This window comes from Oncorhynchus nerka, linkage group LG16 (assembly GCF_034236695.1).
Source record: "Oncorhynchus nerka isolate Pitt River linkage group LG16, Oner_Uvic_2.0, whole genome shotgun sequence".
Lineage (NCBI taxonomy): Eukaryota > Metazoa > Chordata > Actinopteri > Salmoniformes > Salmonidae > Oncorhynchus > Oncorhynchus nerka.
Window position 1 is genome coordinate 12952672 of NC_088411.1, and position 105062 is coordinate 13057733.

The 105062-nt window shown below is 41.4% G+C and overlaps 7 protein-coding genes across 19 annotated transcripts in view; 3 read left to right on the forward strand and 4 right to left on the reverse strand.

Moving 5' to 3' along the window:
* LOC115144052 (phosphatidylinositol 3,4,5-trisphosphate 3-phosphatase and dual-specificity protein phosphatase PTEN) overlaps positions 1–16071 on the reverse strand; it is a 16425-nt gene extending 354 nt beyond the window's left edge. Inside the window, exons 1-10 of one of the 4 annotated variants that reach the window (XM_029684683.2) lie at positions 15339–16068; positions 12473–12557; positions 9313–9357; positions 7894–7937; positions 7526–7764; positions 7025–7166; positions 5510–5578; positions 4942–5108; positions 4484–4708; positions 1–4269 (exon numbers count right to left, since the gene is read on the reverse strand). The exon at positions 1–4269 is cut by the window's left edge and continues 354 nt beyond it. In XM_029684683.2, the coding sequence (XP_029540543.1) occupies positions 4084–4269; positions 4484–4708; positions 4942–5108; positions 5510–5578; positions 7025–7166; positions 7526–7764; positions 7894–7937; positions 9313–9357; positions 12473–12557; positions 15339–15417 (1281 nt within the window). In that variant the 5' untranslated portion in view covers positions 15418–16068 and the 3' untranslated portion in view covers positions 1–4083. Of the gene's footprint in view, positions 4270–4483; positions 4709–4941; positions 5109–5509; positions 5579–7024; positions 7167–7525; positions 7765–7893; positions 7938–9312; positions 9358–12472; positions 12558–15338 lie in introns of all 4 variants that reach the window. The other 3 variants (XM_029684684.2, XM_029684685.2, XM_029684686.2) reach the window with 3 other exon arrangements.
* Positions 16072–17173: 1102 nt separating this feature from the next.
* Positions 17174–27207, forward strand: LOC115144053 (outer mitochondrial transmembrane helix translocase). 2 transcript variants are annotated; one of them, XM_029684689.2, is made up of 10 exons: positions 17174–17226; positions 21606–21791; positions 21923–22021; positions 22596–22716; positions 22840–23040; positions 23162–23268; positions 24895–24984; positions 25118–25168; positions 25254–25390; positions 25559–27207. In XM_029684689.2, exons 2-10 carry the CDS (start codon positions 21618–21620, stop codon positions 25677–25679), a joined length of 1101 nt encoding a protein of 366 aa, XP_029540549.1. In that variant the 5' UTR covers positions 17174–17226; positions 21606–21617; the 3' UTR covers positions 25680–27207. The 2 variants fall into 2 exon arrangements, with proteins under 2 accessions (XP_029540549.1, XP_029540547.1); XM_029684687.2 differs by having other exon boundaries at positions 17202–17258.
* On the reverse strand, positions 26153–38607 carry LOC115144054 (bifunctional 3'-phosphoadenosine 5'-phosphosulfate synthase 2-like). 2 transcript variants are annotated; one of them, XM_029684693.2, is made up of 4 exons: positions 28983–38607; positions 28633–28729; positions 28325–28482; positions 26153–28196 (listed from the first exon to the last, which is right to left on the reverse strand). In XM_029684693.2, the coding sequence occupies exons 1-3, from the start codon at positions 29147–29149 to the stop codon at positions 28345–28347; spliced, it is 402 nt and encodes a 133-aa protein (XP_029540553.1). In that variant the 5' UTR covers positions 29150–38607; the 3' UTR covers positions 26153–28196; positions 28325–28344. The 2 variants fall into 2 exon arrangements, with proteins under 2 accessions (XP_029540553.1, XP_029540552.1); XM_029684692.2 differs by having other exon boundaries at positions 26153–28199.
* Positions 38608–38713: 106 nt separating this feature from the next.
* Positions 38714–44243, reverse strand: LOC115144055 (multiple inositol polyphosphate phosphatase 1-like). Its single transcript, XM_029684694.2, has 5 exons — positions 43526–44243; positions 40922–41116; positions 40418–40515; positions 40166–40296; positions 38714–39779 (listed from the first exon to the last, which is right to left on the reverse strand). The coding sequence occupies exons 1-5, from the start codon at positions 44115–44117 to the stop codon at positions 39404–39406; spliced, it is 1392 nt and encodes a 463-aa protein (XP_029540554.2). The 5' UTR covers positions 44118–44243; the 3' UTR covers positions 38714–39403.
* A 13982-nt stretch (positions 44244–58225) lies between these two features.
* Positions 58226–70653, forward strand: LOC115144056 (phosphatidylcholine:ceramide cholinephosphotransferase 1-like). 4 transcript variants are annotated; one of them, XM_029684697.2, is made up of 7 exons: positions 58566–58843; positions 59434–59480; positions 59614–60232; positions 62228–62345; positions 68488–68641; positions 68828–68994; positions 69125–70653. In XM_029684697.2, exons 2-7 carry the CDS (start codon positions 59465–59467, stop codon positions 69302–69304), a joined length of 1254 nt encoding a protein of 417 aa, XP_029540557.2. In that variant the 5' UTR covers positions 58566–58843; positions 59434–59464; the 3' UTR covers positions 69305–70653. The 4 variants fall into 4 exon arrangements, with proteins under 4 accessions (XP_064858512.1, XP_029540557.2, XP_029540555.2 ...); XM_065002440.1 differs by lacking the exons at positions 58566–58843; positions 59434–59480 and adding an exon at positions 58226–58559; XM_029684695.2 differs by having other exon boundaries at positions 58566–59480.
* Positions 70654–70858: 205 nt separating this feature from the next.
* Positions 70859–84962, forward strand: asah2 (N-acylsphingosine amidohydrolase 2). 2 transcript variants are annotated; one of them, XM_029684699.2, is made up of 21 exons: positions 70859–71019; positions 71514–71655; positions 71889–71995; positions 72317–72460; positions 72658–72834; positions 73037–73164; positions 73306–73383; positions 73556–73676; positions 75467–75592; positions 75780–75869; positions 76222–76326; positions 76918–76999; positions 77510–77625; positions 77814–77908; positions 78210–78249; positions 82798–82896; positions 82983–83078; positions 83175–83327; positions 83450–83506; positions 83614–83702; positions 84595–84962. In XM_029684699.2, exons 2-21 carry the CDS (start codon positions 71523–71525, stop codon positions 84791–84793), a joined length of 2235 nt encoding a protein of 744 aa, XP_029540559.1. In that variant the 5' UTR covers positions 70859–71019; positions 71514–71522; the 3' UTR covers positions 84794–84962. The 2 variants fall into 2 exon arrangements, with proteins under 2 accessions (XP_029540559.1, XP_064858509.1); XM_065002437.1 differs by having other exon boundaries at positions 82983–83327.
* A 320-nt stretch (positions 84963–85282) lies between these two features.
* Positions 85283–94728, reverse strand: a1cf (apobec1 complementation factor). Of its 4 annotated transcripts, none has more exons than XM_029684702.2 (12): positions 94619–94728; positions 91913–92056; positions 91261–91395; positions 91039–91169; positions 90582–90820; positions 90179–90343; positions 89968–90065; positions 89402–89681; positions 88454–88671; positions 88124–88260; positions 87070–87206; positions 85283–86548 (listed from the first exon to the last, which is right to left on the reverse strand). In XM_029684702.2, exons 2-12 carry the CDS (start codon positions 92009–92011, stop codon positions 86397–86399), a joined length of 1791 nt encoding a protein of 596 aa, XP_029540562.1. In that variant the 5' UTR covers positions 92012–92056; positions 94619–94728; the 3' UTR covers positions 85283–86396. The 4 variants fall into 4 exon arrangements, with proteins under 4 accessions (XP_029540562.1, XP_029540564.1, XP_064858510.1 ...); XM_029684704.2 differs by having other exon boundaries at positions 88454–88647; positions 94619–94727; XM_065002438.1 differs by lacking the exon at positions 94619–94728 and adding an exon at positions 94429–94580.
* Positions 94729–105062: the final 10334 nt, after the last annotated feature.

Sequence of the window (105062 nt, forward strand, 5' to 3'; positions counted from 1 at the left end):
CCTGCCCACTTTTGCAGGTAAAGCCTATTTTGATTTATTGCACCCCTTCCATCTGCATGCATGACATGTCCTACAACAGTATTTAACAAGCACTTTTTTTAAAACCTTTTTTTAAATTTATTTTTCTCAAATAGTAAACAAGAGGCACTTTGTGGCAACCACAGACAGGCATCATAACATATTGCACAAATCAGCTAAAAACGAGTGACATGAATCTTATACACTGGCACCTTTAAGATGATTTTAATTATTTTTTTAGAGCTGAAACTTAATTATTTTTGATGCTGCCCGTGAACTCCACAGGTCTTAGCCCGTGCCATATAAAAATGGTTCCCGTAGGTTTCCCCTTTACTATATTTGTACTTTATGTTAAGGTACTGTGGCAAAATGTTTTTCAAGTGGGGCTACAGATGTCTAGGGGATGGCTTATGGCCTTAACTCGAAGTAACTGTCCAGTGTTTCCAGATTTCTACGAATGATGTACTTTTCCTTAAAAAAAATGGGTAATTAAGCATGTTAAAAAGTATCTTCTCTGTGTTGCAATGGTGTGGGCGTACCCCAACAGAATGGTGTGGGCATATACCGGTCATTAAAAATATCAAATGCAAGTAGACAGCTGATTGGTCAGCCAATAAGGCAGGATGACATTCTCTATAAGGAAATGGCAAGCATTTTTTTAAACAGTCAGACAACTTTTAGGTGTTGAGTATTTTTTTCTTCCAATGTATGCTTTTGCCACAAATGAGTATAAGACGAGTCAACATTATATGGATAGGAGTTAACTTTTGAAAAAGTTTCACTGGACAGTTACTTTAAAATAAGCTCGTTAACAGGGATGCCCTTGAATAGATTCATACATTTAAGCTGCTGAACATCCAAAATAGTAAGCATATGATCCAGATCTACTAATCGGGCTAAAAATAAATACTACCTGCAGAGTGTCTTTAACAGAATACTGTCATAAATAGTTTATTCATTTTTTTCCTCCAGATTTTTTTCATTTTTATATAATAAAAGGGTCAGGACATTTTTCATTCAAACACCTTTTGGTTTCTATGGGGGGGATGCATGGATACAAGATTAAGGTACAACTAGCCATATTATTCCACCTTCTTTCACTGATTGCAAGGCATTTGTTTTACTGAGGGGAACAACGGAGGGGGGGGAATACTGTGGACCACTGACTGAAACCCTGCAAAAACCTGTAACAGTGCAAAAGTCTAGTACAATATGTTGCTCTATTAATAGTAGCTTTAAATAAGTACTTGAACTATCAAGTCAGTGCTTGGGCAGAATGGTAGATTTCAAAGCAGTAGCAGAGTAAGCATTGTCAACTTCAAGTAAGGCAAAGAATACCTCCATAGGCCCCGCCTCCAAGAACAAAGAAAATGTTGAATAAAATAAGCTTACTTTTGGCAGGTTTTCAGTGAAGTAATAAAATGTAAACAAAAATATAACATCTAGATTAAGTGTTCCTGGGTTAGCTAGTGTACATTTTGCAATGAAGAAGTGTCTCCTTTCGACACCTAGGGAAAGTATTCTTTCTAAAAAAACAAGTTGAGATAAAACAATGTGTGATGGGGTTGTGAAAAGAGGGAAGCCTTAATGTCAAAAGTACAAGAAAAGGCAGCTTACATCACTACCCACTGAAGATTCCTGCCCAAGAGACTGAAGATTTTTGGTCTGGCCCGTAGCATGCCACAGGTCAGGTGTTACTTTTTTTTTGGCATGCTTAAAAGAAATGATGCATAATTAAATATGCTCATATAGTTTAGGGATTTGTATATATTTCTGAAGCAAGCACAAGACTTTTGTCAAATCTGTAGCTGCACTATTCTCATTCCTCCACGAAATGAAACCTGTTTGTAAAAAGGAAAAGAACAGAACAAAAAAACAGAAAAAGAACCCCAGCCAGTTAGGGACAGCGACTGCAGAAGTGTGCACGTGGGCGTGCACGTTAACAGTTCTCACACACAGAAGTAGTGTGTGCCACTGAAATTACTTGCACCATATGATTGGAACAGATTCTTGGCTCTGTTGTTATTATTGATCTTAAGTATGCAGTTTGGCAGTTTGTAAGCACCTTTTGTTGGATATACAAGTGCAACTCCACGGTAACAGAGTGATGCAGAGTCTTAAGAGTTTTCACTTAGAATGTCAAACAAAAACCAATGAGTGCAAAGTTAAACAAACAATACAAGTCTATAGACAAGGACTACTTCATTTCCACTGAATTTTACAAAAACACATTTACTTGAAGAAAAAGCTTGGTAACAGAATGATTTGTGATGTTGGTACAATCATTCTGTTACCAAACTTTACATCTGCACTTGTCCTTCAAGTAAATGTGTTTTTGTAACATTTTCTGTGGAAATCGTTAAGTAGTCCTTGTGCATAGAGTTGTATGGTTTGTTGAACTTTCCAATCATTTGGTTTTTGTTTGACATATAAAGTGAACAATTTGAGTCTCAGCATCACTCGGTTTCCGTGGAATTGCCAACAAGTGATCCGGATCTCATTGGACCAAGTACGATAAGGCTGCAAACAAGTCAGTCAAGGAGCCAAAGATCTGATTTCACAAGAGAAAGATACCTAGAGCGCCTAAGTTCACATATTATCCACTCCTGGGTTGATCAAAACCTGCATTAACACCCTTGGATCGGTTCAGAGACAACGCTTTACATTCAATACCTCTGCTCCCACGGTCTCTGACCAAGCATCAGCTCTAAGCCTATGGGCCTTACTGAACTCAGAGTAGGTCACCATCACCACCACTTCTGGTGTGTCCAGACACATACTAAGATGACAAAAGTGCAGTTTGTCAACAACAACAACAACAAAAAACGACACTTTCTAGAGACTGAGGAGAAACCGACACAATCACTAATGCAGGTTTTGATACATGTTCTAGTACGGCATGTTAAAAGGTACACATTTGGAACAGCTTACCCCTCTATAAGCACATGACACACTGAAGTAGTCACCAATTCAAAACATGAACCATCAAGTCAGTCAGCACTCTGTACTATTGTCTTCTGTGATGATCCCCAACACTATCTGGTTACCATTAAAATGAGGGGAAACGCCATGTACTGTATCATAAACACACAAGGCCATTCTAAATGGCTTGCCAAAAGACTGAAATCATGCCTGCAGATACCATGAGAATAAAGTATGTCATTTTTGACCTCCTGGCTAAATACAATCAGATCTTAAATGACTTTAGAAATCTTAGTTTTTTGTTGTTGAAAAACATTGTATACAATTTATTAAACAAGATGGACATCGATTCCAATAACATGCACACTGTTTGTCGTTTAACTATAGTGTTAACGTTATTGCAACACTGGCTTCCCTGCAGTTCTCTGTTATATTATTTATCTTAACATAAAAACATCAACAATACACTGGATACTGCTTTTCTGCATACCTTGAACAGAAATGGTAGAAGGAATGGACATTGGTTAGATGTCATGTAGCTTAATAATAATGACAATAACAAGAATCAAAATTCAACTGGAGAAATTCTAACATGCAGTTTATACTGCACAAACTCATGTGAGACAGCCTGCAAAAAGCACAAGGAGCATTCACAGTAGGTAGGATGAAAGGGGGGGGGGGGTAAGGGCGTGGTGGAGGACAATGGATGAAGGGGGAGAAAGTGACAGAAGCACTGGCCTTGGTTTCCACAAGGAGATGGAGCAGCCAAATGTAGATTTCCAATAAGCCTCTCCAATACCAGATCTCCCATCTCCTGATCGTGGAAATCTTCTCTAGTCTTTGACAACAAAAAAAAGGTATATTACATTACAGCTACTGAACCTTTTTCCACTCAACAACGGTGTCAATACTTTTCGGATGAAAGAGTGGGGGCGGGGCAAAAAAGTAAAAAAATAAAATAAAATTGGTCAGCATTATTGTTCTTAAATTGGTGGCATTTTCCATGACGCAAATGTCTTGCTGCCATAGGTTGGTGAGGAAAAAAGTACTTGCTTTTCAGTTTATATTCAAGTTCTCCTTTTCCCCCTCTGAAAGCAGTATTTTTTTCCGCTCTTTTTCTTTTTCACATCCCATAGAAATCTCTCACACTTTTGTTATTTGTGTGAGTTGCTCTTCGTCGAATGGTTCATTCTCTGGGTCAGAGTCTGTGGTGTCAGAGTATCGGTAATGGTCAGGCTCGTTGTCACTAACGTCTGGCGTTACCGAGGTGGAAGTGCTGGCCTCGGAGTTGAAGGGGTCCTCCACAGTCTTGGTAAAGTACAGCTTCACCTGTAATACCAGAGAAAACAACATCATTATCCACATTCTGAAACATGGTAACAAGAGCTATACCAAGCGGAAACATTTGAATCTAATTACAATGATTTGCTCTTCTGAACTGCGGCAAAAGTTCATGAGAGCAATTACGTTGGCACAGTCAAATTATTTCCCAATTACTAATCAAAAGGGTACCCCCCCCCCAATGAAATTAAGTCTCAATCACCTGACTGACCTTGAAGTTGGGGGAGAAGTATCTGTTTGCTTTATCCTTGTTGGCCTTGTCCAGGTCGTTCTTCGTCAGTGAGAGGATCAGGCATTCCTTGTCGTTGTCTCCCGTTCCTCCTGTGGTTGGGATTCCTTCCTGCTCCTTCGGTAACGTCCCGTTCTCCACCTTCTCGTCTGGTCCAGGGATGAAGAAGGTGTTCACCCAGAAGTGAAACATCTTGTCCTGATGGAAAAATACATGGGGGAGGGAGGGGTGAATAAAGGCAAGACATGACTCCAAAAAGCAGTTACATCATCTCAACCGCAAAACAAATGTAGGCTATACTCCAATCCAAAATCAGAACGTGTTTTTCAGTTAAATCCTGACATTCCTCATAATGAATCAGAATAGGCTGCTAAAAACACCTCATTTAATATGCACATAAAAATCTAAATCATATAAATCAGGAACCACACCTTCTTCATCATTTTGTTCTGTTTGTGGAAGAACTCCACCTTGATGTCTCCACACACAGGCAGCGGCTGGGGGAACTCAAAGAACACGTACTTCTCCTCCCGACGTGTGTTCACCGGGTTGGACGTGTGGATCTTTACCTTCAGCTGGTACACCACAAACTGAGGATCTGTGGGGGGGCACAACAAGTTAACGCCAGTCACTCTCCTGGAGGGTGGAGAGACCACAGCAACTACAACCGGGTATCTATTATTTACATCTAGGCAAATTATGAAAAGAGGACAGCAGAGAAAGGGACAGAATTACATAGTACCACTGCCAGGAATATTAAATATAGAAAAGACTGTTACAGTAACATGCGATAAGGGCCCTAAGAAGAGAAGAGTTGACCAAAGCCAAGCTCATTTAAGGGAGCACTTCTAGTCTAGAATCAGTCCACTGGGTTGTGCGGGATGCAGAGTTGATTGTTACCATATTAAGTTCTACCGACTCCAACAAACACGGACTTCTAAATCTACAACAACCTCCTAGTCAACATGTAAACATTGGATGAAAGCTGCTTATTATTACCCCAGTGCCAATTCCCTTTTCTGAAACCATGTGGAATCTGCTCACTCTTGTTTTTAACGGAAGTGTCCCCTTAGAGAGAGAGAAAAAAAAAAAAAAGAGATTAACATAGAGTTCTGCTGCCCTGCCTGGGCTTGGGGAGGGAGTGGGTGGGTGGGTTATCACCAGGGCTATGTACAAACATACTGTATACAGGCTTACAACCACCCATAAACCGATCCTGACTCACCATTTCCACATGCGAACAGCAACTTCCTGTTGTCAAGTTATTAGGAGCTTAACCAGTATAATAACAATTACATAATGGCCCTTAAAATCAATCCTAATATTCATATTAATGGATCTCCTAACATATAGGCCTAAATAAGCAGCAGCTGACATTTTTCTAAGAAACTGACAGAAAACACAATCTTTACATTGCTGCTACTCACTAAGATTTTAAAAAGGAGAGGGGCAGGTGCTTGGGTGTTGATTAAATTAAACCACTTCAAATGTTGTGTGTTGTGTCATGGGAACTGACCACATAGGGTGGGGGGGGTGGGGGGTCACATCATGCTGTGTGTGTGTGTGTTCAGAATTAGGCCAGGGATTGACAAAGTCTGAAAGGCACTTGCCAAATCGAGCAGTCAGGAGTATGTTTTGATTTGCCCGAAAATGTCAATTCATTATTTACAGGAAGTGTCATATATTGCTTGCCTATCCCCTACACACAGTGGGGAGGAATCAGAAATATGATAACTGGAATTCTTTGTATTTTGGTTGTTATCAGTCAAATGAATCTCAGAGCAGGCTCAACTTGCCAGACTGCCGTAAGTTGTCAGTCTTTCGCTTAAACAATGGGGAGGAACCAGAAAGATCAGTTTTTGGCTACTGGAATTCTTTGTTGCTTAGTCGTTTTCTCTATTTAAAAAAAAAATACCACCTGCCCAAAGGTGCAACCTCAGAGCAACTGCACAGTTCACTTCCCCCAGGCAATAGGTCATCCCTGTAGGGCCCGCTAAAGGGACAGGGGAAGTGTCAGAAAAATGTGGACAAAGGAAGTGAAGAGGTGAAATGCCAGACACAGCTGACAAGAGCAGCCACTGACGACAGACTCAAGCAAAGGGGGTTGTTATATCATAGGTCCTTATAGGCCTGTAGTCATCTTCTGGCTATCCAGCAAGGTATAAACTCCCTTATCTGATGATGCATGCAGCCAAGTCAAATGACCAGTGAGCCAAGCAAATAATACCAGTGAAAATACACCATGCTGTTTTGACTAGCATAACCATAATTGCAAAACGATACACTCCACTGTGATTAATGTCAGTGTTGCATGGAGAAAAATCGAGAAAAAAAAACAAACATGCAACATCGAGAACCAAAGCTGTGCAGAGCAAAGCAGATGATAGGGGCAGGACAATCAACTGAAGATCACATTGTGAAAGTGTGTGAAAGCCAGTAGCACACAAGCCCAAGGTAAGACAGGATACAGGAAAGAAATAGGATTGAGACCAATGACAAGGGGAAAGCACTTACTACACGTTCCGCCACTGAACATGGGCACCGTCTCGAACACCATCTTGTGGAACAGCAGAGCCACTGGTTTGTACTCCAGCTGGTTCTTCAGAAGGTGGCTGTAGTAGTAGACATACCGCCTCTGACTGGGGATCGTTACTCCCTGTGGAATGGGAAAGAGAAACACTTAGTGAAACTGAAGATTTTCACTGGCAGTAAAGGGGATGACGACAAGCCTTTATATGATCCTAAAAAATGTTAAAGCCTGCAACTATTCATCATGTAGCCTACAATTAAAACAATAGCGATACTAGCAACACCCATGATGAACAGGTCTATGGTGTTGACATTATCATCATTGTATCTGTTTAACCCTTGTCTTACCAGCAAGGTAAGTTGAAAATGGCCTGGGCACGAGTTTGAGTGGAGATCAGAGGGGTTGAATGAGCCAACTAGAAAATGGGGATGATCAGTTTCCATGACAGTAGGACGGCCAGATTGGAACAATAAAAACAAAAGTACCTTCTTATCTCTGGTCCTGACTTCGCCGTAGAAGTCGAGAGCTTCTTGTGCTTTGAGGAACTTGCCCCGGTGTAATAGGTAAGCACAGATCATGACACCCGTACGTCCCTTTCCAGCTTTACAGTGAATCGCCGCCACATGATTGTCGTCTTCACTTAACCAAAGGTCAAGATCTTCGCAGAACGGTTTGATCAGCTCCAGCTGGGGCGGATTGTGATCCTCAAACGGATATTGTGCAACTGGAGAGACAGACAGAGACCGGGCTCAGTTAGTTATCGTCACACGTGGGTTTTCTAGTGAAAGATTGATTCATTCACCGACTGCCTGAAAGACAGTGATAATGGTTTCACTCTGATGTAATATCTAACCTCTGCAATTGAATTTGGTTGCGTCATAATGTCGCTCAGCGCACCTATAAAAAAGGGACAAACAAAATACATTGTTATAATACTGGGATTCAAACAGCCGCCTTCTTTCTTTTGTACAATCTGTCAGCATATTACATGTTGATGTAAGATCCCTCTGATGTGTGCTAGAGTGTTACAGCAACTGCAACCTCAACTTCCACACAGATTCATGAAAAACTGTTAATTGTATATTGTGTCTACTTCCCCTCTGATTCTCATGACCACTAATAAGAGAAATGTTGTTAACCAGTAGATATGTTTCCATCCAATTGCCAACAGATTTTCAGGAGAATATTATTATTATTTTATTTTTTAAATCTGCATAAAAACAACGAGCATTTTCCCACCAGAATTGAAATGGTTGCGGATAAAAGGCTGTGCATGATGATGTAATGCACGTAAAAAATAACTTGTGGTTAAATTCCCATGTACCAAACAAAAAATACAAGTTAAATGGGTTTCAAATTGTATTTTCAACAATACTGATGCTTTTGTCACACACACAAAAAAAAATGGTCTTGGCACACACATTATAGCAAACAGCTCACAGATCCAGTGCGAGTATAGCATACAAGATGATATTATTATAGACAAAAATAGCAAGATGTTTATTTGTCAAACAGCAGCCCTGAATTGATAATCATGTCACCAGAATAAGACCTTCTATGTTTATTGGAAAGGAGCATCAAATCTCATCAACATTCACTTTCACCACCCTATGAAGTTCATCTTAACTTATCTGTAGCATAATAAGCTGCAAGCTTGTAGTGGGAGGACCACACAATATATCATTGTGTGACTCCCAAGTTTACTTCAATATGGTTATTTTATCAATATTTGTGCATTTACAAAAATCCCACCTTGTCTAGCGTATTTTGTTTTGTCGACATTTGGAAAGTTCACCGATAGATTTGCTGTTTCGTGACATTTTATCCGGCATATAATTTACTACTCACATAAAAAACAAAGTTGGATGGAAACCTGGTTAATGAGAAACCTGTGGTCTTTAGTATCTTTGTAGCGCGCAGTGAGTCATTCGCTTAATGCCAGTCTACTAACTAAACGACTTCATACTGAGTGAGGAAGACATTGTCGTAAATTCCCTTTCCAGGGTAAAATTATGCCAAAGGTTACCATGATATGATTGTTCTACCCCTTCATCACAATGCCTAGGCCTATCCATCAAGAACCACTGATGACTAAAGGCAAATAAGTGGCTACTGCGGTTTGCATTCTCAAAAACATGAGGACTTTTCTTCCTCCGGGCCTATACTCCACAGACATTTTCTGCATGCATCAGACATAACTTTGCAGCACAGCAACCGCCACTGACCATACTGCATATGCACAAGCAAAATAGTCAGACACCAGGGTACTCACAGATTATATATCTTGTAATGATTTTTGTGTTTAGAGTCCAGAAACCTGAGGAGAGAAAGGGAGGAGAATTACTTTTCCATCCGGCACAATTTTTTTCACAGATTCGGGTCCGATCTAAACCTTTCAACACTAACTTGCAGAGTGTAATGACAGCATGTCATAGGGGCAGACTGACAGGCTCTCAGACAAGCACAATAATAGTGTGACAACATTGACTATCCAGGGTTCTACTTTTTCCCAATGGCGACACTGGTGCTACCAACTTTTTCAGCTGGTGGCACTAGCGCATGATTTGGTCGCACCAGTTTTATTTTATATTTGATAAAGGCCTGGCCTGTACTCCATAATGTGTCTGCATTCCTTCCAGAATCTGGCTAACAATGACTAGCCATCTTTTAACGTAGCCCTTGTGTTACATTGATTTGGATAGATTTACTGTAACAGCAAAAAAGAGACTTCAAATAAAGTGCAACATTTATTTATTGAAGATTTCAAAGTACCATGTGTTCTTTTCTGCAAAATCCTCTAGAGAGCAGAATTTGACAAAATGATACTTAATGACTGCAAAAATAAGGCGGGGGGGGCACCAGTGTTTGGCTAGCAGTATTTCTTATAGCGTGAACACCAGTGTTTGGCTAGCAGTATTTGTTATAGCGTGAGCACCAGTGTTTGGCTAGCAGTATTTCTTATAGCGTGAACACCAGTGTTGGGCTAGCAGTATTTCTTATAGCGTGAGCACCAGTGTTGGGCTAGCAGTATTTCTTATAGCGTGCGCAGCACCAGTGTTGGGCTAGCAGTATTTCTTATAGCGTGAGCACCACCAGTGTTGGGCTAGCAGTATTTCTTATAGCGTGAGCACCAGTGTTGGGCTAGCAGTATTTCTTATAGCGTGAGCACCAGTGTTGGGCTAGCAGTATTTCTTATAGCGTGAGCACCAGTGCTGGGCTAGCAGTATTTCTTATAGCGTGAGCACCAGTGCTGGGCTAGCAGTATTTCTTATAGAGCACTTGCGCATCAATCCAGTATCCATTTATGTAGCACATAATCATGATTCTGCCAGGTAGGCATAAAGGCTATTTTATAGTTACATTTTAATTGCCTTTTCATCTATCTGAAAACAGTTAGGCCATCATTAGTATCGCTAACGGCTACACAAAGTGGTAATGTATAGGCCCAACATGCACCACACACAGCAGGGCTTGACATTCAGGTAAATTTGCCAGTGTCAACTTAAAGCTACAGGGTAGCTTTAGCCCGGGTCGAGACCTGACAGGAAAGTGAATGATGTGTGCATAATTTCAAAAGCAGGTGATTTTCATATTTCATTTGCGGGCTGAGAAAGTAGCCTATACAGGGTTCAAACAGAAATTGGCATGTCAAATTCAAGGATTTTCAAGGACTTTTCCAAGCACTTAATTGAAATCGTCAACGACCTACATTTTATATGTCATTGCTGTAATAGCCTAAAGAAAAAAGCTCCCTCCAATGTATGCAACAAAAAATAAGTATGCATTACCACTAAGAATAATGCATTTTTAAATAGGCCTATCCAATGGCATTATGCATTGCCATTTTTACATTCTAACATATGTCAGAATAATGTGGGCATTGCCTGACAAAATAGACAGCATGCTCCCATCACACTAATTTTATCTGTCCATGTGGTAGCTAGTCAGTCTCGCCATTTGAGATGTTTAAGAGTTGAGGGGTTACTGTATCATGTTTTAAATTGAGAAGGCAACACACAAAAAATCTGGGTATCCTTTGTAATGGAACACTGTATGGAAAATCAAGTTGAAGCCAACATTTGATATTGTGATGCTCATAACTAACGGCACATGGATTTACCACAACAGACTAGTGCAACACCCTTCAATTGAAACGGCGTGAAACAAATTAAAGTGCCTACTACCCTCAGAAAAACTGATCAGAAATAAAACCACGAAATAAGTTAATTGTGGCAGTAGAACTTCTAAAATCAGCTACCATAAATTACTTTTCAAGGACAAAAGAGCCCAGAGGAAATGTCTTATTTTGAAGGTGGGCTCTTCTATGATGACCTAATTGGACTTGGCAAATATTCTACCAAGACTTCAAACTTTTTAAATACCAATTCTTGGAGCATCTTTCCTACCATTACCGCTGTTGGTCTTTGCTCCACGCAACAACCAGCTGTTGGGAGAGCTGCGCGCTCTCTTTGCCTGACAGATTATCTATAGGCTGTGTGTGCGCAGCAAGATAAATAAACAGACCTAACGAACACTTCGGGAATCCATCTGTTTTCATAGCAATTATAGCCTAGAATAAAAATCGCATTATTACAATATTTTTCTCACTGGCCCAAGCGGGCCTCTGACGGGGATGATCGACTGGCCCGTAGGGTTTCCAAAACCGCCCCTGTATGTTGAGCCCAGGGGCATTCCCGTGCCGTTGTTGGTTTATTGTTGGTCAACTGAACATTACTGTTTGAATAAATCATGATAAATAAAAGCTAATTGTGAACCAAAGACTAAACGTGACCAGGTAAAAAAATAAAAATAAATACTGGCACCCTTGTGACCAATTAAAAATGTGTGTCGCTCGGCCAAGTCAAACGGTTACAAATGCGACTGTTTTGGTCGCAGTATTGAACCCTGCGATCAGTAGGGCATGTTCGGATTAACAGATTGGTTAACACATCTAAAAACTACAGTGTCGGGGAAATGACGAAGGCTGCTTTTTCTGTTCACATTTCAAAAAGCAAGCAACTTTCTGTGTCTACTACAGCCTGCGTAAATCGAAGGAAATTGTTTGGACAATACAACAACCAGGGTCAGGTTAAGTTCACAGGTGACTTGCAGGTCACTCCTTTGGTTTCAGTTGACTAATTAGGTAAGCCTCTGCAGCTGGGATGACAGAATGCATTTCAAACATCCTATTCTTACCACTGTTGCCCATATAATGATAATCCATGAGAAACAAGATGAGACCAAAGATAGGCCTAGTTTACCAAAGTTTGTGCAAATTCTGTTATGGAATGGGTTTGGTTAAGGTAGTTAGGACATGTTAACTACCTGCTGTTTTCATTTACATGTAACCCTTTTCAGTCGTCATTTACATTCTAAGAAACCCCTTCATTATTTTGACTGGGACATCCACATTTGGTTTTTTAAGTACTTACCGTACTACGTCATCGATGTTGTTTCTGTAGACACCCTCAAGTCTTTCAGCAGGAAAGCCCATAGCAATTATGTTTGGATAAATATCTGAACGCAGGAGTCAAAGAAACCAGCAGTTTGGCTGCTGAGGTCAGAGACTAAAGGGAAGAATCACACCTAGGCCAATATTAATCACCAACATACAATTATGATTGTCTAGCAATCGTCATTCAATTCACACATCTCGACAACCGTCGCACACACAAACAACTCCTTGATTTGCCCAAACATACACATCGTATATCACATCTTACACCATACTGTACATGCATTGCTTATTATGCCAGACCAATCATGACAGAGCTGTATGGAGAACAGGACAGAGTATGTGTAATATGGAACAGATGGTGCTCTCTCTACGAGACCCAGTGACGGACATCTAACCTACCAGGCCCCACAAGGGCACCAAATAAATCACATTGTGCCACAGCCAACTGCCCTTCCCATCATCTCTCCGAAAGAGCATTACATCACTTAGATATATGTAGAATATAAACGCACACGTCGGTCTAATTTCCTCATGTCACTTGGGAAATATATCCAAGCACAAAATAATTGATTTCATCATACAAAGAAAATGACCTATTTTGTCAAACAATTCATCAGAAATAGGCTACTATTATATGAAATACAAAACGTGATCTCTAAATTATTATTCTATTACTGTTAATTTACTGAGACCCGGGCAGTCTCGTCACACGCTCAACTCCTCCGATAGCGTACTTTACATTTGAACTGGCATAACATCACAATGACATCATGCTCAAAAAGTACCCGAGACTACTGCAATGACAAACGCAACGTCAGCATGAGCCTCACACTTAACTGTTCCTATCAAATAAATAGTCAATGGACTGAATGGGATCAATTAAATTGTTCCAGAACATAGGTAGTCTAAAGGCCAACTGCCATTTTCCAGCAACACCATTTAGGAAATTAACGTAGAATTTTCATATTCTTAAATAGCACAGACGTAGGCCTATAATAAAATATTTTTAAAAACCTAACATATCATTACAAAAACCTCTTCTAGTCCCATGAAGACGAGGAGTTTCAAATGGCAAATGTCAGTTAAGGCCTAAACCTCTGCTACTAGTGTGGAGGGAAAGGCTTGCTGCTGATGTGAAATCTCATCACAATTTTAAGGCCAATTCCTAGAACTGAATTCATTACATAACAACCATGGCTACATTGCCTTCCCAAACACTGACCAACAATGCCTAGCACTATAGATATATCAAAACAAAGTGATTTAGCTATAATACCACGTTTCACTCATACAATGTTTCACTCACACATTATTATAGTTGCTTAGTTAGGAAAATCCTAACCCCTTGGTTCCAAAATGTGGGGTTGGGAAAATGTAAATGTGGTACACTTAAGAAATCTGTACTCTTATCAAACAAATTAATAACTTTCTCTTCAAAATGAGTATAGATTAAAACCTTTTAGTGTCAACAAATGGCATTATACAATATGTTGGGACAGCCTACAGGAACAACAATTTTGTGAATATGAACACAGGGCATTTACTAGGGAATATAATGTTTCCAAATGGGGTCCCCTGCATTTTCTTACATCAATTTGCATTTGCGTGCAGAAAATATATGGGAACCCCTGCCCTAACCCAGTTCTGGTTTTTGCACAGAGCTTTCTGAGACCACTGAACCAAGGGACCACAGGCACAAAAAAATGGCTTTGACCATTTCAAGTGCAAGACAAGAAGACATGACAACTGAACATGCCAATAGTACCCGGTACTTCCTCCAATCGCTCATAACCTTTACCTGGCTTTAATTGGTGCATTCTACATGCACCTATACTTTCACAATTTGATTGCATACCTTGGTTAGGTGACCCATTTCAGACAAATCTAGCATCTGAACACTTGTCTTTTAAAGAATGCTCTTCTTCGGTCATTCATAACTAAACATTTTATCCCTGACACTGCTCAAATCAATACAAACAAGCTGACCTCATTAAGACATCAAGACAAGCAAACCAAAGGTCTACTGATTACGTTCATTCTAGCACCATGAAATTGGTACATCCCACTAATGAGCAAGTACTATTACCATTTCCCCTCACCCTGATAATGATTCGATGCTTTTGGTCTTTGTGTGGCTAGCAGCAGCAACACTGATTGTGAATATAACGTTAATCCATTAGCTATAGCTTGCTAGATTATTTTGTAGGCCAGAGAACTGCAACAATGCGTCGCAAAAGGTTGATCTCTTTGTTCCCCATCCAGGAGTTAGCTGACTATATTAGCTAACTAACCAGTTGACCAATTTACAGTTGACAACCAAATAATGAATCAGGACTTCACATAATCAACATCAATTAACTACAGAACATTAGCTAGCCTAGATACATTTTCCTTATGTTATGATGTTGAATCTCTCATTCAATCATGATGATGTGCAAACTACTAGCTAGCTAGCTAACGTTATGCAAGTTATGGGATATATTTAGCCATCAAGACTGCATTTAATTGAACAGGACAGACACCTTTATCAAATAGCAATTTAGCAAAGAGTAGGTTAGTGTCATTAGCTCCATAACGTTAGATAGTTATTATTTCACGATATATTTAAAAACGTTAACTAGCTAACGAGATATATATATATATTCGAAGTAATGTTCACCGACTACGTTAGCTAGCTAATCATCTTATGGATAAAGGTTCAATTATCAATATGGGCATCCAGGTGTTAGCTACAGTAGCTAGCTAACTGGATACAGTAGCTAACAATTTAATATAGACAATGATGAACAGACACATTACTGTAGCTAGCTAATATTACAGACATTGAACAAAAAGGATACAAGTCAAGTCCAAGTCAAACCCATCTTCCTGGTATCTCCTTTTGTTTCGGCTGACAATTTCCTTTATGATTGCAGCCATATCTGTGGCAGGAGTCTTTAACGTTTTTAAATTAAGAGAAAGTATCGTTGCCTTTGTATGAAATGTTGCCAATATTTTTTCTCCCTCTCAATCCCGTTGGTGTCAAACGTTGACAGCTAGCTAAGCTAGCTAGAATAGTTTTTGCTGCCGATAGGTCATAAAGGAGGGCCTCACTCCGTTCCACCACAGGCCCGGCTTCACAGGTCCCGCAATTTCACATAAAATCCCCCAGATGAATAGGTGGTTAATTATCCAGCCCCCGGAGCGTTGTATTTCAAGAGAATACCAAGTATCTGATTTCGCCAAAAGCGCCGTGATTATGCCAGAAAAGTGGAGAGAAATCTCCCCGATGTTCCTTGCCCAGAAAAGTGACTGACACACTCGATCTCAGCACACACGTAGCTAGATATGGCTAGCGCATAGCATGTCAATTCTTTAAAAAAAGAAAAAAAAGCAGTCATCCGACAATTTTTTTGAGGGAAAATTGACAGCCTCCAGTTCAAAGACTACAAATGTGTTCGATTTAAAAAAAAATTACAACACGCCTGCCGTTCTTCCCTGAAACGTTCCTTTCCCAGTACTGACTCGTTTCTCCCAGCCCCAGGCTGCACTCGCGAACTTCCATCATGGCTTCCGTAAGTTCCGTTCCAATTGAAAAGGGCTACGATTGGACAGAACGTTATGCCGCAGTGTAAAATAGTTCATCAAAGACGTCTCTCCGACAAATTGTAAAATAGTGTAGAATACATTGACAAAGCTATCATTAAATGTCTCTTTAATCGAATCATTTAATTTAGAATGAATTATTTTAATCGGTGTTGGAAGGACATGGGTACTGTAATTGGGGAAGTTACCAATATTTAATTTAGGATTCATGACATTGATATGTATATAATCAAATCAGAGACTTTGCGTTGTGCAACTATATACTCGATGTGCTGGATGCATTTGATGTAGCCTTTTTAAATAAGTACATTTCATTGTCTCATGGCATTGTATAAAATAGATGTCTATGGAGCAAATTGCAGGTGTATTTGATGAGGAATAAATACGTTGTCTGTTGTCTTTTCACTATGCATAGACTAGGAAACAAAAATAAACAGTACATGTCACTCACAATGCATTGCTCTCACCATTTCAATGTTTTGATACTTGACAACTTCAGAGTTGTTGCACATTATGCACCTTTTTCACAATGCATTACAGACTAGGAAACCAAAATAAACACAGTTGTTGCATTGTGAGTATCTTGACTTTTCCTAGTTCTCTACCCGGACTGGAGTTTGTAAGCCAGTGTAGATGACAAGGTACTAGTTGTGGTCACTGGACTTGCTGTGTTAGGGCGCCTCCTGTCAGATTTGCATGGAACATGATGTGAAGTACCTATATACACATTAAGTAACAATAAAAAATTACGTTTTATGAGAGGGGAGTACCTTCTTTTGCACAATATGGGTTGTAGCCACCTCATTAAATCTAGTTTAACTTGTGTTGTTATTTACCTTGAATTGCATCGGTCTGTACTTTACTATTTATATTTTTGCCAACTTTTACTTTACTACACTCCTAAAGAAAACAATGTACTTTTTACTCCATACATTTTCCCTGGTACCCAAAATGACTCGTTACAGTTTGACAGGGAAATGGTCCAATTCATACACTTATTAAGTAGTTTTTTTCCATCAGTCCCATGCCACAGAAATATTGAGGAAATTATTTTAGTGTCTATTCCAAAACAGTAGGGGGCACCTGTCACTCCGAGCCTCATGCTGACAACTCCCGAACAAGAGTAAGAGTCGGAAGCGCGAGGTGAGTGTCACACCAGTCCACATGAGCAAACGGTGATGGCTTATTTGTTTTTCTACATATGTTAAATGTTCTTATTAGAAATAGATGGATTAATCCAACACATTTCACAAGGTGTCCGGGCTAGCAGGATTTTTTTCCCTACAAAGTAACGACTAATTTTGGCAAGAGGCTTCATGCTAACTGGAAGGTCAAAGCTAGCTCTCGAAAACCGTTCTCCATTTGTAGGGTTTTCAGCGGTTACATTCGCCCACATTTGGCTCCATGTGAACTACAATTCCGACGCTGTAGTTTAGAAAAGGGGGCATATCAGTAGATTGACTTCTTTCATATCAGCAAGACAATCACAAAATATACTTACTGTAGCCCTTTTGCACAGAGCCACAAGCTGTGTGTGCCTCCAGTTGACGAACTAACTTGGGTATAAACAAAGGTGTTCAGATCACGGTAGATGGCTAATTAGCACAGGTGGCCGCCTATGTCTTCCTTAAACAAGCGATGTAACGTGAAGATATGACATATGGCCTTGTGGGAATACTAATGCCGTGTTTACATGGTAGGAGGTAGATGGCAAACCGGATGTCATTGTTTTCAATGAGAGCACGACTGTAAATGCCGGCGGTGAATCCCGTCAGCCGCCACGGTAGACTGGACTTGCCGCCAAAGTTCAAATATTTAACTTCTGCCGTCAGTTGTAGCATTGTTTTCTACCGATGTTGATTTGTACTGATTGTTTACTGAAATCACTATAGCAACACATACATACCGTGTGTTGGCTTGGCTTTGCTGTCACCCCCTTTCTTACATGCTTGATCCGTTATGCCAACGGGTGATGGTTTTTACGTCCCTCGTCTAAACGCAGTATAACCCTAACCTAGCTTTCAAACTGAAGCATTCTGCCTTAGTTTTCAGCCATTAGCTTCGCCCACTTCTACCTCTTGTGAACTACAATCCGATACTTCAATAATCATTATCTTTCATCAGCGAGAAAGAATCCTTCAAATAAAAAAACATAAACTTACTGTAGCAGTTTTGCATAAATAAAGACAGCAATGGATCCGACAAAAATACACTTCCGCTACAGTTCCAGAGTTACGCTTATACACAGGTGTTCAGAGCATGCTAAGGTAGCTAATTAGCACAGCTGGTCGCCTCTTGTCTTGTGTAAACAAGCGCTGTAACATGGAGATATGGCCTTGTGGGAACACTAACCTGATAAATGTGTAGTAATTTAACTTTTCGTTTTTTAAGTATTAATTGGGGACTTATTTGTGGGGAGTGTATATTTTTTTCTGGGGGATTTGTGATGTTTTATGCCATGACTGTGTTTTTATATTTTAAAGTATGTGTGTATATATTTATTTATTTATTTATTTATATTTAGGCTCCTGAGTTGCACAGCGGTCTAAGGCACTGCATCTCTATAGACACCCTGGTTCGAATCTAGACTCTCACAATCGGCCGTGATTGGGAGTCCCATAGGGCGGCGTACAATTGACCCAGCGTCGTCTGGGTTTGGCCAGTGTAGGCCATCATTGTAAACAAGAATTTGTTCTTAACTGACTTGCCTAGATAATTTAAAGTTTTTTTTTTTTTTTTTAATATAGAGATTTGATAAATTGTAATATTTACTTGTTTTTTGTTTTTGTTGATATTTTTAACCTTTTATTTAATTAGGCAAGTCGGTTAAGAACAAACTCAAGGGCCGACTGATGTCGAGATGTTGCTTCAATATATCCACATAATTTTTCTACCTCATGATGCCATCTATTTTGTGAAGTACACCAGTCCCTCCTGCAGCAAAGCACCCCCACAACATGATGCTGCCACCCCCGTGCTTCACGGCTGGGATGATGTTCTTTGGCTTGCAAGCATCCCCCCTTTTCCCTCAACATAACTATGGTCTTTATGGCCAAACAGTTCTATTTTTGTTTCATCAGGCCAGTGGACATTTCTCCAAAAAGTACGATCTTTGTCCCCATGTGCAGTTGCAAACCGTAGTCTGGCTTTTTTATGGTGGTTTTGGAGGAGTGGCTTCTTCCTTGCTGAGTAGGTTATGGTTATATATGGTTATGTCGATATAGGACTCATTCTACTATGGATATAGATACTTTTGACCTTTTTCCTCCAGCATCTTCACAAGGTCCTTTGCTGTTGTTCTGGGATTGATTTTCACTTTTCGCACCAAAGTACGTTCATCTCTAGGAGACAGAACGCGTCTCCTTCCTGAGCTGTATGACGTCTGCGTGGTCCCATGGTATTTATACTTGCGTGCTATTGTTTGTACAGATGAACGTGATACCTTCAGGCATTTGGAAATTGCTCCCAAGGATGAACCAGACTTGTGGAGGTCTACAATTATTTTTCTGAGGTCTTGGCTGATTTCTTTTGATTTTCCCATGATGTCAAGCAAAGAGGCACTGTGTTTGAAGGTAGTTCTTGAAATACATCGACAGGTACACCTTCAATTGACTCAAATGATGTCAATTAGCCTATCGGAAGCTTCTAAAGCCATGACATCATTTTCTGGAATTTTCCAAGCTGTTTAAAGGCACAGCCAACTTAGTGAATGTAAACTGTGACCCACTGGAATTGTGATACAGTGAAATAATCTGTCTGTTAAACAACTGTTGGAAAAATTACTTGTCATGCACAAAGTAGTTGTCCTAACAGACTTGCCAAACCTAGTTCTACAAGAAATTTGTGGAGTGGTTGAAAAACGAGTTTAACTGACTCAACTGTATATATAACGTGTACATTTATGTTGTACATAAATAAAAAAACTTTGTTTCCAACGCCGTACCGCAAGCGATGCGTTTTAATGTTCAGAACAGGCGTTGAGATCTTAACAAAACACCCGCGGTCAGAAGATACTATCATCAGTAGGCGTCTATGAATGAGTTAGGTCAAGCTTTCGATTTTGTAACACGCAAAGTGAAACAGCTAGCTAGCAAGTCGTCTTTTCACAGTTTCAGTTATTGTCAATAGTCTGTATTGTAAAATATTTTTGGGGTAGACTTTTAAAAGGCCCAGAGCAGTCAATATTGATTTTCCTCTGAACAACAATCTAAACGCAACATGTAAAGTGTTGGTCCCATGTTTCATGATCTGAAATAAAACATCCCAGAAATGTTCCATACATTTATTTTTCTCAAATTATGTGTAAACATTTGTTTACATTCCTGTTAGTAAGCATTTCTCCTTTGCCAAGATAATCCATCCACCTGACAGGTGTGGCATATCAAGAAGCTGATTAAACAGCATCATTTCATAGGTGCACCTTGTGCTGCGGTCAAAAAAAGGCCACTCAAATGTGCAGTTTTGTTACACAACACAATACCACAGATGTATTAAGTTTTGAGGGAGCATGCAATTGGCATGCTGACTGCTGGAATGTCCACTAAAGCTGTTTTCAGAGAATTGAATGTTCATTTCTCTACAATAAGCCGCTGCCAACTTCTTTTTAGAGAATTTTGCAGTACAGCCTCACAACTGCAGACCACATGTCTGGCGTCGTGTGGGTGAGGGGTTTTCTGATGTCAATGTTGTGAACAGAGTGCCCCATGGTGGGGTTATGGTTTGGGTAAGCATAAGTTACGGACAACGAAGGCATTTGCATTTTATCGTTGGCAATTTAAATGCATAGAAATACCATGACGATATCCTGAGGCCCATTTTATTTATTTTTTTAAGCTATCTGTGACCAACAGATGCATATCTGTATTCCCAGTCGTGAAATCCAAATATTAGGGTCTAATGAATTTATTTCAATTGACTGATTTCCCCATATGAACTGTAACACAGCAAAATCTTTGCCATTGTTGCATTTATATTTTTGTTCAGTATATATACACTGAGTATACCAAACATTAGGAACATCTTCCTACAAAGTTTACTCTACAAGGTGTCGAAAGCTTTCCACAAGGATGCTGGCCTATGTTGACTCCAATGCTTCCCACAGTTGTGCCAAATTGGCTGGATGTCCTTTGGGTGGTGGACCATTCTTGATGCACACGGGAAACTGTTTAGCGTGAAAAACCCAGCAGCGTTGCAGTTCATGACACACTCATACCGGTGCGCCAGGCGCCTACTACCATAACCTGTTCAAAGACACTTAAATATTTTGTCTTGCCCATTCACCCTCTGAATGGCACACATACACAATCCATGTCTCACTTGTCTTTAGGCTTAAAAATCTCCTTAAACCGGTCTCCTCCCCTTCATCTACACTACTAATTCTGTGAAATTGTGAAAATGATGCTAATGCCCTTTTAGTGTTTTGGTTGGATGGAGTTTTGGCCATAGTAGCTACTAGCCAAGCTTTATTGTTCAATTTCAACTGTGATCAAGTTGGGATAATAATTTTTTTCCCCATCCTGCAGACATCTAAGAAGATGGTGTTGAAGGAGATTCCAACTGAAAGTGTTGCCCGGCCCTTGGGCCGGAATGAAGTTATTGGTTTACTCTTCCGACTGACTATATTTGGTGCAGTCACCTACTTCACCATAAAGTGGATGGTTGATGCCATTGATCCCACAAGGAAACAGAAAATGGAAGCACAGAAACAGGTGAAGTTTTCAAATATAGACAAGTTTGACCTGTTTGATTCTGAGCATCTTCTGTGGATTATGTATCATGTTTGTTGGGACTGTATTGTAATGTGCAAAGGTAGATGGCTATTTACAGTTGGGGTTTTTAGGCAGAGAAACTCATGAAGCAGATTGGTGTGCAGAATGTCAAGCTCTCAGAGTATGAGATGAGCATCGCAGCACATCTGGTGGACCCACTGACCATGCAGGTAAGAGAGCTGCATCAATACACAATTTCTTGAACCCAAAATCTCATGAAAATATTCTACAGAGTATACAAAACATTAAGAACACCTTCCTAATTTTGAGTACCCCCGCAATTCGTTGATGCATGAAAAAAAGGTGTTCCACAGGGATGCTGCCCATGTTGACTCCAATGTTTCCCACAGTTGTGTCAAGTTGGCTGGATGTCCTTTGGGTGGTGGACTATCCTTGATACACATGGGAAACTGTTGAGTGTGAAAAACCCAGCAGCGTTGCACCTGCTACCTGCTACCATACCCCGTTCAAAGGCACTTCAATCTTTTGCCTTGCCCGTTCACCTTCTGAATGGCACACATACACAATCCATGTCACAAGGCATAAAAATCTTTCTTTAAGCTGTTTCGTCCCCTTTATCTACACGGATTGAAGAGGATTTAACAGGTGACATCAATAAGTGATCATAGCTTTCACCTGGATTCACCTGGTCAGTCTGTCATGGAATGAACAGGTGTTCTTAATGTTTTGTACACTGTGTATGTTTATGCCTCACAACTAACCAATGTGATGCTCTCTCTATAGATCACATGGAGTGATATTGCTGGCCTAGATGAGGTCATCACTGAGCTGAAAGACACTGTCATACTTCCCATCCAGAAGAGACACTTGTTTGAGGGATCCAGACTGCTTCAGCCACCAAAAGGTGAGTCTCTTGTTTCATAAAATATTAGCTTATTGAGACCGGTAGTGATAGACACAATGCATATGAAGGTTCAACAGACCGTCAGTCTTTAACACCCCTCGTACCTATTCATTATGATAACAGGTGTGCTGCTGTATGGACCACCTGGCTGTGGAAAGACGCTGATTGCCAAAGCAACTGCCAAGGAAGCTGGCTTCCGCTTCATCAACCTGCAGCCTTCCACCCTCACAGACAAGTGGTATGGAGAGTCCCAGAAACTGGCTGCTGCAGTCTTCTCTTTAGCCATTAAGCTCCAGCCCTCAATCATCTTCATCGATGAAATTGGTAAATGCTTATTTTACCGTTGGTATACAGTACTTTGAAATCTTGTCTGGGTACTTCAGTTAAGCCAGTTTATGTAGTGATCATAACCACCTCCTGTTGGTCCTGTAATTTTCTGTTCCAGATTCTTTCCTGAGAAGCCGTTCCAGCTCTGACCACGAGGCCACAGCCATGATGAAGGCTCAGTTCATGAGCTTGTGGGATGGCCTGGAAACTGACTACAACTGCCAGGTGGGTCCATCATGAATGAAATACAGTGGGGCAAAAAAGTAATTGTGCAAGTTCTCCCACTTAAAAAGATGAGGCCACTTCAACTTCAACTATGACAGACAAAATGAGGGGGAAAAATCCAGAAAATCACATTGTAGGAATTTTAATGAATTTATTTGGAAAATAAGTATTTGGTCAATAACAAAAGTTTATCTCAATACTTTGTTATATACCCTTTGTTGGCAATGACAGAGGTCAAACGTTTTCTGTAAGTCTTCACAAGGTTTTCACACACTGTTGCTGGTATTTTGGCCCATTCTTCCATGCATGCAGATGTCCTCTAGAGCAGTGATGTTTTGGGGTTGTTGCTGGGCATCACTGACTTTCAACTCCCTCCAAAGATTTTCTATGGGGTTGAGATCTGGAGACTGGCTAGGCCACTCCAGGACCTTGAAATGCTTCTTACGAAGCCACTCCTTCGTTGCCCGGGCAGTGTGTTTGGGATCATTGTCATCCTGAAAGACCCAGCCACGTTTCATCTTCAATGCCCTTGCTAATGGAAGGAGGTTTTCACTCAAAATCTCACGATACATGGCCCCATTCATTCTTTCCTTTACACGGATCAGTCGTCCTGGTCCCTTTGCAGAAAAACAGCCCCAAAGCATGATGTTTCCACCCCCATGCTTCACAGTAGGTATGGTGTTCTTTGGATGCAACTCAGCATTCTTTGTCCTCCAAACACGACGAGTTGAGTTTTTACCAAAAAGTTATATTTTGGTTTCATCTGACCATATGACATTCTCCCAATCTTCTTCTGGATCATCCAAATGCTCTCTAGCAAACTTCAGACGGGCCTGGACATGTACTGGCTTAAGCAGGGGGACACGTCTGGCACTGCAGGATTTGAGTCCCTGGCGGCGTAGTGTGATGGTAGGCTTTGTTACTTTGATTCACTAGGTCCCCCCATGTGGTTCTGGGATTTTTGCTCACCGTTCTTGTGATCATTTTGATCCCACGGGGTGAGATCTTGCGTGGAGCCCCAGATCGAGGGTGATTATCAGTGGTCTTGTATGTCTTCCATTTCCTAATAATTGCTCCCACAGTTGATTTCTTCAAACCAAGCTGCTTACCTATTGCAGATTCAGTCTTCCCAGCCTGGTGTAGGTCTACAATTTTGTTTCTGGTGTCCTTTGACAGCTCTTTGGTCTTGGCCATAGTGGAGTTTGGAGTGTGACTGTTTGGGGTTGTGGACAGGTGTCTTTTATACTGATAACAAGTTCAAACAGGTGCCATTAATACAGGTAACGAGTGGAGGACAGAGGAGCCTCTTAAAGAAGTTGTTACAGGTCTGTGAGAGACAGAAATCTTGCTTGATTGTAATTGACCAAATACTTATTTTCCACCATAATTTGCAAATAAATTCATTAAAAATCCTACAATGTAATTTTCTGGATTTTTTTCTCATTTTGTCTGTCATAGTTGAAGTGTACCTATGATCAAAATTACAGGCCTCTCATCTTTTTAAGTGGGAGAACTTGCACAATTGGTGGCTGACTAAATACTTTTCTGCCCCACTGTACAAGGATCACGTGACACCTGTCTGGTTAAATCTGTTTCTCACTTGCCTCTCACCTTTTCCACATGCAGGTCATCATTATGGGGGCCACTAACCGTCCACAGGATCTCGACTCTGCCATTCTGAGGAGAATGCCCACAAGATTTCACATTAATCAGCCTGTGAGTATATTCACAAACTGTACACATGTTTATCAGTACTATGAATATGTTCTATGATATGATTATGCAGTACTATATGAGATTACCTAAAAATGTATTTAATTCCTGCTAAAAAAGTATTGTTTTCTTGCAGAATGTCAGGCAGAGAGAAGAAATCTTGAAACTCATATTGGACAATGAAAATGTAAGTTCTACGTCTAAGTCATGCTAATTAAGTTATGCTTTTTGGCAGTGTGTGTTTTCACTAAACTTCCCCATGCATTTCCCAGGTTGAACCCACTGTTGACTTTGTTGAGATAGCGAAGGAGACTGATGGATTCTCAGGGAGTGACCTCCGAGAGTTGTGTAGGGACGCTGCTCTGCTCTGCGTGCGGGACTTTGTCCATAACACCCATGCCAATGACAGGTACCACACCCCTTTTTGAGCCCTTCCTCGAGGACCATTACCACTGTCTTACATTGGCGTTTATATATGAGCATTCGTGGTGATTAGAGATGTCACACAATTACAGTGCCTTCTGCAGTTACCAGCAATATACTGACCTTTTCTTTGTCTCCTGGCTCCCTCCTCCAGTCTAGAAGAGGACTGCATCCGGTCCATCCAGCAGCAAGACATGCAGAGGGCCATCCAGAAGATGAGGAAGTCCAAGTCTGCAGGGGGACAGAGCGTACTGATGCATGCTGCTATGGATTGAGACTCGATGTGTAAAAGAGAACTATTAAGCCTCTGGATATGTTTTCCTTATGTATAAAGAGTATTGATTGAAACCATGAAGAGATGCACACAATGTAATGTCTATCATAGTATCACTTTGTAACATTTTTACTTCAATTAATTTAGAACATTTGGTTCATTGCATTTATATTAAATATTTTGGTCAAAATGCAATTTATTATCTTGGAAGTTAGGAGTTACATGATACTTGTGTTGGTGTTAGTTTCTTATCCATATCTGCTCAACCGAGGTCTCACCGAAGCATGCTCTCAGACTGCAAAATATGAGCACAGCTTTGGATCCGTTCAGGTTTGACAATACACATTCTCGTCCTTATTACACACACAGCAATATTGACTTAGCCTTGGGCCTTTCACCTTCCATTTTTATCTGAACATGAAATGTTTCTTTTGGTACTGTATATTTAGAATTATTATTCTTTTTTCAGGAAAGCTGTTAATCAAACTAGCTCGTGTAATAAAATGTGCTACTTTTAGTAGGCACTGTCATCCTTTGACTATTAGCTAAATGTTATACAATGAGTGGTTCTCGGATGTCTGAATTATATGCGTTAGATCATACATTTTATCATGCATGATAAAAGTTTCTATATCAGAAAGAGCAATTCAACTTTTCACCGAAAGTGAATTATCGCTGTGGATGTTGTGAAGAGAACACGATGCAACGATGCTTGGGGTAAAGATTACAGTGTCATGGCCTTCCATTTCCTTCTTTTAAATACATAGGGGTAGGTTAGAGCTGTAATATCGTGAGCTGCTAATGTTAAGGTATTTATTCATTTATTATTCAAGTTTAATTTTGTTTTTAAAACTTCAATAGATCAGGAAACCTGTGTGACAGGTTGTGTGTCTGTTGTGCTTTCAGGTCCTTTGTATGTCCCATTGTCAGTCCAGGTTTCATTAACAGTAGAATATAGAAACTGCTTGTGAATACTTCCTGTGCCGTTTGTCTCTTATGCTGCATTCATGTGCTAGTCGGAACTAGGAAACTCGGAAATGTCAGACTTGCTAACTGGTTGTAGTTATATACGTGCCGCCTTCAACCAGTTAGCAAGTCGGAAATGTCAACTAGTGTCTGACTAGTACGTGAACACAGCATTATAGTTTCTGTTTATCTCTTATGATGACCAGGATGCTTAATTGTTGGGTGATTGATTATTTATTCATGACAAACTTCTAGTATCTCCCACAAGCAACAGCCATTGGAACTTGTAAATCTATTGAATGTGTGATTGCCAATTCATAGTTTACTTGAATGACAAGTTCTGTGCACATATAGTTTTGGGGATTGGTGTTTATTTTTTTAACTTTTTTTTTCGATAAAATATGCTTGCTTTTTTCTTTTAAATAATGGTATTGTTGATAAGCTCCTGATTGTGACTAATATGTTAATTGAATAATGTTTTTTCAGTTAACAAATCGGCCAATGTGCTTCGTTTTGTATTACCCTGCATTCTGGTGTCTGCTAAAATATATTACACAAATACATCTTTTGATGTCATGTAATTTATTTGCTTGACATTTCCTATACTCTGAAAAGTATTCTGAAATATAAAAAGGTAAATACAGTCGAAGAACATGAGTTAATATGGCATCACTTGATATAGGTTCATTCCATTATACAAAGGTAGTTAAAACCCCTTCCACTCACATACCACAAACTTCTTGGTCACTCATCAATGGAATGACATCATTTGTCTTCTCACAGCTTAAAAAACATTATCATAAATGTTTTAAGTTACTACCTTGGCTGTTCAGATGCATAGATGGGTAACAAAAGTGATCTGTTAATAAAATATTCATATTGACTTCAACTTAGGTGCTTACAGATTCCCTTTAACCCACTCATAAAACTAAACGATATACAGTTATAAAAATGTTTTTAAAGCTATCAGGCATGTATTCCATTTATGCCTAGATTTCTACAGTACTTGTTTGAAAATGAGAATATAAAATAGGAGTGATCCGTCTGTTCAAACCAGGATGTGTAGGTGTTCATTTGGCATTCTGCAGGGAGCTGTAGTACTCTGTGAGGACCTTCCAGGCCTTATTGGTCACCCAGAGGGTTTTCCCCACTGCGCTTCCCCAATCCTCATCTTGGTCACTGAGATTAACTAAAATTCCTGGTGTCTGGAAAGGAAGGTAAGAGAAAAAAAAGTGAAGCAGCTTGACTCAGGGATAGAAACGTTTTTCTTGAGCCCTAGTTATTGCTTACAACTAGATCCCAGAGATTTTCCTGGTCAGGCCACATACAGTAGTCCGGAAAATGTCTATGTCTATGAACCTCTTCTTATCATAGAAGTCCACAGCTCTTTAAGTCTTGTAGGCAGAGGTGAGGCCAGGGGCCATGGGAGCTCATACAGGTCCTGTTTGGTTTCTGGGTGAGGCATGAGCGCAGGGGCCCGACCCACGATGTAGAAGTTGGCACCAGCTATCATCCATGCCCTGCAGTGTGGCTCAACTGATGTGACCTGATTCTACTGAATAGAACAATACTTAGAATTACTTCAGAGATTAGTGTCCAGTAAGTACAAGTTAAGTCCAGTATGTACAAGTAAGTTCAAATATATTTAAGATGTAGTGCAGGTGGAAACCATTACTCTACCTCAGTGGGTCCGGCGTACATTATGGGGGAAGGGAATAAGGACCAGTACAGGCAGTATTACCATCCAGAAGAGTGTTGATGTGCAGAACCTGCAGGAACTCCCGCTCCCTCCAGAAGCCCTTGAGGGCCAGCAGCACCTGCACCCACTGGAGGTGCAGCTACAGGACATACAGAAGAAGAAAGAAAACTGCCATGAGGGTGAGGTCTAATCAGGTGTTAACTACTCAACATGAAGGGCCAGCAGTTAAGTCTCCTCAAGATTGTACATATCAAACCCCAAAAACATGCATACGAGAAGGATTCGTTACCTTGGTAATGCTGACGGTGGGCGGCGTCTTGGCGTCGCTCAGTGCCAAGTCAAGCTTGTTGTCTGGCACAAAGAGCTCATTAACTTCCTCTGTCACACTAGTTGGCACAATACAAAACAAAGGGATCAATGTGTTAGTACATTAACAAACTCACACGGTTCAAAGGAGCCTGAAAATACTAATTTGAATCATTTCGTCCAATGACTAGGGCATTTTCGTCATGGTAGAGATAGGGCAGTACCAGTAATTGGAAAATACTGAATTAGCTACACCACAGACAGACGAGGCCCAAAAAGGTCTCAGGGACCATAGACAGACAGTCCTATTACTTCAGCAGCTCGACCACCTACTGGATGCACTCAATCGCTGAGATCTCTCCGGTCTTCAGCACAAGCTCAGGTAACTCAGGCTTCTCCAAGGGTGAATCGATGCCCTTAAAGCCTAAAGGGAGAGGATTAGGATACCTGTTCAGGACCTTGTCAATAATTGACACCTCTTTAGTGCTGTAGCTGTACATTCTATGACCCACTCTCTTTGCTTGTTTAATAGCATAGCATGTAAAGTGGTAGACTTTAAAGCCATATGATCTTTACTGTTAAATGTAGCTCTGTAATGGAATGTAAAAGAGAACTGGAACACTAGAGGGCAGAGTCAGTCAATCAATCAATCACATTTATTTATAAAGCCCTATTTACATCAGCCGATGTCACAAAGTGCTACACAGAAACCCAGCCTAAGACCCCAAACAGCAAGCAATGCAGATGTAGAAACACTGTGGCTAGGAAAAACTCCCTAGAAAATCAGGAATCTAGGAAGAAACCTAGAGAGGAAGCAGGCTCTGAGGGGTGGCCAGTCCTCTTCTGGCTGTGCCGGTTTGAGATTATAACAGTACATGGCCAAGATTTTCAAACGTTCATAGATGACCAGCAGGGTCAAATAATAATAATAATAATCACAGTGGTTGTAGAGGGTGCAACAGGTCAGCAACTCAGGAGTAAATGTCAGTTGGCTTTTCATAGCCGAGCATTCAAAGTTAGAGACAGCAGGTGCGGTAGAGAGAGAGAGTGGAAAACAGCAGGTAGCATATCCAGTGAACAAGTCAAGTTCCATAGCAGCAGGCAGAACAGTTGAAACTGGAGCAGCAGCTTGACCAGGTGGACTGGGGACAGCAAGGAGTCATCAGGCCAGGTAGTCCTGAGGTATGGTCCAAGGGCTCAGGTCCTCCGGGTGGGGAGGGAAAGGGAGAGAGAGAATTAGAGGGAGCATTCTTAAATTCACACAGGACCCCGGATAAGACAGGAGAAATACTCTAGACATAACAGACTTGACCCTAGCCCCCCGACACAAACTATTGCAGCATAAATACTGGAGGCTGAGACAGGAGGGGTCGGGAGACACTGTGGCCCTGTCCGACAATACCCCTGAACAGTGCCAACCAGGCAGGATAACCCCACCCACTTTGCCAAAGCATGGCCCCCACACCACTAGAGGGATATCTTCAACCACCAACTTACTACCCTGAGACAAGGCTGAGTATAGCCCACGAATATCTCCCCCACGGCACGAACCCGAGGGGGGCGCCAAACCCAGACAGGAAGATCACGTCAGTGACTCAACCCACTCAAGTGACGTACCCCTCCTAGAGATGGGATGGAAGAGCACCAGTAAATCCCGGTTGAGAGAGGGGAACCGGCCAGGCAGAGACAGCAAGTGCGGTTCGTTGCGCCAGCGTCTTTCCGTTCACCTTCACACCCCTGGGCCAGACTACACCCAATCATAGGACCTACTGTAGGAGAAAGCCCTGCCTCCAGCTGTTTGCTTAGAAATTCTAGGGACAATAAGGAGGCCTGCGTCTGGTGACCGTAGCGTACGTGTAGGTATTTACGGCAGGACCAAATCAGAGAGATAGGCAGGAGCAAGCCCATGTAATGTTTTGTAGGTTAGCAGTAAAACCTTGAAATCAGCCAGAGCCTTAACAGGAAGCTAGTGTAGGGAGGCTAGCACTGGAGTAATATGATCACATTTTTGTTGGTTCTAGTCAAGAGTCTAGCAGCCATGTTTAGCACTAACTGTAGTTTATTTATTATGTTCAACATAGGAGGGCCAAGCACAGGAAGCAGCTCTTTCAGTAGTTTAGTTGGAATAGGGTCCAGTATGCAGCTTGAAGGTTTAGAGGCCATTACTATTTTCATGAATGTGTCAAGAGATATGGTATTAAAAACCTTGAGTGTCTCCTTTTATCCTAGGTCCTGGCAGAGTTGTACAGACTCAGGACAACTGAGCTTTGGAGAAATACGCAGATTTAAAGAGGAGTCCGCAATTTGCTTTCTAATGATCGTGATCTTTATATCAAAGAAGTTAATGAATTTATCACTGCTGAAGTGAAAGCCATCCTCTCTTGGGGAATGCATTTTAGTTAGCGTTGTGACAGTATCAAAAATACATTTTGGATTATTCTAATTCTTCTCAATCATGTTGGAAAAATAGGATGATCGAGCAGCAGTGAGGGCTCTTCGATATTGCATGATACTGTCTTTCCAAGCTAGTCGGAAGAGTTTCCAGTTTGGTGGAGCGCCATTTCCGTTCCAATTTTCTGGAAGCTTGCTTCAGGGCTCGGGTATTTTCTGTATTCCAGGGAGCTAGTTTCTTATGACAAATGTTTTTAGTTTTTTGGTGTGCGACTGCATCTAGGGTATTACGCAAGGTTAAATGTAGTTCCTCGGTTAGGTGGTTAACTGACTTTTGTACTCCGACATCCTTGGGTAGGTGGAGGGAGTCTAGGAATCTTTGGGTTGTCCGGGAATTTATAGTACTGCTTTTGAGGATCCTTGGTTGGGGTCTAAGGAGATTATTTGTTGCAATTGCAAATTTAATAAATTTCTGGTCCGATAGTCCAGGATTATGAGGAAAAACATTAAGATCCACAATATTTATTCCACGGGTCAAAATTAGGTCCAGAGTATGACTGAGGAAAGAAAAAAAAACACTGAGTCAATAATGGCTCCGAAAGCCTTTTGGAGTGAGTCTCTGGACTTTTCCATGTGAATGTTAGTCACCAAATGTGTGAATATTATCTGCCATGACTACAAGGTCCTATAGGAGTTCAGGGAACTCAATGAGGAATGCTGTATATGACCCAAGAGGCCTGTAAACAGGAGCTATAAAAAGTGATTGAGTAGGCTGCATATATTTCATGCCTAGAAGCTCAAAAAACAAAAACGCAGTAATTTTTTACATATTGTAAATGTTAGCAACACCTCCGCCTTTGCGGGATGCGCGGGGGATATGGTCACTAGTGTAACCAGGAGGTGAGGCCTCATAACACAGTAACTGACGCCATTCCTCATTTACAGCGATGTTTCAGTCTAGGCCAATCACATCAAGATGATGATCAGTGATTAGCTAATTGTCTATACTGCCTTGGAAGTGAGGGATCTAACATTAAGTAGCCCTATTTTGAGATGGGCGATATCACAATCTATTTCAATAATGACAGGGATGGAGGAGGTCTTTATTCCAGTGAGATTGCTAAAGCGAACACCGCCATGTTTAGTTTTGCCCAACCTAGGTCGAGGCACAGACACGATCTCAACGGGGATAGCTGAGCTGACTACACTGACTGTGCTAGTGGCAGACTCCAACAAGCTGGCAGGCTGGCTAACAGCCTGTAGCCTGGCCTCCACCCTATCTCATTGTGGAGCTAGATGAGTTAGAGCCCTGTCTATATTCATAGTTAAGATGAGAGCACCCCTCCAGCTAGGATGGAGTCCGTCACTCCTCAGCAGGCCATGCTTGGTCCTGTTTGTGGGAGAGTCCCAGAAAGAGGGCCAATTATCTACAAATTCTATATTTTGGGAGGGGCAGAAAACATTTTTCTACCAGTGATTGTTGTGAGACTGCTGTAGAGCTCATCACTTCCCCTAACCTGGAGGGGGCCAGAGACAATTACTCGATGCCGATATCTTTCTAGCAATGAACACCTCGAAGAACGACAGCCCAGAGCAACCATGGATCTTCCTGGCTTCATCTCGGTCCTACGCACAGGAGGAAGAGACTGGGTAGCAAAAATCAACAGGATTGGTATGTTGATTTTACTTCTATAACAAAAACCGGTTTTCAAAACCAGATAGTAACAGAAGTGAATGCAGAGACACAGTATAGCAGCTATACAAGCCAGAGCTCAGATCAATCACAGTGGATGATTTAGAGATGGCCCTTTGATAGGTTCCCAACTAAGTATCTCATATCAAGTGCGAATTGAACAGTCAGTCTGTTTATCCGTTTCACTCACTCACCTTAGTGAATGGAGTAATGAAGCTGGTGACGCAGGATCAATCCTGCGTCTGCAAACATGATGTTGATGTTCTCCCTGTCCACAGAGGTGAAGCCTACGTTACTATCCAGCCCCTGTCGGATGTTATCCCCGTCCAAGGAGTAGCAGGGAATGCCAAGTACTCGTCCAGGGCAACGCCGACGGTTCTTTCCAGCACCTGACAAACCCTTAGTACAGTGACATAGTCAATATTGACAACACATCCATTATCCAACAAGGCTTATGTGAAACTCTGTAGTGTAGTATTGGAGAGAGGGTTTTCTTTGCTTACCTGTGCATCAAGTCATTCCCAAGACAAGTATACCTTCACATAGGTTTAATTTCCAAGCAGAGCAATATGGTCAGTCTTTGTCTAGCTTTGATAAGAGAAACTAGAGAACAGCAATTGATTGTTCCTTTGGAAAGGGCCCTGTGCATAAATGAGAAGGTGGTGGGAGAATGCAAGTGGCGAGTGACACCTGATAAATGTCTTATGATCCATCTATAAGCTTTATGTACGTGAAATAGCTGAAAGGAGCCATGCACAGTGAGCTGCACTACTCTGGACTCTCCTGTACAGCTGGCTACTATTACTCTGAATGCAATGGGAAGGGTAGTAAAGAGTTTACAGCTCATTGGGTCCTTGTTAGAAGTTTTTTTAAAAAGGGATCCGACTACTGACCACCAGGCAGAGACTAGAATGACATAGATAACCCAAACCCAGGGAAGCTTTAATTGGATAGAATGGAAGTCTTTCAGATCTGGAAATAACAAGGTACACTAATGTCGCTCCAGCCTTTTCTAGTTATACTGTCCAGCCTCACTAGGTGCATCTCTGTGGCTTCGCACGCTGTGTGCAGGCGGACCAGGTTGGTGGGGGCTGCAGAGGGACAGGGGGAAAACAAAAAGGCCTATTCATTCATACATTCCTGCAGTGTGGCAGTCAGGCCCACTGCTCACTGGCTGCAACCCCTCACACACAGGCCTGGCTGTACCGCTCCCAGGTCTGCCCAGAATGAGCTTCATTCATTTGGCCCATGGGCTCAGTGGCTCCCGTAGTACATAGCGGCTTACTGATACCGTTAGACACAACTTCTCAATGAGCCCTTGTTAGGGACATGGATAAGCTTAATCAGAATTGGTCCAACTGGCACAACTTTGCGCACTGTTTAGCAGCCATAACCCAGATCCAGGTGTGTAGCCTAGATACCTGCCACTAAATATGCCACAACCTGTAATAGCACACATCTCAGCTATTTAAAACAGTTAAACACATCATACACTATCATATCATATAGTAAACCAGAATACATTCTATACAATAACCTTCATTATGTTGATATTATACAGAGCAGTCTCAATTCGCCAGTGAGTGGACTCTGCAAGGTGCCGAAAGCGTTCCACAGTGATGCTGGCCCATGTTGACTCCAATGCTTCCCACAGTTGTGTCAAGTTGACTAAATGTCTTTTGGGTGGTGGACCATTCTTGATACACACGGGAAACTGTTGGATGTGAAAAACACAGCAGCGTTGCAGTTCTTGACACAAACTGGTGCTCCTGTCACCTACTACCATACCCCATTCAAAGGCACTTAACTCTTTTGTCTTGCCTTTTCACCCTCTGAATGGCACACATACACAATCCACGTCTCAATTGTCTCAAGGCTTAAAAATCCTTCTTAAACCGGTCTCCTCCCCTTCAATCCACTGTTTGAAGTGGATTTAAGAAGTGACAACAATATGGGATCATAGTTTTCATGTCATGGAAAGCACAGGTCTTAATGTTTCGTACACCCAGTGTATAACACAGGTGGCATATTATTTCATCTGGATGTTTAATATTCTTGTTGTTATTCAAAATGAATTTCTTTGCCAAGAATCAGTTTGCATGGCAAGTGTTGAGTCAATCCACAGGTCTACTGAACCGCCCAACGCTGATTTGTGGCAGAAACTGGGTCATTTTCTTGTGTAGGCTACTGTAACTAAAATCTCAGAAACGCAGGTAAGAATTCTTCTTCTATTATAAAAACAGCTGTGACAAGAAGCAACGCCAGAATCGACTCCAAAGTATCTCTTTCTGTGATTGACAAACGAAGCCTACCTTTTTTGATACAGTGTAGCAGGAGAATGTCTGCCCCAACCGCCAGAGATCCAAATGAAATAATTAGGCTGCATCTTAAAAAGTAAGACAGAATGACACACCAATAGAACTGGCATAGCGGTGGGTCCAATAGGGAAGTAAATGAAAATACATGTATTGTAGCGTCATACCCAAGAAGACTTGAAGTTGTCGTCGCTGCCAAAGGTGCTTCAACAAAGTACTGAGTAAAGGGTCTGAATACTTATGCAAATATGATATTTTTTTATTTATTTTTAATACATTCACAAAAATTTATAAAAACCTGTTTTTGCTTTGTCATTATGGGGTATTGTGTGTAGATTTGAGGAGGAAAAAACGATTTAATACTTAGAATGAGGTTGTAACTTGACAAAATATGGAGAAGGTCTAGGGGTCTGAATACTTCACGAAGGCACTGGCTCAAACTGAATAACACGCTGTTCGGAGGCAAATCTCAGGTATTTTCAGAGTGCTGGCAGAATGGGGATATGGAAGTATGAGTCTTTCAGGTCCACTCTACTGAACCAATCCCCTGGTACTGACTGAAGGATGGTTTTGATTGTCTGCATTTCGAAGGGAAGTTCTAAAAGATGATTCAGGCACCTTAGGTCCAGGATCGGACGGAGGCCTCCGCCGTTTTGCGGCACCAGAAAATAGATGGAGTTGAACGCGCAGTTTTGTTGCACTGGTTCCATCTCTTTGATTGCATGCCTTTCCAGGAGCAAGTAGACTTCTGAGCAGAGCTTTTGCTTTTGAGTAGGGTTGCGAGCCGTTGCTTTCAAGACATCCCTGAAGCGCACTAAAATTGTAGTGCGTAGCCTTGTGTTAGAGTGCGTAACACCCATTTGTTGGCCGTTGACCTTTTTCTAGCTGGAAAGGTGGTGCTCGAGGAAACAGTCTTGTGCTAGCGAGTTAGTCCCATCAGTACAGAGGCCCTCTGCGCGAGGTGGTGCATAGGGGATGCGGTCTGCATATGGTGCACCTCTGCCTCTTTGGGGAGTGTGCTCCACCTCTTTGGTAAGGCCATGAGTGTCTGTTCCACCATTCCTGAGCAGGTACAGTGTGAGTCTTTACCCCTTTTTCTCCCCAATTTCGTGGTATCCAATTTGTAAGTTACAGTTTTGTCTCATCGCTGCAACTCCCGTATGGACTCAGGAGAGGCAAAGGTCGAGAGCCATGCGTCCTCCGAAACACAACACAACCAAGCCGCACTGCTTCTTGACACAATGCCTACTTAACCCGGAAGCCAGCTGCACCAACGTGTCAGAAGAAACCCCGTACACCTGGCGACCGTGTCAGCGTGCACTGAGCCCAGCCCGCCACAGGAGTCACTAGTGCGCGATGGGACAAGGACATCCCTGCCGGCCAAACCCTCCCCTAACCCGGACGACGCTTGGGCCAATTGTGAGTCGCCCCATGGGTCTCCTGGTCGCAGCCGGCTGTGACAGAGCCTGGACTCGAACCCAGAATCTCTAGTGGCACAGCTAACACTGCGACTCAGTGCCTTAACTGCTCCACTCGGAAGGCCCTAGTACAGCGTGAGTCTGAGCCTGGTTTCTTGGCTTCCCAGTTGGGGCTCTGGGATGGGAGTAATAGTTTGCTGGCTGATGCATTCCAGGCTTTGGAATGAGGAGCTGAAGCTCCATCTGTGCTTCTCGGTCTTCTTTAGACACTTGGAGGAGGTGGGCCACTGTTGGGCCAAATGTCTGGCCAGGTGATATGGGTACACCTAGGAGTGGAACCTTCTCTTTGTTAGGGAGCTTGGACTGCGCTAACCATAGGTGGCGCCATGCAACACAGTGTTGCTAAAGATTTCCCAACCATCTGAGTATTGCCTTGAAGGCATTGGATGAGCAGGTCTACATCCCGACCATCTGAGTATTGCCCTGAAGGCATTGGATGAGCACATCTGTAACTAAAAACAGTTATTTTATGGTATCAGCATTGGAGTTTGCGGAGAGGCATTCCTGCAGCTCTTTCTGATAGTATCGCTGCTGAATTTCTAACCTAATCCTGGCGGCTGAATCAGTGCTGTCATTTTTCCTGCATTGGAATCAAAGGAGGCTGGTGGGAGGAGCTATAGGAGGAAGTGCTCATTGTTATGGTATACTATACTACAACACACAAAAGTCTTTGAACAACGGGATAGATGTCTCAGTCTTTGAAGAACTTAATCAAACTTGGATGTGGACACCATGGCAGTAGGTTCCCCATTGAGGTTCCTGCATGCCATTGCAAAGATTTCAGAGAAGGGCCTCCCAAGTGGCGCAGCGGTCTAAGGCACTGCAGCGTCACTACAGACCAGGGCTGTGTCGCAGCCGGCCACAACTAGACTTGGAGCGTTTGGAATGATCATTGACCTGTCTGGCAGACTCATCTGATGAGAATCCAGAGGCACCACCCCTAAAGCTCACAAGTCAAGAACTCAATGCTCTTGGTTAGAATTTCTGACAGTGAGTCAAAGAGCTGCTACCCTGTGCAGCCATTTGAGCATGTTCATTTCCCAAGCCAAGAATGCAAAGTGTGTGCTCATCTGATGCCGAGAGTTGTTTTTCACGCTGTTGACATTTGTGAAACATCAGCCTGTGTACAGCACTGAATCAGTGTGCAACAAATAGATTCACATAAAATAAGTCTGTTCCATGAAAAAAACGACAAAAATATATATTTTTGTTCTGGTGTATGCTTCGATTGCTCTCGGTATCGGCTTCAGACACTTTGAGAGAAAGTTAGATTTACCGTTGGCTCCGACCAGTCGTGCTTTGGGATCGAAACTCCCGCCTAAATATGTATCAAGGTCCGGGTTCGAAACACCCACTTATATGAAGCCACCTGACTGGCACAGTCAAGCTTGGACTGTCTCTGTCAAGCAAGGAACAGTAGCCTACATCACTGCTGAGCTCCTTGATCACAGCAATACTCCAAGCGAGGGGTGGTAATGCTGGATCAACGGGCTGGTATGGCAGTCAAGCGGGGACTGGCACGACACCGCGGGTCAACAAGCGCCAACAACAGGTACAACAAGCAAACTAGATATGGTTGCTATGTATGGCTAACTTAGCTAGCTACAAGCAAACTTCTGAGGTAATAGGATAGACTCAAAGCTAACTAGCTAGCCAACACAAAAGGATGGAAAATGCTTGACAAAAAGCAAAAATAGTTAGCTAGTATGGGCAGGCACAATAACGAGACGTGGGGAGATTGTAGATTAGATTAACAAATAAACTACTTCAGCACCTCCGAGTCGTTGAAAAATCCGTAATTCTGTAGAAAGGTAATCTAAAGACTATTAATAGCAGTCTCGTAATGTAAAACACAAACGTGCAAGTGAAGAAAAGGCTGTAGGTCACGTCACACTGCCTTTTGCATTGACGTATCACGTGGGTTCAGTAAGGGTGTGGCGTAACAGTAAACATATTTAATATTCATCTCAATGGCATCGCGTGAAGGGGAAGGAGTTCCCATAGGTAATTTGCTGATCCGTTGCAAAATCGAAAGAAAACCATGTAATCAAGAGAACCCATGAATGGCATTTGATGCCATTTACAAATAACCACTGTCATGGAACATTTGAACCATATGACATCATTGACTGATTTTGAAATGGTTGCTCAATTTGCATTTGATACAAAAGCAAATATGTCAAAATCTCAAGGCATTTACTTTAATCTGAAATATTTCACAAACAAATCAAATGACAATGTAGAAAATAATTAAATAAAGCTAAGGTAACCCCAAATTAAAAGCTTATTGTTCAAAATGTATATTTTGTTCACAATGCAGTCCAAAGATGGTTGAGTCCATATTTAAAAAAGGCTAAATTTGGAGTAAATGTTTCTGAAAATGAGTGCAAATATAAAAATCAGCCCAAACAAAATGACTCATTACAGAGCATTTTTTTTTTACAAACAAACAATTTCAAAGAGTTTCTCAGCAAGTAAACCCAACCCACTGCATCTATCCAGTGGCAGACGTTATATTCTACTCATTGTTTCTTTCTGCGTTTGGAAAAAGCATACTGTATGAAAACACAAAAAGGCACCTGAAATCTGCAATATAATATAAATCAATATGAAACCGTGAAATAGCATAAATATAAAGCTCTCCCTCCTCTAAAAAGAGTGAATTCAATTAAGACCCTGGATGACCCTAGAAAAGAAAGCAAGCATCATGATAACTTGTGCTAAAGTGACACCTGGGGAAAAAGGGGGCCCAGTAAAAGCTTTCTGTGAAACCTGTTACTTCTAAAAAAAAAAGACACCAGAAAAAAAGGAACTGGTTCAGACAAAACCTTTAAAACACCCTCTCTTGCATGACACAGACATTCACATGCCCCAAGCTCACAGCTCACAGTTTCTGTTGGGTCTGGACGGCTCGCACTCCTTCTCGAAATTGCAGCCGTGCAGCAACTCTCTGTAGGTCTCTCTGACCGTATTGTACAGAGGAGCCTGGTGGTTTATATCAGGGAATTTCAGAGGTGTCTCGTTGAGTAGGAACTGCAGCCGGAGGCCTTCACTGCAGTCATACAGCACAAAGACCAAGTTGGCTGCGTAAGGCACGATGCGGCTGGTGCGGAAGGTGCGGCCATGTTGCAGGTCAAAGTTGTCGGCGGTCAGGGGCGTCTCGTCTCTGAAAAAGCCCATGAGGGCCAACAGGGGCAGGAGGGTCTCGGCATGGCCCACCTGAATGGTCACAGCCTCAGATACATGCCCAAACCTGAACAGAAAAAAAAGGGGACGTAATCCACAATTCAAAAATCATGATGATAACCAGCCACACTTACTATGTTATTACAATGTTATAACTACTAAGGGAAGTGAGGTGAAATGCATCAGAGGGCAAAACAAAGGAGAAATGACGTAAACTGCTACATGGCAATTGATCAATGACTTTCCCCATTGTAGAGAGCCCATTTTTAAAACAGGTGTAACAATTAAATGGGAGAGGAAGTGATGGATATACCCTCAGGGACCCAATAGTTGTTCAATAACAAGCAAGGAGAGTGGCTTGATAACAATGATTGGCCTATTTAAGCACTTGTGTTTAAATTATACGATCATGGTAGTCAAAATGACTGTGGACTAACTTTACAACCAACTCACCTGATCTCATGAGCAACCTTATCAAGGCGATTGAACAGGTCATGAAAAAGAGCGCAACTGGACTTGCGGTTGATGTCATGACCATAGCCCCTCTTCCAGTACTGTTTCAGGTCATTTTTGTACTCCAGCACCTGAAAAGGCCCAGGTGATTGTGTTAATGAAAATGTGAAAGACCGGTTTGAACTGTATGACTGAACTGGGTTCTTCCTTGTTTATGAGGCAGAGGCAATAGCACTCCCGCTGTGTACATACTTGGGCGTCAGTCTCATCAAACAGGTTGCACCAGGAGGAGTTCAAAGATTTGATGGCAAACTCGTATGAGCACAGGAAGAATGCAGCCTCCACCAGATCTGGTGAGAAAGAGGGGAGAATTATTGAATGAATTCAACTGGCATAAGAGGATTGCATGTTTCAACTGTAACATTATGAACTCCCTAAACTACACAAAGTGGCTACGATTTGGAACCAAGCAACAAGTCCAGTTGCACATCTATCACTCCAGTGTTAATTTGCTCAATTATAATTACTTCACTACTATTGGCCTATTTACTGCCTTACCTCCTTATGCCATTTGCACATACTGTATAGACTTTTTCTATTGTGTTATTGACTGTACGTTTGTTTATTCCTTATGTAACTCTGTTGTTGTTTGTGTCGCACTGCTTTGCTTTATCTTGGCCAGTTCCCAGTTGTAAATGAGAACTTGTTCTCAACTGGACTACCTGGTGAAATAAAGGTGAAATAAAAAATAAAAACCTGGTGTGATGTGATTGTATGGAACTTGCAGTTGGGCAGCCATCTTCATCTGCACTATTTTCATCTCTGCTGAGGCCTTGAAGAGGTGGACCTCTTCGAGGGCAGTTTTGTTGTTCTCCACATCGTCAACAAATTTTTTGCACTGGTCAAAGAATCTCATCAACTCATCATTGATTTCGTGGCTGGGTCCAACTTCTGTAACAAGACAAAAAGAGAATACAATAAGTCCAAACATTGTGTATTATTGTTGCTGATCTCGGCCCCACCAGACTGTACTAATGGTGATCAGCAGTGCTTCATTTGTAAATCGATAGGTCCCGGAACACAGTGTGAGAGAGGGGAAGTTATGTGGGGGGTTCTGAGGTACCGGATTACATTGAGAGAAAAAGTTTCAAACACAATGTAGCAGCGCAGCAGACAGATCAAACATATAGCAGGCTACTGTTACATGGTGGTGAAATGGACAGCACTCTCCAAGGTGCTGATTAATTCAACGCATTTTATGGCCACATACTTGAGTAAAGCTGCGGGGCTTCTACAAGTCCGAATTTCTTATAGCCTAATTTTGTAGACAATGTACAGCAACATTTTTGACGTCACTGTAGAACACCCGCCATATGCATGAGCACACATACTCAGCTGTGGGGCTTGCAAGACCCCAATTTCATACAATTTTCAAGACATCAATGTAGCAGTAGATCAAATATCGGAATATAACTTAAAATAAAATAAATCAATGTAGGCTACAGCAGGTTATACGTTTGCGTGTTCTTGAACTCAAATTGCACCTGCTCCGAGCACTTTGTCAGTGGATGCACTGCAGGATTAGCAGTGCTGCTAGCTAAGGCATCGCCATCGGGAACAGTTTGCCCCTCACTCCTCTCATCCGACACTGATAGTCCTCTGGCTGGTTCTGGGTTCCATTCACCATCTTTCTCTAGATTTCTGGACTTGAAAAATGTCCTCAAACTCAATTTGACTTTACTTATCCATTTAAAAAAAATGTTTTGCCTTTCCCACGTTTCAAATTCAGTAGGGAGATGACTAGCCTTGGCTATGTGATGTAATTACGTAGGGAACTCTTCACTAGCTGACCACCACTACCAAGATCTGTGTCAAGATCAGTTACTTAACCTACCGGCCCTCCCCATAACCTATGTACAAATAAGAGAGCAGAGCTGTGTTTGAATACCCATACTAAACATTGTTTGTAGTATATACTCATTAAGTATGTAGTATAAGTTAATTTTAGTATACTGTAAACTAACAGCATCCTTTCAGTTAAGTGTACTTATGCTCCGCCTGTCTACCGGAAGTTGATGCTGTTGCTATGCAACTTCTTGCCACCATGTTAGCATAACAAATTACTAGCTAGACATCTTACGACTTCATTAACAATGTCCATTGAGAACGAACATCGACGATACCACTTAGCTAAGCATGACGTGAATAATCAATTCAATAAACGTTGGGTCGTTAGTTAGATAGCATATAATTAATAAACCGTCAATAAACTGTTGATTTATTAGTAGCCAAGTAACATTAGGTAGCTAGCTAACATACCGGTACATACAAGCAACTGCTGTAATGATATGCTATGCGGTTCGTAAGGCTAGCGTAGCAAAACAAATTGTCAGCCAACAATTGTAACGTAACTTATTTTAAAAGTAATTTTAAAAATGTATTACATTGCTCAACATTTATCATAATTATAGTTAACTAATTTAACTTATGAACTTTTCGTACTTACATTTGTATCTGCTCTCGTCAGACTTCGGCTGCATATTTTCCACCATTTTCTTAAAATCTGAAAATGTTGTGAAGCCACGCTAATTTCTGAAGAATTGCATTATGGGCCCTAAAAGCACAGAAAGTGTCCACTGTTGTATACTTTGAATTTTGGCGACTGTAGTAACACATCCAGGAGCTTTTGGCATACTAACTTTATACAATGGCTGGGTATAATTCCGAATACTGATTGGTTAAAACTGCATTCCAGACAGTGTCTATTCCACAAGTTACCACCTGCTATGACAAAAATGCCTATTTACTCTGTTCCATCTGCCCAGCCAGGCAATTTATAAACGTAACTATAAAAAACATCTAGACATTCTCACATTTATTTTAGACTAACATTTACAGGGGCCTAACAACACCTTTGCCAATATATCCACCAAACACCAGCTTCTCGGGTATTATTACTTAAATGACCAATAAGCATACTACATACTAAATGTACATCACAAATGGTAGTTTTCGAACACAGCTCAGGTTTATGGCGCCGACAGACATGGCAGCCCTGCTTCTAGCTCATAAGCAACCTTTTAAGTATGTTTTTTTGTGTGGATTATTTATCACAAGCATGCGAAATTACGTCTGCTAAATATGTGTACGTGACCAATAAAATTAGATTTAGAATCAGTGTGGCAGGATAGGATGAATATGCTGAAGGATCACCGCGCTTTTACATTAACGTCTTTCTGGGAGCGGGAGAAAAAAAAAGCACTGGTGATCCGTGTTTGTGACTGAGTGTGATACCCCCAGGCCTATTTATAATCCAGATAATAGGAAAAATACTAAACTAGGTTTACTCTACAAACTCACCTGTTACGTTCCAAAGGTTGAGTAGGCCTTCTTGGAAAGCGACAATGCTGTCCACGCATCTGTGTTTGGAGCTAGTGATGAAACGGATACGATGGCGCCTGAGGTTTTCCTCTGACATCAAAGATGGAAAGAATGTTGCCAACCTGACAGCCAGATGCCTATGGTCATCTCGCCCCTTTTCCACAAGCTTGCCATCCATGTCTTCAGTGTACCACATTTCCCACTTGGTTTTTATGTCAGTCAGCCATTTATCGGTGTTCATTGCGTCGTTTAGAACAAGGTCGTAAAGCCGTTGCATCCTTTTGATATTTTTGATCGTTGGATATCGTGTTCCGTGCCGAATTATGGCGGTCACATGAACAGCAGTGCAATCGGTACATCCCGGTTTTAAAAGGGATTTGTTTACCGAGAGGATGTCATTAATGAGATAGGGGTTTACTTCCTCATATCTGCCTTTCGTTCCGAAATAATTTGCAATCGCAGGTATGCTTGAATTAACGTTAGCATTTGCAACTGAGCAGTATGAAACCCGGGTCAAAGCTAGACTAAATGTCGTGAACAACAACGTGTGTTTAGATAACGCTGATGTCATTTCGTCAAATTAGTTGAGGTAGAAGCAACTGATACTTACAAACTACTAAACTAAGTTAGCTAGTACATCGCTCTCTGCTTTGTTTGTTGTTTCGCTGCGAACTTTGAACTTGGCAACAAAAAAAAAATGGAGCTCCACAAGCTGGCCAACCGTATTAAATCCCTGCGTTTTCGTGTGGCAAGGGACCCACACTAAACTGCATGACTTAGTTATAATCGGTGTAGAAATTGGACATAAATCAAGATAATAAAACAAACAGTGTTCAGAGCTGTGGGATATCAAAATCAATCAAATATCCCAAACGCAGCTAGACCCAGTGGATTCAACATCATTTGGTTTCTATCAGAAAAATACCACTTCTTCCCACCAGAGGGCGACTGCTATACAATAAAAGGTTTATCACAGTGCTTTTTATGTGCCTGAGCACGAGACACATTTTCTCTTATTTCCCGAGATTTGCGAAATTCCAGGATTGTAATAGTTCCGTAGCTATTCATCAGCAGAGCAGTAAGAAAATGAGAAATGGGCTTTGCATTAGTGAAATTGCTGAAAGAATTTCAGGTGCCGTGCACATTCCATCTTTCGGAGGCAAAGACTTCCCTATCGGACGCCACACACGCAATTTCTTGGTCTGTTTGACTACTCAGTTGCAAGCTAAATTCCAAATCTGTGTTGCGCGCAGACGGCTTCGTTAATAGATGGTGTAATGTTTAAGTACATTTACTGTCTATTTGAATACGCTATCATTATGCAGGAGCCTGTGGCTATCCATAGCTCATTAGAAATCTCCCAGGTGTACTTAATAGAGAGGACACCTTTCATCAACCACTCCTTACTTTCATTTTTTAGGGAAAAAAAATCCCCGGTGCAGCTGTGTCCATCTCCAGAGATAAATGGCACAGGTGCAGTGAAAATTCTAATGGAAGCTTGCACTTCTATATTGTTCTTGTTTTATAAAGAATGAATCATGCAATGATATGCATATCACGTGATATATATATGATTTAATAGTAAAGGTGTAAAGTGTAACCCTAGATATACATTACTTGCATTGCCTTTCAAATTCTTTACAATTCAAAACTTGTTTTTAAGAAAAAGCTTTTAACTGCCTAGGGGGGGGGGGTATTTATGGCCTAATCTATGGCGTATGGGAATTGGTGAACAATTAATGTCCATGATTTAAGTCCTTTTTATGTAATTTTACATCTTAAAGTTAGTGTGGAAGAGGTGAAACATTTTTTGTTGTCTGTCAACAATGACAGAGACTGGCTGAAAGGCAATGTCTTTGTTTGGTAGGTAGGCTAATATGCTTTGAAATGTATACACAGTGATGAGGGTTGGATTTGATTGTAGCTGTGCGTGGCTTTCCCTGGCATCAGTAATATGGTCTTCATTCCTTCCATTGGCTGAAAATGGCCCAATCTTTTTCACAATTTGGCCTACGGTAAATTTAACCAAACAAGCTTGATATAATGTTTAATTTCCTCAACGTTCTCATCCACCACAGGCTGGTTTGCCTTTCAGATGGATGTTGTTTGGATGTGGTTTTTCACAGTCAGTCAAAGGCCAAAGCACACACTGCTGTGTTGTAGGCATCAAGATGTTTTTTTTTCAGGACCAAATGAGCACTGATAAATTAGCTTGGCTGTTTTAAAATAGTGCTCACACTTTTGGGCTTTAGATTTTGCACTTTTCAGGCTCTTACAATGTCTCGTTAAGTTTTGTCCTGGCTCATCTAGCTGATATTTAACTGCTTTTGTTGCTGATGAAGCACTGGTTAGTGTAAATAGGGGGAATGGACTGAGATAATTCCTGAAACACACAGTTCGTGTCTGTTGGTAGTTATCCCTATGAATCACACTAGCAGGATCTGTCCTGTTTGACACACGAAACAAATATATTTGTAAAGTGGATGGAAATAAGTTGATCTTGGTCCAGTTGAGTCATTGTTTTCATTTCCATCTGTGCAACAGTAGTGCCTAAACCACCACGGTTTGTTGAAGAAATGTAAGGAAAGTTTTAATTCACCAATTTGTATTGCAATAATGTCATGACTTATTTGTGGCCTGAAACCAAATAAATTCATTACAAATCCTACAATGTGATTTTCTGGATTTTTTCCCCTCATTTTGTCTGTCATAGTTGAAGTGTACCTATGATGAAAATTACAGGCCTCTCTCATCTTTATAAGTGGGAGAACTTGCACAATTGGTGGCTGACTAAATACTTTTTTGCCCCACTGTAGCTCTAGAATCCTTGACTCTCTGAATCAGACTATTACTGGCAGGCAGCACTGCTGCAAAAGAAGCGATGTCTCTTAGATAGCAATCATCTCACTCTCCCAATTCGCCAGTGGATACAGTTACTATTAAATGTTTTAACATTAGAGTTTTCCAACAATTTGACAAATATACTTAACTCTGTAAAGCATATCAGTTAAGCCCAACACATACAAATAAACAATATACAGTATATGTACTTCACAGTGCCTTCAGAAAGTATTCACACCCCTTTTCCCACTTTTTATTGTGTTACCGACTGAATTTAAAATGGATGAAGTTTAGATTTGTGTCACTGGCCTACACACAATACCCAATAATGTCAGTGGAATTATGTTTTTTGACATTAATAAAAAAATTAAAAGCTGAAGTGTCTTGAGTCAATAAGTATTCGACCCCTTTCTTATGGCAAGGCAAAATAACTTCAGGAGTAAAAATGTGCTTAACAAGTCATATAATAAGTTGTATGGACTCACTCTTGTGTGCAATAATAGTGTTTAACATGATATTTGAATTACTATCTCATCTCTGTACCCCACGCATACAATTATCTCTAAGGTCCCTCAGTCGAGCAGTGAAATTCAAACATAGATTCAACCACAAAGACCAGGGAGGTTTTCTGGAGAAAATACATTTTGGCTGGGTGGGGTTGGGGGAATAGGATGGGAGGTTGAGGCCCATTTCTTTTTTTTATATATTGAATTTACTACCAATTAAACTGTTTCTAACTCTTTTTAATTTATTTTGAGTGGCAGCCTACTGGTACATGTTTTATAAACGTATCATTTGAAATGGATAACCCCCCTCCCAACAAAAAAATAACCAAACAAACAAAAATGTGGTAAAAAAAAAAAAATGTGTCCCGAAGTCAAACGTTCAGTTGTTCGCTTACAAATAAATACCCGTGTGAAGTGCACGGGCAGCTTTCCATACTGTCTGAAAAGTGTGCAATGGTCCTCCACCGTTCAACTGGCAAGGCCACTGCAGAGATGGGCAACTTTTTATCTCACAGCATACTTAATTCCCAATCCCAACGTTAGTAATGTACTGTATCAGAGAGAGCAGATCATTTGTAGACCTTGATAAGTTGCATAATGATTTTTACGGCTGCTCCATTTCTCTTTAATGTCTTCTCTGCGAAGAACGTTGTCAATAATTATTTCTAGGTATTAGCCGATCTGTTCCGAAGTATGTAGAGGTGTAGATCCTCTACATCTGTCTCATACTTTTAAGGGGATGTCTCATATTCAAGTTTTTTAAAGCCCGTGTTTTTGTGCACCAGCGCCACTGCTGAATGGTCCAAACCAGTCAACAACCTTTTGGCCTGAGCTACGGTTTTTCTCGCTCCAGCTTGGTTGCGGTGGTGTTATCAGATCAGTGGGGAAGGAAGTTATCATCAAGCGATAAATGATGCCAGCTGGTCACCAGACCTAGACCGTACAACCCCCTGTTCTAATCCTCTCCCGCCGCTTCTCCTTTGACGTGGCTTTACTAAAGCCGAATCGTCTGGCTGTCTGACAGCAATGAGGTGATGCCGTGGCCAAATTTAGAGGATTGGCCCACGTTGTCTTTCGTGAGTAAAAGAGGTCACCAGTCGGGTATGAGGGTAGTTGAAGAGGGCAGTTTCTTGATGAAAAGCTGAGTTTTTTAATTGGCGCAAAATGGTCTAACGCTCCTGCCTCAATGATTTTAGTATATCTAGATTGAGTTGAGTCACCAGAAGCTGCCGTGAAATAGAATGTGCTGCTCCAATAGACACCACAGTGGAAACTTCGCATCACATTTCGAGGAGAAAATTACTCATTCTCTAAAGTAACGTGCTGTCTCTCTGTGGACTCTGTAGTCTGACTTTTTCCTCCAAAAATGATTTGGTCCAAGTGAGTAAATGTCACCTGTTAGGTAGCTGGAGGTAAATGCTTTGAATGCACATAGGCCTATTTCCATTGAATATGAATAGAGAGGAGGGTTGAAATTAGAGGTCAACCATTATGATTTTTCAACGCCGATCGGCCGATTTGTAAAATATATGTGTGTGTACACACATTTTTTGTAATAATGACAATTGCAACAATACTGAATGAACACTTATTTTAACTTAATATAATACATATGGGCTTTTGGATGGGTGTTCTTAAGGTGATTCCACAGGTTGGTGGTATTTTGTGATTTAGCTGTTGCTGACCCCATGCTTACATCTTTATCACAAATAAGACACCTTGCTATCCCTGGTGCCAATTCCATGTAATAGTCCCACACTGGTGCTCTGCTTTTCTCTGCCATCTGTAAAAAACACACACAGCTCTGAAGTGACAATGATACTGAAGAGTCTGCTTAGGAGACAAATACTCTCAACTGTTTGAATAAAAATAGAGTTTAAGTTACCTGTGATGAATGTTGAAAACAAAAACTGTAATTTCTATATGCAGGAAATCCTATTTTAATAATGGACATGGTAAGAATTGACTACCAAAGTGTGAGTCATAATTCCCATGACACCTTCTAGCAAAATCTGTAAAGCGGTTCCTTCATTAATTTATTCCATAGGATATTTTTAGATTCACTTAAAATAAGGTCTGTGTTTCGTGTAGGCTTACACCACCTTGCCAATTGTATAACTGTGTAGATATCCATAGGACAAGGTAACTCTGATCAATATTGGCTAAATATAAGTGAAAGGCATTTTTTTGTAGAGTGGATTTCTGAAAATATTTTGACAAACGTTACCTTAACCTAGTGAGATTTACACGGGTATCAAAGACCATGGCAGGCAGAGCAAACCCTGGATATCACAAGTAGTGTTTTTATTACACACACACACACCTGTTTTAGTACGAAGGATGGATTCCTCACTGATTTTCCACTCTCTCATCAATAGTTGTCTGGCCATGTGAGGTTACTGAGAATACTCTGTATGCAATACACGTTCAGTGTTTGGTTTGAAGAGACCTGAGTAGGAAATAAACTGACGTTTGTAGGGGGTTTTATGGGTCAGACGCACTGAGAAATCTGACTGCCGATAGGTAGACTACTTTGCACCTCTGCACAGTGTCGGCAGTTAACGTTTTGTTGTTCACAAAGCATCTGATTAATTTAAATACTCCAGGCCACAAGGTGGCAGTAGATTTTTTTTGGGCTTGTGCCTACTGTAGCTAATGTAAGCTAACTAGGAAGCTGTGCTAATGTTGTTGCTAGCTAGCTAGATAATAACCAGATGGCCACAACTAGATAACTAGCAACATAATTACATCACAATGGATTTGTTGTTGAATGAAGCAGCTGCATGTTACCTATCAAGAGTCGTGGATTAGCTAGCTACCCACTGGGCACACACTGGTTGAATCAATGTTGTTTTTAATGAAATGACGTTGAACCAACGTGCAATTGATGTTGACTTGACATCTGTGCCCAGTGGGTAGCTATGTTGTCCTAAATGGCGACGCTAACCGTTTTGCTAACGATAGCTAGCAAGCAAACTGAACCTAACTCTGATTGTCTCAAAGTCAAGTTCTCGGCCACTGATGAGCATTGCGATTCTACAATAGACACTGCAGGTTTGTCGGTGCCAGGTCGGTTCACAGCAGGGACGTATTTTGTTCTAGCAAGAGAAGGAACGGCCTCTTACTGTGCTAAGTACCTATCGGCAGTCAAATTCCTCAGTGTGTCTGTACCATTAGGCTTCCTGTAACGACTGATTCATCATATCACACAATAAGTGCTCATCATGTGATTTTTGACTGTTATCTTGAATGATGTTGTGAAACTGCTTGACCGTGTTAAATCTTTTAGATGTTCAATATAGACTGTGGCTCAGACTGATACTGTAATCACTAAATTGCAAGAATTAGCCTCCTAGATATCCCAAATCAATCACTCTTGCCTCACATAACTATTCAACAAGGGGTGTGACTTCGTTCTTTGATATCCTCATTTGTTGTACGGTCCAATGCACTGGCCTATGAGACCTACAGGGTTGAAGACTTCAAATCTGTCAATGGATGACAGGACACTTGGGACACCCCTAATGTTTAGAAAGATAACTACTTTCCCTGTTGTAGGCCTATATGTTATTACTAATATCAATGATCGCTAAGTCGGACTCTTGGAATTCAGGTTTCTTTCCCACGGTTCCTCTCTGTGGCTCTGTCATTCACACTGATTTGAGAGCACTTCTACGTTGTGGCACGTACAATTTTGAATAGGCCACGTCATGGTCACAATAGGCCCACAATTTATATTCTGCTTTATAATGACGTTCTAAATTAGACTCACTTTGTTGATTCATGCTCTTGGCTACTCTTCTTCCCGGGGAACTTTAAGAGCTCCGATGGTCGGTCTGAACGTGAACACTCATTGCTTGTGGTACGGCTTTGGAAACATAAGTAAGGTATCTTTCATTACAGCGCGTGTTTACGAAAGTTAGATGGAAAACCGAGGCAACCACCTGTGCTAATTAGCTATCTAGCATGCTCCAAACACCAATATGTAATGGAAGAAGGCCGCCAGAAACACGTCGTAACTGTCAAATGCTTTTGGCTGCAACTGTGATAAAGCCAGTTATCACAGTGTATACAGTAAATGTACATTTTTCATTTGTGAAATTATTTTGATCTGAAATGAAAGTAAATGGCTTTCTTTCTAGAACTGGATCGCAATTGAGAATCAATGTTTGACATATGTTTGTTGTTGAATGCTGTTGAGCACTGAAACCTGAACTAGAGACCTCTGTTTAAAATTTGACAGTGTTTTTATATACTTATAACAGATCCGGCGGCTCTGTTTGGCTTAGTTGCTGTGAGCACTGCTGTCTGTCCTGGGATCCTGCCAGATTCCGCATAGGGTCGAGAGACACTAAAGCCCAGCTAGCCTAGCTGGCTCGGCGGTCTCAAATGGAGATCGCTTTTGAACGTTTCCAGTGTTGCAGGAGCTGTGTTGACTTTGCTTTGTTCCAGGACAATGTGGACCGCGCTGACTTTCAATGTAGTAATGGCTTGCTACAGGAGCGAAGTGGCTACTCTTAGCAAGCAAGTAGCAAACCTACACAAGCTATTGGGGAATCCACGCCAGCCTACTTTTTCTTTTTCTTCCACCCCAGTAGCCGGACGCCTCTCTGGTCTGGTGGAAGTTTTTCTGGCATGCCAGCTCTCCACAGCCGACTGGCCGGTGCTCAGCAGGGTTCCATCCCTGAAGGGGTCTCCCCTTCCCTGGAGAACAGAGCTGTTCTCGACCTAACTAACCAGCCACGTCACTCGCCGAATTAAGTCGAAGAAAGCGTCCTCTGGCAACGGGGGTCTCCATGGAGATGTTGAGCCCGGATTTGACACAGACCAGAAACAGCTTTGCCGTCCTAGATCCAGAGGTTCTGCCGCATTCTTCCTTGAGGGCTTCCCATTCAAGATCGGATCCGGATCCTGAGGTACCTGCGTCTTCGTCCTCTCTGGTGGATTCTACCTCGGGTTCAAATTCTTGGAGCTCCCACCCTCATCAGACCGGAAGGCTGCCTGAGAGACCGGCCCATTCAACATCACCAGCTGTCATCAAGGCAAAAACCTTGATTCTCAAGGCAAAAACCCTGTGCTACCCAGGAGCACGAGTACATGACATCACAAGGCTGCTTCTGACTGTTCTACGACAGATGCCGGGAGCTGACTCTGTTGTAGTCCATGTTGGGTCAAATGACATCACGACGGATAGCTCAGAACATTTGGATATGGATTTTAAAGAACTGATTTTAGCAAAAAAAACAGCCAATCGTTTCAGGTTCAGTACCATCGTTGGGCCGTGGGTGTGAAAGATTCAGAAGACTGCTGAAATTACACATCTGGCTAAAAGATTACTTTAGCTCTGCTGGACTCTGTCCACACATTTCAAGGCTACGTTGAAACAATTACTTTTCAATGATTCAAGAACAGCTCAGTTAATCCCTACCATTGTGACAATGAGTCGTCATAATACTGCATCAAATGTACATGATCCTAGGGGCATTGGCAAACACAATGTATGTAACTTAATTTATGTACCCCTAATTGCACCGAATAGATCTGTTTATCCTACAGCTATTGTATGCAGTAATCATGAGCCTATGAACCAGAGTTACACTGTTAGCACTGAGGCGGTGTGACCTAGTAGGAAGACCACTTTGTGCAGCTCACTCACATGAGCAAGTCTACTTCTGATAAGCCTCCCAGTAAAGCATTAAAAACAATCAAGCAACCCAGAAAAGTGCTAAAAAATAGCTCATATTAACATATGCAGCCTGAGAAACAAGGTCCATGAAGTCAATAACTTGCTTGTAACAGATGACATTCATATTCTGACTATCTCTGAAACTCACTTAGATAATACCTTTGATGATACAGTGGTAGCAATAGATGGTTATAACATCTTCCGAAAATACAGAAATTCCGAAGGGGGCGGTATTGCGGTCTATATTCAGAACCATATTCCTGTAAGCTTAGAGACGATCTAATGTTAAATACTGTTGAGGTAATATGACTCCAGGTTTATCTGCCTCACCTAAAGCCCATTCTTCTGGGAAACTGCTATAGACCACCATGTGTCAGTATCTGGATAATATGTGTGAAATGCTTGATAATGTATGTGATATCAATAGAGGTATCTTTTCTGGGCGATTTAAATATTAACTGGCCCTCATCAAGCTGCCCACTCAATAAAAAACTTCAAACTGTAACCAATGCCTGCAACAAACAGCACAGGAATTAAATAATCAACATGTATTGATTACATCTTTACCAATGCTGCAGAAATTTGCTTTAAAGCAGTATCCAAATCTATAGGATGTAGTGATCACAATATAATAGCCATATCTAGGAAAACCAAAGTTCCAAAGACTTGACCTAATATAGTATATAAGAGGTCATACAATACTTTTTGTAGTGATTCATATGTTGATGTAAAGAATATTTGCTGGTGTGTAATGAGGAGCAACCATACGCTGCACTTGGCACATTTATGAAATTGCTTATTCCAGTTATTAATATGCATGCACCCATTAATTAAATTACTGTAAAATCCCTGTGGATTGATGAGGAATTGAAAAACGGTATGGTTGAGAGGAATGAGACAAAAGGTATGGCAAGTAAGTCTGGCAGCCCAACTGATTGGCAAACATACTGCAAATTAAGAAATCATGTAACTAAACTAGATAAAAATAAAAAGCAGCTATACTGTGAAACAAAGATGAATGATAGTAAAAAGCTTTAGGACACCTGAAATTACATTTTGGGGGAAAAATCCAACTCTGCTCCATCAATCATTGAATCAGATGGCTCATTCATCACAAAGCCCACTGATATTGCCAATTAGTTCAATTGCTTTTTCATTGGCAAGATGAGCAAACTTAGGGATGACATTCAAGCAACAAACGCTGACACTACACATCCAAGTATATCAGACCAAATTATGAAAGACAAGTATTGGAATTTGGAATTCCAAAAAGTCAGTGTGAAAGAGATCAAAATAATTGTGTTGTCTATCAACAATGACAATCTGGATGGAAAATTACTGAGGATAATAGCAGATGATATTGCTACTCCTATTTGCCACATCTTTAATATAAGCCTACTAGAAAGTGTGTGCCCTTAGGCCTGGAGGGAAGCAAAAGTAATTCCGCTACCTAACCATAGTAATGTCCCCTTTACTGGCTCAAATAGCCGACCAATCAGCCTGTACCAACCCTTAGTAAACTTCTTGAATAAATTGTGTCTGACCAGATACAATGCTATTTCACAGTAAACAAATTGACTTTCAAACAGACTTTCAGCACACTTATAGGGAAGGACACTCAACAAGGACAGCCCTTACACAAATGATTGGCTGAGAGAAATTGAAGATAAAATGATTGTGGGGGCTATCTTGTTAGACTTCAGTGCAGCTTTTGACATTATTGATCATAGTCTGCTGCTGGAAAAACGTATGTGTTATGGCTTTACACCCCCTGCTATAATGTGGATAAAGAGTTACTTGTGTAACAGAACACAGAGGGTGTTCTTTAATGGAAGCCTCTCAAACATAATCCAGGTAGAATCAGGAATTCCCCAGGGTAGCTGTTTAGGCCACTTGCTTTTTTCAATCTTTACTAACGACATGCCACTGGCTTTGAGTAAAGCCAGAGTGTCTATGTATGCGGATGACTCGACACTATACATGATGTACAGTGACTGCAATGACTGCAACACTTAACAAAGAGTTGCAGATAGGTTCAAATTGGGTGGCAAGGAATAAGTTAGCCCTAAATATTTCTAAAACTATAAGCATTGTATTTGGGACAAATCATTCACTAAACCCTAAACCTCAACCAAATAATCTAATAAATAATGTGGAAATTGAGCAAGTTGAAATGATTAAACTGCTTGGAGTAGCCCTGGATTGTAAACTGTCATGGCAAAACATATTGAAACAACAGTAGCTAAGATGGGGAGAAGTATGTCCATAATAAAGCTCTGCTCTGCCTTCTTAACAACACTATCAACAAGGCAGGTCCTACATGCAAGAAATGTTTTGTCATACAGTCTGATATACCACAGCTGTCAGCCAATCAGCATTTAGGGCTCGAACCACCCAGTTTATAATAAAGTATATGTCACGGGCGTCGTAAGAAACGGACCATGGTGCAGCGTGGTGAGCGTACATATTCCTCTTTATTAGAAATGTCGCCAACAAAACCAATAAACAATACAAAACGACCGTGACTCTTAACAGGGCTATGAATGCCTCTAACAAAGTTAACTACTCACCCTGAAGGAGGGAAAAGGGCTACCTAAGTATGATTCCCAATCAGAGACAACGATAGACAGCTGTCCCTGATTGAGAACCATACCCGGCCAAAACATAGAAATAAAGAAACATAGAATGCCCACCCAAATCACACCCTGACCAAACCAAAATAGAGACATAAAAAGGCTCGTGACAGTATATATTAGGCTATCAATGAGTATGGCTAAGCTATTCTTCATAGTGCCAGTGAATTGACGTTGAACATTGTCAAATGCATCAGATTAATTAGGACTAAATGTGCAATAAAAAAAGTATTGTCTATAGCTTATTTAATGAAACCCTGGCTGGCTGTTGATGTCCTAGGTCAGGGCTCTCCAACCTTGTTCCCGGAGAGCTACCTTCCAGTAGGGTTTCACTCCAACCCCAGTTGTAACTAACCTGTTTCAGTTTATCAACCAGCTAATTATGGAATCAGATGCGCTAAATCAGGGAGAGCCCTGTCCTAGACAATACATTGCAAAGCACCATCCCCGCTAAACGTTTTGGAATTGGCAAGTTCACTTTCTCATCCATAAACACAGTCAAGTGCAAATACGGGTAAGCAGCTCAAATCAGCAGGATGTGGGGCGTTGTTATTAGGAAGGTCGTCTATCATGGATGGATCGCTAAAATAATGATTAGGTTCACACTTCATCAATTTAAATATTATGGGGAGACCTATACATTTGGCAGCCAAGCACGAGTTATCAGTGTAGCCTATTATCGTCTAGATATGACGTTGAAATACACTATATTCACGCCTACAATAAAAACCTCCAGGCTTCCGTCATGAGCAGGGTCGGCCCTACCATTAGGCAAGATTTGGCCGCGGCACTTGAATTTGGGGCGGCATTTTGACAATTGGCTGGTGCCCCTGATTGGCTACTATACCGCCCGCGGTACCCCAGCCACAGCTCCCGCCCCCACCCCATTCCCGCTTCTCCCCAAGTTCACTCCCACTATCATTTGTAGCTATGGTGATGTGTGTGTTTATATGGGATTATCCAATTGTGAAACATTAATAAAAATGAATCTGCCAATTAAATGATTATATTTAAAAAAAAATGTTTGACAAAAACGATTAGTGATTAAGGCAGTTAGCCAGCTACTACTAGTGGATATCATTTAAACTAAAAGTGATCTATAGAGACATGGTAGCAAATCGTTTTTGTCTCTTAGATTTGAAACAATCAGGTAACAAATTTTTTTTTTAAAACAATGAGAAAAGAGGCACAATCTTTAAACCAAAGAAATTCACTGGTGAAATGTATCAGAGTGCAGCAATTATGGATACTCCCCCTTTTTCAATTTTCACCTAAAATGACATACCCAAATCTAACTGCCTATAGCTCAGGCCCTGAAGCAAGGATATGCATATTCTTGGTACCATCAAAGGAAACACTTTGACGTTTGTGGAAATGTGAAAGGAATGTAGGATCATATAACACATTAGATCTGATAAAAGATAGTACAAAGAACAAACCAACTTTTTTTTTTACCATCTTTGAAATGCAAGAGAAATGCCATAATGTATTATTCCAGCCCAGGTCCATTTAGATTTAGTTTATGTGCAAAGTTTTAGACTGATCCAATGAACCATTGAATTTCTGTTCAAAATGTTGTATCAAGACTCCCCAAATGTGCCTAATTTGTTTATTAATAACTTTTCATGTTCAAAACTGTACACTCTCCTCAACAATAAAATGGTATTATTTCACTGTAATAGCTACTGTAAATTGGACAGTGCTGTTAGATTAACAAGAATTTAAGCTTTCTGCCAATATCAGATATGTCTATGTCCTGGGAAATGTTCTTGTTACTTACAACCTCAGGCCAATGTGATTAGCATATGTTAGCTCAACGTCCTGCAGGGGACCCACCGATCCTGTAGAAGTTAAAGAAAAGGACAAAAAGGAAATCTATTGTTTGCCTCTTTTTTTTTTAAACAAATACTTAAAATTATATCAGATTATATCAAGCGTTCTATAACAATGCTCAACTCAGTGATGCCTTATGGTAGAAGCTTTAAAATGCCCGCGAAAGACGTGACTCCGATGCATATGGGGATATATTGATTCCTCTCTATGTCAAACTGAAGCTAAACTGCAGCCTATAATATTCGAGGAGATTAAAAAAAGGGAAGCACTTCTGTTGTTGGGTTATACAACGGAGTAAGCAGTTGAAGTTTACAGTTTTCTGTGTCAGTAGAGCCTCTGTCTGGGTGGAAAGGTAACCTTTGAAAGTGCCATGCTTAGATTCATAAGGATGTCTAAGATGTAATTATTTTTGTCTCACCTAGGGCGGCAGAACGTCCAGGGCATTGGGGATTTTTTCAATGTAATCAGATTTAAAATATTAGGCTATGTTATTGACATTGAACTGATTTTATATAGCCTACTAACCAGATGTATAAAAAAAATGTGTTTAATTTGTAGCATAGGCCTATTAATTGTGCTGTTATGATTAAAAAGGTGAATTAGAGGAGGCAGTTTGGAAAAAGTAATCCTTTGTGAATCTTCCTCTGCAATATCGCACATGCTTGGATAATAATGTCAAAACCATAATCTCTAGTAATACCCATCCGAATAAGGCTATAACATGGAAAAGAATAGGCTTATCAGCGTAGAGTGCATTGCGTCATCCCATGGGATTCGTCAAGGCTGCACACAGCAGAAATATCACTGAAATATTATAGTTACTACACATCACCTTCTATATTCAAACAAAATAGGCCTTTTATAGGCAAATGAGCAGCATTATGCTCATGTCAGTCCTCTAGAATGCAAATGTAGTCTTCCAATAATGGGTAGGCCGTCATTGTAAAATAAGTATTTGTTCTTAACTGACTTGCCTAGTTAAATACATCAAATATAATGTTTAATGAGGTGTGTATGTGTGTGCGCATCCGTTTTGGGAGTCGAGCAAGAGTCTGAGTAGACTCCTTTCGATTCCAATCACAGGAGTCAGAGTCGACTCGCCACTAAGTCGTGCACCACTAACCCTAACCACAAGAGAGCTGCTCACATTTGAAATACCATGGTTTCCTGTGGTAACGCGCTTGAGTCGCCTTCGTAGAAACGAAGACTGTTCTCAGGGAACGCCTGGTTGTAGCTAGATATGCTCGACTCGCGTCGGGGACAATTTTAGTTTACCCTAAACCTAACCTTAATCTAATTAGGCAAGTCAGTTAAAAACTAATTATTATATCAATAACGGCCTAACCCGGCCAAACCCTAACCCGGATGGCGCTGGGCCAATTGTGCGCCCCTCATGGGACTCTCAATCAGGTTCTGTAGTGACGCCTCTAGCACTGAGATGCAGTGCCTTGGACCGCTGCGCCACTCGGGAGCCCCCTCTTAGGTTGGGGACGTCCCAAGGATTCCGGGTAGCAGTAACTAGAATTACGTCAAAAGACGCACTTATTTTATCTGAAGAAGTGGCGCCGATGGGCGATGGTTCCCTTTGCTAATGTAAAGCACATGAGGTGAAAGAAAGAGCCACATCCTGTAAGCATACCGTCCGGTGTTCTTCGAATGTCTTGCATGGAAGTTACCTCTCCCGCGCATAACAAAGTTGCCTCAATTTGCATGTTTGTTCATTTCTTACGAGGAATAGTGTAGCGTAACTATTTTCGTGTCGGGGATCATTCGGCAAAATAGACACAGTAGCAACAAGGTAACATGTTTTTTGTTTAAAATTATTCCACAGAACGTGAAACATTTTAAACCTATTTGACTCTCATAACGGAATTTGCTTTCTCTGCTGTACTGTATTGATACAAGAACAATATCAGACATGGTTGAAGTAGTTAGTCGTTGACTCGGTGTGTTTATGAAATAACTCTTGTACTTCCTCACCTGAATGCCCTTTAACTGGTATTTTAACTGATACTTGTGGCTTTGTCTTCCCACATAGAAGTCTCATGCCCTCCTGAACGAGAGCGCGTGCATAAGTGTCAACATTCTGTGGTCCGTTTGTGTGCATACATTTCGAAATATGTTGAATGGGTGACGAATTTTAGTCCGCTGATTATGAATATTTTACTTTTACCATTATAAAGTTTTTTTATGTAAGAATATTATAATACTATACATTTTGTATAGTTACAATTATTTTCTTATTTGAGTCATCACACTATTTAATAGATTGCATACAGTCTAGGATAGACGTGATTGGTTGAGGGGAACATAAAGCCTGATATGTCAAAGTGATGCAAATTTATTTTGAATATTTATTAAAATGTTTTTTTTTTTTTTTCATTTTAGTACAAAAAGTCACTGCATCGAACAGCTGAAAATGCAATCCCACCTTGGTGGGTTAACCTCTAGATAAACCTGACTGGATACTCCATTTGTCAGCAGCACCCAATGTGATTTGTTAGTCATGAACACCTCTGGACTCTCCCTCCATTGTTTCTCCTTCTGTTTGCAATGTGTACGCCACAGGGTCTGACATGAAGAAAGTGGTCCATTGGTCAACGAAGGACGTGCTCCTGTGGCTGACTGATGTGGGAATGCAGGAATACTCAGAGGCCTTACGTCACCTGAACGGCAAGGGCCTCATGCAGCTCTCTAAAGCAGACTTCCAGACGGCTCCTCTGGCCCTTGTCACCTTGGACGGAGGCAGACAGCTCCTGGACAAGATGGAGACTCTCAGGATAGAGCACCACATTGAAACGCATAAAAACAGGCATGCCAACGGACACGCCATCTTGGCCGTCAACAGTGAGGTTAATGGGAACAAGCCCAAGAGGAATGGTGTGGTCAATGAGTTCCACAAGGAGCGGATCCAGATCCCCATGCCTGAGATCACCCGCTCTCCGTTTCCTGAGGAATGGGGGAAGACTGGCGTGGCTTTTGTCTACGCCACGATCTGCTTCATCTTCACCACCATTATGATCTCCGTGGTCCACGAACGTGTGCCTGCCAAGGAGGCCACTCCACCCCTACCAGACAAGTTCTTTGACTTTTTCGGGCGAGTAGACTGGGCTTTTTCTATATGCGAAATCAACGGCATGATACTGATCGTCCTGTGGCTTCTACAGTGGGCACTGTTAAAATATAGGTAAATGACCAAGATATGCTATAGTAATTCATAACGACTTGAATTAGAACATCCATAACTTATTGAATGATCCACTCCATGTTAAAGGATGTTCTGTAATGTTTAAGGCTGTGGCGGTCATTACGTTTTGCCAGGCGGGTTATTGTCATGCATATGACTGCCGGTCTCATAGTAATTACCTGTTAATTAACATCAACACGTTTAGCATCTCCAGGCATCCACGCATAGGCCTACAAGCCTCATACAAGCTTGCCTTTGGAACATCTACATTTCTAAAAAAGTATAATACATCAATTTAATATACACCATCACAATAAATCCATTATTTATTTTAGGCAGGTCTAAAGAAACATGATATGAAGATTTGTTTCTCTCCAGAAAAACAGAATATGAGATGGCCTACTCTGTTGTCTGGCTATGCGTCATGCCATAGGCTTTAAGCTAGTTCATTTAGCAGACAAGATATGCTCATAAGTCCCGTGCCATTATTTTACATGATGTGATTTTATAGTAAGGAGAATATATTTGAACTTAGCTGAATAAAATAGAAATTATATTTCTCCCGTTCTGGATCGAGTGAGCATATGAAGTTCCTATGTTGAGCGTATATAAGTGATCATTTGAAACCGGTCCTATATGCTTGATTTTGAGTTATTTAGCAACTTGTGAATGAGACAAACCTTACAATGTCTTAGAAATCATACATATATGGGCTACGTAATGTGACTTTAGGCTATTGATGATGTGAGAAAGTTGCAACAAAAGCTTGCCTCAGGCTGCACACGCTGTTCTCTCATCAAGTGATCATATTTTCACCCATCAGACTATTCTCAATTTAATCTTGTCTTTACTAATATGTCAAATTAGTTCAGGTCAGGGGAAAAAAGACATATCATCTGTATGCACTCGAGTAGCGAATGGAGGCAGCTTTCCCGCAGTTCGTTTTTCAATCATGCCGGGTAGGCTACTCCGGTTTTATAGGGGAGCATGGAGAATGTGCTTAATATTAGCAGAAATATGTATATATATATATATATATATATATATATATATATATATATATATATATATATATATATAGTAGCAGCTGGGATCCTCCTCTTTTTAGTGGTAAAAACTAAACATTAACTTCAACTCTCTGTGCGCTTGAGAAATGAGATGGAAATGCATGGTGGAGAGATTCTGTAGCTAAAGGTAATGTCGGCAGCCTATTACTAGGCTATTCAAAATCAAATACAAATTCACTATAATTGTAGGCTAATTCTGTAAGCCGCCCTGCACAATCAATGAACCAACAGCATCGCCTAGGCCTATATGTTCTCTCCCAGACATATGGATATAATGTTTTGAGTGTAGCATAAGGTAACCAGTCCATCCAGTATGCAAAATAATACAGTCCACACTCAAAGAGGAAGATTTTGGAGTATAGACTAGACCAATTATGTACCAAAGACATCTTAAGTATGCAGTAGGATATTAGGCTATGTATTGTATAACGGCACGATCATCATTTTAATTATTCCGGGTTTTTTCGGGCTTGGGCTCATATAGGCCTAAGCATATTCACAAGTTATACCTTCATAAGCATTCACCTTCGAATGCGTTGTCAATTTAGTTGTGTTAGGCTTTAAAACAACATACACAACAACCATGTTTTCCACTCAGTTCCAACCTGTTGTTGAACTTCTTCAAATTGATTAATCATAGTGAGGTGAGTTTTAAAATCACAATACTGTTTTGATTGTAAGTGTTTGATGCGATTTTTGATTTCAGAGTGGCTAGAGGGACAACAGAGCACTGAGTTACATTTGGTTAGTACCAACGCATGTCCAGAGAGCATAATAGGATGTTGCCATGCATGTGGAATTTTACTGCGGTCATGACTCTTGACTGCCGGTGTGGTGGTAATACGGTCACCGCAACAGCCCCTAGTAGTGTGCTGGTTAAGCACTCCAGCAGGTCTTGATTCTTCATGTGCAACGTTCTCATCCTCAGGTCCATCGTTGGTCGGCGGTTCTTTTTCATCATTGGCACACTCTACCTCTACAGGTGTATCACCATGTACATCACCACACTCCCCGTGCCAGGGATGCATTTCAAGTGCTCTCCTAAGGTACTTACCACCCCTCCCTGGGCTCAGAAACATGCCATATTTGTTGCATTTTTCCATTATGCAAAAACATAGCATACTAAGTTACATGACTGTGTCTTATGTCTTAGAGAGAGGAACTGCCTCATTTCTTTGACTTGCTCCTCAGGAAATGCTTGCAGAAGAGACAGAAGCCAAACGCGTGTTGTGTTGAGGATGTGGTTTGATGTGGGTGTTTCTTGGGTGTGTCCTTGCCACCACCAAGACACACCCATATGTCAGAACCTTGCCCGTATCCGTTTTCCCCCACTCAATCACAACATACTAATCTCTTGCAGTTTGAGTTCAATAACTACAGGTAGATAGATGTATGGTGACTTGCTGAATTTATGTAGATGTTCTAAACTAAGTGTTTTGATAACTTTCAAATGTAGTAATACCGTAGAAGCAGTGTTTTTATAATATATCAATGTGCGCCTTTCATTGTCATTCCCAGCTGATACAGATACTGTGCCTATTGGCATTTTGTCTGGTGGTAATGGAGCTACCTTGGCAAACATGTCAGAGTGGTCATACCTTTCTGTGTGGTGTCCCGTATACAACAGGAGTTCCCTGATCCTGGTACAGAATACTCAAGGTTTTTCCTTCCCCATCTTGGCTGATATCATCAATTCAATAATAAAAAGACAATACAAGTGAAAGTTGTCTAGTAAAATGTTATGCTGAGTACCAGGGCTCTCCATTCAGAGACATCCGTATCAAGCCATTCTGTCAGTCTGGACTTGATCACATCATCTTGCAAGTCTCCATGTGCTGGCTCCATAGATGCATCTGTGAACACATACACACATAGTCACTGTTCTATAACCAATGGCAGTTAGGATAGGTGATATCTGACAAACAAACATATACTATGTTGAAATTTGAACAGGTCAGACTAAACCTACCTAATTCTGGCGCCCCATTAATGGGCATGACAGCGTAGATCAGCTCCTGGCCCATGACAGTATAGATCAGCTCCAGGCCCATGACAGCGTAGGTCAGCTCCTGGCCCCTCATCAAAGACACTGGTCGGTCACACACACACACACACACACAGCATTGAGTATGTTATCAATGGTGGTTATGATTAGCATGGTGGAACCAACCTGATCGCTGAATTCACCTTTCTATTTCACTTCAGATATCATGATATGTGAAGTGAAATAGAATGTCGATCAGGCTGGTTCCACCAGGCTAGGTCATGAAGGTGAATTGGGACAAAACTCAAAACTGTTTTGACCTTTGACTAGGTCAAATGTCACAAACCTGATTCAAGTGTCCTCCCTGTCCATCTATAGGAATGCTCACAGAGAGGGCATGTCTGCGTGATGCTGAGGGTCCTCTTGCTGGTCTTCTCTATGTTGCATGTTAGGCTGCAAACTGGACATCTCCGAAACAATTACAGCAGGCAATCCTTACAAACAATGTACTTCCTCATCTTATGAGGTGGTGTGGTAAATTGCATTTTGTTATAAGAAAGGACAAAGCTTTTTGATAATCCAATTCACATCCAAAATGATTACTACATGTATCTGCTTGGCTGGGAAATTAATTTAAAACTTTTCACAGAACTCTCATTACCTTTGATGAAGCTGTCTGTGTCATCAAGGAAGTAACTCGGGTCAAGCTACAAAGTCATACAGGCCCCCTATTAAAATGTGATAAACCCTAACCCTTAACCACACCGCTAATCTTATGCCTAACCTTAAATTAAGACCAAAAAGCACATTTTTGTTTAAATACATTTTTGACTTTTTAACTGTGGTAACTAATGGAAACCCTAATTTTATGCTTTACAGATGCATTAGACTGACTGTAGCTCCAGATTGGATTAGATTCAGGCTGGCAATGCCATTACAGTTCTTGATTCTAGTTCACTGTATTAGTCATACTCAGATATTTGTTGGCTACTACCATACCTGCAGCCATTATTTCATTATTTCATTTTGTTGGACTGGGGTGCTCAGGAGTATTTCTGTCTGTAATAAAGCCCTTTTGTAGGGAGAAACCTAATTCTAAAACCTAAGTCATTATATTCCAATATCTGGTTATACTCACCACCACTGGTCGTTATACACCGGAGCCCCATTCAGAGGGTGGATTCGATCATGCTGGGACCGTTCTATGGCCCATGATGTAGTGGCATAAAGTACTTACGGTTGAAGTCAGAAATTTACATACACTTACGTTGGAGTCATTAAAACTCGTTTTTCAACCACTCCACACAAACTATACCGTTTTTCAACTGCTCCACAAAAACTATAGTTTTGGCAAGTCGGTTAGGACATCTACTTTGTGCATGACACAAGTAATTTTTCCAAAAATGTTTACAGACAGAATATTTCACTTATAATTCACTGTATCACAATTCCAGTGGGTCAGAAGTTTACATACACTAAGTTGACTGTGCCTTTAAATAGCTTGGAAAATTCCCGAAAATTGTCATGGCTATGAAGCTTCTGATAGACTAATTGATATCATTTGAGTCAATTGGAGGTGTACCTGTGGATGTATTTCAAGGTCTCCCTTCAAACTCAATGCCTCTTTGCTTGACATCATGGGAAAATCTAAATAAATCAGCCAAGACCTCAGAAAAAAATTGTGTAGACCTCCATAAGTCTGGTTCATCCTTGGGAGCAATTCCCAAGTGCCTAAAGGTACTACGTTCATCTCTACAAACAATAGCATGCAAGTATAAACACCATGGGACCACGCAGCCATCATACCACGCGTTCTGTCTCCTAGAGATGAACATACTTTGGTGCGAAAAGTGCAAATCAATCCCAGAACAACAGCAAAGGAGCTTGTGAAGATGCTGGAGGAAACAGATACAAAAGTATCTCTATCCACAGTAAAACGAGTCCTTTATCGACATAACCTGAAAGGCCGCTCTGCAAGGAGGAAGCCACTGCTCCAAAACTGCCATAAAAAAGACAGACTACGGTTTGCAACTGCACATGGGGACAAAGATCGTACGTTTTGGAGAAATGTCCTCTGGTCTGATGAAACAAAAATAGAACTCTTTGGATATAATGACCATCGTTATGTTTGGAGGGAAAAGGGGGACGCTTGCAAGCCGAAGAACACCATCCCAAACGTGAAGCATGGGGGTGGCAGCATCATGTTGTGGGGGTGCTTTGCTGCAGGAGGAAGTACTTCACAAAATAGATGGAATCATGAGGGGGGGAAATTTTGTGGATATATTGAAGCAACATATCAAAATCAGTCAGGAAGTTAAAGCTTGGTCGCAACTGAGTCTTCCAAATGGACAATGACCCCAAGCATACTTCCAAAGTTGTGGCAAAATGGCTTAAGGACAACAATGTCAAGGTATTGGAGTAGCAATCACCAAGCCCTGACCTGGATCCTATAGAAAATGTGTGGGCAGAACTGAAAAAGTGTGTGCGAGCAAGGAGACCTACAAACCTGACTCAGTTACACCAGCTCTGTCAGGAGGAATGGGCCAAAATCCACCCAACTTATTGTGGGATGCTTTTGGAAGGCTACCCTAAATGTTTGACCCAAGTTAAACAATTTAAAGGCAATGCTACCAAATACTAACTGAGTGTATGTAAACTTCTGAAAGAAATAAAAGCTGAAATAAATAATTCTCTCTACTATTATTCTGACATTTCACATTCTTAAAATAAAGTGGTGATCCTAACTGACCTAAGACAGGGAATTTTTACTAGGATTAAATGTCAGGAATGGTGAAAAACTGAGTTTAAATATTTTTGGCTAAGGTCTATGTAAACTTCCGACTTCAACTGTAAGTAAAAAATACTTTAAAGTAGTACTCAAGTAGTTTTTTTTCAGTCTCTGTTACTTCACTTTGTTATTTATATTTTTGACTACTTTTACTTCACTCCATTCCTTAAGAAAATATTGTACTTTTTACTCCATACATTTTCCTCGACACCCAAAAGTACCTGTTACATTTTGAATGCTTAGCAGGACAGGAGAATAGTCAAAAACATGCACTTATCAACCGAACATCCTTGGTCATCCCTACTGCCTCTGATATGGCGGACTCACTAACCTCAAATGCTTTGTTTGTAAATTATGTCTGAGTGTTGGAGTGTGTCCCTGGCTTTCCCGTAAATAAAAAAAAAACAAGAAATGGTGCTTAATATAAGGAATTAGACATTATTTATACTTTTGATACTTAAGTATATTTTAAACCAAATACTTTTAGACTTTTATTCAAGTAGAATTTTACTGGTTGACTTTTACTTGAGTCATTTTCTATTAAGGTATCTTTACTTTTTCTCAAGTATGACAGTTGGGTACTTTTTCCACCTCTGCCGTGACGTGAATGGTGGAAAAAGAGGTGAGGGAGGACGGCCCTTCTCAAATTGAACAGTAATCTGCGCCACTCGGTCATGTTGGCTGCATGGTGAATTGTTCAGAAACAAGTTTAGAGCAAAGTTATTGGTCATTCAAATCACCTCCGCAGAGGTGATTTAAAGGAGTTGAGAAAACAAGTGATGCTAGTTAAGATATAGTAGTGGATTCACCACAGCCTGTAGTAAATGTTTGCTGCCAGTCAAAAGATACTCTGTGTTAAAAGGGTGGACTTTACGTCTCAAAGAAGTCAAAGAAACTGGACATTATTGTGGCTCCAGCAGAATTTTTTGGGGGACTCAAGGATTTTGCATCTGAAGACTTGCAAGCGGTACTGGCGCCGGAAGATGGCCTGCCCTCCCAGGCTCTTCTTGAGCCTGTGTAGGGATCAGATCTATTTAGATTTTTAACGGAACAGTTGTTTGGTTTATTTATTTTTTGGTTTGTACATCCCACACAGTAGGTGGCGGGATGCACACTAAATTGTGCGAATGCCAATATACCATAGAATCATTCTAAGTGACTACTGCTTGGAAAATATATATATTTTTTTCAACTATAAAAAAGTATGTTTTTTTTGTAGGACAAGGATTGTCCTGACTTTCAATAATGCCTGAATGGCTTCACCTTGCTTTTCTGGTTGGCTGTCAAGTTTCACCATCCAATTATTTTAGATCAATAGGAGAGCAAGTTTCACCATGGCTCGACTGTAGCGATATGTTGACACATGATAATTATTAGAATATGGCAAATATTAGTCAATTATTGCATTCTATCCATGCTGGCTTTCGCAGGCTACCTGAGACATGAACCTGATAGGTGGGATGGCATTAGGCTTCAGGCTGTCGCCCTTTTATTAGGCCTAATGCGCAATTTGCCTAAATGGGTAATGGAAACACTTCAACCACTTATTTTGTATTAGACACTGTAGGTTCGTTTGTTTGTTTCTTTTGTTACATCTAGCCATTTTTATCGACAAAAGCTAGTTAAATGGAACGACAACAAATTCACTGGACAAGTTCATCGAAACGTAGCTAGTGTCGGTTAAAAAAGAACTGGAGATTTTCTCACATTAAACGAAAACAGACGATGTATGCCTCTTTGGAGGGTTTATTTTTGTTTGTGGCAACGTTGGTCACATTTTAATGGATAGTAGACGGCATTTGTCGATATGACTGTAGACCCATTTCTTCAGCAGTTTCGCCTCAGCCATGCTGTAGTAAAAGCTGATCTACTGTATGCCCTCCCATTAAGACGTCAATATATCTGCAGCCAACGTTTGGAACGGTTTCGAGACTCAACGGCTGGAATTTTTTGGGGGGACTGCACATGATGACTTCGCCTACTGTGGCTAACCTCAATGCTCCCGACCGTTAGCACGTCTGTTCAGTGATATCACGAAGCAGTGGTGAATCAGTGTGTTCCTCGTGAGAGTTCCCCCCCTAAAGTTAGTGTGAGTGGGGTGAGTCTAACTATAATTTCCTGTGAATCTAACTATAATTAGCGATACTGTTGAAACCGTTTGGCTAGGGGCCAGCGTCACTGACTGGAGGCCTTCTTTTAACTTAGTCTCATCATATATGATCAGCTTCTAATTGTCAGAACAGGTTTAACATAATTAGTTCAGTTCACACTCCTAAATAGTAGGCTAACACTTCCCCTTTGGCCCCTTACACAGATACAAATGTTACTGTATTGTTGTTGAGTAAGTCTAAGTTCATGTGCTTTTCTGGAGCACACTAACTTCACACACTTTTGTGATGTTTCCTTCCTGTTGTAGCTGTTTGGTGACTGGGCATCTCAAATGAGCCGAGTGATGAAGATGAATGCAGGAGGAGGCCTGACCATCACTGGCTCCCACCACATGTGTGGGGACTACCTTTACAGTGGCCACACAGTCATGCTGACACTCATCTATCTCTTCATTAAAGAGTGTAAGTAGGCTACACAAAACTACTGCATAGCCTCTCTTAGTAAAAACCTGTCTATAATGTTTATTTTGGAGCAACAGAGACACCTGGTGGTATATTGTAAGAACGATTCAATCTGATATCTGACTGTTGAAAAAACACATGTTTGATTGGTCGCATGAAATAAAAGGTATTTTCTGTTTCTCACAGATTCCCCCAAAAAGTTATGGTGGTACCACTGGATCTGCTGGCTGCTCTGTGCTGTGGGACTCTTCTGCATTCTCCTGGCTCATGACCACTACTCTATAGACGTGGCGGTGGCTTACTTCATCACCACACGCCTATTCTGGTGGTACCACACCATGGCCAACCAGCAAGTAAGTCTATATTTGGTCACACTTACTAGTGGAATAACCAATGTGATTACCCTATAATGGACTAATGTTACTTGTATGTTCAACAATTATGGAATGGTGTTATTCATGAACATTTTTATTTGTTTCACAGAAGCTAAAGGAATCATCGCAGAGCAACTTTTTCTCAAGGGTGTGGTGGTACCGATTTTTCCAGTACCTTGAACAGAATGTCACAGGCATCGTCCCTCGGAACTACCAGATGCCGCTGTCATGGCGACCAGCCCAGTGGAGTCAAGTGAAGTACAGCCGCATCGACACTGCGTGCCCATGACAGGAGGAACTGACCCCCCCCCCCCAGAAGGACATGGTGTAGGACTTTTAACTACACTCCTGAAAGTGCCATATCTAATCACGAGAAGATGCTATATCAGTCAAGCTCCGTAGCTGTTCCATTTCCCTTTTCTCCTGTAACGCCCACTCCAGTCCAACTGACTAGCACTGTGACCAACCATCGTTTCAGCCAAAACATTTCACAAGGGTTTCCAGTGAGTGGATCGCAAGCATTTTCATTGGCAGGTCAGATCTAGTTCAGTTAACAATTCCAATTAGTTGTGGATAACGTTAGCTCGGTGGCAAGGTTGCTAACGCTACAGTTAGCTAGCTGGCTAACGTTAGCTAAGCTAGAGGTTAAGGTTTGGGATAGGGTTAGGAGTTAGGTTAAAGGGTTAGGGGAAAGGTTAGCTAACATGCAAAGTAGCTAAAAAAGTAGTAAGTACTTGCAAAGTTGCTAATTAACTAGAATGCTAAAGTTGTCCGTGATGAGACTAAATAAAACACGCAATGCTAGATGTTCAGCAACCACTCATTTCAGTGTCCCAGATTTACATTTACTATGTTACGTCTAGTCTATGAGACTAGTCTAATATAACAGATTTACTTTTCAAATTAATGCTATAGATTGCTACAGTTGGGAGACGAAAGAGAGTGAAAAGGAGATAAGAATTAGTAACAATGTTCCTCAGTGCCTTTCTTGTTATGATTGTATAGTAAGTGTAGCAGTGTCCTCACTAATGAATTCATGTTGAATTGAATGACCGTTTTAAAGTTATACATCAGTATTTAGACTGGAACAGATAGGACGATGCTTGAATGATCCTGACGCTGATCACCGATATAGCACACACACACTTGAACAATTATGACTCCATTACATTTTCTCCTTGTTTCTGAATGTAAAGAATCGTGTAATTCTTTGAATCCTGTCAGTGTCTTTCCAAGGCAATCATGTTTGAAAAAATAAATCCGGACTCACTTCTTATTTTCTATTGATTTATTTATTACATTGATTATTGCTCTTGTTTTTCTCTGTTAGGGGAATATTAGACTCTCTATGTCATGTAATATCTTGCCTATTATGCCAAATAGCTGCATTGTGTGGGCTGTCCCTTGACCAAATTGTAGGTCAGTATGATGGAGAGAGAGGTTAACACAGTGAGGTTTTATTGAGGGGGCATGACAATGTCTCTGCTTACTGATGAAGGCTGAACCAAATGCCCCTCTCCTCAAATGAAATGTATACCTCAGAACTGTCCTGTTAACCACCCAATGGGAAGAGCTGATTGTGGTGTAACCATGGGAAAAATGTATCGATAGGAAATAAATCATATTTAGCACACTTAATCTGTGATTGTTGTATTTATGTACGGAAGAAGTGATCTTTCTCTGCTCAGTTTGGTCACGTGTATAATATTATATCACTCTGTAATCAACCATACACATCTATGACCTTTTGGAGTGAAAATACTATGTGAAATCCAATAGTTATGTAACAAAAGCCACCTTTGGACAAGGCGGAGATTTATTTTATTGTACTGTTGGGTTGTTTTCAATACAGGCTGTAAAAAACAAAATATCAGTCAAGTCATATTACCTATGTTTCAGGACTGTACACTATAACCTTGTCGGTCTATTAGACACTCTTCCATCCGTGTTGTCTTTTTCTCCTGAAGATATTGATCCGTCGCTCAAGGAGCGTGTAAACAATACGTGAGTATGACATGCTTTTACCTTGTTGCTTTGCTACGTTGAAATGGAATTCTTATGTATGGGTAATGGCATTTTCTACTCCATGACAAACACCCGTTATGCTCTCGTGGTGTGCTATGACGTGTCGTTCTGCAGTGAACTAGAAATGATTCTGCTATTGACCGTTGTTATCTTGGAATGTCATTCAATATTAGAAAGAATTGGAGCTTCAACAGTTGTGATTGCTTGTGGAATATAGTCAACTTAGACAGGTTACACTTTTCTGTCCAGTTGCAAAATAAATCCATGCAAAAAACGGAATGAAACGATGCAGCATAAACAGTTTTTCAATAACCGTTTCGTTCTTCTATTTGCAATCATTTTCTAATACATTTCGTATCATTAGTGTGCTTATATCAAGATTTAAGCTGAATGACTTTCTTTCATGAAACACTTCTCACATTTTTAAGAAGTGCCTCTATTAACATTCTTACCACCATGTCTGTTATGCTTAGCGTTGGGCCATGGCTCGGGGGAAAACAGTGTGCTGTGGCCTGAGCACCCTTGAAGTCACCCTCATGGTCCTGTTCGTGGTCATGACCGCAGTGTCTGTGGGGCTCATCTCAGTCATGGCCGTCCACTGGGAAGACCGATTGCGTAAGAGTTCATGTCCGCTTGCCTGCTTTTGCTCATGTGGGCAGTTTGTTATTTCAGTGCGAGATAGCAGGGGTTTATCATGTTGTTTATTTACGAATACGAGTAAAAGTTCCTTGACCACATGACTGTCAAAAATTGAAATCTTAATTACTTTTATTTCTAAAAGTCTAATTCAGAAACGTGTTTATTTTTGATGTTATGAAAAACTGATGTGTAATGTTTTTCGACTACAGAGGAACCAGAGCCTACAGTAAATCCTACTGCAGGACAACATGAGAACCCATACCTCATAGGGGTGGGCAGAGCAGACTGCACAGGACCCCCTGGGGATGTCCCCCTGGTGAGTGGCAGCGGTCCTTCAGGACTCCAAAACTGAAGTTTTATTTATTTGGGTATTTTCTTGACTATTTCACAAAACGTCACGCATGCTTCTTGCATTACACTAGTGGCGTCTCTTGTATGCTCACAAATCATTGTCATGGAGATGTGGCCCGAGATTGACCCACCGACATTGAGAAGTACCTGATAAGAATCTGTGATAGCATTTATGACGAGACAACGAGATAAGATCTGTGATAAGAAGTCCTCATTTTTTATTTGTTTACAGTTTGCACTTACAATGCCATAAACCAGGGAAGTTAATGGTATATCTTCATTCCAGATGGGCTATGCAAACTTGGAGCAGACTGCTGCGGGTATCCACACACGCCTCTTCAGCAGGGCCTTTATTGTGGATAATGGGAGCAAGAGGGTGGTGTTTGTGACAGCTGACATCGGCATGGTCTCTCAGAGGCTACGGCTGGAGGTGAGCTACAGTATACCGAACCACACACACACACACACACACACACACACACACACACGTTAAGCTCTATCAACTTTCAGAATCAAGGAGGAGGCTGACGGAAATGGAGAATGCAAATGCACTATAAAACACACTCAAAAAATGCATACGTTTGAATTAGTAGTCAGTGTTGTCTCATCCAATGCAATGCGTTTTAGGTGCTGAAGGAACTTGAGGTGAAATATGGTATCCTGTACAGACAGGACAACGTGATTCTGAGCGGCACCCACACACACTCTGGTCTGGGTGGGTACTTCCAATACACCCTCTTCATGATCACTAGTAAAGGTTACATCAAACCCTCCATCAAAGCCATCGTCAATGGAATTGTCAAGGTGCCTGTCCCTATGTCACTCCTGACTGCAATATATAAATCCATTTATCTTACTGCCTCAAGTTGACTATATTGATCACGTTTTATGCATTACAGTGCATTACTTCACTATATACGGTATCTAAATACAATAAAATGGATGAACTAGTGAAAATGCTGTTGGAGTTTGCGGTTTGACAATAAAACCTTATGTGTCCACTTAGAGCATTGATATAGCACACAGGAGTATAAAACCTGGGAGAATCTACATGAGCAAAGGAGAGCTTGAGGAGAGCAACCTAAACAGAAGTCCTCACTCCTACCTCAACAACCCTGCAGAGGAGAGGAACAAGTATGTTTGTACCATTTTTTCATACAGTAGCTCACAAAGTATAAATACAGGATATAGCTTGTAGACCAGGCTTGTTCATTTTAATGAATGTTTCAGAAATGGATTTGTATTGTAGACTCTCAATCATACAACCTTTTACAGGTATAAATCCAACACAGACAAGCAGGTCACACTTCTGAAGTTCACAGACCTGGATGGAGATGGTATGGGCATGCTCAGGTAAAAAAGAAACATGTTTCCACCTCTTATGTGCATCATACAAACCCAACCTGTTGGTGTCAAAATCTGGCTATAATGACTTATGAGAATGTCAGTGAGATGTCTTTGAGGCCCTCTGACCCGCTGGTTCACATTTATCAGACCCATTGACATATGGCACTGTCACTTTCAGCTGGTTCGCTGTCCATGCCGTCAGTATGAACTACACCAATCAGATGGTCAGCAGTGATAACATGGGCTATGCCTCTTACCTACTGGAGCAGGAGAAAAACATTGGCTTCTTGCCTGGAGAGGTGAGGTTTCATTATCCTTGTCTAGTCAACATTTTCATATTTAGTATAATAGAGACGTGGTGGCTGTTGGCCGTTTCCCCATTGCAACTACAGAATGATTGAATGTGTGTGTTGGGAGAGTGACTCGAGTCTGTTGAGAGCCTGTGTGGAACAAATAAACAGAGACAATCTAAATGTTATTTTTCTGCACTTTTGGGCTGAATGTGTAATAAACTTAACTTCTGTAATTAAATCATGTTAATGCAGTTCTCCGTAACGGCAAGTTGACTAAACCTTCTCCACAATCATTCGAGAGCTGAGCTTTGATTTCTTTCTTTAACAAAATCAAAACTTTCAGACTGTTTACATACAGTGGGGCAAAAAAGTATTTAGTCAGCCACCAATTGTGCAAGTTCTCCCACTTAAAAAGATGAGAGCGGACTGTAATGTTCATCACAGGTACACTTCAACTATGACAGACAAAGTGAGAAAAAAAATCCAGAGAATCACATTGTAGGATTTTTTAATGAATTTATTTGCAAATTATGGTGGAAAATAAGTATTTGATCACCTTCAAACAAGCAAGATTTCTGGCTCTCACAGACCTGTAACTTCTTCTTTATGAGGCTCCTCTGTCCTCCACTCGTTACCTGTATTAATGGCACCTGTTTAAACTTGTTATCAGTATAAAAGACACCTGTCCACAACCTCAAACAGTCACACTCCAAACTCTACTATGGCCAAGACAAAGGACACCAGAAACCAAATTGTAGACCTGCACCAGGCTGGGAAGACTGAATCTTCAGTAGGTAAGCAGCTTGGTTTGAAGAAATCAACTGTGGGAGCAATTATTAGGAAATGGAAGACATACAAGACCACTGATAATCTCCCTCGATCTGGTGCTCCACGCAAGATCTCACCCTGTGGGGTCAAAATGATCACAAGAACGGTGAGCAAAAATCCCAGAACCACACGGGGGGGACCTAGTGAATGACCTGCAGAGAGCTGGGACCAAAGTAACAAAGCCTACCATTAGTAACACACTACGCCGCCAGGGACTCAAATCCTGCAGTGCCAGACGTGTCCCCCTGCTTAAGCCATTACATGTCCAGGCCCGTCTGATGTTTGCTAGAGAGCATTTGGATGATCCAGAAGAAGATTGGGAGAATGTTATATGGTCAGATGAAACCAAAATATAACTTTTTGGTAAAAACTCAACTCGTCTCTGTCATTGCCAACAAAGGGTATATAACAAAGTATTGAGATAAACTTTAGTTATTGACCAAATACTTATTTTCCACCATAATTTGCAAATAAATTCATTATAAATCCTACAATGTGATTTTCTGGATTTTTTTTCTTCTCATTTTGTCTGTCATAGTTGAAGTGTACCTATGACGATAATTACAGGCCTCTCTCATATTTTTAAGTGGGAGAACTTGCACAATTGGTGGCTGACTAAATACTTTTTTGCCCCACTGTATGTGGGAACTCCTTCAAGACTGTTGGAAAAGCATTTCAGGTGAAGATGATTTAGAGAATGTCAAAAGTGTGCAAAGCTGTCATCAAGACAAAGGGTGGCTACTTTGAAAAATCAAAAATATATTTGGATTTGTTTAACACTTTTCTGGTTACTACATGATTCCATATGTGATTATTTCATAGTTTTGATGTCTTCACTAATATCGAAAATAGTTTTTTTTTTTTATTAAAAAACCTTGAATGAGTAGGTGTGTCCAAACTTTTGATTGGTACTGTATGTGAAGGACGCCTTACTCCATTTGTATGTGTGACACTGTGTCTTGTTCCAGGGGCCGTTTGTGGCAGCCTTTGCCTCTTCTAACCTGGGAGACGCCAGCCCAAACATCAGAGGGCCATTCTGTGCCAACACTGGACTCCCCTGTGATTACCTCAACAGCTCCTGTCCCATCGGAGGGGTGTGTACGGCAGACACAAAACAATAGGAGTACTCCATGGAATACTGTATCAGACGTTTACTGAACAGCATCAGCATGTTTACGTTCAGTGCAAATTCAGAGTTTATGTTCGCATAGAATCCATAGCAAAAAAAAAACACTACCGCTCCAACCTGTGTACACCACCTCTTGTTTGATTTTTTTCCAGCTAAAAATGTGTATTGCACTGGGTCCGGCAGGATCTGACATGTTCAACAACACCAAGATCATAGGAGAGAACATTTTCAAAAGGGCAAAGGTAAGACATCTTACCGGTCACTATGAGTGATATGCCCATTTTAAGTCCATGATCTGTGAAACAACTTTGCCTTGCTGAGAAACCAATTACGTGGATAGATGTTTATCTTCTCCATCAAGGGATTAGTTGAGTTGGTGATTCATATCTAGGTAATCTAAGGGTCAAGAACGTTGGCCAGTAACCCGAAAGGTTGCTGGTTCGAATCCCCGAGCAGACTAGGCGAAACATGTCGTTCAGCCCTTCAGCAAGGCACTTAATGCTAATTAAGTTAGCATTAATTAGCTCTGGATAAGAGTGTCTGCTAAATGACTAAACTGTAAATGCCTGTTATATTGTTGTCTGCCCCCTAAAGGATCTGTATGGTAAGGCCAGACAGGAGGTTCGTGGGCCCCTCCATGCAGCCCATCAGTGGGTGAATATGACTGACGTGACCGTCCAGCTAAACTCTACACACACAGTGAGAAACCCTAACCCTAACCTTAACTCTAAACCTAACCTCTAAACATGTAAGAGCACACAGGGAGCCAAACCAAAAAGAGTGTCGCAAGTAACAAAGAATGCCCTCGATTCAACTTCTCACCTCTGCCTCACTCTTTATCTTGAAACACTAAGAGGATGTTCTAGGTATTGACTTTTATGGTGCCTTGTTTTATCAACATCAGAGATAATGCTGGAAGTACTTTCAAGGATAATATAATTCCCTGATGTCGACTGCAGTGTGATATAACTGAAAGATCTGCCAATGTGCCCTTGAGCAAGACACTTAATCCTAATTGCTCCAGGGTCGCCGTCGATTATGGCAGACACTGGCCGTGATCCCACTCTCTAAGGGTGTCTCAGGAAGAGTTGGGATGTGCAAAAAAACACATTTTCAATTCACTCACGCGTATTAATACACTCTTGTACATGTATGAAATAGGATAAATATAAGCACCCACCTTATTATTCTTCTTCTAATTATTATAACTACAGAAGTTTGACCCAGTTTATTTTGATACAATATGTATTGAATTTTGTGATTCTGACCACGCTTGTCTCTCACAATCAGGGCAGAACCTGTAAACCAGCCCTGGGCCACAGCTTCGCCGCAGGGACTACAGACGGAGGAGGCGACCTCAATTTCACACAAGGTTAGAAACCCTTCTCTGCTTTTTATTGTCCATTATACACTGAGTGTACAAAACATTAGTAACACATGCGCCTCCCATGACATAGACTGACCAGGTAAATCCAGGTGAAAGCTATGATCCCTTATTGATGTCACTTGTTAAATCCACTTCAATCAGTGTAGATTGGTATTTGATATTGGCATTTGGTATTGGTATTTAAGTGCAGTTTGAGTGTCAAGAACGGCACCGCTACTGGGTTTTTCACGCTCAACAGTTTCCCGTGTGTATCAAGAATGGTCCACCACCCAAGGGACATCCAGCCAACTTGACACGACTGTGGGAAGCATTGGAGTCAACATGGGCCAGCATCCCTGTGGAATGCCCCGACGTTATTGAGGTGCAACTCAATATTTGGAAGGTGTTCCTAATGTTTTGAACACTCAATGTATATTATTGTACTATATTAAGATAACTGTCACTGAGATAATCACCCCTCAATGTATTTAATTGTTCTGAAATGTATGTATCCAGGGGCTGTTGAGGGTGACCCATTTTGGGACGGAATTAGAGATGCACTGCTTGGAGCTCCCTCCAATGAGACGCAGGACTGCCACCAACCCAAACCTATTCTCTTTAGCACTGGAGAGGTGGGCACTGTTCTCTTTCTGCCTTTTTCCATTGCGTTCCAAGTGCGGCCAGAGACTTTCCATGGGCTTGAACTGTGGCGGTACAGTAGGGAAATTGGGTTTCCATAGCCAGAGCCGTGTGTCAGTGTACGGTACATGATGTCACCATCGGTGAGATGTGACGGTAACCGTGTCGTTCTCTGCCTTAGATGACCTGGCCCCTCCCCTGGCACCCAAGCATTGTGGACGTTCAGATCATCACCATAGGACCTGTGGCCATTGTGGCTATCCCTGGAGAAATGACGTGAGTTTCCACTACAGTCTGTATTTTTTTTATTTTTTATTACCCTAATAGACCCTAATTAGATTCTCCTCACAATGCTTCCATGGAAAATGTGATTAAGCAACAATGAGTTAGAGTTGGACTTGAGATGGAACAGGTTGTGACTCTGTGGTTGCTGGTCACGCATTCAGGCGCACATTGAAAGAACAATGCAAGTCAACCTTTAGAGAGAACACACAACACAAAACAGACAGTCCGCAGTGTTTGTTTAGCTGACGTGTTAAAAGACATTGATTGAATCTGTTGACCCGTTGTGTTGCAGCACGATGTCAGGAAGGAGGATAAGAGAGGCAGTCAAGCAGGTGAGAATCAAATATCACACACATACAAATGTAGGCACACACACACATGCACGCGCACACACACCACATGCATGCACACCCACTCATTAAGGCAAATATTCTGTTAGCATTCTTTATGTTTTAAATATGAATGTATGTCATACAAATCACATTTTATCAAATCAAATGCTTTGTATACAACAGGTTTGGACTGACAGTGAATTGCTTACTTAAGGCCCTCCCCAACAATGCAGAGAGAAAGAAAATAGAGAAAATAATAATAGAAAAGTAAAACATGTAATAATAGATACACACTGAGTGACAATAACTTGGCTATACAAGGGGTACCAGTACCGGGTCCATGTGCAGGGGTACGGGGTAATTGAGGTGGATGTGTACATATACAGTGCATTCGGAAAGTATTCAGACCCCTTGACTTTTTGAACCCGATTGAACATCACTGGAAATAGCTGTGCAGTGACACTCTCCATCCAACCTGACAGAGCTTGAGAATATCTGCAGAAAAGCAGACCCTGAGTAAAGGGTCTGAATACTTATGTAAATATTATATTTCATTTTTTTGCCTTGTCATTATGGGCTATTTTGTGTAGATTGATGAGGGGTTGGGAAATCGAATCAATTTTAGAATAAGTAAGAATGTGGAAGAAGTCAAGGGGTCTAAGTACTTTCAGAATGCACTATAACTAGGATAGTAAACAGCATGGGTGGACGGTGCCGTTCGAGATTAGGGAGGCCAATATTTTTTTTATTCTATTGCAGCATATTGGATGACTATCATTCATATTCCATTCACCCAGCTCAATGTAACATCGATAGGTTTCGGCTACTACATTTACATTTACATTTAAGTCATTTAGCAGACGCTCTTATCCAGAGCGACTTACAAATTGGTGCGTTCACCTTAAGACATCCAGTGGAACAGCCACTTTACAATAGTGCATCTAAATCTTTTAAGGGGGGAGGGGGTGAGAAGGATTACTTTATCCTATCCTAGGTATTCCTGAAAGAGGTGGGGTTTCAGGTGTCTCCGGAAGGTGGTGATTGACTCCGCTGTCCTGGCGTCGTGAGGGAGTTTGTTCCACCATTGGGGGGCCAGAGCAGCGAACAGTTTTGACTGGGCTGCGCGGGAACTGTACTTCCTCAGTGGTAGGGAGGCGAGCAGGCCAGAGGTGGATGAACGCAGTGCCCTTGTTTGGGTGTAGGGCCTGATCAGAGCCTGGAGGTACTGAGGTGCCGTTCCCCTCACAGCTCCGTAGGCAAGCACCATGGTCTTGTAGCGGATACGAGCTTCAACTGGAAGCCAGTGGAGAGAGCGGAGGAGCGGGGTGACGTGAGAGAACTTGGGAAGGTTGAACACCAGACGGGCTGCGGCGTTCTGGATGAGTTGTAGGGGTTTAATGGCACAGGCAGGGAGCCCAGCCAACAGCGAGTTGCAGTAATCCAGACGGGAGATGACAAGTGCCTGGATTAGGACCTGCGCTGCTTCCTGTGTGAGGCAGGGTCGTACTCTGCGGATGTTGTAGAGCATGAACCTACAAGAACGGGCCACCGCCTTGATGTTAGTTGAGAACGACAGGGTGTTGTCCAGGATCATGCCAAGGTTCTTAGCGCTCTGGGAGGAGGACACAATGGAGTTGTCAACCGTGATGGCGAGATCATGGAATGGGCAGTCCTTCCCCGGGAGGAAGAGCAGCTCCGTCTTGCCGAGGTTCAGCTTGAGGTGGTGATCCGTCATCCACACTGATATGTCTGCCAGACATGCAGAGATGCGATTCGCCACCTGGTCATCAGAAGGGGGAAAGGAGAAGATTAATTGTGTGTCGTCTGCATAGCAATGATAGGAGAGACCATGTGAGGTTATGACAGAGCCAAGTGACTTGGTGTATAGCGAGAATAGGAGAGGGCCTAGAACAGAGCCCTGGGGGACACCAGTGGTGAGAGCGCGTGGTGAGGAGACAGATTCTCGCCACGCCACCTGGTAGGAGCGACCTGTCAGGTAGGACGCAATCCAAGCGTGGGCCGCGCCGGAGATGCCCAACTCGGAGAGGGTGGAGAGGAGGATCTGATGGTTCACAGTATCGAAGGCAGCCGATAGGTCTAGAAGGATGAGAGCAGAGGAGAGAGAGTTAGCTTTAGCAGTGCGGAGGGCCTCCGTGATACAGAGAAGAGCATACTACATGATACTCTAATGTTCCCGATACCCATCATGAGGTTTCTACAACCTAGCATATGAATGAAAGTTTGCAACATACAGTTGAAGTCGGAAGTTTACAAACACTTAGGTTGGAGTCATTAAAACTCGTTTTTCAACCACTCCACAAATTTCTTGTTAACAAACTATACTTTTGGCAAGGTTAGGACATCTACTTTGTTCATGACACACATCCTTTTTCCAACAATTGTTTACAGAAAGATTATTTCACTTATAATTCACTGTATCACAATTCCAGTGGGTCAGAAGTTTACATACACTAAGTTGATTGTGCCTTTAAACAGCTTGGAAAATTCCAGAAAATGATGTCATGGCTGTAGAAGCTTCTGATAGGCTAATTGACATGTCAATTGGAGGTGTGGATGTATTTCTGTCTCCTAGAGATTAACGTACTTTTGTGCGAAAAGTGCAAATCACAATCCCAGAACAACAGCAAAGGACCTTGTGAAGATGATGGAGGAAACAGGTACAAAAGTATCTATATCCACAGTAAAACGAGTCCTATATCAACATAACCTGAAAGGCCTCTCAGCAAGGAAGAAGCCACTGCCCCAAAACCGCCATAAAAAAGCCAGACTATGGTTTGCAACTGCACATGGGGACAAAGGTCGTACTTTTTGGAGAAATGTCCTCTGTCTCATGAAACAAAAATAGAACAGTTTGGTCATAATGACCATTGTTATGTTTGGAGGAAAAAGGGGGAGGCTTGCAAGCCGAAGAACACCATCCCAACCGTGAAGCACGGGGTTGGCAGCATCATGTTGTGGGGGTGCTTTGCTGCAGGAGGTACTGGTGCACTTCACAAAGATGGCTCCATGAGGAAGTAAATTATATGGATATATTGAAGCACATCTCAAGACATCAGTCAGGAAGTTAAAGCTTGGTCACAAATGGGTCTTCCAAACGGACAATGACCCCAAGCATGCTTCCAAAGTTGTGGCAAAATGGCTTAAGGACAACAAAGTCAAGGTATTGGAGTGGCCATCACAAAGCCCTGACCTCAATCCTATAGAAAATGTGTGGGCAGAACTGAAAAAGCATGTGCGAGCAAGGAGGCCTACAACCTGACTCAGTTACACCGGCTCTGTCAGGAGGAATGGGCCAAAATTTACCCAACTTATTGTGGGAAGCTTTTGGAAGGCTACCCGCAATGTTTGACCCAAGTTAAACAATTTAAAGGCAATTCTACCAAATACTAATTGAATGTATGTATACTTCTGACCCACTGGGAATGTGATGAAAGAAATAAAAGCTGAAATAAATCATTCTCTACTATTATTCTGAAATTGAACATTCTTTAAATAAAGTGGTGATCCTAACTAACCTATTACAGGGAATTTTTACTCTGTTTAAATGTCAGGAATTGTGAAAAGTTTAAATGTACTTGGCTAAGGTGTATGTAAACTTCCGACTTCAAATGTCAGAATAATAGTAGAGAGAATGATTTATTTAAGCTTTTAGCTACAGCTACTGGCTGTAGCTTATTCTTTCTGTACTAGATTCATTTTCTTATACTTTGATTGGGTGGACAACATGTCAGTTCATGTTGCAAGAGCTCTGATAGGTTGGAGGACGTCCTCTGGAAGTTGTCATAATTACTGTGTAAGTCTATGGAATGGGGTGAGAACAATGTGTCTCCTAGGTTTCGTATTGAAGCCAATACGTGCTACGCTACTGAGTGCTGTTGAGGCTACTGTATGCCATTGCAAAACAGTGTGTTTTAATCAATTATTTGGTGACATGAATGTATTTGCTATAGTTTTATCTAAAAATGATAACTTTTTTAATGTTTTTAATAATTTTAATTTGTATTAAAATCACAGAGGAGGATGGTCCTCCCCTTGCTCCTCTGAGGAGCCTCCACCGGTACACAGTAGCAGCAGTGTATGTGACACTGATGAGTCCAAAAAGTTGGTGCAAAAAGGATCAATGCAGATAGTCCAAGTATCTATTTGGTTAACTATTTAACTGACTATTTAACAGTCTTATGGCTAGGGGGTAGAAGCTGTTCAGGGTCCTGTTGGTACTGCTTGCCATGCGATAGCAGACAGAACAGTCTATGACTTGGATGGCTGGAGTCTTTGACAATTTTTAGGGCCATACTCTGACACCGCCTGGTATAGAGGTCCTAAAGATCGGAGGGCCCTTGACAAATCTTTTCAGCCTCCTGAGGGGGAGAGGCGTTGTCGTACCCTCGTCACAATTGTGTTGGTGTGTTTGGACCATGTTAAATCCTTAGTGATGTGGACACCGAGGAACTTGAAGCTCTCAACCTACTCCACTTCAGCCCCATCGTTGTGAACTACATGATCCTTGTGTATGTGTCTGTTGATCAGGAATTGGAGGCCCAGGGAACATTCAGTAACGCTGAGGTGGTCGTCGCTGGCCTGTGCAACATCTACACTCATTACATCACCACCTATGAGGAGTACCAGGTACGAGAGAACAAGCGATTTTGAGCGGTATCAAATCATTGATCACAAAAGGGCCCATAGACACTGAGGAGTGTTTTTTTCTACAGATCCAGCGTTATGAAGGAGCTTCCACCATCTACGGGCCTCATACACTTTCTGCATACATTCAGAAGTTTAGGGGCCTGGCCAAGGCCATTGCAGAGGTGAGGACCACATACTGTACAGTACACGTACCGGCTCCTGTTACAGTGAATGTCCTATTCCAGCCTACTGTATTTCAACTTCCCCTATGCTCACAGGGTAAAGAGCAGGAGCTGCCCAAGGGTCCCGAGCCCCCTTTCTTCAAGGACAGTCAGCTGTTCAGCTTGCTTCCTGCTGCGGCTGTAGACAAAAAGCCAATCAACACCACGTTTGGAGAGGTTTTAGAGCAAGTGGACCCAGAGTACACGGTTGTAAGTCTGACTTTGTCAAAATGCAATGAGCTGATGTTTAAAAAAAAATGTGTTTACAACATCAATACTGAATCTCCTCAGCATATGAATGCAGTTCAAGCGATGTTAATGTATTCCTGTAGGGGGATGTTGCTTCTGTCACATTTGTTGCAGGGAATCCAAGACACTCAGGAGACATTGTGAGGCCGCAATCTTACACTTAACTAGTATCATTGATGGCATTATGCTTCTTTAGATACCTTGGTTGTATAGTGTGTAGCACATCACTGATACCATGTCATTTCAGAGGGATAAGACTTTTGTTACCGTGGAAAAGTATCATAACAGCACAGCACACTGGGACGTCGTTCACACAGATGCCTCTTGGGAGACAAGGTAGAGCACTGTTCATTCAAATTCCTTATTTCATAAACTCTCTATCAGACCCAATCCATTTTTAATGGCCTCTGTAATAATTAACGGCACCTGGAAAACTATCTGTTCGGTTTGATTATTTTATCTTGGGCATTATTCACATCGGGCCTTATCTTTCAAGGACCACTCATTGATAATGTTGTGCTGAGTCAGCACCTTGTATCTGATTATCACCACAGCTTAACACACAGGCTATTCTACTTATCCAGTCAGATGAACTCGAGCAGTATGAAGGAAGTTGGCGGTAGTTTCTGAGCCAATGCTAACTGGCGTTAGCGCAACGACTGGAAGTCTACTGGTACGCTGGCATTGCTACTGTACCTGTAGACTTCCAGTCATTGTGCTAATGCTAGTTAGCGTTGGCTTAGTTGTCTCGCAAAACTACCACTATCTTCCTTCATACTGCACTCAGAGACATAAAAATGGTATCCACCAGTTCATCTGACTCTGGGTAATCTCACAGTATCATAACAGGTATTTTGAGAGGAGCATAGGTAGGTTGGGCAGGATTATTGCTTGGGGGTGGTCTTTAGAGGTGGTATAGCCCAATTAGGGTTAGATTCAACCCTAGTTTAATGGGGTCCGCATTGGTCCACTGACATCCATGGTGTGGTCATGATGAGTCTAAAGCCTGATATATATCTGTGTGACAGTAACGAGGTCACAGTCTCTTTGAGCAGCTCAGACAACATAATCCGGACGACATCAGGGGTGGAGGTGGTGGTGGTGGTGGGGGGGGGTTCGAATGGAGGGTGTGAATGGAGGGTGACACTGACCCCTCATGTCCCCCGTGTTCTTGTTTTCTTGTTTTCTCTTGTATTGTCTCCTCTCCTCTCCTCTCCTTTCCCAATAGGTTTCACTGGGTGAAGAATGGAGCGGAGAGCAATGCTACCATTGAGTGGCACATCCCTCTGTCAGCCCAGGCTGGCTCCTACAGGATCCGACACTTTGGACACTACAAACAGCGGAAGGGATTCCTAGAGACTGTGATCATGGCGTATGAGGGTGTGTCGGATGTCTTCAGAGTCTCCAAAATAAAGTCGAATTACTAACCACTGATCATTTGAATACGACTAGACCAGCAGTGGAAATAAGGCAGAAGATAGTGTACACTTCTAGTGGCCCTGATATGATAAATATTGTATGTTCTCTATTTCAATGTAACACAATGCATGTACAGTACTAAAGCTTTAATTAAACGAGACCCATGCTAAAGCATTACACGAGACCCATGCTTCAAAAACAAAACCGGCCTTTGGGTTAACGTGCAAATAGCCCATGTGCCAAACGGGGACTACACTCTACAAGGTGTGAGGGGAAAATATGTGTGGTTTTGAATGAGAACAGCTTCAGTGCTCGTCTATATTTCATCTCCCATGGAAGTTTAAGATAATTTGTCTATGATCCGTTTATTCACATGTTTTTAGTATGTCATTATGTGCAGTCCTGATTCTTTAATAGAATGAAAGGATTTGAAGTATTGTGACGCATTTCTTAGTCATATGTAGAGAGAAAAGGTTGTAGTAAAGTGAAGAAAGCAGTTCTCAAAATGCAGTTGGTTTATTCATCATGGGCAATTGCAGTTCATGACACTTTCTAATTACCCAAGCAGTACCACATGTAGTTTCGCAAAAAATGTACCCATTTCTCCTTAAATTTCAGATTTGCATTTATTTCAACCCTTTATCATTTGCTTTTATGGGATTTCAGATAAATTGAGGCACAGAGAATTTTGAAATATCCAAAAACAATATAACTATACAAATAGTGTTGGATTTCTAGTATAAAAATACGTTCTAAGTGCTATACACACTTTAATACTGTCACTGCTTCGGCATTATCATATTTATCAGTGTCGTTTCGTGCCCTGATAAGTGTGTTAACACTCCCAACGTCCATGTTCACAAGCCTAGGTCGGGTGTAAGGTAATAAGGGAAATAAGCAAAACAGAATGACATCGATCTCTGTTCAAGATGATCGTCCATAGCTAACACTCCAATGTAAAATCAGACATTTTGACAATAAATATCCCATGGATAAAACAGACACGTTTGCACAGACTTCCATAGACAACAAAACCTTCAAAAATTTAAATAGGCAGTTCAGCTTCACAGCTTGTGGATGGTTTTTGCTTTCTGCACACTATAACATCGGAAAAGAGAGGGAAACACATTCTGTGTATGCATTTGTAAATACTGAGACACAAATAGCAGGAAAGAAAAAAAAACTTTTTCACACATCTCACCATCAAAAGTGGTTTTCAGTCTAACAATGTACAACAACATCAAAAGGCACCCGCAGGAGATTTAGGTAGAAAGTAAAGGTCACCATTGAAACCATGGCAGAAATGGTATCCCTGACATTTGCAAACTCTACTTCTATCAATGATTTTATGAGGAAATATAAAGACTTTTAGGGACAATTGAACAAACTTGAAAGGGACACTACAACCTCTATTGGGTCAAAGGAAGTCACTAGTCCGTCACTATGAACCAGCAACTGTGTCATATAAAAGGGGATTTGGGAAAAAAATCCTTGGCTGTCAAAATAATGATCAAATGCATCATAAACAATCTACTTCTGACAATTTGCTAACTCTACAACATCTAATTCTGGTCCTCTACCACTAAATAGATCAACACAATCAAATGAAATTTAGAACACTCCATAACCGTCTCCACGGGTTGCCACGGCGAAGGCCGGATAGCCCTCGTAGGTAGCGTATGCTGTCAGGTCCTGGCCCAGGGTGACAGCCTGTTTGAGCTGGGAGGCAGCTACTGAGGCTGAGGTGTTCGCTATTGTGTAACCTGCAGATCAGGAGAAATGACATACATTTAAATGGTTTAATCTCATATCTTACTGTTATTGTGTCTGTAATTATAAGTTTTTTTCTAGAACCTATCACAAACTAGCACTTGCCAGAATATGCCATTAATGAGGTTCCAGGATGGCACTAGAACACTCCATAACCGTCTCCACGGGTTGCCACAGTGAAGGCCGGATAGCCTTTTGGTTTGGTTAGTATTTGTAGTGTATACCATTATGTGGTTCTAGGCTAGCGACCTACTCTAGAGAGAGGGTTGGATGATGGTTAGTCTTACTGACCTTTGGGGGAGGCAGGTAGCCTAGTGGTTAGAGTGTTGGGCCTGTAACCGAAAGGTTTCTAGATGGAATCCCCGAGCTGACAAGGTAAAAATTGGTCCTTCTGCCCCTGAACAAGGCAATTATCCCATTGTTCCTAGGCCGTCATTGTAAATAAGAATTTGTTCTTAACTGACTTGGCTTGTTAAATAAAGGTTAAAAATAAAAGAAGTAAATTACAACATACCTGGGAATGCAGCTACTGCTGCAGATGAGGCCTCAGCGCCCTCTGTCTGCAGCCCCAGGGTCTGCAGGGCATGCTCCGCAGCATGGACCTTGGCCTCATCCACAGCAGTACACAGCTTGGCTGGGGTGAACGGATGCCTGGAGGAAAGAAGGGAGAGAAGGTTAAAGAAGTTGATGTTGTATGTATGTAAATGGTATATAATAGAAGAGCCCAGACACTTGCTCTTTTTGCAATTTCACTTGGCTTTAGAAATTGACCCCACTTAGCGATAGACTTCCTCATGCTTATTCAGCGGATGTGTCATTACAATCTTTATCCACAACGTTATATTACATGTCGTGTGACTCGAGCTATAGCAGGGGTGGGCAATTCCAGTCCTTCGAGGGCCTGATTTGGTGTCACAGTTTTGCCCCAGCTCCAGCTAACACACCTGACTCCAATAATCACCTAATCATGATCTTCAGTTTAGAATGCAATCTGATTAATCAGCTGTGTTTGCTAGGGATGGAGAAAAAGTGTGACACCAATCAGGCCCTGGAGGACTGGAGTTGCCCTCCCAGGACCTAGAGCCTACTGTGTGCTCATGCGCGAGCTACACGGAAGAAGTATCGCTCGAGTCGCACGCGCCACATGCCTGACATGGAATATAACGTTGCGGATAAAGTTGGGAATGACACAATTTCATGTGTACGACATCTAAAGACCTGCATCGCTATACTGAGAGCGTTGCCGTTTCTAAAATGACAATGTTTGGGTGTTTTTGGAGTCTTTGCTCATGTTTGATCTGTGCCCTTGCAACTTCTTAACAAGCACGAAGAGTTTTATTGCTGTTGGATTACGTTTCTCAAAACCAAGTGGTATCGCAAAGAAAGTGTTTGGGCACTTCTGTAACATGCCATTTACATCCAAAACACAGATTTGGTAAAAAAATTTTTTTAAGTGAACTTCTTTATAAGGTTATGTTATCCAAAGGGGTCCTTCGATATAGGAAGCCACTACTGAAAAAAATAACTGATGTGTACAGTAGACTCCAAAGTATGGCTGTGTTTCTTACACATTAGGGTATTGGGTGGCCAGAGCCGGAATGGTGACTTTGTAGAGGAACAGTTGCCTTTGATCAAGTCCAATGGCAGAGTGAAGGTGATAAACTGGCTGCCCCCAGTTGTTCTTCTGACACACATCCTCCAAGATCTGGAAGATGGTATACGAATCAACACATATCCATAGATCAATCAATGATATGACATTGTTTTTCTGCAACATTCAATTATTGAGTGAGCAGAATTCTGAATACCTTATTTAGGGCTAATAAGTAAGTGTGTGGGTGCGTGTTTGTTGTTGTTCCTCATCATGCAGTTCATTGCCTCGTCCGGGAGGTGTGTACCTGTGGCGCATGTTTGATACCGGGAGGCTTCATAGACACAGGGTTCATGGGTGTGAGCTCCATGCCCGGCAGCAGGTCAAAGAGCTTGTCGTCGGGGTGCTTGTCTGTCTTTAGTTGGTAGGTGGCACAGCCTCGGCCTACACCTGCGTAGGCAAGGTATCCGCGACCACCCATTCCGCGCACCCCCGCTGCCCCTACAGGTACATTCATGTAAATTTCTAGGAATGCAAGAAGGCATTAAATCCAATCAAAATCACCAGAAATCACCTGGGGGCCATCAAGACGATGTAAACACTGATTATGGTGTCATCCAGGCCGGCACAGTACAGCGATTCTCATTTTCACCACTTAAAGCTGTGGCGTTATTTCGATTTTTTTTTTTTTGGTTGGTCGTCATTCATTTCAATGATTCCATTTTCAACATGTTCAATTCCCCCCAAATCCAACTTAATTGAATGATCGCACTTGTCATACTAGACTGTAATATGCAGCCATGGAGAGCACATTTTGAATGACAGTCAGACATCCCAAATCTCTTACTACTATAAATAAAGCAGTACAGCAAAGTGCTAAATGCATGAAAATGGGTAACTTATCTCTATTAGGAGATCAAACATAGACATAAATGAAAGAAAATATACTGTATCATTGCAAAATGTGTATTTGGCTCCAGCCTTGTTTAACATTTGAATGAAGTATTTTAGAACATGCTGTTGATTAAAACCATTCATCGCAATTTAGACAAGTCATTTCAGTTGAATCTTTCAGTGAAGTGCTGATGTTGGAATCTACCCATCGAGGCTGGTTGGATTTGGATCTCTCAAGTGATTATAGCAGATACCATTGATCAAGTCAGGTACTCAAAGACAAAGATTGGTAGATAAATTGCCACATATATTCGTGTCTCACTGATTGTCTGTGGAGAAGAAGCAGAGAGAGGGTACCCACCTCTAACCGAGGGTGTGCGCACCAGGCCACGGCCACCCACATGCCCCTTGGCACTGGGGAAGCGGAACTGATTAGGAATAGCAGCATATGCCTGTGGGGCGTAGAACACTGGGGCACCCAGGTAGGCTGCTGAGGGATCATACACCTGGCCCAGTGTGTAGGTGTACTCCCCCTGGAGCAGGGCCCCACCGCGGCCACCTGTACCCCGGGTGTAGCGCACGTAGTTGTCCTTATCCACCGGCTTGGCCAGGGTCACCTCCACGGGAGAGCCATCCACCAGCTAGAGGAGGAGTTGACATTTAGGAACTGTTCAGTGTAGAGGACGGTTGTGTGGCTGGATCGTGCATTGTTGTGTGATACTGCTTGGTTCTGGTGGCTGAGTGGCTGGAGCCTGATTCTGATGTGAGTTTGATTCCCACATGTGTTGCATGTATTGATATTGCGCGTATGGTTAACTGGGAGTCACTTTAGATAAAAGCACGTGTCGTTATAACATTACATGTCCTGGGATGGACCAGTGCGAGAGAGAGAGAGGCCCGCAAGAGAGAAAGTGTGGGAGATTATACCTTTCCGTTCACTGCGTCCATGGCGCTTATCGCGTCCTCTCTCTGGGTGAAATGGACAAAGGCGTAGTCTCTGATCTTCTTCACTCTCTCTACAGCACCTGTGGGTCGTTAACGTGCATCCGCTTATCAACCCCATTACAACACACAGTCACATACAGAAACTCGTTGTTGAACGTGACACACTCTCCGGCTGTACTGTAACTGAACCTGCCTGGTTTGATACTGTTGAACTCCTTCTCGATGGTCTCTTCTGTAGTAGCCAGCATCAAGTTCCTCACATAGAGAATCTTCACCGTTGCCATGGTGTCCTCGTCCACTTCCACTTCAGGCTCCGCCCAGTCCACGGCGATGGCGTGTCCCCACAGCTGGATCCTCCCTGGGGAAGAAGATCAGGAAGTTCAACATTTCAGCCAATCAGACCACCCAGAGTCATAAGACCCAAATTGGTTTTCACAGTCAAAAGTCTCAAAGTTATCATGATCCAATATGATACACTATATCCTTCCATAGGATTATGTGACAATGATGCTGTTTTTAGACTGACTGACCGATTAGACTGACTGACTGATTCTCAGTACTATGACTGTTAATTGTATGAAATAAGGGTCCAGTACCTGGTAATAGTTTCCTTCTGGCCATGGCTGCAGCGCGGTGACTGTCATACTCCACAAAGGCGAAGCCCCTGTTCTTGGTCTTGTCCGCAGCACTGGGGTAAACAATCACCTCCAACACCCCATCTGTCACTTTCTTCATCTCCATCAGGATCTCCTCTCTCTTCTTGGATTTGGGGATACCCCCCACAAACAGACGACAGTTGTCCACACTGGCACACACTCCTAGGAGTCTTCCGTTCCTGGAGAGTAAACAGATTGAATTGAATGGGAAGATTGATTTAGTTTGTCAACGATGTACACAATGAAATCCGATATCGTTGCTGTATGCTGATGAAGAGAGTGTTCGTAGTCCTGCAATGAGTTTTCCATGACTGAGGCATATGTTTCTGGTAGCTGACCATTAGGCGACACAGGGCTTTTTCTCCATTTAATTTCCTTGTGTCATGTGATTGCTTACCTGATTTCATAGTTATTGAGCTGTTTCATGGCGGTCTTAGCTTCATTTTTGGTGGTGAAGGTAACAAATGCATATCCCCTATTATTGCCGTTGAAGTCCATCATCATCCGAACCTCATAGATCTTCCCAAACTGTGAATAGAAAGGGGATTTATTTTTTTAAACAAAGACATACAACAGGTTACACTTTGGCAACTGTTTTAAGTGGGCAAACATCTCTTACTTTCTCACACAGGGGGACCAGCTCATCCTCGAAGAGGTCCCTGGGTAGCTTCCCCACAAAGATCTCACTGCCCCTCTCTGGGGGAGGGCCTTCCCAGCCTGGAGAGGGCCCGCCGTACCTCCTCTGACCATTCTCCTGTGGACACAACTGGAATGACTAACCAATAGCACAGGGTTTGTGAGGATTTCCTACCACTTCAAAGCCCTTTTGTAAACCAGGTTTCATTCCAAATGAGAGAATTGAGCGTTCATATAGAAATCTCCCTGATATCTTCATTTGGTATGATCTTGTAGTTGTGCACAAATTGCCCAGACAATCCACATAGCAATAAAGTATGAGATGTAGAAGCACCAATCAAATTCAATTGCCAGGGGCCAGACTGCAGCAATAACGGCCAAAGGGATCCAGTCGTTTGTCTCTTCCACCACAGGGTGGTGCCCCATTATCACTTGTCATGACCGAGGCCTAGCGAAAATAGGTTTGAAGCTGATGGATAGGCGACGGATTTGATCAGAGCCCCAACTTCCTCACATTACACACAAACTCCATAAAGAAGGATGACTTTTGTGCGGGGGCCATATGATAGTATCCAACACTGTGCATTGGTCATATACTGGGTGAAAGCCCTAAATGATTGGGGTCTGGTTCCTACCTGCAATAACTGGTATCCCGTGCGCTGAATGAGTGCACGCAGCGGCACCTCTTTCTGCATGCCCGTCAGTCCATCCCCGGATTTTTGATTAGATTCCATTGAGAGCGATTGTCAGCAATAAATCAGCAAAATTAGGGGTGCTCACTGAAATTAAATCACAATTCAGAACACATCAGTGACATCGCTGAACAACCCATACAGTTACCCGACTGAACTGGAGCTCAGTAGGTCACCAAATCACACTGTTACCATGCCTGAGCCTTCTTTTGTTACTATTTTCACTTTTTAGGCATAAACTCTTGAACTAGTTCAGACCTTTAGTAATGTATTCCACATATAGCAAGATAATTGTGCTCTGTATTGTGAGATACATTTGCTCATAAGTACACTTTAGCCTTTACAGAATGATTGCCTTTACAGAATGATCAAGTCTGATTTTGGCCGAATAGCACCTCCAACATGTACTCAGCTGTTGTGCACTAATGCCATTGCTCCATGTCATGACGACATGTAAAGATAAGCCTTTTTCATTCAGTTCCCTGTCAAGGACAGCTATGTAATTATTAACGAAACTCAGCCAAACACAGGAACAGCAGACCCCCACTGAGGCCCCTTTTGTCTCAATCTATTCCACCCCACTCTCTCACACTCATGTACTGACACATAAGACATACATGAAGTATTTATGCAACAGCTTTGAATAAGGGTCCCTTAATCAAGCCTTTTGATTTTCAATGGCCAATCACAAGACACAAGACGCCCAACACTAGCATACTATAGGCTACTTCAAGATAATCCCCTTTTGTTGGTAAGAGGTTGATTAACTCATCAGGAAGATACAGTAAACAGGCAACTCTGAGTGTTGCAATAATTTCCATCCTGATTGTCTCTGTTTCTTTCTACATGTATGGATCAAAGAGAGGCCTGCTAGTGACGACAAGGCTCCACTCAGAAGGGGTCAAAGGGTACGTGAGGGGTGACGGCCACTCAAACGATCTTCAAACGTTCTTAAGTGCCAATCGTGATGGAAATTATGATATCATGTACACACTGTCTTTTTCACCTTGAAATGTTTCCAAATACAGTCAAGCCAATCTCTCCTTTAAGAAAGTGAATTCTGCCAACACACACAAGCCCACAGATGTCTTTGTTTTCACAGTTCACTCCTCATCACTCTCCTCAACGGCTGTCTGGAAGGCTTTGTTGTAAATGTCAAGACACCAGGCAAAATATGAAATACTGGAGTAGACCTGCTCTTGAGTCGAGCACCGTCATTCACGACAGTCAAGCCAGAGGTGATATGGTTTCACTCTCTCATTTCAGATTTCAGATTGTTTGTTCACACTGTCATCAGTAACAATACTGGGACCCAGGTCATTTATTTGAATCTGTGAATTCAGTATTAGCTGCCATTATGATACTCTCCAGGCCGGTGTCTAGAGAGATGAGTTATTGCCTAATCATTCACTAGCACAACATTAGCGTAGGCAGCCAGCCATGGCAACATCACTCTTCTATTCCCTGACCAAGAAACACCTTCAATGAATCTCTACTGTCAAATATGAGGTATTGGGTTACGCGGGTGCCACTTTAAGCCTAGGTAAACACCTGGGGAGGAAAACGGTCTTTAGGTTCTATTTCTGTTCTGGGTGGCTTGGAGAGAAGGCGTTGTTATGAGGGTAGGCCCTGAGTGGACATAATACCACAGAACTCCATTACAATCTCTCTCTCTCTCTCTCTCTCTCTCTCTCTCTCTTATTCTCACTCTGTCTGGGGCTCTCTTCACGATAGCCTGGTTACCGTTTGCGTAAACAAGATAACTAGACGGAGGCTTATCTGGCAGTGATCAGTACCTGCTTTTAGTAGCTTTGTTGACTGAGACTAAATACACACAGGGCTGAAGGCCACTGGGTTGGCCGCTGTTGCTGCTGGAGAAATGAGTCCAAAAAGATTTATAATACAAATGATATCAAATAGTTCAGACTCATTTCCCTTTTGGAGTCATTAGTCACACGTTTTATGAATTATCTTTCCTTTTGAGATAAGTCTCCTTTAATGTTTACTGGGTTATTATGTGTTGTTTCTACTGGACGTCAAATTTAAAATGGAGCTATGACTAAGGTCCCATATGTTCATTGGAATCTGGCCTACCATACCATATGTATGTATGTGGTAGGAAGTGGTAGGTGTATTTAATAGGATTACATTTCAGTTGAAAGAGCTACTGTTAATCCATTTGTCTTATCTGAAACTGTAAGTGCCCTACTGTGAATACTATGCCCTTACTGTCCTAGAATCAATTGACAAATAAAAATGGTAGACCGGCTACAAAAGTATAAACGACTGAATTAAAATGACTATTTCAAACGTGGCTTTTCCCCGCCAGGCATGTCACACATGTGACACCTTCAACATCAACAAGATTAACAGAAAATGACACCCCACTGGTTGAATCAAAGTTGTTTCCAAACATCTACATGAAACCATCTAACCATGCCTGCCTCCTGCTTTCTTACCTCGACCGTGTCCTCAGAAGCATACGAGTCACCCAACACAACATTTGACCACAGTGATCAGTTAGATCTGTCACATGAACAATATCCTCAGTGCTAAGAGAGCAGATCTCCAAGGGGAGCTTTTTCTTTTTTTTACAAGACTCCAAAGCAGCAGACACACAACCAGGAAGAGTTAGGGAGCTAAGCTTACCTGAGCAATTCCAGAGATCAACACCCGGAAGACTCAGTCCTTCATTCTGGGGAATTTAGCAACGTGTCACTGGGGTGATTCTGTCATCACATCATATCAAACTCCAAAGGTTCACTGTCCCCCAGCTGCTTTATGAGCCTGCAGGGTTAAACTTTAACCAGCCCTATCTCTCTCTCTGCCTCTCTGCCTGCAGAGAGAGGAGCCCTTTGACCAGGGACAACAAGATCATGGTGCTCTCAGACAGACACAGACTCACTGCTCACTTAACTAAAACACCACATTATATACTCTCAATTCAACATGACTATTTTTAGTCATATTAAATCACGGTATTAACCATAACTTTTGACTCAAGAATGCAGTAGCAGTCAAAAGTTTGGACAAGCCTACTCATTCAAAGGTTTTATTTTATTTGTACTATTTTCTACATTGTATAATAATAGTGAAGACATCTAAATGATGAAATAACATATATTATGGAATCATTTAATAGCCAAAAAACATTTAAACAAATCCAAATATATTTTACATTTGAGATTCTTCAAAGTAGTCACCCTTTGCCTTGATGACAACTTTGCACACTCTTGGCATTCTCTCAACCAGCTTCACCTGGAATGCTTTTCCAACAGTCTTGAAGGAGTTCCCACATATGCTGAGCACTTGTTGGCTGCTTTTTCTTCACTCTGCGGTCCAACTCATCCCAAACCATCTCAATTGGGTTAAAGTTGGGTGATTGTGGAGAACAGGTCATCTGATGTAGCACTCCATCACTCCTTCTTTGTCAAATAGCCCTTACATAGGCTGGAGGTGTGCTGGGTCATTGTCATGTTGAAAAACAAATGATAGTCCCAAAAAGTGCAAACCAGATGGGATGGTATATCATTACAGAATTCTGTGGTAGTCATGCTGGTTAAGTGTGCCTTGAATTCTCAATAAATCACTGACAGTGTCACCAGCAAAGCACCATCACACCTCCTCCTCCATGCTTCATGGTGGGAACCACACATGCCAAGATCTCACAAAGACACGTCGGTTGGAATAAAAAATCTCAAATTTGGACTCATCAGACCAAAGGACAGATTTTCACTGGTCTAATGTCCATTGCTCGTGTTTCTTGGCCCAAGAAAGTCTCTTCTTCTTATTGGTGTGGTAGTGGTTTCTTTTCAGCATTACGACCATGAAGGCCTGATTCACGCAGTCTCCTCTAAACTGTTGATGTTGTGATGTGTCTGTTACTTGAACTTATTTCTGATGCTGGTCACGCTAATGAACTTGGGTCTTCCTTCCTGTGGCGGTCCTCATGAAAGCCAGTTTCATCATTGCGCTTGATGGTTTTGCGACTACACTTGAAGAAACATTCAAAGTAATTTTTTCCCGTATTGACTGACCATGTTTTAAAGTAATGATGGACTGTCAATTCTCTTAGCTTATTTGAGCTGTTGAGATAATATCGACTTGCTCTTTTACCAAATAGGGCTATCTTCTGTATACCACCCTTACCTTGTCACAGCACAACTTATTGGCTCAAACGCAATAACAAGGAAAGACATTCCACAAATGAGCTTTTAACAAAGCACTCCTGACAAATGCATTCCAAAAATAATAACACCAAAGTCGCAGTGTAACATTATCCACCATTTGTCAGTGATAGACTGCAGGTAAACAAGCTACTGAACTGCCGTGTTGTCGTGCCACAATGTTTGATGTTTCGTCTTGTTTGTTTGAGTGACATATCACCTAGATTACACAGGCAGGGTCTCCCTGCTTAGTACGCTTTTACCCTCGCAGGGTTTAACCAGGTGTTTCTCTGTCTAGCTGTTCACATCCACACCCCTAATCAGAGTTGGCCTCCTAGCTGGGATGAATAAGAGGTAGGTGAGACTGGAGATGACGGGATAGTTGTAACACTCAAAATCTCCAGTCAGTAACAAGCTAAAATCATGTGACTCACTGCACATGCTCAGTTTAGTCCGCAAACCTCATGTGACCAAGCAATACCTTGTGATAAACTTTGCAAATTTGATTGACAAAAATAACATTTTGAAGTAACAAAGTATTTGTTGTGTGTGATGGCATCACCTGCTTTGTAGTTAGATTCACCAAACTTATTTCAGGTATATAACCAGTTTGTGTAGATATACAGTACTTGGTGTAAGTTAGCAATGCTAAAGTTTGAACAGCTCAAATGATTATTTCTGCCACACAAAATGTTTAACATGGCAATGTTGTTCTTATGTTCTCAATAAAGGCTTTCAATATCTTGTTGCATGTCATGATTCAAGCATTTTTTCAAAGTGTTACATTTCACCCCAAGCCCTGTTACAATTGAACTCTCCTTGCATTTGAGACAAAGTCACACCTTGTCTGTTGGATTTAGTGATAATACCAACACCAATTTGTAGCAGACAGATGGAAGTTGTTCCTATCACATTTTGAATGAAGTAGCTCAAACAATCTCTGAGGAATTTACAAATATTGTATTGCAACCAACCCCGGTCTCCCCTAATATCATGTCACATAACCCAGGTTTTGGTAAACAATATGTAATTATAAGAAACCTATTATTCGTGCCAAACATTGGTATCCATATTTGGCCTCAACAATTGTGAATATAATGAAACATTGGCAGTGTCTTTGATCTATGTTTTGTGCATAATTGCTTTTGCCTATTTCTTTCCACTGGCAGACATTTTTCAATATTTTCATTTCCGCACAAATAATTGGTTTGTGTCTCCCAAGGCTGTGTGCCACTCATTCCATTACTGATGCATTCAATAAATTGTGCATGTCAGTGTTATCCTGTAGACATGGAAAAACATTGCATGTCACATTGTTTGTCCAGACCTCCAGCAGTCTGTCACGTCTTATTGACTCTCTAGCGCCCCCGTGCAGCTGAACAGATACGCCCATAAGTAGTGAGTGGAGGTACCTTTACTGGTGGCTCACTTGAACCAAAAAGTGAGAAAACTGCCTTAAAAATGTCCTCAGCATTACCTCATTAATCTGAATGACGTAATAATGAGGAAGCCGTGCGAGGAATTCGACCCCTTCTGTAGATCCCAGATCCCATCTGTCCTTTGGAGTGTCTGTTGTTTTCCACTTGGTGTTACTGAGCATTTGTCTCTGTAGGGTTGTGGTATTATTATTCTGGGTGACCTCCTCTGGCACCATGCTCATTCAAACAGAAGACCACCACAAGGACATCCCTGACCAGGCGTTGTTTATCAACTCAACCGTGTAGTTAGACATATAACATCCACGAATGCTGTGTACATCTCAACATTTCAGACACTCAGGAAAACATTGACATTGAGCTACTATGAATTCTGCATACAGTAATTTTTAAAGTCCTCAGAAAAAAAGTCCATGTGTGTTTCATCCATATTTTGTTTGATGTTACCAAACGATATATACCAAAATGGAGCCATCCATCACAGGGCAGAGCTGATATCAAAAGGAAGTGGCATGGGAGGAAGTCAACAGGATGTTAGATGACAGCTTCCTGTTTATTACGGTACTGTGTGACAGATGGCTATAATGGTTCCCTCCTGGCCTGTCACAATACATCAGAACACTTCGTGTCTGTATGTCCCAGTAAAGAAAATCTACTGGGCATCTCGGCTCTGACACATGGAAAATGCCAAAGAAACAAATCAGTCATTCTAGAATGTCTCTACCTTGGAAAATGTTGTCCTGCATATGAACATTATAGATAAGAAACTGGGTTGGCTTGCAGTGTGACTCTCTGGCAGTGATAGCCAATGACTTATCTGATGGACACTTAATCACTGTTATCTGATTTAGGGCGTGAGGAACCCAGGTCACATTAATCAACCTGAGAGGAAACTCTGAGACAAACAAGGGTAAGGTGTATTTAATAAAGTTTGTCCAGCATGTGCTCAGACCTTAGTTATTTTATTTTTTATTTTTAACTTTCATTCATCACTTATCTCGTAACATAAAGCACTGCTGTGTTGTTGCACTTTGTGCGACAGTTAAATGCATTTTGACATGTTGCATTCACAAGGTCAACCATTTGTGGTGTCCAGTCTGAGGGGGTTGTTGTAGGGTGTCCCTCGACTGGTCTCAGCTGCTCTGGGTGATAGCTGGAAGGACAACCTCGCGCTAAAACACTGACATGGAGAAACCCACCTTGGCCGAATGGAGCAATTTGCCACATTCTCTCAGTCAGCTCTATCCTCTTTGGCCAAAGACCGCTTGTTAAATGAGGTTTTTAAAGCCAAGCCCATGCTGTGTGGAACATACTGATGACTTTGGGTCAGAAAGCAGACCGATGGGATTAAATAACTCAGGATGAACATTTGTTATGATGTGGTGGAGCGTCTTTGTTGTAATTTGGTAAAATAATGAGGTTAGTTTGAGACAATTACATTAGTTTGAACTCAAAGGTAGAGGACATGTGTATTTATTAGGGATAACCATTAGCTGCTACCAAGGCAGCAGCTACTCTTCCTGGGATCCAAACACATTAAGGCACTTACAGTACATCACACATAAAACAAAAGCTAAAACAGCACATCGTATAACATTATTACACCACTACATATCTACAATACAACATGTGTAATGCCACTATACAACAATATTACAATGTACGTGGGTGTAGCGTGCGTGTACTAGCGTTTGTGTGTGTATGCGAGTGTCTGTACAGAGCAGACGTAATCAAGACTTACACTTATTTCAGTTTTCATACAAGGTTTCAATCTCACGGACATGCGTTATAATCTTGCTACCTATTTATGCTAGATAATGCCTACAAAACATCTAGAATTCTATTCAAAATGTAACAGAGTGCCATGCTTGGTACAGTGCTTCGAGCGTAGGTTCAAGGCATCAAATGTCACAACAACTTGTCTAAAAGTATCAGCAACCAATCAGTCCCCCGCTGTGCTCAGCAATATAGGGACACTGAGGTAGCTTTCCTGTATTGATCTTCCTCCGCGTCTTTCGATTTCTGCACCTTGAGGCATCTCTGAATATTAATGTGCTCTTCTGAAAAGGCAGTGAGAGGAAGGCTGGTCTTTTATCTGATGTTTATTGACTGAAGGAGGCCCCTGTAGTGATGTGAAGCAGTTCTCCTCTCTCTCTCTCTGTCATCCCTGTCCTCTGAGAAAGAGGATACAAGCATACTCTAAGCTACAAAACAACTCTTTTGATTTATTGGGGTGAATCTGCCAAAGGAAACTTCATATCCTATGCCTGCCTCTCAGAGTGAGTCAGTGAAATAGGAGGATGATGAAATGCGTTTGCTGCCTTAGGCAGTATCTCACTGGTGAGCAGCTGAAGCAGTGGTAGAGGAGGGGATGGTGGCTAATTGCACCAGAAGTCTGGTTCTCAATTACTGCAGTAAAACAACATGAGTATTAATGGGTCATAGGTGATAGTGTGTGAGTACATTGCACACCAGAAGGGCTGTCATTTAAGTAAATAAATTATACATGACATAATGGCTGGCTGCTACTTATCCTATAATGGTTCTTTGACGGGGGTGAGACAAACCGTGTGCTTGGAAATCTGTCTAACTCTATTGATATTATCATACCTACTGGTAGAGAGCTCTACGCAGACATAAACATGAGATATTATCTAATCATAAGATATTATCTACAAACACTAATATTTTGTGCTGAAGACCTATCAATGCAGTTAAAACCAATAACGAAAAAACAAGTGACTCAAAAGCAGACTGAAAAAAAGCAGCATGATCAAAAATATAGAAAGCAAGGTAGTATGTAAGTAGTATGGAAAAAGTGTTGAGCATCTCTCCTCAAAAAGCCTTAATGCGTACAGTACAAACTATGGGGTTGTTCTTTCTCGATGCACTTCTCAGACAAAAAGTCAATTGTAGGCTGATTAGGGTCCTAATGACTTCAAAGTAGCTGCAGCACTGTTGAATGGGCCGTAGTGGAATAGATCACGTGGCAGGCCGCCCAGCCCTTCCTCTCAATGTGTGGTATATTATAGGAAGGCAAGACAGGGTGGCACCATTATTGAGCTCTGCCTGACTGAACACTGTGATGTGAGTCTGGGCTCAGGGTGGCACACCCTTCTTTATCACACACACAGATGGACAATGTATTACTATTACTGTATGCAACAATGCAAATACAATATGTATTGCACATATTGTGTCAGTTTTGTGATTCATGTCTTCCCGTTGATAATTCAACAGGGACGCCGTACATAATATAGAATAGAGCTTAATCTTTATAAGGTTGGTGGGTGCTAAAATTAAAGTCATAATAATAATTTATGCATACAATTACGATTACCAATATTGAAAGGGAAAACATGACTCTGCATAATAACACTGTATTACATGAATCAGCAAGGATATCAGGAACCTATATTCAAGTATTCAATATGTATATCTTTTATTATTTAAAAAAAAATCTGAAAACACTCCTGATTCACAGCTTCTCCAAGAGCTGTTCTCTATTTTCCAAGCGATAATCATTTCTCCCTCTGAATTTCTCCAAATTCATCTTACATTTTATGGCTGCCTGCCCACTATTCTTATTTTATTCGCCCCGCCCCCACCCCTCTCTCCTAGAGAGCTACACACTGCAGCTTATCCTCCCTGACAGTTTCTTATGGCCACATCTAAAATAATATGATACAAGTGCTCTGACCTTTTCAGCTGTGCCCTACTCCTTACCCGCAGACAGAAAGAGTGAGAGGGACAAAGAAAAGAGAGATTGAGAGAGACAGGGACACAGAACGAGGTAGAGAGAATGAGAGACAGAGAGGAGAGAGAGAGTGAGAAGGGTATAAGACACAAGAAAGAGAAAGATAGAGGGTGAGAGAGTTAAGAGCCAGATAAGGAAGGGAAAAATAAACAGAGATTGAGAAATTGAGGCAGAAAGACAGTGGTAGATGGAGAAGGAGAACTAAGGGAGGGAGGATCTAATTTGATCCAAAAACCCATCAACGGGATAGGTTGCTGAGGGTTTCAGGCACAGTTTGTTGTCAAAAATGTGATTTTCCTGTGTTTAAGATATATTTCCACATTGCGAGGTTGGAATAATACTGTGAAAATGCAAGAGCTGTTTGAAAAGTCTGCCTGAAATTTCTGCCTCTTTTGGTGTGATGGAGTTTTGGCCTGCCTGGTGAAATCATCAGACGGTAAAATAGTGAATTGACCAATAAGAAAGAGAGTTCCAAACCTCTCTGCCAATACCAACTCGTCTTCATTTTCCCCCTCCCCACTCAGACCACAACCAGACAGTCATAGCAAAATTTTGCTTGAGAAATGGCTCTTTGCTCAGAAGCTATTGTTGCTCATTTTTGACCATTTTAATTGAAAACAATCACAGTAAGGTACTTAATTGTTACCCAGAACTGATTTGATATTGAGATAAAAATGGCTGCATTGGACCTTTAAGCATTTGCCTTGAGAGATCTCCTTCAGTGCCCATCAGTCACTGCACAGCGTTGACAGAGAATAATTCCTCTCATAATCTAAAGAAGGTCAAGCTACTCTAACAGTTATGCTTGAAATGTCTAGAAAAATGTTTAGTAATGTACGCCAAGTTGAGTTAAAAAGGCATTAGAGCCACATTTCAGTAATCTGGACAATGTCTGGGCTGTGGCTTTGAATCTCCAGGCTTCTGTCTCTACTCTCTTCAAAGCCTTGTGAGAATAGCAGACATCCAGGCATGAATAACATCAAGTTTTTCAAGAGCTTTAGCAATATGGGGAGCTGTGATGAAGAGGCATCTGTTTCATCCCTTGGTCCTGTAATTATACCAGGTAAATCTGTTACAGCTCAGAGGACAAAGTGAGAGAACAGTCCTAAAAAATAAACACCTTCCAATAACCTCTGACCAATTTCCTCAAAATGTGTAAAGTGAATTGTGTATGTACCGATAATATGTGGGTTATTCCACATAGTGCCTTTTCCGTCCCTTTGACCACTATGTCTGCAAGTTTTCAGCATCATTGTAAAGCCCTAATTATGCTATTGCGTTAACATAGTCATTTCTGGAGATTTTTATTTATTTTATTCATGTGCTACATTTTTGTCTGTCCCTCATTTTAAGGTCAACCCTGTACCTGAACTGAGCTCTTGTTTTAATATGGTGAAACTATTCCCATGTTACAAGAGGATTTATGGCTGATTTAAGATGAAATCGTCAACCTTGTTAGGGTCAACCTTGGTACTTAATTGGCAGATAGACACAAGTTTTTTTATGAAGTTGAACATGTTCTCTTTATGACAGAATGTAAACATTTTGTGAAATAAAAGAAGAAATAATAATTACACTTCCCAAAAGACACTTAATTGGTGGAATGATCCATGTGTGTACATCACTTTACTTTATTGGTGGAATGATCCATGTGTGTCCATCACTTTACTCTATTGTCTCTGTATGTACTGTACTGTATTGGTGTCCATTGCTTTGTCCTGTATTGTGTGTATACTTTATTTTTGTCCTGTCCATTGCTCCCTTAAAACAATTGACCTGTACCACAACTTTAACCTCTTTGCCCCTTTGTCTGTCCAACAGTATGGGGCCTTGGCGTGAGTGCTCTGCTCTGCTCTGCAGTCCATCGGTCCATAATTTCTGCTGGCCAGGCGATTGAGGCAAAACAATATTGATTTTGAAACATCCTGTGTTCCCTTAGAGACCATCTCTGGTTTCAATGAGATAATCTGTATGCATTACAGGAAGGAGGTGACTAATGTCTGCCCTGCCTGACTCCTCTGAAACACAATACTCCCAGTGGAGATAAGGATGGACCAGATGATCTATTCTGGAGTGATAACTGCCTTATGCTCCCATTTTGTCAATCATAGTAGGATCCCCTTTGTTAGATGTGCTGAATGACAAAGTCAGGTTGACCGGTGAATGAAATTTTCTTTAGCAGGATACCCAGAGGAAAAGTCATTATTATCCTTCAGGTGATTGTTTGAGCCTTATTGGGGGCATGGCATCCTTCTGAGCACTTCAAAACACAAAACAATGACAGCCTATTTCTCTCCCCTCGGATCTAAAACCAGTAGTAACCACCAACTTCAATGACAGTTATCTTAAAATAAAAAGACATACTATTCACGCACCCCAATAACATTGTTGCAGAGGAGGGTTTGTTAGCTAGCTACAGGAATCTAGGCACCTCAGACGTTTTCTTATAAAACAGCTCAGCTAGCAATGCTAGCGTTAGCTAGACTGCATCTAGATTCGGAGGCTCATGGGCACATACATATACATATAACATAGGCTTCAGGATCCAGCTGGTGAGATACATTTCCACCATAGGCAACAACAATTGGCTACTAGTTTGTTTTTACCAAAATATTTTCAACTCATAGCTAGTTTATCCAGTGACCACCGCATTATTTAGAAAGATAGCTACTGACTGAAATGTAGCTAGCCAGCATGCCGTCTCACACTGGCCAGGCAGTAGCCAACTAGCAAGCTAACAGTTAGCTAACTGTGGACGCCAAATGACGCCGCTAGCTAGACTCTGGGCAAAAATAGCCATGGGCAACAATAACTGGCAACTAGTTCATTTTCAGACAAATATGTTCAACTAATAGTTAATTTATCCACTGACTACCGCATTTAGAAGGCTAGCTAAATTACTTAAATGTAGCGTGGCCATGACTAGTGCTGCATGATTAACCAAAATGTTTTTTTTTTTAGAAACAACTAATTGACTGAAATCGGTTCAATAATTTGAATTCCATTTAGTTAATTTTCTTCTGAGCTCAATGCGCAGTTTCTCTAGAGATAAATCAGATCAAGCCCAAATTGTGCAATGTTTTAGGGATATTTAGTTTAGCGCAGAAAACGTGCTAATTAACTACAATGACCATATTCCATTGCTCGCCTACTTGTCTGGTCTATGCAGAGCACAGACACGGAGAGGAAGAGAAGAGACAGAAAAATGCAGGATCGAGAGTGATAGTGAGCAGTTGCTTCACGAGGTATCTCTATCTGAAAATACATGATCTAAGTGATTGATAGTTCATATTCAACAGTCATAAAAGTATGCCTTATTTACTTTGAAGAACTACTAAAATAGTGATTTTGTCACACAGCATAGGCAGCAGCTCGGTTGATATGAGTAGAGATGTCTTGGAATGAAATAAAGTAATCAAATAAAACAAATGTAATATACACAACTTAAATATTTTATTGAAGTAAAGTAAAGTGAATACATTATGCTTGATAAGTAATAAGCAGTATGGGTAGTCATTACCATAATGGGACTTTTATTACTTATTTTATTCCGTGTTGTTACATCAGTCAACCCACATAATGCATTGTGCATTTAATGTAAAAAAAATACAAATACAATTGAAATAGAAAACCGTGATTATTTAAAAAATTATCGAACCTAAATTGAACCGCTCAGCACTTGCCACTACTAGCTAACTAATCGTGAATTTCCTGTTCTTTGATACATTTGCGTC

What these genes read in the sequence shown, in the direction of transcription:
- LOC115144053 (XM_029684689.2), top strand. Translation starts at nt 21,618, where the DNA reads ATGGTGTTGAAGGAGATTCCAACTGAAAGTGTTGCCCGGCCCTTGGGC. An exon ending in TCATATTGGACAATGAAAAT is followed by an intron (nt 25,169 to 25,253) that starts GTAAGTTCTACG and finishes TGCATTTCCCAG; the next exon opens with GTTGAACCCACTGTTGACTT. An exon ending in AACACCCATGCCAATGACAG is followed by an intron (nt 25,391 to 25,558) that starts GTACCACACCCC and finishes TCCCTCCTCCAG; the next exon opens with TCTAGAAGAGGACTGCATCC.
- LOC115144054 (XM_029684693.2), bottom strand. Translation starts at nt 29,149, where the DNA reads ATGTACAGCTACAGCACTAAAGAGGTGTCAATTATTGACAAGGTCCTG. An exon ending in TCAGCGATTGAGTGCATCCA is followed by an intron (nt 28,730 to 28,982) that starts GTAGGTGGTCGA and finishes TGTGCCAACTAG; the next exon opens with TGTGACAGAGGAAGTTAATG. An exon ending in CCACCGTCAGCATTACCAAG is followed by an intron (nt 28,483 to 28,632) that starts GTAACGAATCCT and finishes TATGTCCTGTAG; the next exon opens with CTGCACCTCCAGTGGGTGCA.
- LOC115144055 (XM_029684694.2), bottom strand. Translation starts at nt 44,117, where the DNA reads ATGACATCAGCGTTATCTAAACACACGTTGTTGTTCACGACATTTAGT. An exon ending in CAACCTTTGGAACGTAACAG is followed by an intron (nt 41,117 to 43,525) that starts GTGAGTTTGTAG and finishes GTCTTGTTACAG; the next exon opens with AAGTTGGACCCAGCCACGAA. An exon ending in TTGATGAGACTGACGCCCAA is followed by an intron (nt 40,297 to 40,417) that starts GTATGTACACAG and finishes GGGCCTTTTCAG; the next exon opens with GTGCTGGAGTACAAAAATGA.
- LOC115144056 (XM_029684695.2), top strand. Translation starts at nt 59,408, where the DNA reads ATGTTTTTTTTTTTTTTTCATTTTAGTACAAAAAGTCACTGCATCGAA. An exon ending in ATTTCAAGTGCTCTCCTAAG is followed by an intron (nt 62,346 to 68,487) that starts GTACTTACCACC and finishes TTCCTGTTGTAG; the next exon opens with CTGTTTGGTGACTGGGCATC. An exon ending in ACACCATGGCCAACCAGCAA is followed by an intron (nt 68,995 to 69,124) that starts GTAAGTCTATAT and finishes TTTGTTTCACAG; the next exon opens with AAGCTAAAGGAATCATCGCA.
- asah2 (XM_065002437.1), top strand. Translation starts at nt 71,523, where the DNA reads ATGGCTCGGGGGAAAACAGTGTGCTGTGGCCTGAGCACCCTTGAAGTC. An exon ending in TTGGCTTCTTGCCTGGAGAG is followed by an intron (nt 73,677 to 75,466) that starts GTGAGGTTTCAT and finishes GTCTTGTTCCAG; the next exon opens with GGGCCGTTTGTGGCAGCCTT. An exon ending in GCTATCCCTGGAGAAATGAC is followed by an intron (nt 77,909 to 78,209) that starts GTGAGTTTCCAC and finishes GTTGTGTTGCAG; the next exon opens with CACGATGTCAGGAAGGAGGA.
- a1cf (XM_029684702.2), bottom strand. Translation starts at nt 92,011, where the DNA reads ATGGAATCTAATCAAAAATCCGGGGATGGACTGACGGGCATGCAGAAA. An exon ending in CTCAATAACTATGAAATCAG is followed by an intron (nt 90,821 to 91,038) that starts GTAAGCAATCAC and finishes TTTACTCTCCAG; the next exon opens with GAACGGAAGACTCCTAGGAG. An exon ending in GCGCACACCCTCGGTTAGAG is followed by an intron (nt 88,672 to 89,401) that starts GTGGGTACCCTC and finishes TTGCATTCCTAG; the next exon opens with AAATTTACATGAATGTACCT.